At 39.0% G+C, this 122939-nt stretch overlaps 2 protein-coding genes and 1 long non-coding RNA gene across 3 annotated transcripts; all 3 read right to left on the bottom strand.

Annotated features, from left to right (window-relative positions):
• Positions 1-27578: 27578 nt before the first annotated feature.
• Positions 27579-29774, bottom strand: LOC149794280 (uncharacterized). Its single transcript, XR_016422987.1, has 3 exons — positions 29698-29774; positions 28539-28629; positions 27579-27702 (listed from the first exon to the last, which is right to left on the bottom strand). It is a non-coding gene; the product is annotated as an uncharacterized LOC149794280 (long non-coding RNA).
• Positions 29775-30503: 729 nt separating this feature from the next.
• On the bottom strand, positions 30504-102561 carry LOC149794279 (uncharacterized). Its single transcript, XM_089969098.1, has 11 exons — positions 102470-102561; positions 82884-82982; positions 74972-75109; positions 60734-60871; positions 56064-56204; positions 55156-55197; positions 54301-54384; positions 32734-32811; positions 31983-32087; positions 31517-31576; positions 30504-30598 (listed from the first exon to the last, which is right to left on the bottom strand). The coding sequence occupies exons 2-11, from the start codon at positions 82948-82950 to the stop codon at positions 30504-30506; spliced, it is 948 nt and encodes a 315-aa protein (XP_089825224.1). The 5' UTR covers positions 82951-82982; positions 102470-102561.
• A 6911-nt stretch (positions 102562-109472) lies between these two features.
• Positions 109473-120490, bottom strand: LOC149794278 (small ribosomal subunit protein eS25-like). Its single transcript, XM_089968435.1, has 4 exons — positions 120434-120490; positions 116690-116779; positions 113367-113550; positions 109473-109601 (listed from the first exon to the last, which is right to left on the bottom strand). Exons 1-4 carry the CDS (start codon positions 120434-120436, stop codon positions 109522-109524), a joined length of 357 nt encoding a protein of 118 aa, XP_089824561.1. The 5' UTR covers positions 120437-120490; the 3' UTR covers positions 109473-109521.
• Positions 120491-122939: the final 2449 nt, after the last annotated feature.

Below are 122939 nucleotides of genomic sequence, written 5' to 3'. Positions count from 1 at the left end.
ATGCATGCAAGAGACCGGCATTCACATTCCTAATTTCTGCGTGGCTCATCGAGCGTGCGAGAAGTGCATTCAAGAACCTATCTTCAGTCATTGCCCTCACTGCAGCAAGATTCCTGGAGGGCGTGAAAAAATCTTTCGGGGACCAAACACGTTAGCCGATTTTGCCCAATGGGTCTTAGACCCCATCGACAAGACGTGGAGCCAAGAGGACATCGAACTTTACGGAGATTGTCATCGTCATGCCACAGTGATGGCTCACAATTTCTCCGGATACGATGGACAGTTTCTTTTGAGGTACTATACGGAACATGGCACCGAACGTCCTAAAGTGACTTTGAACGGAGCCAAAATCATTTTCATGCAAGTGGGACAAGTACAGTTTAAAGATTCGATGAGCTATTTGGCCATGCCTTTGAGTCGAATGCCTAAAACGTTTGGAATGACAGAAATGGCTAAAGGGTACTTTCCACACTTTTTCAATACGGAAGCCAATCAACACGCCGTTCTACCCCATTTACCTGAGGCTCACTATTACGACCCCGACAACATGCGTACCGAACAACGAGAAGCTTTCTACGCTTGGTACCAGGCTCACGCCTCTGACCCTTTCGACTTTCAGGAAGAAATGTTAAAGTATTGTCGTTCCGACGTGGACATTTTACGGCGTTGCTGTGGAAAATTTCGAGAACTGTTCATGGAACACGGAGGGGTCGATCCTTTGAAAGAAGCTTGCACCATTGCCAAAGCGTGTTCCTTAGTGTATCGACAACGATTCATGCCGGAAAAGACCGTGGCTGTCATCAGTCCTCAAACGACCCACTTTGTCAAACGTCAATACTCGGTCAAAGCCCTACGTTGGTTACATTACTTGTGCGACAAGGAAGACAAGTGGATTCAGCATGCCCGCAACGGAGGAGGCGAAAAGACCATCGGAACGTATTCGGTCGATGGTTGGGACTTAGAAAACCCCAAGATCGTGTACGAGTTTAACGGTTGCTTATTTCACGGATGTCCCGTCTGTTACCCTGACCGTGGCACTAAAAATCAGTTTTTGCAACGAACCATGGAAGACTTGTACCAGGACACTTGTCAGCGGCGCTTGAAGTTAGAACAGCAAGGATACCAAGTGGTGGAAATGTGGGAACACGAGTACGATCACCGTATGAAAACCGATCCGGAGTTTAAACGCCTCGTGGAAAGTTACCAGTTCATGGACCCGCTGAACCCGAGGGATAGTTTGTACGGAGGAAGGACCAATGCCACCTGTTTGCTGTACCAAGCCGACGAAGAGAAAGGAGAAGAAATCAAATACTTGGACGTGTGTTCGCTGTATCCCTACGTGTGCAAATATTGTCGCTTTCCTGTAGGGCACCCGCAATTGCTGACGGAACACATCGACCTGAAAAACATTCGACAATACGAAGGCTTGATCAAGTGCAAAGTTTTGCCTCCCACGAACCTCTACCATCCCGTCTTACCTCACCATTGTCAAGGCAAACTGATGTTTCCTTTGTGCCGTACTTGTGCCGAAACGTGCAACCAAGACCAACCTTGTCAGCACAGCCAGGAAGAACGGGCCTTGACGGGAACCTGGGTCAGCGTAGAATTGTTCAAAGCTCTGGACATGGGATACCAACTGTTAGAAGTGTACGAAATTTGTCACTTTCCCAAGACACAACAATACCGCAAGGGTGACCCTACTCAGAAAGGCATTTTCGCCGACTACGTGGATGCCTTTTTGAAACTGAAACAAGAAGCCAGCGGCTATCCTTCCTGGTGTCACACTCCCGAACACCAAATACAATTCAAAGAGAAATACTATGAACAAGAAGGCATCTCTTTAGACCACATCGAGAAAAACGAAGGCAGGCGATCGTTTGCCAAAGTGATGTTAAATTGCTTGTGGGGTAAAATGGCACAACGACCGTGTTTACCCAAGACGGAATATTTGACAGAACCTTCCCGCTACTTCCAGATGATTCACGACAAAACCAAATACATGAAACACGTGGACGTCGTTCGAGAGAATTTGATCTTGGTCAATTACGAAGAAGATCTGGACTTTGTACAAGACGACCCTTTTGGAAATGTCATCATTGCGGCTTACGTGACAGCCCATGCTCGCTTAAAATTGTACGAAGCTTTAGAACTGTTAGGGGAACGCGTCCTGTACTTTGACACGGACAGTTGCATTTACATCCATCACCCGATTCAACATCACCCTGACATCGAAGGAGACCGTTTAGGAGCCTGGACAGACGAGCATCCCGACGACAAGATTCTAAGTTTCGTCAGTGGCGGTCCCAAAAATTACGGCTACGAATACCGTGACAAACAAGGAGAAGTGCACACGACGTGCAAAGTGAAAGGACTGACTCTGAATTATCGTACCAGTCGTGTGGTCAACTTTGGGGTATTGAAAGAAGCCTTGCAATCGGGAGAGGATGGAAACTTTAAAGTGACCACCTATCAACCGAACAAGATTGTACGTTTACCCACTCACCACATCGTCAGTCGACCCTTGGAAAAAGTCTATCAAATTGTATACCAGAAGCGAGTTCGACTTCCCAATCATTTCACCTTACCGTACGGTCACGTCGGTATTGGTCTGTATATAAAAAAGGAACCCTAGGCAAGATCGATAGTTCATTGTGACTACCAAGACCGAGCGAACAAGATGAATACTTTGAAAGAGGCATCGTTCCAGTTTGGGGATTGTAAAAAAGTTGTATCTTCCTCTAGTGTGACTAATATTGGATGGATAAGACCCATGCATTGCGACGGAAAATGTCCGGAAGGAAACTGCGATTGTCCATGTGGTTACCATTGTAATTGCGTAACGGAGTTTGCAGACGAGTGCGATTGTGAGCCTTGCGATGGATACGATGCTGTACCTTGTGACCTGAGCGATGCCGTAAAGCATCATGGGAACTTTAGTGCCCCTACCCCTATCATGGAAAGTGATGCTGTGCGTGTCAAACCTGTGGGATGCGAAAGCGATGCTGCTCGTCCTCTTGGACATTTTACTGGGTTTCGTTTTAAAGGGGAATGTTCACCTTCACGTCTACCCCCCTACGGATGTCATCCAGCCCTGAGCAAACTCCTACCCATGTCACTCAACCCTCATCGAAACGAACCTGTGAAAGACGAATATTCGTTCCCTGTGCGTTTGTCGGAATACTGCGACTTTGAAAATCGTCTTCAATCGTTCAAAGGAAAATGGCCTAAGTATCTGGGAGGACCGACCCCCGAAGAATTAGCCAGAGCCGGATTTTTCTACTTGGGCGAAGGAGATAAAGTCAGGTGCTTCAGTTGCGATGTGACACTTCACCACTGGGAACCGCAAGATTCGGCCTACGTAGAACATGCTCGATGGTCACCGAATTGTCATTACTTACCCTTAGTGGGACCGAGACATTGAAGTAACTTCTTACCATAATAATCTGTTCATGGATACTTTACAAGAGAACATTTGTGCTTTGCCTGTGGAGTTGAGAGAACGCATTTATCGAGAACTGGTCAAAATACAAGTGAAACGTAAAGAACAATTGCATCCGTTACGTCACCGGTGTTTGAACCACTGGTACCTGAAAGCTATACAAGGATTGATTCAATTGAAAGTGTTCCATCGGACAGACATTGATCAACGATCCTCTAGTTTTAAAAAGGATTGGTTTGGTATGGACGATTCTACCTCCATCATTGTAAACGTACTGCATCGAATTCCAGAGGAAGAGTTAACGAATTACCAACATCTTGAACGCAATGTCAACTTAGTGAAAGAGGAAACTTCTGAACGAATTGTAATGTGTAGATTAGTGACTCAACGATTTAAATTCGACACTGAAGTGAAACCATGTTTGTGAAAAGAGTACATTTCTTGTGTCAGACCAAAGAGGATTTAGTATGACCTATTCATGGATACTTTGCTAGAGAACATTCGTGCTTTGCCTGTGGAGTTGAGAGAACGCATTTACCGAGAGCTGGTCAAAATACAAGTCAAACGTAAAGAACAATTGCATCCGTTACGTCACCAGATCTTTAACCACTGGTACCTGAATGGTATAAGAGAACTGATTCGTCAGAAATTGTTTCAGTGGTCAGACCTTGTTCAACACTTTGAGTTAGTGAATGATCGAAATGTTCATTATTTTGGTTACTTCGAGATTCACCTACAGCAATACATTGAGGAAGACAAGTTAAAGGATTATCAACATATTTTACGTGGAATCTACTTAGAGGAAGAGGAAACTTCTAAACGAACTCTGAAGTTTCGGTTACAGTATGCAAGATTTAGATTCCCTACTGGAGAACGAAGATCTCTGGCTAGAAAGTACGTGTATTGTTTCCGAAACAAAGAGACTATAAAAACAGGCTGCCATGCCACGACTTATGTCACATGTCATCCAACAGATTCCGTGGAAGGAACTCAATGACCATATTCAAACCGTGGATCATTACCATCGATTATTGCAAGAACTGTATCCATTCAATTTGGGACGACAAGTGGTGTGTGTCTTAGTGACTTGTTTTCTGGGATTTCGTTTACCAGCCGATTCTTTATGGACTCTTTACGATCAGTACTTACCACCTCCATGGCCTTAAATGGTCACGAAAAACTCCTTTTGCTCAAAGCCTTGCGGTTTCATCTGGATACTTCTCGACCTCAACAGGAAAAAAAGATTCGTCAACTTTTAGCTACCCAAGACGTGTATGACGATGTGTGTGTAGCTTGTGACTTACACCCTCATTGGACAGACGTTCGTGACTGGAAAAAGGGGGGTTTTGAGGCTTGGACCCAAGAAGTGGCCCAGTATGCACAAGAGTTGTTCAAGGAAAAAAGTTACTTTTCAACCTGTGTTAGTGACGGTGCCAGAAGAACCCGTCACCGAGAACAACCACTCGCTTCAGGACAGGACTGTCATGGACATTCCTGAAAGGTCATTCCGGGAGGACACTTGTGTGACAATACCTCATGTAGAGACTGTAAGAACATTACACACTGTCCCTAGGACATCTTGGTTACCCAAAACATGTTGTACAGACACTTGTTTATATTCCACTTTGATCGCTTTGCTGTGTTTTATATTCCTGTACATCACTATTTGGGTTGTATGTATTTTTGTCTTTCGTGTTCATATTTGAAACATTCAATAAACGTGTTCTGAAAAAGTATATAAACTCTTGTCTTGTTTGTTTTTCGTGTCACAAGTGACATTTCTCATACCATGGCTACCTCTGCTGTCTCTGCTCCCTCTTCCTCTACTGTCAAAGTCATCGACGAACACTTAGATCGTGCCAGTTGGGAGGCTTTGTATCTTCGCCATCCCTTTAACATGCTCATTGCTGGACCTAGCGGTTCGGGCAAAACCGAATTCGTCAAACGTTTGATCGAGCATAAACATCATTTGATCGATCGGCCCCCTCAACGGATCGTGTGGTGTTACAAAGAGTGGCAATCGGCGTACAGCCTTTTGCGAGAAAGTCAAGGCGATTCCATCGTGTTTGTGGAAGGCATTCCTAAAGAAGACGACAGCATCGTCTCTGACTCCCGTCTAACCCATTTGGTCATTTTCGACGACATGTTAGGAGAAGACGAAGAAGAAATTAAATTGTGGTTCACGCGTAAAGGGCATCACCGTAATGCCAGTGTCGTTTACATCACCCAAAATTTGTTTCAACAAAGTAAAGCCCATCGTACCATCAGTCTCAATGCGCATTACGTGGTCTTGTTTAAAAGCCCTCGAGATAAATCGCAAGTGCAAGTCTTAGCCAAACAGTTAGGAACGCCTTGGCTGACTCAGGCGTACGACGATGCCACTCAAACGCCACACGCCTATTTACTCGTCGATTTGAAACCTACCACTCCCGAGGATTTGCGATTTCGTACCCACTTGTTTCACCACTGGTGCCAAGACGGAGGGCCTGTCCTGTACACGTCTCCGTCCTCGACTTCATTTCACTCCCCATCAAAAAATCTATAAAAACCTCAGACCCTTTTTCGTCTGTCTCACACTCAGTGCGAACATGACGTCCCTTCAGTCGCATCTTCCCGTCAAATTGATTCGTGCCTTGTATGGCATCAGTCGAGAAAAAGATCCACAAACACGAGCTCGTGTCTTAGAAGCTAGTCTCAAAGAAGTCTTACGATGGTTCACGGTGACGGCACGTCAAATACTCCAAGGAATCATTCAGATTCCTCATCAAACCCAACGCTTTTTCGATCGAAACAAAGTCGCTTTGGTCCAACTGGCCGATCCCCGCATCGACACTCAAACCAAAAAACAAATCATTTTGAAACCTGGAGGGAGCGGTACTTTAGGAGGGGTCATCATTCGCTCACTCTTAAGATGGGATCCTAATGCCCCCAAAGTTATCCCCAAGACAAAAGTTCAACGAAGCCCCAAGAAGAAAAAGACCAGGTCCCCAAAGAGAAGTACTTCTCCAGTGGCGGGACCCTCCTCTTACCAGACACCACCCCGAAAAAAGAAAAGAAGCCCCCAGAAAAAGAAACAGAGAAAAAGTCCTCAGAAAAAGAAAAGTCCACAGAAGAAAACTAGTCGCAAGAGAGGCACTGCAGCCAGGACGCAGCCTTACACTCGCAAACCACGACCTGCCACAGCGTCTCCGACAGCCTCACGTTTGTCCACTTCTCCGTTGATGTCACCAGGAACTGAAGAGTACTTGGAGACGTTGATTACACCAAGAACTTCTCCGTTGATGACCCCCAAAAGAACTTCCCCAGTGGCAGGACCTTCCAATTTAGCGGCAGTGGCTGCTGCTCACAAAGTACCTTCTCCCAAAATCAAAGTCCATGAAAGATCGGGCATGTTACAAAGTTTACTGGATTTGTCCAAGCAAGAACTGGCTCGATTTAGTCCGTTACGTACCCCTGCACGACGTGTCATGCCTGTCCTCAAACTGATACGACGTCAAGACAATCAGTGGCGACGCGTTCCAGTATAAAAAAGGCCTGTGACCGAGTAGGATATCAGTGTTTTTTGGTGCTCCTGAAGACTCAAAGATGTCACCCTCCAGAAAACCCCAAGGAAAGAAAAGGAAAGGACTGCCACCACGTTTAGCCAAACATGGGGACATGTTATCTGTCCTGTCCAAAGCTTCTCCACCCCTACGAAAAAAACTCATTCAAACGGCCTCCAAAGAGGTCATCGATACCGTGTGCGAATGTTGTTTGAACGTTTTGAAAGGCACGATCCCTTTGTCCAAACACCAGAAACAATGCTTAAGCAAACATCGTCACGTTCTTCGCCAAATGGTTCGAAAGAAAATTCCCATTCGTCAAAAAAAGAAGATGTTAGTGCAACGTGGAGGCATTTTGCCCCTCTTGTTAGGCCCCATACTGAAAGGAGTCTTGGGAACCATGTTGGGAGGACTAGTGGGAGCAAGATAAAAAGGCCCTCGAAAGTCCCAAGATCTCAGAATTCACCCCTGACAACCCCATGGAAGGACGAAAACTAGCTTTAGTGCCTTACAAACGATGGATGGAATACCATCGGTGGCAAGAACAACGCACCCCGCATTTACCTCCCAATCCCAATTTGAGCGAGATGTCCCAGTTACAACACGAATTGCAGTCCTTGATGGATCGCCAAGATTTGTCCGAAACAGAAAAATCGCAAAAGTACGGTCAACTCCTGCAACGACTGCAACTCTTTCACCAGAAAGCTTTAGACGAAACAGCTCTACCCACTTTGAAAGATTTTAAGACCTTGATGAAAAGTCCAGCACCATCACCAGTACCAGTACCAGTACCGGTACCAGTGGTCAAGAAAGAAAAAGGAAAAGAAGAAGAAGAAGAAGGGTTTCAAACTCCACCAGAAAAAGTACGCAAGTTAACAACACCACCTACCTCCAGAATTGGATGGATTAAAAAGATGATGGCCACCCCTTCTTCATCACAAGAGAAAAAGAAAGTGAAGACAGAAGTGAAACAAGAACCGATATCCCCTGCTCAGACATCCTCCTCTTCGACACCTATTGCCGGTCGCACACGCAAAGCCTTGCAATCCAAGAAAATACCCCAAGAGAAAAAGAGTAGCCTCTTCCAAGAGTGGGTGCCTTATTAACACACAAACACAAAAAAAAAATGGAAAAAGTCTTAGCCAGCATTTACTACGATCCCTCGCATCCTGCAGGTTACGCAGGAGTTCAAAAATTGTATCGTTCTGCCAAAACTCGACTGAAAAGTCTCCGTTTACCTCAAGTGCAACGATGGTTACAAGAACAAGCTACCTACACTTTACACAAACCCATTCGACGTAAGTTTGCCAGAAGTCGCACCCGAGTGGAAGGCATCGATCATCAATGGCAAGCCGATTTAGCCGATGTCTCTCATTTGGCCAGCTACAATCGCGGCTACAAATATTTGTTTTGTGTCATCGACGTCTTTTCCAAATTTGCCTGGGTCGTGCCCTTGACTTCCAAATCCAGCAGCGAGTTAGTGCGAGCCCTGCAACGAGTGTTGAAACAAAGCGGTCGTCACCCTCTTCGATGGCAAACGGACAAAGGCACCGAATTTCTGAACCAAGCTTTCCAAAAAGAATTAAAGAAACGTGACATTCATTTTTTTACCACCGAGAATCCCGAAACCAACGCCAGCATCGTGGAACGTTTTCAACGCACTTTGAAAGAACGCATGTGGAAATATTTTACGCATCACCACACTCTGAAGTACATCGACATCTTACCGCACCTGGTGCAAGCGTACAGCCAATCTTACCATCGAAGCATCGGACGTGCCCCGCAAGACGTGACTCCCGACAACGAAGTGCTGGTGTTTGAGCGCCTGTTTGGTACGTCCCCGACGAGGGCTGTCCCCAAGAAAAGTGGAGAGTTGACCGTAGGAGATTGGGTGCGCATTGGCAAAACCAAACGCACTTTCGACAAAGGTTACTTACCTAACTGGACGACCGAATTGTTTCGCGTCACTGGACGAGTGCATGGCCGTCATCCTGCCGTCTATAAATTGGAAGACATGAACGGAGAAGTGCTCAAAGGAACGTTTTATTTGCCCGAGTTACAACGTGTGACCAAAAAAGAAGACGACGTGTACGACATCGAAAGCATTCTCGAACGCAGAACCCGTAAAGTGGGCAAACGACGTGTCAAAGAAGTCAAAGTACGTTGGAAAGGATATCCACCCAGTTTCGATTCTTGGATCGACGCTTCGCAAGTCATCGACTATAAAAAGAAGAAGTGACCATCATGCCCTTTCACACATCAGACGCAGCTACGTCGACCACTCCTTCTTCCCCTAGTTCTTCTGTGCAAGATTTACAAAAACAACCCTTGTGGGTGTGGTGTGGAGAACGTGTGCCTAAAACGCAAATCGTCTTTTTCTGCCAAATCTTCGTGGTGTATTGTGTCATCGGGGCAGCCATTGCCAATTTGAGTTTGCAACAAGGAGACAAACAATTGTGGACCATTTTATTGAGCAGTTGCATCGGTTACCTGCTTCCCAATCCCTCCCTGAAATTCTCCTCGAACGGGAACCCCGGGAACCTTGTGTCCAGTGCCAGTGTCAGTCACAACCACAACCAGAACCCCATTTTGGGTGGAGACACGCCTCTGACGTCCAGTAATATCCCCTCGGACAGCCACAGAACTCTAGAATTATGAGTCACGAAAACCAATTTTACTTGACCTTACCCAGTGACAGTTCCATGGAGGTGTTTCCCAATAACACGTTGTGCTGTTACACGGCCAAATTACCTCAAGCCATCCCCTTAGACCACGAAGCCCATTGGGAAGTGGCTTTAGTGGAAATGATTCACCCGACCCAAGTCCTCAATGTCCTTCCCAATCAAAATAAATTTGATGTGGAAGTTCATGACGAGCAAATGCAACAGTGGATGGATACCCATAGCAAATATGACAAGAAAACCCGTACACCAAATCTAAAGTGGACCACCTATCACTTGTTCATTCCCCCAGGCTATTATTTTAGTGGTCAACATTTGGTCAACACAATAGCCACCAGGTTTAATGGTGTGTTTCTGAAAGCTTTGGAAAGTGTCAAAAAAAGTGTCACCCTGGAGTACCACAAAACAGCTCGTCGCTTCCTGATAAAATTTCCTGAGGGGCCCAAAATCATGTCTTTCTTATTTTGTCCTGAATTGTTTGACATGTTGGGCGGTGACATGGAGCTAAGGAAGAAAGTAGAACAAGAAAAAGGTGAATTACCAGTCATTTCTGACAACGATTCTTTTGCCAAGTATTTTCGTACCCCGGTAGAACTGAACCAAGGACTGAATTTGATCTTCGTGTACTCCGATGTGGTGGAGTACAACGTGGTGGGACACACCTCTGTGCCGTTACTGCGTGTCATTCCTTTCAAAGTGGATTCTGCCGCAAACGCTGACGAGGAAGGTGGAAACACTTACCACGTCCACCGCGAATTTGTCCATCCTCACTATTTACCCGTCAGCAAGTCGTATTTGGACACGGTCAACATTACTATAAAAGGAGATTTAGGACAAAATATTCCATTCACCAAAGGAAAAGTCACGGTGAAACTCCATTTTCGAAAACGGTTCTCTCACGACTCGTAAGTCATGTATCCAATGTACTGAGGGGTTGCTCGACAGCGAGGACACGGTTTAGGAGATATGTTAAAATCCGCCTTTCGTTCGGTGGCTCCGGTGTTGAAACCGATGGTGACACGCGGATTGCACGCCTTGAAAGATGCGGCACTGACGCAAGGCAAAGAATTTCTCCAAAATGTCATCATCGACAAACAAAACCCTAAAGAAGCCTTCATGAGGGCTGGTAAAAATGTCTTGCTGCAAACGGGCAAAGACATTTTGGGCCGACGAGACACACCTATAAATGTTCTGCACGCTACCGAGTCAGGCATTCAGCAAGGACAAGGCAGAAAGAGACGACGCAGAAAACACCCTTTCACCAGACTTCAAGCGAGAAAGGCTAAGAAAAGAAGAACCGTTCGAGACTTAGACGTTTTCGATTATTGAGACACAGAGAAAAAAATGATGCACCGAGAGTCTTGCGCTTGTTCCAAGACGGAACTGGATCTGTTTGCCATGCCCCCCACCATGATGACGATGCAAGAATCTCAATGGGTGGAATTTCATCCCGTCTCCTCATTGACAGCCTCAGCTCCCATCGAGTTTGAAATCAAAGGACAGCCCGAAGATTACATCGATCTGAATAGCACTTACTTGTACTTGAAAGTCAAAGTTCTAGATAAGGATGATGGTGCAGTAGATGACACTGAGAATATAGCTCCCGTCAACAATTTCATGCATTCCTTGTTTAGTGGAGTGGACTTGTACTTGAATAACAAACTGGTCAGCAGCAGCATGGATACTTACCCTTACCGTGCCTACCTGGAAAATCTCTTGACGTACGGAATAGATGCCAAGGATACCCATCTCAATGCTTGTGTGCTGTGGGAACCTGACGAAGCGGGCAAGTTCGACCTTGTAGATGGAACCAATAGCGGCTTTGAGCAAAGAGAACTCAAAATCTTAGATAAGAAGAGTTTAGAACTGATGGATCGTTTGCATTTGGACATGTGGTTGCAAGAGAAATATTTGCTGAACGGAGTCAATGTCCGCTTGAGACTGAATCGTAGCAGTACCGCTTTCCATTTGTTGGCTGAGAATGCTAAGGTTCCTAAAAGCAAAATCGAAGAGGCCAAACTCTACGTACGACGCGTGGAAGTGTTACCTAAAGTAGGTAACGACATCAGTCAAACGTTGAGCAGAACGACCGCCAAGTATCCCATACGTCGCGTGGAAGTGAAAACCTTCACCATTCCCGTTGGACATCATTCCATGATCGAAGATCATCTGTTCCAAGGACAGTTACCCAAGCGTTTAATCCTTGGTATGGTCTCGAATTCAGCCTTCAACGGAACCTTCGAAGAAAATCCTTTCAACTTTCAACACTTCGACGTAAAGAAAATCGAAGTCAGTCGCGATGGCAAAACCTTGTGTACCCGACCTTTCGAACCTGACTTTGCCAACAAAAATTACTTGAGATCGTACTTGTCCCTGTACGAAGCCACCGGTCAGTTAGGAACCAATACCAGTCACGGCATTACGTACGACGATTATGCAGGAGGCTATGCTTTGTGGGCTTTCGATTTCACTCCAGACCAAGGCAGCGACGAACGACATTTCCACCCTATAAAATCCGGCCAGATTCGTGTGGAACTTCAGTTTGCAAAGCCACTGGACAAGACAGTGAACGTCATCCTGTATGCAGAATTCGACAATACCATAGAAATCAACAGTTTGAGAGAAGTCATTCTAGATTACTAGAAACCATGGAAGACTGTTATCCCTCTTTACCTAGTGGAGAAACTTTGGACATGGAATGTGAGGAGACCCTGGAAGAAGAAGTAATCATGATGAAGTCGAGATGGCCAGAACAAGAAGCCCATTTAGTCTCCTGTTTTGCCAAACACTTGGTCGACAAAATAACGGAATTGATCAAGAAAAATTGTTATGGATGTCAAAACGATCATCCTAGTCAAATTCAACACGATAAATGCCTAATGTTAAGTCAAGAAGAAAAATTGGACGAGTATCTGGACGAAGCTTGGAGTCTCATCTCGGACAAAGACGTGTTGCACCAGTGGTATAAAGACTTGCGTGAACATTCTTGTCCACCATTAACCACTCAAGAGATCCATCGTATCGAAGCTCTCCTGAATCAGAGTGAGGAAACAGAACGAATAACCGTTTATTCGTCAGACATTTTCAAGCAAAAAGTCAGGATCGAATTGACGACTTATTATTACCTGTGAAGAAGAAGAAAAAAAACACACAAAACAATGGATACCTGGGAACTTTATTACCTTTTGAACCACAGTTCGTATACGGCTTCTTGGAATCCTGTCGTCTGTGCTAAAGATGAACTCCCTCATCGCAAACCTAAAGACCATCAAGCTTACGTGATCAACACGGACGACAGTCATCTCCCAGGAACCCACTGGGTAGCCGTCTACTTTCCTCAAGAAGGATGTGTGGAATATTTCGATTCGTACGGATTGCCCCCTTTGGAAGACGATATCATCGACTTTATGAGAAGAAATGCTCAAACCACCCGATTCAATAACGTGAAATTACAAGGCACAGATTCCTTGGTGTGTGGACAGTACTGTGTGTATTTTCTGCATCATCGCAGCCTGGGCTATTCCTTAGAACATTTAGTTAGTGACTCATTTCGATCCTCGTTCTTCTGCTAGAAACGATGTGAAAGTAGATCGATGGTTTTGTGACCATTATGCTTATCTTTTGTCTCAAGCTAGGAAACGTAGTGTCCATCAATGGCCTAATGATTTCCAACAGTGGAAATCACAATTTCATTCACAACGTTGTCAGCCCTGTTCTAAGTAGATTGTAAATTGAGAAAAAAATGTTTGTGATTAGAAAAAAATGTTTGATGTTATAGTGTTGGATTATTGTTAAAAAATGTTAGAAATGTTGTTGTTTAGTGTTAAGTGATTTTTGAATAAAAAAATGTTGTGTTTAGAAAAAAATGCCTTTGTCTTTTGTTTAGCTAGAAGAATGTTGGATTGATGCTCTTTCATTTCTTACTATCCCTCTCATGACACTCACTAAACGTTGCGGCTCGAAAACCGTGTGGGGGATGTTTTCCTTCACGTCCGCGCTTTGACTTTAAGAACCGGGTTGTTCCCAGTCTAACCATCCATTGTTGACTCATCCTCCTACGAAGATGTGCTCCAAACTAGCTAAACTCAACGAAGCCTACGTGAATTTGCATAGGGTCAGACACAGTCTGATACCGAAGCCAGAAGAAATAGAGAATGTGAGAATGTTAAAAATCACTGAAGACCTGATAGAAGAGCTCTTCAGAGAAGAAATGAACAGGGAAAAAGAAGAATGGACAGAGAAGTACAGACTTCAGAGACAGCAGCAACAGCAGCAACAGCAGCAACAACCTGAAGCTGACAGAGGCTTTGTCGATTGCCGTATCGACACGAAAGAGTTCTTCTTCTCTTTTCGAAGAAGCAGACCTATCGCCAGAAAGTCTATCCTCAGAGGACATCGCATTCTTAGAAACTAAAAAGAATGCCATAGCAAAACAAAAAAAACAGCCCTTTTCAGGGCTATCCAATACTCTAGAAAAGAAATAACCATCAATTTGCCAATGTTTGTAGGTAGAGTAGTGTGAAAATAAACACTAACTCTTGCTTTTAAAAATGTGAGGGTATGTGTTGGTGTGTTTGTGTTTGTAAGAGCTAAAGTAAGTTGGTGTGGATACTAGATTAAAATGATGTTTGTTTTTTGGTGTTTGAGGTGTATATTTGGAGTTAGATTGAATTGCTTTGAGTATGTGGATAGTCTATTGAAGTGATTTATAAAAAATTTTAAAATAGTGATGGGTAGCATAAAAATTGAGTGAGTGTTTCTTTTAGGTCCGCGCGTTGTTGTTTTTTGGTCATGATCTAGGTAAGATGAATTTTATGTTATTAGGGGATGTTTTCCTTCACGTCCGCGCTTTCAGTATAAATTGAAACTCGTTCGGCAGTCCAGCTACCCTTGTTGATTGATCAACACCAAAAAAAATGAACACGAGACTTGAGAAACTGTTGGAGCTTCATGTGCATCTGGAATATGCCAGGCGCATATTAAATGAACTGGCCGCGGAAGCCATTGTCGAGGAGGGAAGGATAAGAGAGGAGGAAAGAAGAAACAAAGAAGAGGAGGAGAGAAGATATAAAGAAGAAGAAGAAAGAAGATATAAAGAGGAAAGAAGAAACAAAGAAGAGGAGGAGGAAAAGGAGAGAAGAAAAAATTTCAAAATCCCAGAGAGCGAAAATTGGGATTCTGAAGCGACATATCCTGCCTCTGCTCTCTCCCCCCAAAAGGTAAAAAGTAACTGGGGGATAAGATGCGTATGTGGCGCCAGGCCTGGAAGGTGCCACCATTAACCAGGTGCCCATGAAGTTCCAAACAAAACAGCCCTTTTCAGGGCTACCCAATACTCTAGAAAAGAAATAACGATTTATTTGCCAATGTGTGTAGGTAGAGTAGTGTGAATATAAACACTAACTCTTTATTAATAGTGGAAGTGTATGTGTTTGTGTGTTTGTGTTTGTAAATGATGAAGTAAGTTTGTGTGAATAGTAGATTATGGGTTTCTTTATTGTTTCTTAGAGTATGTGGAGAGTATAGTTTGGGCTTGATTATATGAAATGAGAAAAGTGGGGATGTTTTCCTTCACGTCCGCGCGTTGTTGGGTCATGATCTAGGTAAGATCAATTTTATGTTTTTTAGGGGGATGTTTTCCATCACGTCCGCACTTTCAGTATAAAACTAACAGTGTTGGCCATTGGAGCTCATTCTACGGTTGAACAGGAATGGAGGTATGAAGTGACAAAAGACTTCGTGTCAAGACAAGTAAACAGCCTGCACTTAGCCGTAAACATCGTGAAAGAAATAATAGAGGATGAGGAGAAGAGAATCAGAGGTTTAATTAACCCACCGTATGTCAAAGTGGGTAAGTTAAAAGAAGCAATAGATCATGTGACAAGTGCAAGGTGCTTTTTAGAAGAAGTTGTAGAATGGACAGATTGGTGTTTCGCAAAGTGGGGGTTAGAAAAACTTAAGAAAGCTGAAGAACTAATGAGGAATGTGCTGACCAAAGAGGTCAAGAAGATCAAAGAAAAGTGGTCCAATGAAAGAAAAGACGAAGAAAATAGAAGAAAAAAGGATGAATTCGAAAAACTGAACACAAACTGGATGAAAATCCAAGAGAAGTTCCGGGCCATGGGCCACCCGGACTGGTTGCCGGAAACAGAAAAGAAAAAGAAGAAAGGAATGATGGACAAATTAAGAAGATGTTGGAAAAAGTTAAGAAGATAAAAGAAGAAGAAGAAAAACCCAAAGGCCCTTTTCAGGGCCAGCCATATTTCTCGAAAAGAGATAGCCTTTCCATTGCCTACCCTTTTTTAAAAAAAATCCCATGTTAAATTCCCCTTGTCCGTAGAGTGACCCACGATTTATTGCCATGTTAATTCCCCTTGTCCGTAATCTGACCCACGATTTTTCGCCATGTTAAATTTCCATTGTCCGTAAACTGACCCAGGGGTGTTTTTAATGCTAATTCCCATTGTCCGTAAAGTGCCCCCATTCACTACTATACTATCAGTAAATGTAAATTAACTTAATTTTAACAACGCAAAGCTTTAATTAGACCAGCTAAACAATATATTATATGCATTCAGGAAATTCACAATATTAAACAAAAGATAATAAGATCAATTAAATGCAATCTTTATAACACAAACAGATTACACTAATCCCAAATCTGGAGTGGGACTATAATAAACAATAAAAATCTACACACAGATTGGAAAATTGTACCGGTTCCATCTGAACTAAAAGGAAGAGTAATACATATACATACAAACACAATCCATGTAATAAATGCATACGTACCACCAGGAAGAAACAGAAAAATTCCTTTCCTGTACAGGTTATCAAGCTACTTACAACCCTTGAACCTACATAATCTGATTGTAAATAGGTGATTTTAACTCACGCACTCAAGACTTTGATAGAAAAAATGGCTTAAGTAATCAGGAAAAAAAGGAGTCACTAACCCTAAAAGGATTCATAGAGAATAATAATTTAGCTGACACTTTTAGGAAACTACACAAAACTAAGTTAGAATACACACTTATAAGAGAAAATACGGTCTCAAGGAATAGATCACTCATATATTAGCAGCCAACTTCAAAATAATATTATTAAGAACACAATTTTAGAAGCACATATATCTCATCACAAAGCTATAGCATTAGAAATAAAACTACAAAACTCAACCCTGTGGGGTAAAAGACACTGGAGACTTGATAATTCTATATTGAATCTTCCAGTCAAAAAATATCAAGAGGAAATTGTAAATCTTCTAGCCGATAATAATAAACTTATCGAAGAGGAATGCCAAAAGATTATAAATAACCCTAATATGGATGAATAAACATTACACAAAGCAAATGTGATGTGATGTAATTTGGATTTTTAAGGAAGCTTTAACAAGTTTTCAGTCATATGTCTGCGGCACTTTATGGGGCATCATGCCGCAGACATGTAGCACGATGCCCCATCCAGTCACATTATCCTGACACTAGGCCGACCAGTCCTAACACTAACATCTTAATGCTGAACGCCAAGCGAAGCAGCTGTTAGTATCATTTTTGTAAGTCTCTGGAATGACTAGGCCGGGGATCGAACCCACGACCTCCCGCATTCGAGAAGGACGCTCTAACTACTAGTCCACCGGAGCGGTTCACAAAGCAAATAAAAACATTAAGCGAAATAAATGGTCTACACGTAAAAGGACAACACATTAAAGCAGGGCTTTTTCAAGACATTTACAACATGGGAAAAAGATTTATAAAAGGGAAGAAACTAGAAGAGGATTAGAGAGAAGCATAACTAAACTTAAGATCCATGATTGAGAAATAGAAGGGGAAAACATATTAGAACACATATAAAAAAACGTTTACGAAAAATTATATATTTCTCAAAATATCTTTGAAGAAACCATTAAGAACTACACCAACAAACTACCTTTCCCAACAATAGACGAAACAAATAAAGCCCAATGTGACGAAATTATATCAGATTTAGAAACAATAAAAGCTATAGAACAACTAACTAAAACTAAATCGCGGGTCTAGATGGCCTGACGCAAAGTTTTATCAAACATTTAAAGGACCTGTAACTCCCATTTTAGAATCACCTTATAATGAAACATTCACAAAAACAGAGATGAGAGACAGCATAAATATGGGTCTCATAACTTTGATACACAAAGCAAAGGAGAAGTAACTGATTTAAAACAAACTGGAGTCCAATTTCTCTATTAAATTTGGATTAGAACATCTTATGCAAACTCATAGCAAACAGAATAATCGCTACTCTAGGTGAAATTATAATTATAAACCAAGCATGTGGTGAAGAAGGAAAACATCAATCATTTAATATATGGAATCCAATGATCTCCAAGGTGCCCTAATTCTCTTTGATAAAGAGAAAGCATTTGACAGAATTTAAATAAATTTCACACTAAACATTCTCAATAAATTTGGTTTTGGACAGTATTTCCAACAATGGGTAAAAAAGAAACTTTTATATAAAATAACATACAATCAATGGCCCAAACAAATGGAGCGAAGACTCAACCATTCACAGTCAACAGATCTGTCAAGGAAGAGTGCGCTTTATCAGTGCTTCTGTATGTACTGAGAATAGAAACTTTACATATCACAATTCAAAATTATAAAAACATTCACGGAATAAAGGTACCAAACACTGAAAAAGAATGTAAAAGCTTCCAACACTGCTAAAATTTAATTACCACAAATCAATCACACTATCACCTAATTAAGCAATATAACCTGTGTGGCCTTGCATCAGGATTCCCCCCCCCCCCACCAAAAAAAAAAACAAAAAAAAAAAAAAAAAAAACATGCAAAAACGGAAATTATATTAATTAGTTACTGGAGAGGGAATCATCCAGGACCCCCTCCAGAAAATGTTTTAAAAACAGGTTAAAGTCCTAGATATTTACCTAGGAGAAAAAGTTAAAGTTTAAATTTAACACAAATCCAAAAGCAAATACAAAAATACACAACTACGCGGAGTAATAGACACCTAAATTAAATAGAAACAGCCAAAACTGCTAAAACATATCTCTTTAACTCCATTTGGCATGAATTTGATGTAACGGCTTTCGAACTTTATTATATGTATAAAAATTTAGTCCCATTCTTAAAGTTCATTTGGAATGGGAACATTTGTAAATTATCAAAATTCACATTACAAAAAGATCAACAGCAGGGTGGGACAAACATACCTAACCTAAAAATTAAACAAACAGCTAACTATATCGACAGGTTTAAAAATCTTCCACAAAAAATAGTATATTGCTGGAAAGGAATTTATCTTTACTGGTTTGGTTTCCTGATGTCTAATATACATCAATCCATAAAAGTAATAAACTTACAAAAACTATTAAGCCCTCCATTTATGTATATAGACAAATTAATGCATTAAAAGAAACAAGATATGACAAAAACATTGGACCGCAAAAAAAGATGAAATATATGAAATAATAAGAAATTAACAATTACCCCCAAATAATAAAGAAACTCAGAAACCTTACTTAATTTGGAAAGATAATTGGAAAAACTGGAAAAAGATTAAAGAAACAAAAAAGGCAAAATTAAAGAATATATACCCGTGTGCACAAAACAATTTGAGAACAAAAGGCATATAATCCTATATTGTGAAGAATTTAAACTCCAGAGAAATGAAATCACGCAAAAATTTACCAATATATTAGGGCATTTTCTTGAATCCAATTTGTTATATACAGACAAAATTAATGATAAAATAATATATAAGGAAGTAACCGATTTCATATTGCAAATTATTGAATCTAGGTGCAAAAATATTTGGATTACTGAACTATAGGATAAACAATCTTAAAACAAACCGTAAATCTAGAAAAGCCATCGACAGATACGCTAGCTAAAGAGCCCCAGATACCACGTTTCCCATCACGTCCGCGTGAAGAAAGATTTAAATCCTTCACATGGGAAAAACCCGTTAGTTCGTTAGTTCGTTAGTTGAATTAATGTGGTTTTCGTACTGTTGTACATGTACCACGGGTTTATAGCTGCACAGCAGCCTGATAATTTATCCTGGGGGAAGGAATTAGAGCCTCATCACCCAGGCATTTATGTGCACAAATTGCACTGTTAGTTAGCCTCCGCCGTGAGTTCAAGTTGGACCCTAACGGTCTGAATGGAGGGCTTACATTAGTGGGACTGGACCCACACACTCGTGCTTTTAAGGAAATTCTAGTTTACCAATAAGCGGGGTGTCAACCAATGCAGTATGTAACGCCAGTCGCGGTTGGTCGGCAACTATGACGTTACATCGGGACACCTATTTGTTAGCGGATGAAAATCGTTTCACGTTTCCGCGCTTGTGTTCAAGTGTCTGGTATTGGCAGTGGAGAAAATCGGTCCGGCAAGAAGGCTATTCGCAAGATAGTCACCTAAAACCAGCCCTTACTTTATCAAATTTTGGTCCAGTTATTTATGGACCCTAACAGCACAGTACAATGCCGCTAAAGTAAGCAGGTGGGCATGCTTAGGTAGCAGTAAAGCATAATAGAAAAGACTTGGAAAGGAAATGGACTCTTGACTTTAGGATATTGACAGAACCAGAACATATGGAAATGCATGTCTACACAACGAAACAAACTTGGACCTCTGATTATGTTAATGGAAAATTTGTGAGTATTTATCTTAAAGAATTACTTACAAGATTGCCAACATCACATTATCTCGAAATTATTCCTAAAAATTACTCTGAGATCATCAGGACAAAAGCATGCATCACAAAGTATAATGTGCAGTGTATACTGGCTCATGACGGAAGCAATGCTGCCAGTGCTTTAACTAATTGACTTTGAACTGAACTTGTGCGCTAAGCAATAAATACTATACTACTACAGATGCTATAATTTGGTAGAATCTTGAATTAATATACAGAACTATATAGTACTAATACTATACCTTGAATTTCTCGAATTAATACCAACAAATATTTACTATTATCAGTGACGCTATAACTTGAACTGGAACCTATTGAGTTTTAATACTTATATAAATAGCTCTTGATTAATAATGTTATAATCTGAACCTTAATTAGTACCATCAAAATTGTCTCTTTGAATTAAGAGCTGCCCGTGCATTATGCATTTTCAGGAACTCTTTAGCTGTTTACTACTATCTACATACACTAAACTACTTCCATAAATTTAATATTTATAAATAAATAAAAACTCGAAAGAAATTTGATCTATATAAAGCCAGTCCGAACATAATATAAGGGGAAACGTATAATACAATATATAAACATCCACACAGCATTTATTGGACACAACTGATCCATTGGCCTGGATCACTTCTGTAAATAACTCCTAAACCAGCCAGGGTAAAGGAGTAGCGATACACTAGTTAGGGCGGTGTATAAACCTGATATCAAAAAGGATTCAAATAAATTTTAAATTAAATAAAACAAACGTACACACTAAAGAGGAAAAACAAAACAGACATAAAATCCTTTAACTTTCGGAACTAGGGAGTCCGTCAAATGATGTAATTCTGAGACGGACCACACCAACACAGCAAGGGAGGAAAACGGTCCGGCAAGAAGGCTATCCGCAAGTACGTCACTGAACACCAGCCCGTACTTAATCAAATTTTATATCAGTTATTTATGGACCATAACATAACCAACGTGTGAGCCACCTGTGCAATTCAGTCAGATCCAAACAAGTCTTTTAATTTTCATATCTCCTAACACTTCCAACATTACTAGTACATAGTATACATAATAATTGCCCTAACAATTTCAATTTGCTAAATGTCTAAGCGACTTGTAAAAAGTTGAGTCACTATTAGGTGAAAAAGTTTTATTTTGAAGCAGGTGATCGAAAGGATCAAGTCAGTATAATGGTTTTGTCGAATTGGGAGACCAAGCCAAAATAGTTCCCTTAAATAAGAGGCAATTTTGGTAGCCCTTAGAAGGGCTGTTATTTTTTCAGCAGGGTTAAATGTTTGCCGGCTTGTTTCCTCATCGCTTAACTTTTCAGCCGTCCGGTGTTCCTTATACCGCCGAATCGGGGTTGCCTCTATCTCGTGATGTTGAGCAAGAAACTCCGCAATATCTAGCAGGGTTGACATCGGGTGTTGCGTGTAAGCCTTTTTGTAGTGGCGGTAGACAGTGCACCTACATTTGTGCCAATATTGTGGTCGGGGTTTGTTCTGTTGTTTCCAGATCGTGGTCTGGACTCGCCTGGGCAGTCGTAGTCTTGAGTCTGACCCCTGTTGTAGATGTATGAATAATTGATACATCTGGCTCAGTTGACTGCTGGAGGTTGTTGTTTCCTTTGTTCGAATTAGATGTCCGGGGTAACTGGGTCGGCATAATATGCTTCAAATGTGTCCTCGTATTTCCATCTTTTCGACTCTTGGGCCCATTCTTACCTTGTATGTTGTTTTCCCATATCAAGAACAATGTGGTTCGATTAGTTTGTGCTCTTAGGCTCCAACCACATGCAATTATAAGGTCAAGGCCCTAAGTGCATTCAATGTTTGTGCTGCGATTAAATCAGTCGCTACCTCCATTTAATACTACGTGCTTCTTACTGCTCTATTCGCTGCAGACTATTTAAATTGTGATCTGCCTTAGATAGAATCCATGGTTTCCATGACGCCCGCGTGCTGAACAATTTCAATCCTCCTAACAGGAAGAGCCACTTCACGTGTGAGCTATCCAAAAGAACCCATGGGCAGGAAAATAAGAATTGAAAACACTTAGTCACTCTGATCCCAACAAAAATCAGCAGAAACTATACATTTTTACCTGGAAAACAGGAACAGGGTTCTTTGAGTAGCTCAGCTATATACCAGTGTGCACTCTAATGAGAAGTTGCTGAAATCATACACCTATTCAAAAATGTACATGTTTAATTTCAATTAAAAACTCACGTTACATAATCTCCTTTACTCGCGTATAAAAAACATCAACAACTCTTCAACTCTCATCCACGACGAATACCAATACACTCCGACGACCGCTTGAAATAATCCTAGTGTAGTTACTTAAATTATCACGCATACACAAAACAACACAAAAACTTCTTCTGATGAACGACAGTTTTGATGATTTACTGTCAAAATTGCCAAAGGTCTTTAAAACATTGGTTCTTCTACCATCCAACCAAAATTTTATATTGACAATATTTCCCAACAAGTCCACATGGAGGAAAATTTTAATCCGATTTTTGCACTAAGATGCATATAAACCAACTCTTATTCATAAAAATTAAAACCTTGTATTTTAATTCCAATATCGACCATTACAACTTAGATTTTGGCTTGAAACACGATTTTGCTTAAAATATAGACTATAATCATGATGGGTTACCTTCTAAATTGCCCAAAATTAACTATATTTTATCTACAATAGAAATCCAATTCGATTTTGCACTAAGGTGCACACAAACTAATCTTAATAGAACAACAATATAAGAATGTTTTCCATCACGTCCGCGTAAGGAAAGTTTTGGGATGGGGCTATTACTGGCTGACAGACAAATGCTATGATTTTAACCTTCTGCGACAGCTACTATTGGAAGTATTGTACATTTTTCAGTTTTTACTTTGACTTGTCGCTGCAAGTGACGTCTCACATTGAAAGCATGTAGTAAACTCTTCTAATTCTTATTCTCACTCACATGTACAATACACAGTTAATCTATTGAGGGAAATCTGCCGCAATATTCAAGGTTAGTCATTAGCATGGATATTTACCCTGAATCAAACAGTTGTATTCTTCCTTACAACTGCACTGATCAGGAAAGGTTTTCTGTGTAGGCTTGAATATATATGGCATGTAAAAATGTTTTTCATGAGCTAAATACAAATAAGTAATGTTTAATCTATGTTACTCCGGCATAAAATGTAGGTTACAATGATTGATCTACTTTTACTTATACGTGTGTGGTACTTACCAAGATGCAATAATTTCGTGGTTGCAACATAAACCGCGCTCAGTAAATGAATTTTAAACAAAATTTCAACAAAGTCACTTAAGCATGAAATGTAGATCACGGACACCTTCTTTACAATAATGTGTGCTACTTATCAAACTATATAGGTTTCAGGCTACAAGGAATTACAGCATGCATTTAACATGCCAAGATAAATTCTGAAGTGTGACAAAAGCAGCATTACCAGTACAGCCCTACAACAAAACAATCGTACTTATTTTGCTAAATATTCCCTGTGCTAGTGATTTGCGAAAAAATGAGTGCCTTTTAGAAGATCAAATCAAAATAAATTTTACATTAAGATTTTAGATGAATCGGATTTTGTAACATGTTGGATTTTGTAATTTTGTAACAACCCTGTCTGCCATACGAAATGGTTATAATGTCTACAATTATCGACGATATTCGTCCCTTCTACTCAGCCTGATAAATCATTGATAGTCTCTTTATTTCAAACTAAATTTCTAATACAATAATAATGATATAAATGTTTAGGGGCTAACAATTCTTAATAATTTTACGTTTATAACAGCGTTTATAGTTTCGTTTTTAATTGAACGAGGTTTTACATTATTACCAAAAAGGAATCAGGTAACTTTCTGTTTCATTTTCCATATCGAAAACAGAGGGATTGATGTTATTGAGGCAGTTTATTGGATTTGTATTTCATACGCATGCTCGCAATAAATATGATGAGAGCATGTTTTAATGGCATCGCTTTGTAGTTGTTATATTAATTTTAAGAGCCATACGGTCTCATCAATAAACTGCTGTATTATTCAACTTGTTAGCTTAGGATAAAATTGGATGTCTCCAGACTAGAACACATATTGATAAATTATGTCGTTTTGTGAAATAATAAAATTGTTTCGGATGTGATTTCCACGGCAACCATGTGATATCCTTCTGACACAAAATGGATGGGAAACTTTAAAATCAAAGTGCGAGAAGCATCTATTCAGAACATTTTCAGCCGGTGTCAAAAGTGCCTTTTCTAAGAAAAACATGGCTTTCACTGAAGCTGGATTTAAATTCCTATTTCTTCGAGATTATACAATATGCGCACACACATACACGCACCACTTCAGCTGGCACAATTTACAAATTATGATTATATTTATAGCATTGTTACTACTCATCACTAATACCTTCGTCAACAATAATTGTTTTCAATATTACTTTTTGTCATAATTAACTGTTTTCATAACTTACAAAAGAGATCAACATCATGGACATAGCTTCGGTCCAAAAAGGTATTTCAATTGATATATAACTGACGTCCGCAAGAAATAAGTGAAATCACAAATTGTGACATAATTGATTGTAACCAGCTTTATTTGTGGCAGAATTTTTATTCACGTATAGCCGAGAACAAGGATGCCCTACCTAGACGGTAACTACGATGTTATCACCAAGTCTGCTTCGACGAAATATATCCCTTAGATCAGCTTCGACTATTGCCGCGTGCTAAAACCGTCCTTTAACACACACCCCAACTCATGTGGAAGCCGCAAAGAGTGTCGGTTGACGCCGAGTTGGATTAGATTCACACGGACAATTCAAATATAGTCGATTAGAGGGCTCAGACACAATGAGTGCGTGGTCTGAAATTTAAGCTGGAACAGGCGTCATTTCTCTAGGATTTCAGTGCGCCTATGATTTGTAAGAGTACAAACGCGGAAGTCTGACTCAGATCACAGTCCTAGGAAAGGAAACTGTTACTGAGGGATTTCTAAAGGAGGGCCACTCCGAGATTCGTGATGACGTATCTCGTAAAGGTGAATTCGGATTAAATTTAATAGCTTCGAAACAAGATGACATCTTCCCCGAATTTTGGACTTGGTTGAGTTTGGACTTGGTTGATTTTTAGTACCTTCAGTTACTGTAAACGTTTAACTGAGTTATGACGTGTACTTGTATTTATTATAGTCTGATAATACAAACCAGTTTGTTTGTACCCCCCTACCGATTAGGAAACCTTTAATGTGATAAAAAGTGCAAGGAACTTAAGTCAATTCATTCACTGATTTATAGTTTCTAACCTGACTCTGAGTAGAGTGGCCCTAACACCGTCAGCTTATGCGCGTTTCATGCTTAACGGAAGTTTTCAGTGCAATAGACGGATATGCTCGGATCCATTTCCAGTTTCTGGACAAGTCCATTTTCAGCTAAGATGTGTATCACGACTCCAGATGTACATACATAAGTCGTCTGCTTCTGATACTTACAATGTTGAATCAAGCACAAAAAAAATGACAACTACGCTTTTCATGTGGATCTAACAAGCAGTTTAAATTCTTGTTCAGAGGGATATAATTCCAAACCCTCAAACGTTATGTAATTTACGCTAGTATTCAGCATTTGCCGAACAGGATGAACTACGTCATTATGTTGTCTGATGGAAATCAACTAGCCAATAGTGTACGCAATAAGGCGCCGTGATAGTATGGAAAGTCCGTTAAGCATGAAATGGTGCAGGGGATGCCAGCATTAGTGCCATTCTGGTCACAGTCAGGTTAGAAATTATAAATCAATGATTCAATTGACTTAGTTCTGTGCACTTTTTATCACATTAAACTTACTCGTTTTTGAAACCGGGGGGGGGGGTTTACAAACAAACGGGGATGTAGAGTCAGACTATAGAATGTTTTGTGCTAGGATGTGAATTTACATTTATTGGAATATAATAGGCCTAAAGTAATGGTTATACAAATTTAATTACTATGACGCATGCAGCATGATTGATTGCTTCATTAAATATGGTGGAGATTACCATATAGGAATTTATCAATATTTAGATGGTTTATGTGTGTTACCATATTAGTGGAAGTAATATTATTCGAATCTAGTAGAGCAAGGCATGTATGAGTTATGTAAGCGTGGAAGTTTGTTTATTCTTAGGACCTCGTAAGGTTGTTCGCCCATTTAATCTAACGTAAGATATGTGAGAGAGTGACGAATTTCCTGGAAGATAGGGTAGGGAGGCAAGGAATTATGTTCCTTTTTGTATTCAGAATCTACCAGGGTGCACACACAGGGCGGCACAATAGTAGAAGGAAAGAAGGAAGAAAGGGTCAAGAGTGAAAAGGAGGAGGAAGGAATGGAGCAAGTAAGAAATAAAAGGAAGGAGGAAGAGAGGGAAACAAAACAAAGGAAGGAGGAGGATAAATACTGAAGCAGATTAGTAGATGTAATGACTCTCTCACATGTAGATAAGGCAATTCCGAATGATGAATTAACTTGTTAAATGGAAATTGGACTAACTGGGTCAATTACTGTATCTCTTGTATTGAACAGAAACTGAAGCCTTTATGTTAAATCTATCTATTAATTTGATTCTTTATATTTGTATTAAAATTTAATATATCCAATCTTGAGTTGTTATATTTTTTAGGGTGTCAGCCTCGCTGATTGGGTGCTCAACATTTGTTAATGCACATCTGCTCAGTATTATTTATAATACCGTAACTGGATCGTGACACTCATCTAATATTAAAATCAGACTGATCATTTAGCATAAATAATGGAACCGTTTCTCGATGTAATCGGTCAATATTTTCAGTCAAATCTTGTTGTTGCTGTTCTTGGTGGTGATGGTGGTCTGGAACTATCTTGCTCCGTAAAACATGGACAAAAATGTTTACGTTATATTTAAGCACGACTCCGTGTCTGCCAGATTCATGGCTATCGTTTATAGACCAACGCTTCAGGCAACTTGATCATGGGCGTTTACATATTTTAAAAGAAGATATGGTTTAGTCGTAACGATCCCGCATGTCCAGTACAAAAGAATATATATTGTATATTTTTCATTCTATATTTTACTCCAAAGAATACTCGCATATGACGAAATACAATTTTTAAAATAAGTTCATTTAACTGTTCAACACTTGAGTATACAAATAAATCAAGGAATACCAAAATCGGAGAAAAGGTGTTTATGAGGAAAATGATCGTATCATCAAAATTTACTAGATTTAACAATGTTTTGTAACATCGTGATTCCCAATAAAGAAGTTTGCGTTGCATCCTCCACAGTAGCTGGACCTGTAAAAAGAAACACGATCATGTCAAACAGTCAAAAAACAAGAGCATGTCAAACAGTTTGTCAAAAAAAACACGACCATGTCAAACAGTTTGTCAAAACAACACGATCATGCCAAACAGTTTGCTTCATTTTACGAAATACAGCTAGTATTGTAATATATCAGAATTTCGATCATTCGAACTTCATGGAGACAAAAGAATGTTTCTGATAATTGCAAATTCGGATGGTTCAGCCTGTATTTGTCTATACAGCAATGTTTGAGGGATGTGGTTTTGATCTGGATAAAGGGGGTAAGTGTAATCGAGGCTGTAAATGTAATGAGGAAATACAAAGTACGGCATATCAAGTATGACCATGGAAATGTCAAGCCTTGCCAGTATAATTTGCATATATTAAGAATAGTTTTATGTTCCTAAAGAGCATAATGCTTTCACGCTACAAAAATCACCGTATACCGACGAATGTCAACTTTATCTACTTTTTATTGAGGCGACTGTACAACAAATTCTAATTTATAAAAGTATTGTTAGAAACGACTTTGATGTTTTGGCATGAGGTGAGCCGTGAGTTTGTAAAAGCCGGGCAACCAGGAGAAAAACATTTTCTATTGCACGCGACGGTCAAGAAAATTCCAAATGTTTCATGCTGAAAATTGTACAGAATACAAATTTTTGATTCGTAACTCTGATCTTTTTTAATAAAAATTTTTATTTTTGAGAATATCACTAATACAGGAAAATGACATTTGTGTCGTTTCCTGGGCCACGTGGCTTTACTACGTTAAGCAAAAGCTACAAAAAAATCAGTGAAAGTAGAGGCAGTATTATAGACTTACACACAGCGTGCATTCGGGTATCTGGAACATTGTGTGACTTGACAAGGATCGACGATGCAATTTACGGGAGAGCTACCACCTGGACAAATTCCTGTTGAATAAAAACAGCATATCATCAGTTCCATTATACAAACATCATACATGGTTTGCCAAGTGAAGTTATGTGCTGTAATCGAAGGAACAAGACAATGCTGGCGTGTATGATTTCTGTTCCGAACAACCTTAGAACTTAGAAAATGTGTGCGAGGAACAATCTTACGTAATAAACTATGAAATGTAACGATTATTTCACTTACAAACTTTTCCTTGACCTTCATGGTACGAAAGCAATTAGAATCCATATCTTGTATGTATTTAAATAATTTATGGTGGGGATCATGATAAGGAATTTAACGTAAATGAATATGGTTCACCAGTGTTTTCATTACGAAAATATATTTAAGAAGTCCCTTCTGGGCAAGGCAGGATTTAAGTGTCGGGAGCACAATTGATACATGCCCCTTACCCAACTAGTCTTGGGGTCTCCTAGTCGCCGTGGATAAAACTACATGTGTTTAAATAAACCATATTCATGTTTCATATCGTTATGCTAATTATGCACATATACAGAGCAATTGAGGACTGCTCTCAGGATGCATTTTGCAGATCTCAAAGGCTCCCCCCACCATCTTAAGTGACCTGGGCCCCCAAATCCTTAAGGTGGCCCTGTTTCGGAGACTATTTTACGTAGGTTTATATAAGCCTTTGTTCCTGACCAGCTTTGCTACAATTTGTAAAATATTTTGATCATTTTCTCACATGGAGGCTTTTATTAATATACACAAGTGTATAGCGCACAGCCGTAGATAAGAACCAAATATTTATCAATTTCACTGACTCTTAGACCTCTATACTTATGCGCGTGTTGCTTTCTCGTGTATGTTGATCAAGAAAAAAGTAGTTCTCATTTAATGATGCATATAATCCAACTAAGGTTAAGTGATGCGTCATTCGATTTGTGATTTTAATTTGCAACATCACGCGCATTTCCCTAATTAATAACATATGGATGAATACTGCTTCAAAAAAAAAAACAGTCGGTGAATAAAATTTACAAATTTATTTTTATTTAAATGAAAATACAGACTGTGACAATTTCCTCTCCAAAGGCTGAACTTACCACCGCCTTGGCATCTCTCGGTGACATTTTGATCCCCAATGAAGAACTCGACATTGCACCCGCCACAGTAACTAGCTCTGGAAAGGTACGTTTCAATCATTATTTTGTAAAAGCCATCGTGAACATCTAATTCAAAGCAGGAGATATTCGTGCAAATTTAAGAATTGAATGTCTGTGATTAAAAAGACTTAACGAAATGAAACACATCGGAATAATGTTATCAAATAGTGTACACTGAGGGAGGGGGAAAACAAATATAAAATGAATAATAAAATCCCGACTTTAAACCCCTTCTGCAGTCAGTACTCGTCTAATCTGTTTCAAAACTAAAATAAGACGAAGTAATGATGCATGTATGTTGACAAAGAGCAGCTAAATAATACCAGTGGATCGTTGAGCAGGCAGAGTGTTTGACGGAGGTTGCTTAGTAGGTTGGTAGGGACAAATCTGTCGGCGGGTAGAAATAGGGATTACAAAGGACATCAATCGAATAGAAAAAGGTCACTACATTATGCAATCACTACAGATTTGAAAATTTAAACTCTTTGAACACAGCTGTGAATTTACAAGGCCTAATCAGGTCAAGTGTTGGAAGGGGAGGGAATTCCAAAATTTCAAAAGGGCCCCGATTTTCTTCGAATGGGACCAACGCAAAAATCTATTTGTCTAATTACTCGTAGTGTGCAAATAACGTGCGCAAGAATAAAATCATGGTCAAATTTCAAGTGACTGTACGTTTGAGTTAATGTACATTTTTTTTTGGGGGGGGGGGCCGCCGGAAACACTGAAAAACAGAATTAATCTACTTACACACAGAGGGATTCTGGAAACAGTGGACACTTATTGACTTCACACGGGTCCACAATACATTTTACAGGCTCGATTCCATCCGGGCATTGATCTTCAATCATAATAAGAAAGAAAACCAGTGTTATTTGACGAACGGTTTTTAAACCATACTTTTTGAAGAAGTTTGGCTATCTACATTTTTTATATCCTAGTTTATCTCAGAAAGCAAATGACAATGTTCGTTCATAAATGTATTCAACATTACAATATGGATCCTTTACACGGTTTTGTACATATACTGTGTTACTGTTATGATGACTATAAGAAAATCTGAATTTTCTCCAAAACTGAAAATCTGCAAATAACATATAGTGACAGTATTCTCTGAGAAGACCTTTTTCAGCTGAATAAATAAAATTCAGATTGACTTCCATAATTGCACGCCTACAGTTGCAACACACTTCTATTTGATCATAGGATTGTGATAATACAATAATTTACCCATAATTCCACAATTAAAAATAAAGCACGTATACTGAATCGTTGTAATCCTCTAAGAACGTGATTCGATATTTACGCTAAAAAATACTGAACCCCTACTACTACAGAATGTAAACGACAATCAAAACAAAATCATATATTCCAAAAAGTACGTGTATAAAGCATAGTAAAGGCCAGATGCGATGATGATTACTGTTAAAGATAGTCAAATTAATTAAGCAGGTTCAGGAAAAAGTAATCAAAAGATTTTACTCTTTTAACGGTCATCATATTGGACTGAAAATCAGCATAATTTGGACAAACTTAAAAGTCTTTAAATATAAATGTTTTATTTTCTCCCAAAAAATGTTTCGAAGTTCTTTGAAGTGGTATTAACGTTATTTTTCTTCCATTTTCAATAAAGGTGACCATATTCCTAATGGCAACATCGACACATTTTAGATATTTACGTACATTTTATGTCAGGGTGTTCTCGAATATAGGTATATTTGTGGTGGGTGGGTGGTGTTTTCTCTTCACATATACTTACATGTCTTTTTATTATTTATACAAAATGAACCGCCGCACGAGGTTGGACAGCATATTTGACCTACACAAAGCGAAGAAGAAATTTAAAGGAAATAAAGTCCTGCAATTTTTCTGGTGATTAGCATATTCAAAATGGAGCTAAATGAAAGATATTTCGATGACATTTTTTGTTCAACATTAAATTTTGTTCAACTTACTTTATTTATAACAGTATCAAAGAAACTGCAATACCAGAAAAATTATTTAGATTAAATTCACATTAAAGAGAGTGAATTTCGAAACTGATGGAAATTTTACTTCATTCAGAAAATGTAACAAAGCTCAAATAAATTGACGATTTATGCTATTTCCCCTCCTTGCAGAATATTCTCTTTATGTCAACAAAAAATTCATCGATTTATGAATTTGCCACATTAATATAAGCTACATATGGTGGGAAGTAGTCAAGTCTGTAACTTAGATAGTACCTTCTTTGCATTTCTCAAGGTTCCACTTCCTCCGGAAACTTGATGTATGACCGCATAGTTTCTTACACACGGGAAACACGTGCAAAATGTTTGACGTAGGACAACCTGCAGAGTTAACAATAAACGATTACGTAAGCATTTGAGTAATATGTTTGAAAGAGGCATCCGTGTAAAATAGTTCGTCGTTTGTGAGTGTGTGTGTGTGTGTATATATATATATATATATATATATATATATATATATATATATATATATATATATATATATATATGTGAGACAATTGATCTTAAGCAAAATTTAGCTCGTTTATTCCTTCGCTAAACTTTAAGTTCCTTTCTATTAAGTCTCTTTTTGTGAAATAATCATCTGCAGCATAGTAAAATTGATGCTAGAACTACGATGAAATCTTATTTTAGTGGTTCAACTTTTCATGCGATGTTTATTTTCAACAGGGTTTCTTAATGTAAGAGGTTTGCTCTTCGGAAATGTAAGAATGTCACAAGGAATTTGAAAGCTTGATAAATAAATATTGAAAAAACCCACCATTTCTTCCAAAACGGAAATCTAAAAAAATGTTTTCCTTCTATTGCGCACTTGACAATTTCGTCATTAATTCATTTGATTTTTGATTTTGAGAAGATTGAAAGTGATGGTAGTTTTGTTAGAAAGTTGGAACTGCTAAATTAATTCCTCCAATGTGGCATATATAGACCAAATGATGAACTGTTAAATTTAAAAATACATTTTTACCTGGCCTCTTGGGGATAGCCGGCACTCTTGGTTTTGCACACACCGTGCCTCCGCAAGATGTAGGGCAACAAGCTTCACCTGAGAAATGAATCACAATAATGTTTTTTTTAATGATTTCTCCACGTTAAAGTACTTTCGCCGTTTTATCATCTTCGCTAGCCAAAGTTCCGATATGATATGATCTACACCTTGGCGGACCAAACAGATAAAATGGTTCTTTGCCCTGGCGACATCTTTTGGATTTCACAAGAGTAGTGAATGGGGGCACCCTAGCCTCAATGGGAATTAGCAATACAGGACCCCTTGGGCAAACCAAGCCTGAATGGAAATTTAACATGGGAAAAAATCATGGGCAAACCTAGCCTCAAGGGGAATTGAACATGGGAAAAAATCATGGGTCACTCTAGCCTCAAGGGGAATTGAACATGGGGAAAACAGTCATGGGCAACTCTAGCCTCAAGGGGAATTGAACATGGAAAAAAAATCTTGGGTCTGTTGAGCGACAAGGGAAAATGGAACAGGGTCGGGACCCTATTTTAATATGGTCCCGACCTGATGGGTCTATGAAAAGGGAACATACGAAAATTGAAACAGGGAGGGGTCTCTATTTTTTTTAAACAAAAAAAAAATAAAAAAAGGGGTAGGCAATTGAAAGTCTATCTCTTTTCGAGAAATGTGGGTGGCCCTGAAAAGGGCCTTTGGATTTATGTTAATATGCCCTTAACATAAAGGGCATCTGCGGCATCGTCTTGTCCTCAAGCTGCGTCTTACTGCAGGGCCATAAATCAGAGTCCTCTTGAGGCATCCTTGTCTTTCCACATACACTCTTGGTATCCACAGACTGGTGTTTGACTTGTGGACAACTGTCCACTTGGATCAGACATACATTAGTATGTCCGTCCTGAACATCATCGAAGAAACAAGGGTTGATGATTCGACTGTGGTCCACATCTTGAGGCGCCGAGAACAGGTGAATCAATGCAGTGAACTGCGCTTATTTATAGGTAGAGGAAGGATTGAAACGGATTGAGTTCATTATCCAATCCAAACACGCGTTACAAAACTCAGTCAGCCATCGTCCAATCGGAAGAGAGCAGTCTGTGACGTCACGTGGTCTCTATAGATTCGCTAGCGCCTGTGTGCAGTCAATCTATGCGACAGTTATTCAACATGACGGAAACTCAGAAAACGATCAATTGGGGTGCACCAGCAATGGAGACCACCCAAGGGAACCCGGACTTACTTTCAGAAGAGGTAAATTGGGATTTTGTGGATTTTCTTACCTCGCAAGAATTTGTTCCGGAACCTTCGTCTCCTTCATTACCGCAAGTGGAGAATTTTAGACAGAGACAGAAAGAAGAATTGGAGAAATTTATACAACAGCAAAAGGAAGCGGAACAAGCTTTTCTCCTACAGCAACAACAGCAAGAAGAAGAGGTAAGAAAAAAACAACAAGAAGAAGCAGCAGCAGCAAAGAAACAAGGGTGTGAAAATCAAACGGTCACGGTATTGTTAGACATTTTAGCGGAGTTAAGAAGTCTGAAACAAATGTATCAGACTTCTTTATTACAACCGAAGAGAATACGACCTTCCCGAGCTAAACACTCCAACCCTGTGACTAAGCCTACCGTGCCACCCTTAGTGATTTCAACCAAATCATCATCATCATCATCATCATCATCATCATCATCAACAACAGTACGCAGTCCAGAAGTAGGCCTTGGCCGTGGCAAAGGCTTAAGACAGTTAAAGTTGATAGCTTAAATTTACCCGTACACCAAAAAAACAAGGCCCTTTTCAGGGCCACCCACCTCTCTTGAAAAGAGACAGACTTTCAATTGCCAATAACTGAAAAAAAAACCAACCCATTTTACCCCTATAGTACGTGTGTATGAATGTGTGAGTGTACGTTCTTATTTTAAAATCAAAACCCAAAGACACTTACCTTTTTATACCTAATTTATTCTTTTATAAATATTTACAATCCAATTCACAATTCACAACAGAGCACTTTAAAAAGTTCATAGACTTCTTCTGTCTCATTGTTTAGTCTCTCTGTTTTTTGAATTTCTTCACCGTCACAGTCTTTTTCTCCTCTTCCTCCTCACTTTCTCCCCTTCTTCTTTTCTTCTCCTGTTTCTTTTTCTTCACCTGTCTGCTTTCTTCCTCCTCTTCTTCTTCCTCTGAAGAATCCCTCTCTTCTTCTGACTCCTCTTGTTTCTTTTTTGGGCAATCTGGAGACCAATGTCCTTTTTCTTTACAATAATAACAGGTATCTTGACTTTTGTCTTTTCTAACCCCTTTTTTTCTTTTTTGACGGTCTGGACACTCTGAAGACCAATGCCCTTTCTTCTGACAGATATAGCAAGTATCTTGACTTTTATCTCGAAAGGAAGGAGAGTAGTCCGTCGGCTGGTCTGAAGAGAATTTTCTAATGACCCCTCGCAAAGCTCTGATGAAACGTTCGATTTGTGTAGTCTCTTCCATCGTTGTGCTCGGTTTGAGAGTGAAATGAATAGTGAAAGGACAAGACAAACACCCTTTTATATACGCTGGTCTGCCATGACTATAAATTAGTCCATAGTGTTTAAACTTGAGTCATTTGACGTTTTGCTATCAAGATGAAACGATCCAATTCATTTGAGAAGAAAGAAGAAGAAAGTAAGAGGCAGAAACGTGATCTATCGCCTCGTACCAGGGCTGAAGTCTTGGCACAAATTCATGCCAGTGATTTTGAAGAGGACATGAGTGAACCAGAATTTGAAACCTCTAAACCAAGTTCACCACCCTTAGTCAACCCTGAAAAATACTATTCCATTCGAGAGACGGAAAAGCGCTCCTCTAGAAAATTTAGAACCACGGCTTACAAATACACGGTGAAGTTTAAAGATTTCAAGGCTGAAGTGCCGTTAGAGAAAGCAGAAGTGTTCATCACTGGGGTGTGGGATTCTTTGCTCACTGCACTCAAGCGACAATGTCAACCCAAAGAAGACGATCGCTTGAGACTTTCCATACAACACGACGGTTTGAAATCCCCTGTTTGGATCGAGTTTAGCACCCCTGCAGAATTGACCGCTTCCAAAGTCATGGACAAGATTCAACACGTACAACAATCTAATGATCAGTTTGACATCACCGATGGTAAAGCCACACTTGACATGACCCACGTCTCTCCTCCTCAAGGGACTGGATGCAAAAAGATGTTATTGGTGGACGAGCTTCGCAGCACCAAAACAAGTCTCGTCCGAATTAACAACCCTGAAGACCAGATGTGTTTAGCCAGGGCCATCGTGGTGGGACGAACCTATGTCAACAAGAACGACACGGTAGAATGGAAAAGAGCCTGGAAAACTATTCGACAATCGGACCGAACCAAACAACGAAACGAAGCAGAACTCCTGTTACAACAAGCTGGCTTGCCCAAAGACACACCCTGTGGCATTCCTGAAATGCAAAAATTCCAAGATGCCCTAGCTGCACGATACACCTTGAAAGTGCATCCTCAAGAAATGCGTGGGCCTCTGTTGTTTCGAGGGAAAGACTTTAAGGACGGAAAATACATTCAAATCTATCATCACGATGACCATTTCGATACCATTACCACTATCACTGGATTCCTAGGATACCGTTATTACTGTGAGAAATGTGACTATGGCTATAACAATAGAGAGCAACACAAGCATTGTGGATCGAAATGCTCAGGATGTTTGGCCTCTCCACCCTGTCTGAGCGAAGGACAAGAACCAGTGCATTGTTTCACTTGTCTGCGCACGTTTGTCAGCCCTGCCTGTTACCAACAACATTTGAAGGCGCAAGGTTCACAGAAGAAATGCGCTTGTCAACTGCTAAGATTGTGCCCTACGTGTGGACAAGGCATACGTACCAATAGTGCCAAGGGACACGTATGTTCAGGAAAGAAAAAATGTCACATTTGTCATCACATCTGGACTTGGAACACCAATGCTACGTGCAAAAATACCAATCCCAACCAGAGAAAGAGGATGAACACAAGAAGAAAGACAATTTCATCTTTTTCGATTTCGAATGCATGCAAGAGACCGGTATTCACATTCCTAATTTCTGCGTGGCTCATCGAGCGTGCGAAAAGTGCATTCAAGAACCTATCGTGAGTCATTGCCCTTACTGCAGTAAGATTCCTGGAGGGCGTGAAAAAATCTTTCGGGGACCGAACACGCTAGCCGATTTCGCCCGATGGGTCTTAGACCCCATCGACAAGACGTGGAGCCAAGAGGACATCGAACGTTACGGAGATTGTCATCGTCATGCCACGGTGATGGCTCACAATTTCTCCGGATACGATGGACAGTTTCTTCTAAGATACTATACGGAGCATGGCACCGAACGTCCTAAAGTTACTTTGGACGGAGCCAAAATCATTTTCATGCAAGTGGGACAAGTACAGTTTAAAGATTCGATGAGCTATTTGGCCATGCCTTTGAGTCGAATACCTAAAACGTTTCTAATGACAGAAATGGCTAAAGGGTACTTTCCACACTTTTTCAATACGGAAGCCAATCAACACGCCGTTCTACCCCATTTGCCTGAGGCTCACTATTACGACTCCGACAACGTGCGTACCGAACAACGAGAAGCTTTCTACGCTTGGTACCAGGCTCACGCCTCAGACCCTTTCGACTTTCAGGCAGAAATGCTAAAGTATTCTCGTTCCGACGTGGACATTTTACGGCGATGCTGTGGAAAATTTCGAGAACTGTTCATGGAACACGGAGGGGTCGATCCTTTGAAAGAAGCTTGCACCATTGCCAAAGCGTGTTCCTTACTGTACCGCCAACGATTCATGCCTGAAAACACCGTAGCAGTCATCAGTCCTTAAACGACCAACTATGTCAAACGTCAATACTCGGTCAAAGCCCTACGCTGGTTACATTACTTGTGCGACAAGGAAGACAAGTAGATTCAGCATGCCCACAACGGAGGAGGCGAAAAGACCATCGGAACGCATTCGGTCGATGGTTGGGACTTAGAAAACCCCAAGATCGTGTACGAGTTTAACGGTTGCTTATTTCACGGATGTCCCGTCAGTTACCCTGATCGCGGCACTAAAATCAGTTTTTACAACGAACCATGGAAGACTTGTACCAGGCCACTTGTCAGCGACGCCTAAAGTTAGAACAGGAAGGATACCAAGTGGTGGAAATGTGGGAACACGAGTACGATCACCGTATGAAAACCGATCCCCAATTTAAACGCCTCATGGAAAGTTACCAGTTCATGGCCCCGCTGAACGCGAGGGATAGTTTGTACGGAGGAAGGACCAATCCCATCTTTTGCTGTACCAAGCCGACGAAGAGAAAGGAGAAGAAATCAAATACTTGGACGTGTGTTCGCTGTATCCCTACGTGTGCAAATATCGTCGCTTTCCTGCAGGGCATCCGCACTTGTTCACGGAACACATCGACCTGAAAAAACATTCGACAATACGAAGGTCTGATCAAGTGCAAAGTCTTGCCTCCCACGGACTTGTACCATCCCGTGCTACGTCACCATTGCCAAGGCAAACTGATGTTTCCTTTGTGCCGTACTTGTGCCGAAACGTGCAACCAAGATCAACCTTGTCATCACACCCAGGAAGAACGGGCCTTGACGGGGACGTGGGTCAGCGTAGAATTGTTCAAAGCTCTGGACATGGGATATCAACTGTTAGAAGTGTACGAAATTTGCCACTTTCAAAAGACAGAACAATACCACAAGGGTGACCCTACTCAGAAAGGCATTTTCGCAGACTACGTGGATGCCTTTTTGAAACTGAAACAAGAAGCCAGCGGCTATCCTTCCTGGTGTCACACTCCCGAAGACTAAATAAAATTCAAAGAGAAATACCGGGAACAAGAAGGCATCACTTTAGACCACATCGAGAAAAACGAAGGCAGGCGATCGTTTGCCAAAGTGATGTTAAATTGCTTGTGGGGTAAAATGGCACAACGACCGTGTTTACCCAAGACGGAGTATTTGACCGAACTTTCCCGCTACTTCCAGATGATTCATGACAAAACCAAATTCATGAAACACGTGGACGTCGTTCGCGAGGATTTGATTTTGGTCAATTACGAAGAAGATCTGGACTTTGTACAAGACGACCCCTTTGGAAATGTCATCATTGCGGCTTACGTGACAGCTCATGCTCGCTTAAAATTGTACGAAGCTTTAGAACTGTTAGGGGAACGTGTCCTGTACTTTGACACGGACAGTTGCATTTACATCTATCACCCTAGTCAACATCACCCTGACATCGAATGAGACCGTTTAGGAGCCTGGACGGACGAGCACCCGGACGACAAGATTCTAAGTTTCGCCAGTGGTGGTCCTAAAAATTACGGTTACGAATACCGGGACAAAAAAGGAGAAGTGCACACGCAGTGCAAAGTGAAAGGATTGACTCTGAATGATCATACCAGTCGAGTGGTGAACTTTGGGGTCTTGAAAGAGGCCTTGCAGTCTAGAGAAGATGAACACTTTAAAGTGACCACCTATCAACCCAACAGGATTGTACGTTTACCCACTCACCACATCGTCAGTCGACCCTTGGAAAAAGTCTATCAAATCGTGTACCAGAAGCGAGTGCGACTTCCCAATCGTTTCACCTTACCGTATGGACACGTCGGTATTGGTCTGTATATAAAAAGGAACCCTAGGCAAGATCGATAGTTCATTGTGACTACCAAGACCGAGCGAACAAGATGAATACTTTCAGAGAAACGCAAAACAAGGTCAGAAAAGGCACAATTCAAGTTTGGGGCTTCGGAAGTGGAATGCGATTGTGAGCCTTGCGATGGGAACGATGCTGTACGTTGTGACCTTAGCGATGCCGTAAAGCATCATGGGAACTTTGTTCTCAGTACCCCTATCATGGAACGTGATGCTGTGCGTACCAAACCTGAGGGATGCGAAAGCTATGCCGCTCGTTCTCTTGGACACTTTACTGGGTTTCATTTTAAAGGTGGATGTTCACCTTCACGTCTAGCCCCTACGTATGTCATTCAACCCTGAGCAAACTCCTGTCCATGTCACCCAACCCTCATCGAAACGAACCTGTGAAAGACGAATATTCGTTTCCTGTGCGTTTGTCGGAATACTGTGACTTTGAAAATCGTCTTCAATCGTTCAAAGGAAAATGGCCTAAGTATCTGGGAGGACCAACCCCCGAAGAATTAGCCAGAGCCGGATTTTTCTACTTGGGCGAAGGGGATAAAGTCAAGTGCTTCAGTTGCGGTGCGTCACTTCACCACTGGGAACCGCAAGATTCGGCCTACGTAGAACATGCTCGATGGTCACCGAACTGTCATTACTTACCCTTAGTGGGACCGAGAGATTGAAGTAACTTACCATGTCGTTGACGAAGAAGAAACCAGATTGGGTAGGAGTCAAATGTTGGACATCACCGAGACCAGTATTTAAACTTCATTTTAAAAATGATATTGAATCATTACCTAAAGAACTGCAAGAGAAGATTTACAAGGAAGTTTGGCAGGGACTTGCCAGAGTGAAATCTTAATGGGTAACTGTAGAATTTTTCTGTCGAGAAATTCATAAGAGGAAAGTGAAAAAAGTCAACCAGTGTGTTAGATTTCTTTGGGTCAAGTGTGCATTCGTCCTATTATATTACTCTAGACCGTTTACATCAAAAGAGTTCAGTGACATTCCTGGACGTTACCCTGAATGGCAGTGGTCAGAAATTACTCATTTTGTGGATTACTTTTGCTCTAGGAGAAGATTGTGAATTGTACGGACTGACCTATTCATGGATGCCTTACAAGAGAACATTCGTGCTTTGCCTGTGGAGTTGAGAGAACGCATTTACCGAGAGCTGGTCAAAATACAAATCAAACGTAAAGAACAGTTGCATCCGTTACGTCACCAGATGTTTAACCACTGGTACCTGAATGGTATAAGAGAACTGATTCGTCAGAAATTGTTTCAGTGGTCAGACATTGTTCAAAAATTTGAGGTCGCCAATGATCGACATGTTGATAATTTTGGTTACTTCGAGATTCACCTAGTGCAACGCATTGAGGAAGACAAGTTAAAGGATTACCAACATATTTTACGTGGAATCTACTTAGCGGAAGAGGAAACTTCTAAACAAACTCTGACGTTTAGGTTACAGTATGCAACATTTAGATTCCCCACTGGAGAACAAAGATCTCTGGGTAAAAAGTCCGTGTATTGTTTCCGAAACAAAGAGAGTATAAAAACAGGCTGCCATGCCACGACTTTTATCACATGTAATTGAACAGATTCCGTGGAAGGAACTCAATGACCATATTCAAACCGTGGATCATTACCATCAAGTATTACAAGAACTGTATCCATTCAATTTGGGTAGACAAGTGGTGTGTGTCTTAGTGACTTGTTTTCTGGGATTTCGTTTACCAGCCGATTCCTTGTGGACTCTTTACGATCAGTACTTCCCACCCCCAATGGCCTTAAATGGTCACGAAAGACTCCTTTTGCTCAAAGCCTTGAGTTTTCATCTAGATACTTCTCGACCTCAACGGGAAAAAAAGATTCGTCAACCTTTACCTACCGAAGACTTGTACGACGATGTGTGTGTAGCTTGTGACTTACACCCCCATTGGACAGATGTCCGTGACTGGGAAAAAGGGGGATTTGAGGCATGGACCCAAGAAGTGGCTCAGTATGCATGAGAGTTGTTCAAGGAAAAAAGTTACTTTTCAACCTGTGTTAGTGACAGTGCCAGAAGAAGAACCCGTCACCCAGGACAGGACTGTCGTGGACATGCCTGAAAGACCCTTTCGGGAGGACACTTGTGTGACCTTACCCCCTATAGAACTGGTCAGAACATTACCCAAAACATGTTGTACAGACACTTGTTTCTATTCCACGTTGATGGTTTTGATGTGCCTTTTATCGTTGTACTTAAGCCTTTGGCTTTTATGTATTTTTGTCTTTCGTATTCATGTTTCAAACATTCAATAAACGTGTCCTGAAAAAAGTATATAAACTCTTGTCTTGTTTGTTTTCGTGTCACAAGTGACATTCCTGACACTATGGCTACGTCTGCTGTCTCTTCTCCCTCTTCCTCTACTGTCAAAGTCATCGACGAACACTTAGATCGTGCCAGTTGGGAGGCTTTGTATCTTCGCCATCCCTTTAACATGCTCACTGGTGGACCAGGAGGTTCAGGCAAAACCGAATTCGTCAAACGTTTGATCGAACATAAACATCATTTGATCGATCGTCTACGTCAACGCATCGTGTGGTGTTACAAAGAGTGGCAATCGGCGTACAGCCTCTTGCGAGAAAGTCAAGGCGATTCCATCGTGTTTGTGGAAGGCATTCCTAAAGAAGACGATGGCACCGTCTCTGACTCCGGTCAAACCCATTTGGTCATTTTTGACGACATGTTAGGAGAAGACGAAGAAGAAATTAAACTGTGGTTCACGCGCAAAGGGCATCACCGTAATGCCAGTGTCGTTTACATCACCCAAAATTTGTTTCAACAAAGTAAAGCCCATCGCACCATCAGTCTCAATGCGCATTACGTGGTTTTGTTTAAAAGCCCTCGAGATAAATCGGAAGTGCAAGTCTTAGCCAAACAGTTAGGAACGCCTTGGCTGACTCAGGCGTACGAAGATGCCACTCAAACTCCACACGCCTATTTACTCGTCGATTTGAAACCTACGACCCCCGATGATTTGCGATTTCGTACCCACTTGTTTTCCCACTGGGGCCAAGACGGAGGGCCTGTCCTGTACACGTCTCCGTCCTCGAGTTAACTTCACTCCACAAAAGAATCTATAAAAACCTAGACACTTTTCGTCTGTCTCACACAGTTTGAACATGACGTCCCTTCAGTCGCATCTTCCCGTCAAATTGATTCGTGCTTTGTCTGGCATCAGTCGAGAAAAAAAATCCACAAATACGAGCTCGTGTCTTAGAAGCTAGTCTCAAAGAAGTCTTACGATGGTTCACGGTGACAGCACGTCAATTACTACAAGGGATCATTCAGATTCCTCATCAAACCAAACGTTTTTTTGATCGAAACAAAGTCGCTTTGACCCAACTGGCCGATCCCCGCATCGACACTCAAACCAAAAAACAAATCATTTTGAAACCTGGAGGGAGCGGTACTCTAGGAGGGGTCATCATTCGCTCTCTCTTAAGATGGGATCCTAATGCCCCCAAAGTTTTCCCCAAGAAAAAAGTCAAACGAAGCTCCAAGAAGAAGAAAAAGACCAGGTCCCCAAGGAGACCTGTGTCTCCAAGAACTTCTCCAGTGGCGGGACCCTCCTCTTACCAGACACCACCCCGGAAAAAGAAACGAAGCCCCCAGAAAAAGAAACAGACAAAAAGTCCCCAGAAAAAGAAAAGTCCACAGAAGAAAACTAGTCGCAAGAGAGGCACTTCGGCCAGGACGCAACCTTACACTCGCAAACCACGACCTGCCACGGCGGTGACTGCGTCTCCGGCAGCCTCAAGTTCCACTTCTCCGTTGATGACACCAAGAACTGAAGAGTACTTGGAGACGTTGATCACACCAAGAACTTCTCCGTTGATGACCCCAAGAACTTCCCCAGTGGCAGGACCCTCTAATTTAGTGGCAGTGGCCGCTGCTCACAAAGTACCTTCTCCCAAAATCAAAGTCCAAGAAAGATCGGGCATGTTACAAAGTTTACTGGATTTGTCCAAGCAAGAACTGACTCGATTTAGTCTGTTACGTACCTCTGCACGACGTGTCATGCCTGTCCTGAAGTTGATACGACGTAAAGACAATCAGTGGCGACGCGTTCCAGTATAAAAAAGGTGTGTGACCAAGTAGGTTATCAGTGTTTTTGGTGCTCCTGAAGACTCAAAGATGTCACCCTCGAGAAAACATCCCTCTTCTAAATAACCCCAAGGAAAGAAAAGGAAAGGACTGCCTCCTCATTTAGTCAAACATGGGGACATGTTATCGGTCCTGTCCAAAGCTTCTCCACCCCTACGAAAAAAACTCATTCAATCAGCTTCCAAAAAGGTCATCGATACCGTGTGCGAATGTTGTTTGAACGTCTTGAAAGGCACGATCCCTTTGTCCAAACACCAGAAACAATGCTTAGGCAAACATCGTCACGTTCTTCGTCAAATGGTTCAAAAGAAAATCCCCCTTCGTGAAAAGAAGAAGATGTTGGTTCATCGTGGAGGCATTTTACCCCTCTTGTGAGGTCCATTGTTGAAGGAGTCTTGGGAACCATGTTGGGAGGACTGGTGGGAGCAGGATAAAAAGGCCCTCTGAAGTCCCAAGATCTCAGAATCGACCCTTGACAACCCCATGGAAGGATGAAAACTAGCTTTAGTGAATTACAAACGATGGATGGAATACCATCGTTGGCAAGAACAACACACCCCGCATTTACCTCCCAATCCCCATTTGAGCGAAATGTCCCAGTTACAACACGAATTGCAGTCCTTGATGGATCGCCAAGATTTGTCCGAAACAGAAAAATCGCAAAATTACGGTCAACTCTTGCAACGACTGCAACTCTTTCACCAGAAAGCCTCAGACGAAACAGCTCTTCCCACTCTGAAAGATTTTAAGACCTTGATGAAAAGTCCGGCACCATCACCAGTACCACCACCACCACTACCAGTGACGAAGACAGAAAAAGGAGAAGAAGAAGAAGGGTTTCAAACTCCACCAGAAAAAGTACGCAAGTTAACAGCACCAACTGCCTCCAAAATTGGATGGACTAAAAAGATGATGACTACCCATTCTTCATCAGAAGAGAAAAAAAAGGTGAAGACAGAAGTGAAACAAGAAAAAATATCCCCTGTTCAGACATCCTCCTCCTCCTCGACACCCATTGCCGGTCGCACACGCAAAGCATTACAATCCAAGAACGTACCCCAAGAGAAAAAGAGTAGCATCTTCCAAGAGTGGGTGCCTTATTAACACACAAACCAACCAATGGAAAAAGTCTTAGCCAGCATTTACTACGATCCCTTTCATCCTGCAGGTTACGCAGGAGTTCAAAAATTGTATCGTTCTGCCAAAACTCGACTGAAAAGTCTCCGTTTACCTCAAATGCAACGATGGTTACAAGAACAAGCTACCTACACTTTGCATAAACCCATTCGACGCAAGTTTTCCAAAAGTCGCACCCGAGTGGAAGTCATCGATCATCAACGGCAAACCGATTTAGCCGATGTCTCTCATTTGGCCAGCTACAATCGTGGCTACAAATATTTGTTTTGTGTCATCGACGTCTTTTCCAAATTTGCCTGGGTCGTGCCCTTGACTTCCAAATCGAGCAGCGAGTTAGTGCGAGCCCTGCAACGGGTGTTGAAACAAAGCGGTCGTCACCCTCCTCGATGGCAAAGGCACCGAATTTCTGAACCAAGCTTTCCATAAAGAATTAAAGAAACGTGACATTCATTTTTTTACCACCGAGACTCCTCAAACCAAAGACAGCATCGTGGAACGTTTTCAACGCACTTTGAAAGAACGCATGTGGAAATATTTTACGCATCACCACACTCTGAAGTACATCGACATCTTACCACACCTGGTGCAAGCGTACAACCAATCTTACCATCGAAGCATTGGACGTGCCCCGCAAGAAGTGACTCCCGACAACGAAGTGCTGGTGTTTGAGCGCCTGTTTGGTGCGTCCCCGACGAGGGCTGTCCCCAAGAAAAGTGGAGTGTTGGACGTAGGAGATTGGCAAAACCAAACGCACTTTCGACAAAGGTTACTTACCTAACTGGACGACCGAATTGATTCGTGTCACTGGAGGAGTGCATGGTCGTCATCCTGCTGTCTATAAATTGGAAGACATGAACGGAGAAGTGCTCAAAGGAACGTTTTATTTGCCCGAGTTACAACGTGTCACCAAAAAAGAAGACGACGTATACGACATCGAAAACATTCTCGAACGCAGAACCCGTAAAGTGGGCAAACGACGTGTCAAAGAAGTCAAATTACGTTGGAAAGGATATCCACCCAGTTTTGATTCTTGGATCGACGCTTCGCAAGTCATCGACTTTAAAAAGAAGTGACCATCATGCCCTTTCACACAGATGCAGATACGTCGACCACTCCTTCACCCAGTTCTTCTCTGCAAGATTTACAGAAACAACCCTTGTGGATGCGTTGTGGAGAACGTGTGCCTAAACGCAAATCGTCTTTTTCTGCCAAATCTTCGTGGTGTATGGTGTCATCGAGGCAGCCATTGCCAATTTGAGTTTGCAACAAGGAGACAAACAATTGTGGACCATTTTATTGAGCAGTTGCATCGGTTACCTGCTTCCTAATCCCTCCCTGAAATTCACCTCGAACGGGAACAACGGGAACCTTGTGTCCAGTGCCAGTGTCAGTCACCACTCCAACAACAATTACAACCCCATTTTGGGCGGAGACACTCCTCTGACGTCCAGTAACCCCTCGGACAGCCACAGAACTCTGGAATTATGAACAATAACAACCAGTTTTACTTAACCTTACCCAGTGACAGTTCCATAGAGGTGTTTCCCAACAACACGTTGTGCTGTTACACGGCCAAATTACCTCAGACCATCCAATTAGATCACGAAGCCCATTGGGAAGTGGCTTTAGTAGAAATCATTCACCCGACCCAAGTCCTCAATGTCCTTCCCAATCAAAATTTTTTTTATGTGGAAGTTCATGACGAACCATTGCAACAGTACTTGGATACCTATGGCAAATATGACAAGAAAACCCCTGGCACAAAACATCAAAAGTACACCACCTATCACTTGTTCATTCCCCCAGGCTATTATTTTAGTGGTCAACATTTGGTGAGCACCATAGCCTCCAGGTTTAATGTCGTGTTTATCAAAGCTTTGGAAAGTGTCAAAAAAAGTGTCACCATGGAATACCACAAAGCAGCTCGTCGCTTCATGATGAAATTTGACGGGAGTAAAATCCTGTCCATTTCATTTTGTCCTGAATTGTTTGACATGTTGGGCGGAGACATGGACATGAGAATGGCCATGATCAAGAAAAATGAATTACCAATCATTTACGACAACGAGTCTTTTACCAAGTTATTTCGTGCCCCGGTAGAACTGAACCAAGGACTGAATTTGACGTTTGTGTACTCCGATGTGGTGGAGTATAACGTGGTGGGACACACCTCTGTGCCGTTACTGCGTGTCATTCCTTTCAAAGTGGATTCTGCCACGACCGCTGACGAGGAAGGTGGAAACACTTACCACGTTCACCGCGAATTTGTACATCCTCACTATTTACCTGTCAGTAAGTCGTATTTGGACACTGTCAACATTGCTATAAAAGGAGACCTGGGACAAAATATTCCATTCACCAAAGGAAAAGTCACGGTGAAACTCCATTTTCGAAAACGGTTCTCTCACGACTCGTAAGTCATGTATCCAGTGTACCGAGGGGTTGCTCGACAGCGAGGACACGGTTTAGGAGATATGTTAAAATCGGCGTTTCGTTCGGTGGCTCCGCTGTTGAAACCGATGGTGACACGCAGATTGCACGCCTTGAAAGATGCGGCACTGACACAAGGCAAAGAATTTCTCCAAAATGTCATCATCGACAAACAAAATCCCAAAGAAGCCTTCATGAGGGCAGGCAAAAATGTCTTGTTGCAAACGGGCAAAGACCTTTTGGGCCGACGAGAAACACCTGTAAATGCCCTGCACGCTACCGAGTCAGGCATTCAGCAAGGACAAGGCAGAAAGAGACGACGAAGAAAACACCCTTTCACCAGACTTCACACGTCTAAAGCTAGAAAGGCAAAGAAAAGAAGAACCGTTCGAGACTTAGACGTTTTCGATTATTGAAAAAACAGAAAATAATGATGCACCGAGAGTCTTGCGCCTGTTCCAAGTCGGAACTGGATCTGTTTGCCATGCCCCCCACCATGATGACCATGCAAGAATCCCAGTGGGTGGAATTTCATCCCGTCTCCTCTTTGACTGATTCCGCTCCCATCGAGTGTGAAATCAAGGGACAGCCCGAAGATTACATCGATCTGAATAGCAGTTACCTGTACTTGAAAGTGAAAGTGATCAAAACGGACAACACCAATCCAGGAGGCGATGCTAGAGTAGCTCCTGTCAACAATTTCATGCATTCCTTGTTCAGCGAAGTGGCCTTGTACTTGAATAACAAACTGGTCAGCAGCAGCATGGATACTTACCCATATCGTGCCTACCTGGAAAATCTCTTGACGTACGGAAAAGAAGCCGAGAATACCCATCTGGATGCTTGCGTGGTATGGAACCCTGACACGGCAGGTGTAGCCACATTTAACGACACAGTCCTAACAGAAGATGACAGTCCTCACAATGTGGGGTTTAACGACCGTCGTAAGAAAATTCTGCAAGGGCGAAGTTTAGAACTGATGGATCGTTTGCATTTGGACATGTGGTTACAAGAAAAGTATTTGCTCAACGGGGTGAATATCCGTCTGAGACTGAATCGTAGCAGTGCCGCTTTCCATTTGATGGCCCATGCCAATGAATACAAAACTATCATTCAAGAAGCCCGACTTTACGTGCATCGTGTGGAAGTGTTTCCTAAAGTGGGAAACGACGTCAGTCAGACGTTGAGTAGAACGACCGCCAAGTATCCGATACGACGCGTAGAAGTGAAAACGTTCACCATTCCCGCTGCAGAGCGATCTATGATCAAAGATCATCTGTTCCAAGGACAGTTACCCAAGCGTTTGATTGTTGGTATCGTCAGGAATTCAGCCTTCAACGGAACCCACGATCAAAATCCTTTGAGTTTCAACATTACAATGTGTCCAAGATCGAAGTCAGTCGCGACGGCAAGACCTTGTGTACCCGACCCTTTGAGCCTAACTTTGGTGTCGCGAAGAATTATTTGAGATCGTACTTATCCCTGTCCGAAGCCACCGGACAGTTAGGAACCAACACCAGTCACGGTATTTCGTACGACGATTATGCAGGAGGCTATGGTTTGTGGGGTTTTGATTTCACTCCAGACCAAGGCAGCGACGAGGGACATTTCCACCCTATAAAATCGGGTCAGATTGGTGTGGAACTTCAGTGAACGTCCTCCTGTATGCAGAATTTGACAATACCATAGAAATCAACAGTTTGAGAGAAGTCATTCTAGATTATTAGAAGCCATGGAAGACTGTTATCCCTCTTTACCTAGTGGAGAAACTTTGGAGATGGAATGTGAGGAGATCGGGGAAGAAGAATCTCAAGACAAAGACGAAGAAGTTATCATGATGAAGTCGAGATGGCCAGAATAAGAAGCCCATTTAGTCTCCTGGTTTGCTACATTCCTGACAGATGTAATGAAAGAATTGATCAAGGAAGAGTGTTATGGATGTCACAATGATCATCCCAGTCAAATTCAACACGACAAATGTCTGATGTTAAGTCAAGAAGAAAAACTGGAAGAATATCTGGACAAAGCTTGGGATCACATCGAAATAGAATTCGTGTTGAACGAGTGGTATAAAGGCCTGGATAAACATTCTTCTCCTCCATTAACGTCTCTGGACTGCCGTCGCATCGAATCTCTCTTGGACCAAAGTAAGAAGTCGGAGCTAAACACCTTTTACTTGTCAGACATTTTCAAGCAAAAAGCCAGGATCGAATTGATCACTTATCGTTACCTGTGAAGAAAAAAACACACAAATCAATGGATACCTGGGAACTTTATTACCTTTTGAACCACAGCTCGTACACGTCTTCTTGGAATCCTGTCGTCTGTGCTAAAGATGAACTCCCTCATCGTAAACCTCAAGACCATCTAGCTTATGCGATCAACACGGACGACAGTCATCTCCCAGGAACCAAATGGGTAGCCGTCTAAATTCCTCAAGAAGGATGTGTGGAATATTTCGATTCGTATGGATTGCCTCCTTTTGGAAGACGATATCATTGACTTTATGAGAAGAAATGCTCAGACCACCCGATTCAATAATGTGAAATTACAAGGCACAGATTCCTTGGTGTGTGGACAATATTATGTGTATTTTCTGCATCATCGCAGCCTGGGTTATTCCTTAGAACATTTAGTGACTCATTTTGATCCTGGTTCTTCTTCTAGAAACGATGTAAAAGTAGATCGATGGTTTTGTGACCATTATGCTTATCTTTTGTCTCAAGCTAGGAAACGTAGTGTCCATCAATGGCCTAATGACTTCCAACAGTGGAAATCACAATTTCATTCACAACGTTATCAGTCTTGTCCAAAATAATGTGTTAGTTGGAAAAAAATGTTTGTCATTTGAAAAAAAAATGTTTGATGTTATATTGTTGGATTATTGTTAAAAATGTTAGAGTTGTTTGTTAGTGTTAAGTGATTTTGAATAAAAAAATGTTGTTTTGAAAAAAAAATGCCTTTGTCTTTTTGTTTGGCTATAAGAATTTTGATTCATGCTCTTTGACTTCTTACTATCCCTCTCATGACACTCATTGAACGTTCCGACTCTAAAACCGTGTAGGGATGTTTTCCTTCACGAACGCGCTTTGACTTTAAAAACTGGGGTAGTTTCCAGTCTAACCATCCATTGCCGACTCATCCTCCTACGAAGATGTGCTCCAAACTAGCTAAGCTAAACGAAGCCTACGTGAATTTGCATAGGGTCAGACACAGTCTGATACCGAAGCCAGAAGAGATAGAGAATGTGAGAATGTTAAAAGTCACTGAAGACCTGATAGAAGAGCTCTTCAGAGAAGAAGTGAACAGGGAGAAAGAAGAATGGACAGAGAAGTACAGACTTCAGAAACGGCAGAGAGAGCAGCAACAGCAGCAACAACATCAGCAGCAGCAACCTGAACCTGACAGAGGCTTTGTCGATTGTCGTATCGACACCAAAGAGTTCTTCTTCTCTTTCCGAAGAAGCAGACCTATCGTCAGAAAGTCTATCGTCAGAGGACATCGCATTCTTAGAAACTAAAAGATCGCCCTAGCTTCAACTTCGCACACAAAAAACAGCCCTTTTCAGGGCTACCCGATACTCTAGAAAAGAAATAACAATCGATTTGCCAATGTGTGTATGTAGAGTAGTGTGAATATAAACAGACTCTTTGTGGTGTGAGTGTATGTGTTTGTGTGGATAGTAGATAATGATCATGTTTTTTTTTTTGCTGTTTGACGTGCGTGGAGAGTAGATTTTGGGTTTGATTGCTTTGCGTATGTGAATAGTATATAATTTTTTAAAATGAAAATTTTTTAATTAGTAATGGGTAGTATAAAAAAGTGAGTGAGTGTTTCTTTTAGGTCCGCGCGTTGTTTGGTCATGATCTAGGTAATATAACTTTTGTTTTAGGGGATGTTTTCCTTCACGTCCGCGCTTTAAGTATAAATTGAAAATCGCTTGGCAGTCTAGCTACCCTGTTCATTCGTTAACAAGACAATGAATACCAGAATAAGCAAACTTCTTGAACTCCAGATACATCTGGAATATGTCAGGCGCCTGTTAAATGAACTGGCAGCGGAGGCCATAGTAGAATAGGGAAGAATAAAGAAGGAAAAGGAGAGAAGACAGAGGGAAGAGGAGGAAAAGAAAATAGGAGAGAGGATGTTGTATAAAATTCCAGAGACAGAGGATTGGGGTACTGAAGCCAATCATCCCGCCTCTGCACTCCCAAGAAAAAAAGTAAAAGGAGACTGGGGAAGAAGATGTGTGTGTGGTGCCAGGCCTGGAAGGTGCCATCATTAACCAGGTGTCACTGGAGTTCAAAAACAAACAGCCCTTTTCAGGGCTACCCAATCTCTAGAAAAGAAATAGTAATCCATTGGCCAATGTGTGTATGTAGAGTAGTGTGAATATAAACACTGACTCTTTTGTGGTGTAAGTGTATGTGTTTGTGTTTGTAAGAGCTCATGTACGTTTGTGTGGATAGTAGATTATTGGGCTTTGTAAGTGATCACGTATGTTTGTGTGGATATTAAATTTGGGGTTTCATTTTAATGCTTTGCGTGTGTGGATAGTAGATTTGGTGTTTGTTTATTGCTGCTTCACGTATGTGGATAGTAGATCATATGAAATGAGAAAAGTAGGGGATGTTTTCCTTCACGTCCGCACGTTTTAAGTGATGATCTAGGTAATATAATTTTTGGGCTTAGGGGGATGTTTTCCATCACGTCCGCGCTTTCACTATAAGAACCCACAGTATTCGTCGTTCAAACCATTCTACGAAGAATAAAAAAGAAGATGGCTTCAAACCAACTTGATAAAATGAAAACATTGCAAGACGTCCTGGACAATTTGGGTATGATGGAGCGAATGTTAGTTAACCTAAACGAGGATCACTATTCTTATAGTCCCCATCGAGTGAAGATGGAGATTAACAACTTACGAAAAGTAAAGGACATCATCAGTGATCTGTTGAAAGAAATAAAGGAGGAGAAGGAGGATGAAGAGGAAAGGATAAGGATGAGAGTATGGAATGAAAAAATTGAAAAAGAAGAAGAAAATGAGAAGAGGAAGAAAGAAGAGGAGGAGAAGCAGAAAGAAGAGAAAAAGAAGAAAAAGGAGGAAGAGAAGAAAGAAAAGAAGAGAAAAAGTGTAGGACAGAAAAAAATAAGCTGGTGGAGAAATAGAAGAAATTAGAAGAAGAAGAAGAAGAAAACCAAAGGCCCTTTTCAGGGCCACTCCAATCTCTCGAAAAGAGATAGACTTTCAATTGCCTACCCATTTTTTATTTTTTTATTTTTAAAAAAAAACAACAAAAAAATAGAGACCCATCAGGTCGGGACCATATTCAAATAGGGTCCATTTTCCGTTGTCGCTCAGCAGACCCAAGATATTTTTTTTCCATGTTCAATTCCCCTTGAGGCTAGAGTGACCCAAGACTTTTTCCCCATGTTCAATTCCCTTGAGGCTAGAGTGCCCCAAGACTTTTTCCCATGTTCAATTCCCCTTGAGGCTAGGTTTGCCCATGATTTTTTCCCATGTTAAATTTCCATTCAGGCTTGGTTTGCCCAAAGGGTCCTGTAATGCTAATTCCCATTGAGGCTAGGGTGCCCCCATTCACTACTCACGAGTTGCCACCCTTAGCATGTAATGCCACCTAACCAATAGCGTGGTACAATGTACATCTGCCGAAAATGTTGGGGGCTCACATAAAAAGGATACAGGAGGGAAGCCATTACAGGTGTAGTGGAGCGATAGGTATTTGTGCAAACACGGACCGGCACTGGAAAATTGGTTTTCTATCAGTCCATTCAAGTTGTGTGCTCCCTTTGTCTCGGCCGTCTAGCAAATTCAACCAACTTAATTTTGATTGGATGCCGGGCTTGCTGCAGCGTCCAATGAAATTCGCAGACCCGAAACCCAGAAATAGCTGCTCGACTCGCCAAAGTGTAAATAGGGTTATCACATCGGAATCTTGGCTAGCGAATATGCCGTACTATAGGCCAATTCCTTGCAATTGGGTTAAAAAGATATCATAAGAATGAAATTAAATAATTTTAATGCTTTAAAAATTTAACAATGCAAATATATTCTTAAGCGCAATTTAATAATTCTCTGAATAAAATGTTTTAATTCAATCCATAGTCTTTAAAAGTTAATCTTGTAATATGTAGTATTACTGAGGGAGTTATAAAAAATATTGATTCCGTCGATCGCAGTCCCTTCACGTACAGGCAGATTTTGCAACATTTATTTCTATACTTTTTCAAGGACAATGTTGGTGACGACTACAACATCAATAATCTGCACCTGCTCTCTTGAGTTCGCAATTTGGCAACATATTACTACACTTTATTAGGCCTATTCCAGTATTTGGTGCTACTAATACGAGAACAGCCGTGATATGTTTTATTACTAAAAATGACTTTTGCAGCTTAAAGTTATAGATTTTGTGCCCGAATTTGTCATGCATGAAATACATTGATTATCTGCCTCGATTAGGCTTTATAACATTGATGTCGAGATAATTCCTGTATGGCTTCGGATTTAGATATTAAGTTTATCAGCGCATAACTAAGTCTTTAGCATTCTTCCTCCTGCACACATGTTGATTATTTTCTCGGAGCGATTTTGGATTGGTTATGACAGCCATCCGTCTAAGACTGTCTAGTCATATTAATTGCAATCTATGCTCAACTGTTTCGGTTTAATAGGTTTCAGAATCCTGATGAAAAAGGGCATGGGTGCTTAATATCTGTAGAGAATATACCATAACAACTTCTTGTGTATAAAGCTTTTTTTCTAATATTAGACATTACCTGGTCATTACCGATGGAGACCGAAGAACCAATGTTCAGAAGTATTGAATGCTTAGAATGGTAAGCTGTTAGGTAGAGCAAGGGTCATATCTTGACAAATCAGCGATTTAATAAAAAAATTTTTTTTAACAACAGTTGTATGAGAAATTTCCTTGGGAGATGAAATCTAAAAAATATTCATTGATCAAATATATGATTGATTCTGCTGATTAGAGATACAGTTTCACTTTGGGATCTACAATGTTTACCAAATGTAAACGTTTTCTTATTCACCAAGAAGAAAAATACAATTTATTTCCAGGTAAACACATCATATACGCAAACACATCGAAACAAGATGTTAAAACCACCTCCATAAATAGTGTACATACCTGTTGCACACTTTAAAGTCTTTGACTTTCCTATAAGCTTGCATTCGATAGCGCAACTGCCGACTTTCTTCATAGATGGACAACCTGAAAATAGTATAATGACTTCATGATACCTCGACGTTATATAATTAAAATTTCAGTTTATCATAATACATAAATGACAATTTAAAGACTACGCAATTGCGTCCCCTCCATGCAGATCTCCCAGTTGCGTTTCTGAAGACGTATTATGTGTATGCGGACAATCTCATGTTAAAGGTTTCTGAATCTACGATGGAGTCTATTTCGCCTATTTAGAAAGCACATGCACACTGGCTGATTTTATTCCGTTTTAAATAACATGCCTCTAAAACTGATAGGCTAAAGCATTAGATTGTCAACTGGAAGATTGTAATAAAAAAGAGTATTGGATCAAGCTGGAATTTACAAACCTTCGACATCTTTAGGAAAGGAATTTGGAATAAAATAGGTTTCATCAATGATGCCTACTCAACCATAAATGTTAGTAGAACATCCATTACCTCTAAAATGCAGCCCTTTCTGACAACGATATTTGGCAATGTAAGTAATACATATTTGCCTGTTTGCCTGGATGACTGTGGTGTCCTCTTTGAAAGAAGGACTGACGTTAAATATAATCATTCGTCATTTAATACTGGACAAAATTGTACGCTTTTCCACGGATTTAACTGCGGGGCGGGGGCAGGACTTGGGAGGGAGTGCCCGTAATATAACCCGGCAAGTATTGTGAAATAAATAGTTAACTGAAATTAAGCAGTTATGTATCGATTATCAAGCAGAGCAAAAATTGTAAACCATCTACACTGACCTGTACATGTTGACGTAGGTGCTTACCTCTCCTGCGAATCAGCGTCTCAAGCTGATTCGGTGATAATCCTGGAATAAAATACGACAAGATTTAATCTAAGCACGTAAATACCTGATACACAGTGGAATAGCCTTCTCTAGTTTCTAGCGGAAAATAATAATGAGATCCAAAACTGTAAAAATCATTTAATAGGCTCCTGAAGATTTGATGCTTTTACTTCCTCTTTAGTCCCTGTGATGGGTTTTGATAGGGTGAAGATCGCAATAGTTTCCAAGTTGTGATCAATGCGCATTGTTCCCCGAGTGAAGAAATAAAACATGGACTCGTGTTGGTGACATGTTTTTCCTGAGAAAATTTTCTTCATAGACATGAATACACCCTTTCATGCCGTTTAACTGTTGATACAGTCTCAATATTCCGCTATTGTATTCCTGCCCATAACAGCGAAATCATAATTCCCAAACTATTATCATCGTTAGTGCTGTCACCAATGAAAGTTTAAATTTTTTAGTTTTAACGGTGTAGGAAGAGCTCGAAGACATTACACATGGACGGACTCGAAAACATTACACATGGACGGACTCCAAGGCACTGCGCATGGACGAACTCGAAGACATTTCATATATATAACTTTTCATTTTGTTCAATACTACCATTCTGTTATTATCCGGACAAGATACTGTAATAAATTTGGAGTATGCGCATTTCGTTGTATTGATGTTGTATAGAAGTCTTCGGAAATTCGGGGTAAACTTATGAATTCTAACGGGAATCACTCCGTGGTTTAACGCCGCTCGGTCAAGCAAATACTCCTGGCTTGTAACAATATATTTTCAAAACTTTTACTGATAAGACATGGTTTAAGAAACAAATTGAATCCGATTTCATGTTAATGAATGTTATTGGCTCTTTAATGATATAGTAAATTACTTACCTACATCAACTGGATCCTGACAAATGTGTCCGCATCCATTAGAACAACACTTTTGACTCACCGGACAGTCCTTGTCCAAAGAGCATAGTTCCACACAAATTCCAAATCCCGTTGGTTTTGGGCATGACCCAGGTTTTGCCACTGGAACCAACAGCAAAGTGAAAAATAAATCCCAAAATCACAGCATACAGATAACAATGTGGCGTAAATCGAGGCTTCTGAACAAGTCAAGAATAGAACTGGTCCATGACTCATATATGTCGCTAGATGGCGTAAGTATGATATATAATTTCTAGCCTGGTCAGATGTTTCAGTTATATTTGCTCTATTGCAAAAGTTCTGAAACAGAGAACCAAACGTCAGTAGTACACATACGCCATCTAAAGGAGCAATGTGTGGGCGAGTTTCACTCATTCGCAAAATCATCAATATAGTTTGGCAACTGTCTTTTTAAGAAGAATATTTGCAATAATTAGATAAACATAACCAGAACATAAATGAAAATATACAGTGATGCTGTTGTGTTTTATTCACCGTTTCTCATATTAAATTTTTACCAGAAATATATATTTTTCGGCACATGATTCTTCCTACTATTCCATAACATTTAGTCCGTATACATTGAAGATTTTATATGATAACAATCCAAACGTGGCGAGAACTACTATTAATAGTACTACTACAACTACTAGTATAATTATTACCACTACTAATATTGCCATCTACCTCACCACTATTACTACTACTGTGACTACTACAACTACTTCTAGTACTACTATCAGATAATATGACTTTTACTATTACTATCATCCCATTACTATCATGACGATTCCGCTAATGTTGCGATCATAACTACAACTAGTAATATTACTACTTCCGGTACAACTGCTACTAGCATTCAGGTCACCACCATGGTCATTGCTATTAATGTCACTAGTACAGCTAAGAATGGTACTACTACTATGGGTACAGCTACTATGACTATCCCAATCACAACATTGACCGTTACCATGAATGTTACTAATACTACTGCGATTATCTTCATCCACAAATTGACGTTACCACGATTGTTACTACTTCAACTACCACAGTGACTATCCCCATTACCACATCGGTCGTTACCACGAATGTTACTAATACTACTACGATTATCTCCATGACCCCATTAACCGTTACCACGAATGTTACTACTTCAACTACTACTATGACTATCGCCATCACCACATTGACCGTTACCACGAATGTTACTACTTCAACTACTACTATAACTATCCCCATTACCACAGTGACCGTCACCACGAATGTTACTACTACTACTACTACTACGACTACTACTACTATGACTATCACCATTACCAGTGACCGTTACCACGAATGTTACTACTACTACTATTACTATGACTATTCCCATTACCACATTGAACGTTACCACGAATATTACTACTTCAACTACTGCTATGACTATCTTCTTTTCCACATTAACCGTTACCACGAATTTTGCTACTACTACTACTATTATTATGACTATCCCCATCACCACATCAGCCGTTACCACGAATATTACTACTACTACTACTATTATTACTATGATTATCGCCATCACCACATTGACCGTTACCACGAATGTTACTACTTCAACTACTGCTATGATTATCCCCATTAGCACATTGACCGTTGCCACGTTGTTGTTGTTGTTGTTGTGGGGTTAAACGCCATTTGTCAGCACATGATAGGCTATACATGGCGGCCAGTATTAATGGTGGAGGAAGAACCAGGGAAAACCCCGGAAAGAACCACCGACCCACGAGAAGCTACTGGCAAGCTTTCTCACATACCCACACTGGCTGAATCCGAGACTCGAACCGGCGCAGTCAGAGGTGAGATGGCAGTGATCCGTAACGGAGAACGCTTTAGACCACTCGGCTACTCGGGGCCACGACCGTTGCCACGAATATCACTACTACTACTGCTACTAATAATACTACTGTTAATATGACTATCCCCATTACCACATTGTTACCACGAATGTTCCTACTATTACTATTGCTACTATTACCATGACTATCTCCATCATCCCATTGACCGTTACCACGAATATTACTACTACTACTACTTCAGCTACAACTATGACTATCCTTATTACCATATTGACCGTTACCACGAATGTTACTACTACTATTATTAATATGACTATTCCCATCGCCACACTGACCGTTACCCACGAATGTTGCTACTACTACTACTACTATTACTATGACTATCCCCATCGCCACATTGACCGTTACCACGAATGGTACTTAAGCTACTAATATGACTATCCCCATTACCACATTGACAGTTACCACGAATATTCCTTCTACTACTACTACTACTATTACTATGACTATCCCCATCGCCACATTGACCGTTACCACGAATGGAACTACTTCAACTACTTATATGACTATCTCCATCATCCCATTGACAGTTACCACGAATATTACTGCTACTACTACTTCAGCTACAATTATGACTATCCTTATTACCACATTGACCGTTACCACGAATGTTACTACAACTACTATTAATATGACTATCCCCATCGCCACACTGACCGTTACCCACGAATGTTGCTACTACTATTACTATGACTATCACCATCGCCACATTGACCGTTACCACGAATGGTACCTAAGCTACCAATATGACTATCCCCATTACCACATTGACAGTCACCACGAATATTCTTTCTACTACTACTACTATTACTATGACTATCCCCCTCACCCCATTGACCGTTACCACGAATGTTACTACTTCGACTACTAATATGACTATCCCCATTACCACATTGACCGTTACCACGAATGTTACTACTACTACTATTACTATGACTATCCCCATCGCCACATTGACCGTTACCACGAATGGAACTACTTCAACTACTTATATGACTATCCGCATCACCACATTGACCGTTACCACGAATGTTACTACTACTACTTCTGCTATTACTATGACTATCCCCATTACCACATTGACCGTTACCACGAATGTTCCTACTACTAATAATAATACTACTACTATCACTATGACTATCTCCATTACCACATTGACTGTTACCACGAATGTTCCTACTATTACTATTGCTACTATTACTATGACTATCTCCATCATCCCATTGACCGTTACCACGAATATTACTACTACTACTACTACTTCAGCTACAACTATGACTATCCTTATTACCACATTGACCGTTACCACGAATGTTACTACTACTATTATTAATATGACTATCCCCATCGCCACACTGACCGTTACCCACGAATGTTGCTACTACTACTACTACTACTATTACTATGACTATCCCCATCGCCACATTGACCGTTACCACGAATGGTACTTAAGCTACTAATATGACTATCCTCATTACCACATTGACAGTTACCACGAATATTCCTTCTACTACTACTACTACTACTATTACTATGACTATCCCCATCGCCATATTGACCGTTACCACGAATGGAACTACTTCAACTACTTATATGACTATCCGCATCACCACATTGACCGTTACCACGAATGTTACTACTACTACTTCTACTATTACTATGACTATCCCCATTACCACATTGACCGTTACCGCGAATGTTCCTACTACTACTACTACTACTATTACTATGACTATCTCCATCACCCTATTGACGGTTACCACGAATGTTACTACTACTACAACTATTACTATGATTATCCCATCACCACATGGACCGTTGCCACCTATGTTACTACTTCAACTACTACTATGACTATCCTCATTACCACATTAACCGTTAACACGAGTGTTACCACTACTACTATTAATATGACTGTCCCCATCACCACATTGACCGTTACCACCTATGTTACTACTTCAACTACTATGACTATTCCAATTACCACATTGACCGTTAACACGAATATTACTACAACTACTACTATAATTATCCCCATCACCACACCACACTGACCGTTACCACGAATGTAACGACTACTACTACTACCACCAATATTACTACTACAACTACTTATATGACTATCGCCATCATAATATTGACTGTTATCACGAATGTTACTACTACAACTACTACTATGACTATCCCCATCACCACATTGACCGTTACCACCAATATTACTGCTGCTACTACTACAACGACTTTCTGCATTACCACATTGACCATTACTACGAATGTTACTACTACCACTGCTGCTACTACTACTACTATTACTAGAACTATTACTACTACCATCCAGATCACCACCATGGCCATCACCACTAATGTTACTACTAATACCACAGCAACAACATTACTACTACTACTGCCATACCCATCACCGCCATGACCGTTACCAATAAAGTTTCTACTACAGCTGGTACTAATACTATTACTACAATATCTAGAGTAATATTAATACTAGTAGTCCTACTAAATTTCCTACTACCACTACTACTACTACTACTACTACTAACACTACTATAACCGTAAAAACCACGACACGCCTATAATTTTACTACTACTTTTACTACGACTGACACACTTGTGATCTCGTATTAGAAACCCGATTTTATGTGCACTGCATTTAGACAAGTGGAATTTGCTTGTGTATGCTAAGGAAGCATGAAGTTGTATCCACCAGGCAACACTTACCTAAGCCTATGGGATTCTGACAAGTGTGTCCGCATCCATTAAAGCAACATTTCTGACTCCCCTGACAGTCATGGTCAGAAGAGCATAGTTCCACACAAATTCCAAATCCTGTCGGTTTAGGGCAAGAACCGGGTTTCACTGGGGAAAAAAATCAAACTTTAAGTTTACGCCTTCACCATGCTTTAGTAATACATAAAGTTGCAGGAACATAAAGTAATACTTACGAGTAGAAACGAAGAGTACCAATAAAAGTACACTGAGGAAAATATAACATCAGTGCAACCACTATCAGGATGACCAATTTTGTTTGGTACAAAATCCTTACCTTTATTTGGAGTCAAATCGAATCCGAATGCAAAGGAAATCACAAAGAAAACTGACAGAAGTAGCACAAAAATCGAGGAATCTGTCACTTTCATAGTAAATTCCCTGTAGTTCGTTCCAGCTTGCAATATTTTCAAATAATTGAGATATCATGAGAAGGCAATTAAGCAGTAGTTACACGATGTAAACAAAATCAGTTTAATAATGTAAGTTTTAATAATGAAATGTCTGTACGTTGGAATTATCCGTCATTATCCAGCACAGGGGCATCATGCCGCAGACATGATGTCCAGGCCGACCAGTCCTAACACTAACCTCTTAATCCTGAGCGCCAAGCGAGGCAGCTGTAAGTACCAATTTTGTAAGTCTTTGGTATGACTCGGCCGGGATCGAACCCACAACCTCCCGCTTCCGAGACGGACGCTCTAACCACTAGGCCACCGGAGCGGTGAGAACAGGTGAAAGGAATGAACTGAACAGGGTTATTTATAGTGCAAGAGCGGATTGAAACGCATTGGTTTTTTTCACCAGTCCTAAGACGCGTTACAAAATTCAGTCCCAGCACGGAGTCTGTCTTCCAATCCGAAGAGAGCTAGCTACCTCTGACGTCACATTCCCTATATAGGTGCGCTAGGGTCTGTGCACCGTGAATCCATGCGACAGAGTTCTTAAATATGACGGAAATTAAGAAGACGCTGAATTGGGGTGCACCGTCCTTGGAGACGGGAAGCGATGGAACAGCAGCGGCTACCAATGTCAACAAAGTCCTACTTCCATAAGAGGTCGATTTTAATTGGGATTTAGTGGATTTTCTATCTTCTTCACAAGAATTTGTTCCGGTACAAGTACCTTCGTCACTTTCTCCTTCTTTACCGCACGTCGAGAATGTTAAACAGAGACAGAAAGAAGAATTGGAGAAATTTTTACAACAGCAGCAAGAAGCAGAACAAGCTTTCCTCCTTCAACAATAACAACGAGGAAAAGAAGCGAGAAGAAAACGACAGGAAGAAGAAGAAGAAGCAGCAGAGAAGAAACAAGGTGTAGGAGAGACGGAAGACAGAGTTAAGGAGTCTGAAACAAATGACTTCTTTAATACGACCCAAGAGAAAAAGACCTTCCCAAGCCAAACAACCCAGCCTTGTTACTATGCCTGCAATACCAACACTAGTGATTTCTACCAAATCAATCATTGACAGGAGCAAGTCCAGAAGTAGGCCTTGGCCGTGGCAAAGGCTTAAGGCCGTTAAAGCTGATTACATCCACTTCCTGGGTTTGTTTGTTTTAAGCAAACAAATACCCCACGGTCATTTTCAGGGCCATCCACTTCTCTCAAAAAGAGATATCATTCATTTTGACAACATCAGTTAAAACTCAAAATCCCGTTTTTTACCCATGAAGTACGTGTGTGAATGTTTGCGCCCATGTTGTACGTGTGTGAATATTTGTGTGAGTGCGTGAGAGAGTGTGTGTGTGTGTGTGTGTGATTTGGATTTTTTAAGGAGCTTTAACAATTTTTCAATCATATCGCTACGATGTCTGCAGTGTGACAGTTTATAGTGATGTCTAGCACTGGGGCATCATGTCGCAGACATGTAGCATGATGTCCCACCCAGTCACATTATCCTGACACCAGGCCGGCCAGTCCTAACACTAACCTCTTAATGCTGAGCGCCAAGCGAGGCAGCTGTTGGTACCATTTTCATAAGTCTATTATATGACTCGGCCCTGGATCGAACCCACGGCCTCCCGCATCCGAGGAGGACGCTCTAACCACTAGGCCACCGAAGCGGTGGAATCTTTACTGGTTTTCATGGTGGATGTCAGCCTCCACGCGAGATCATGCGTCTACCACCCTACGGATGTCATCCAAAACTGAGCAAACTTCTGCGGATTTCACCGTACCCTCATTGAAACGTGTGAAAGACGAATATTCGTTCCCTGTGCGTTTGCCTGAATACTGCGACTTTGAAAGTCGATTCCAAACCTTCCAAGGAAAATAGCCTAAATATCTGGGAGGACCTACCCCGATGAATTAACCAGAGCCGGATTTTTCTAATTCTGCGAAGGGGATAAAAGCAAGTGCTTCAGTTTTGTTTTTTCACTTCACCAGCGGAAGCAGAAAGATTCGGCTTACCTGGAACATGTTCAATGTTCTCCGGATTGTCCCTACCTACCTATTGTCGGCTCTAGTCATTGAAATGGCATACTATGTCGTTTAAGAAACCAGCTTGGCTAGGAGTCAAACGTTGGACAACACCAAGAAAGGTATTTAAACCCGGTTTAAAAAAATATTCTTTGATTATCTAACGAATTGCATAAGAAGATCTACAAGGACGTTTGGCAGGGACTTGCCAGAGCAAACTCTCAATTGGTGACTGTAGAACTTCCGTGTCGAGGATGACACACGAGAAAAGTGAAAAAAAGTCAAACGCGTCAGATTTCTTTAGATCAAGTCTGCGTTCTTCGGATTATTCCGTCTGAGACCCTTTTACATCAAAAGATTTTACTGACATTCTTGACCGTTACACTGAAGATTTTGAATAAAATACTGAGTGACATGATTGTGGATACTTTATGAAAAGTACACTTATTACCTCCAACAAAAGAAGATTTAATATGACATGATCATGGATAATTTACAAAGAACATTCGTGGTTTGCCTGTGGAGTTGAGAGAATGCATTTACCAAGAGCTGGTCAAAATACAAGTGAATCGCAAAGAATAATTGCATCCGTTACGTCACTAGTGTTTAAACCAATGGTACCTAAAGGTATAAGAAACCTGATTTAGATGAAAGTATTCCAGTGGTCAGCCGTTCATCAACTACCCATTGGCACGAAGTATTGGTTTCTTACTGCTAATTCCATTTTCTACAAGGTAGGCTTACTGTAAGAGTTAGAGGGTTATCGAAATCTTTCACACAACCTAAATTTAGTTCAAGAGAAAACTTCTGAACAAAAAAGTGTGACGTGCATGTTAGTGAATAAACCATTTAGATTCGCCACTGCATCATCTCTGATCATACGATCATCTCTGTGCAGAAAGTACACTTATTACCTCCGACAAAAGATAGAATAAAAAAAATTGCAACAATGCCACGACCTCTATCACTAGTGATACAACGGATTCCATGGAAGGAAATCAATGACACTATTCAGACAGTGGATGATTACAAACACTCATTACGAGAACTGTTTCCATTGAATTGGCGTCGACGTGTGGTGTGTTTTTAAGTGACTTGCTTTCTGGGAAATCGTTTATCGGCCGATTTCTTGTAGACTCTTTACGAACAGTATTTCCCACCAAATAAAGCATCAAAGTGTCCCTTTTAGATGTCCGCGAGAAACTCATTTTGTTCAAAGCCTTGCGTTTTTATCTGGATACTTCTCGACCTCTAGGGGGAAAAGCTATTAGATAATGAAGATATGTATGATGATATATGTATAGCTTGTGACTTACACTCTCACTAGAGATATGTTCGTGACTGGAAAAATTGGATTTTCGAGGCATGGACCAAAGAAGTGGCAATTTATGTCCAAGAATTGTGATCCTCAGTTCAAACGTCCAAGGAAAAAAAGTAACTTTTAAACCTGTGTTAGTGACAGTGCTCGAAGACGAACCCATCACCGAGGACAACCACTCCCTTCAGGACAGGACTGTCACAGACTTCCCGAAAGAACGTGTCTCCGGTAGCCTCAGGTTCTTCAACTTCTCCGTTGTTGGTGATGACTGACAATCCCAGTTTAAAACCCGTTCTTCCTCAGTCGATGAAACAATGGAAACCCACGTCTCCAAAAACTTCTCCTCCAGCGATGACATTCTCCTCCTCTTAATCTGCAGTGTCAGCTGCTCACAAAGTACCTGCCCGCAAAATCAAAATCTAAGAGAGATCGGGCATGTTGCTGGATTTGTCTAAACACAGACAAAATGCTTAGCCAAACATCGTCACGTTCTTCCCCAAATGGTTCAAAAGAAAATACCCATTCATCAACAGAAGATGTTGGTAAAACGGGGAGGAATATCGCCCCTGTCGTTAGGACCCTTGCTGAAAGGAGCATTTGGAACAATGCTGGGAGAGCTCATGGGAGCAAAATAAAAAGGGACCAAAAGATAAAAGGGACCTCTGGAGATCTCAGATCTGACCATTGAAATCGAATGGAACGACGAAAAATGGCTTTAGTACCTTACAAAAGATGGATGTAACACAATCGTTGGCAAGAACAAGGTACCCCACATTTGCCTCCCAATCCTAATTCGACCCAGATATCTATATTACAACATACATTGCAATCGTTGATTAATCGCAACGATTTGTCCGAAACAGAAAAATCGCAAAAGTACGGTCAACTCTTGGAACTACTGCAACTCTTCCACCAGAAAGCTTTAGACGAGACAGATCTACCCACACTGAAAGATTTTAAGACCTTGATGAAAAGTCCATCGCCATCACCACCACCATCAACACCCCCTGCGGTCAAGACAGACGCAGCTCCACGAATGCCTGAGGAAGAAGAGGTATGAGAAGTCTTTCAGACACCGTCAGCAGCTCCCATTCCTAGTATGATCGCAGCGCCATTGTTGATCCCTTCCCATTCCCCCACTCCCCAACGAGAAGAGCTTAAGGCATGGGTTAAAACGATGATGTCCACTCCTCCTTCGACAGAAGTGAAAAAAGAAGGGAAACCAGAAGTGAAAAAAGAAAAGAAGAGAAGACCAAAGCCATTCCATTACCACCTCCACCGCCACCACTACAATCGACTTCTACTCGCATGGCACATCGGATACGTATACCCGTTTCCAAACCACCATCTCGCCTCGTCCAAAGTAGCATCAGCGAAGAGTGGGTGACTTATTAGTGTTATAGCTCTAATGCAACTGTTGCTCTGTTTGCTGCATTGTTGTTGCTGTTGTTGTTGTTGTTGTTCTAGGGTTTAACGCCATTTTTCAGCACAAGATAGGCTATACATGGAGTTATGTATTAATGGTGGAGGAAGAGCCCTGGAAAACCCAAGGAAGAACCACCGACCCACGAGAAGCTACTGGCAGGTTTTCCCACATACCCACGCTGGCCGAGCCTTGGACTCGAACCCACGCAGACAGAGGTGAGACGGCAGTGATCCGGAACGGAGAGCGCTTTAGACCACTCGGCCACTCGGGGCCCCTGGTTACAGAGGAGTTCAGAAATTGTATCGTGCTACAAAAACCCGTCTGAAAAGTCTCCGTTTACCTCAAGTGCAACGATGGTTACAAGAACAAGTCACGTACACTTTGATCAAACCCATTCGACGAAAATGTTCCTGAAGTCTCACCTCAGTGGAAGGCATCAATCATCAATGGCAAGCCGATTTAACCTATGTCTCTCATTGGCCACCTACAATCGTGGCTACAAATATTTCTTTTGTATCATCGACGTCTTTTCCAAATGTGCATGGGTCGTGCCATTGACTTCTAAATCGAGCAGTGAATTAGTGCAAGCCCTCAAACTGGTGTTGAAACAAAGCGGTCGGTTGTCACCCTCTTCGATAGCAAACCGACACAGGCACCGAATTTATGAACCAAGCTTTCCAGAAAGAATTAAAGAAACGTGACATTCATTTTTTTCACCACTGAGAATCCAGAAGCCAAAGCCAGCATCGTGGAACGTTTTCAACGCACCTTGAAAGAACGCATGTGGAAATATTTTACGCATCAACACACTCTCAAGTATATCGACGCCTTACCTCACTTTGTCCAAGCGTACAACCAATCTTACCATCGAAGCCTCGGACGTGCCCCCCCCCCCCCAAGAAGTGATACCCGACAACGAAGTGCTCTTTTTCGAGGGTCTGTTCGGCACGTCACCGACAGTGGCTGTCCTCAAGAAAAGTAGAGTGTTGGCAGCAGGTAATTGGCAAAACAAAACGCACTTTCGACAAAGGTTACAACTTGACCACCGAATCGTTTCGTGTCACTGACGAGTGCGTAACAGTAATCCTGCCGTCTATAAAAGTAGAAGACATGAACGGGGAATTGTTCAAAGGTACGTTTTACTTGCCCAAGTTACAACGCGTAACCAAAAAAAGAAGACGAACTGTACCACATCAAAAGCATTCTCGCACGAAGAACCCATAATGTAGGAAAACGAACTGTCGAATAACATTATTTTAGCGGTCAACATCTGATGGACGCGATTGCTGACAAATTCAGTGCAGCATCTGACAAAGTCCTGGCCAAAGTAAACAAACCTGTCACTATCGAGTACCATAAAGTGGCTCGTCACCTACGTATGAAATTTGAAAGTGATGAAAAAGTTATAGGTATTAGATTTTGCCCTGAATTGAATGATAATTTGGGAGGGGAAGTCAAGATGATCACGGATGTCAAGAACATAAGAGAAATGTCAATCATTGATGACAACTTAAATTTGTGAAACATTTTCGTTCCAGGGCAGAACTGAACCAATGACTCAGTTTGATTTTTGTGTACGCCGATGTGGTGGAGTACAACGTGGTGAGACACACCTCTGTACCGTTACTGCGTGTCATTCCTTTCAAAGTGGATTCTGCCACGGTCACTGACGATGAAGGTGGAAACACATTACGTTCACTATTTACCCGTCAGTAAGTCGTATATTAACACTGTCAACATTGCAATGAAAGGAGATCTGGGACAAAATATTCCATTCACCAAAATGAAAGTCACGGTGAAACTCATTCTCGAAAAAAAAACACTTCTCTAACGACTCGTAAGTCATGTGTCCAGTATACTGAGGTGTCTCTCAACAGCGAAGACATGGTTTAGCAGATATGCTGAAATGAGCCTTTCGATAAGTGGCCCCAGTTTTTAAACCGATGGTGATACAAGGATTGCACGCTTTGAAATGTCATCATCGACACACAAAACGCCAAAGAAGCACTCTTGAGAGCAGGCAGAAATGTCTCGCTGCAAACGGGCAAAGGAATTTTGGGCCGACAAGAAATACCTATAAATGCCCTTGACGCTACCGAGTCAGGCATTCCTGCTTCCCTGACACCACAGCAAGGACAAGGCAGAAAGAAACGACGAAGAAAACACCTCCTCAGAACCCTTTTCACTCAGAAAGCTAGAAAGACTAAGAAAAGAAGAACCGTTCGAGACTTAGACGTTTTTGATTATTAAATCATAGAGACAAAAATGATGCATAGAGATTCTTGTTCCTGTTCCTAGTCGGACCTAGATTTGTTTGTCATGCCACCCACTATGATGACGATGCAAGAATCACAATGGGTCGAATTTCACCCCGTTTCATCTTTGACGGATTCAGATCCCATCGAGTTTGAAATCAAAGGACAGCCCGAAGATTACATTTATCTGTACTTGAAAGTCAAAGTTCTAGATAAGGATGGATGTGCTACAGACGACGAAGAGAAAATAGCTCCCGTCAACAATTTCATGGATTCCTTGTTCAGAGCAGTGGATTTGTACTTGAATAACAAACTGGTCAGTAGCAGCATGGATACTTACCCTTACTGTGACTACCTGGAAAGTCGCTTGATGTACGGAATAGACGCCAAGAACACTAAAATAAATGGCTGAGTTCTATGGGAACCAGGCGAGGCGGGCCAGTTTGAACAATTAGCGAAATATAATGATGGATTTGTAGAGCGACGAAACAAAATCATAAATAAGAAGAGTTTAGAACTGATGGTTCGTTTACATTTGGACATGTGGTTGCAAGGGAAGTATTTACTTAACGTCGTGGATGTCCGCTTGAGACTGAATCTCAGCAGTACCGCTTTCATTTTGTTGGCTGAAGCTCTACGTACGACGCGTGGACGTTTCATCTAAAGTGGTAAACGTATCAGTCACACTTTGAGCAGAACGACCGCCGAGTATCCGATACGACGCGTGGAAGTGAAAACTATTACCATTCCGGATGGACATCATTTCACGATCGAAGATCATCTGTTCCAAGGACAGTTACTCAAACGTTTAATCCGTGGTATCGCCGAGAATTCAGCCTTCATCGAAGCCTTCAATAAAAATCCTTTCAACTTTAAGCACTTCGACGTGAAGAAATCGAAGTCAGTCGCGATGGCAAAGCGTTGTGTACCAAACCTTTCAAATCTAAATTTGGTAAAGAGATGAATTACTTGAGGTCGTACTTGCCCATGTACGAAGCCACCAGACAGTTAGGAACCAGCACCAGTAACGGTATTACGTGCAAAGATTATGTAGGAGGCTACGCTTTGTGGGCTTTTAATTTCACTCCAGGCCAAGGCAGCGACGAGGGACATTTCCACCCTATAAAATCAGGTCAGATTCGTTTTGAAATTCAATTTGCATACGAACTGAACGAGACAGTGTACGTCATCTTGTGTGCCGAATTTGATAATATCATATAAATCAACATTTTGAGAGAAGCCATTCTAGACTACTAGAAGCTATGGAAGACTGTAATCCCTCTTTGAATGGTGGAGAATCTATGGAACGAGAATGGATACCGTGGAACATAGTGATGAAGTCCAGATGGCCAGAACAAGAACAATATCTCGTCTCCTGTTTTGCCAAACACCTGGCAGTAAAAATTACAGAATTGATTAAGAAAGATTGCTATGGATATCAAAACGATCATGCCAGTCAAATTCAACACGATAAATGTCTGATGCGGAATCAAGAAGAAATATTGGACGAATATCTGGACAAAACTTGGGAGTCTCATCTCGGAAGAAGCCGTGTTGCATCAGTGGCATAAAGACCTGCGTGGTCATTCCTCTCCTCCACTGATGACTCTAGAGATCCATCACTTTGAAGCTCTCTTGGCTCAGAGTGCAGAGGCGAAGCTAAGAAACGGTTACTTATCCGACATTTTCAAGCGAAACGTCAGGACTGAATTGATAACTTATACTTACCTGTGAAGAAAAACAACAAGAAAATACAACAAAACAACACAAAAATGGATACCTGTGAACATTATTACCTTTTGAACTACAGTTCGAACACTGCTTCTAAGAATCCTGTCGTGTGTGATAAAGATGAACTTCCTCATCGCAAACCTCACGATCATTAAGCTTATGTCATCAACACGGACGATAGTCATCTCCCAGGAACCCAATGGGTAGCCGTCAACTTTCCTAAAGAAGGCTGTGTGGAGTATTTTGATTAGTATGGATTGCCACCTTTGGAAGATGACTTCATCGACTTTATGAGAAGAAATGCCCAGACGACACAATTCAATAATGTGAAATTACAAGGCACAGATTCCATGGTGTGTGGACAGTATTGATGGTAGTTCTTCATCAACGCAGTCTTGGATGTTCTTTAGAACCTTTAGTAACCTTTTTTTGATCGTCACTCTTCCAGAAACGATGACAAAGTAGATCGATGACTTTGTGACCATTGTGGTTTTATCTCTTGTCTTTAGCTAGGAAACAGGGTAAATCAATGGCCCAATGACTTTCATCACTGGAAGTCTAGCTTCACTTCACAACGTTGTCAACCTTGTCAAGAGTAGTTTATTATTTGAAAAAATATGTGTTTAATTGTCTGAATTTTTTAATTGTTGTTGTTAGTTATTTTAATAAACATGCTGTGTTTTGTAAAAATTTGTTTGTCGTTTGTTTGCAATTTTTATGATGATACATGCTCTTTAACTTATCTCTGTCCCTCACCCCAAAACAAACTATCACAGCGTTCCGACTCTAAACAGTGTAGGGATGTTCTATATCGCGTCTGCGCTTGAACCATATAAAGTAGGGTTACAAATATCCATGGCCTGCGTGCCTAGTCCCTTGCCTCCTGCTTCTCTTGGACATTCGTATATGGACGGAGATGTGGAACAAATTCCACCCGTCTAAAGCTTGTTGTCCCTATGTGACGTCATAGTGGCGACCAATCGCTACTGGCGTCACATACTGCCTTGGTTGACACCAGGTCATTTCTAAACATGAGTGCATGTTGGGTTCATGCCCACTCATGACGGACCTTCAGTCAGGTCGTTAGAGACTTATTAGTCCCAAGACCTGACTGACTAATTAATCAGTGTTCTGAGAACACATAAATGCCTATAGGATGAGGCACTAATTCCTTCCACCAGGATTAATTCATCAGCCAGTTTTGCTGGCATAAACTCGTCGTACATGCCCTAACGGGCGAAAACGACGTTAATTCAATTAGTCAGTCAGTCAGTCTGACCATCCATTCTTGACTCATTCATTTTTTCGCTCTATAGTCCCACCAATATTAAATTTCCCCATGTTAAATTCCCCCATGTTAAATTTCCCTTGACGCCAAACTTTCCCACGACCTTTTTGACTGGGATTTCCATTGACGCTTAAGTATCCCACTATATTACTTGCGAAGTTGTTTTTACTTATTGGCTCATTAGGTCCTTGGTGTTTCGGTCGAATGATTAAAAGTTGTTCCCTTCTAGAAAGGATGTCATGTGATTCTTTGACATTGTAAAAATTACGTTTGTGTTTAGTAGGAGTACCTAAGATTCTTTCATGTTGTGTAACCTCTAGCGAGTAAGCAACATACTGGTTGGTTAGCTCTAATTCAATGTAATACTTTTAGATTCAATATTAAAGTTGACAATAACAGTAGGTAAACCTGTTTTTTTATGTTCTGCAAAGAACATGCTGCTGTTGTTTGCAACTTGTATTCAAAACAACTTGATGTACCATAGTTAAATCCATAACCGAAGACAAATATATGGGTATAATTTCAGGCTTGGCAATGTCAAACAACTCTTTCGTATATTGGAATTAAATAGCTGTTCCAAATGTTGTTGTTCCTGTCCTCTTTAAAATAAAACTAAATTTTTTCAGATTAAAACTAAAACTGCAACCATCTGGACAACATTTATTATGTAAAATAGGAAATCTGTATATAAAGCCATTAACTAGCTTGCTTTTCTTTCAAACTCATTTTTCTTATTACCCATTTTCTTTATTGAAACGTCGATTCAAACGCCTAGTACAATAGACCATATGCCGAATTCTGTGTTCAAATCAAATATGAGAACTCTTTCTTATTTCACTTGTAACTACATCAGCTATATTGCTTGATGTTGGACTCTTTTACTATATAACTTCAGTTTTAAATGCGCATGTGTCTGTTTTAATATCCTTTATCGTTTCCTCACTTCTTCAATATCACTCGTGTAATACCTATCAGATTACGATCCACGTATTCTTTTGTATATTATAGACTGTTTACCGTGTAACCTGAAACGTTCACTAAATGTACACATGTTCCCTCAAATGTAAAATAGATAAATCCTAAGTTACTTTCATTGCTTCTACCGTGTTTTCAAAGTAAGTTATGTTTATTGTGCCATCCATCATTTTGGATATTTCTGTAAAATCGTTTCTCTTTTGAACTCTGACACAGCATCGTCTTAGCTGGTAACTTGTTTTTCCTATTATAAATTCGTTATTAGCTTTTAATATTCTCATCATTTTTTAAATTTCGATTTAATATTTTTAAAGATTTCGCATCGATTTTCATTCTGCGAATGTTTTATCTGTGATAATCAATGTCCTCCACAGAGCTTTGTACGTTCTCCAAATCGCTCTCTTGAGCTTCAATCTCTGGCTTTATTCCCTTTCCAATTAGCTGCAAATGTTGTTAAATATCTCGCATCTCATCCGCTCTTTCTCTCACTGTTAGCAAGGCTTATACAGCTTTTAAATATGCTGTACCTCTGGTACACATTGTTTCTGGTAAAATTTCTTCTGTCATATTTTTTTCACGTCCGACAATATTATAATTACCAGAGGTGGAATAACGTACTACGTGCATACAGTGAAAAGTTTTACTTTTCCATCTACATTGTTTATGTTGATATTCAACCGTCTAATTGTGTACCCATTTGTAATTGCTTATACTGACCATTAACATTGCTTGAAGTAAAATATCCGCGAAAGACAAATGCTTAGATTTGCAGGTTTCAAAAACCCAAAAATATTATCCATTTCAGTAATACATGTATAGATATATGGCAGCTGAACTAAAACAATTTATCATTGTAGTTTGTGATGCACATCTGTGACTTTTATCGGGTGTGATTTAATCTTTGAATGGTGCTTATACATTCAGCATCAACACTTTCCACGTTGTCACTATTTGAACCATTCTCTTTTTGACTTCATTCGTGTATATTTCTAGGTTTTAAAACCGTCAGGTATTACAACAGTTTCTATTAAATTATTATGGTGACAGCCAACAACAAATCTGTTCCTTGCAATGAAATGGGTAGTTTACTTCTTATGTCAATTGGAGCATGAGATAAAACAATCTCAGAAAGCCAACCGGACTATATCTGCACTGCATTGTGAATTGTAATATAACCTAGAGCATGAGATAAAACAATCTCAGAAAGCCTATCAGACTATCTGCACCGCATTGTGAATTGTAATATAGCTTGGAGCACGAGATAAAACAATCTCAGAAAGCCTACCAGACTCTATCTGCACCGCATTGTGAATTGTAATATAGCTTGGAGCATGAGATAAAACAACCTCAGAAAGTCTACCATACTATATCTGCACTGCATTGTGAATTGTAATATAACCTAGAGCATGAGATAAAACAATCTCAGAAAGCCTACCAGACTCTATCTGCACCGCATTGTGAATTGTAATATAGCTTGGAGCATGAGATAAAACAATCTCAGAAAGTCTACCATACTATATCTGCACTGCATTGTGAATTGTAATATAACCTAGAGCATGAGATAAAACAATCTCAGAAAGCCTACCAGACTCTATCTGCACCGCATTGTGAATTGTAATATAGCTTGGAGCATGAGATAAAACAATCTCAGAAAGTCTACCATACTATATCTGCACTGCATTGTGAATTGTAATATAACCTAGAGGATGAGATAAAACAATCTCAGAAAGCCTACCAGACTCTATCTGCACCGCATTGTGAATTGTAATATAGCTTGGAGCATGAGATAAAACAATCTCAGAAAGCCTACCAGACTATATCTGCACTGCATTGTGAATTGTAATATAGCTTGGAGCATGAGATAAAACAACCTCAGAAAGTCTACCAGACTATATCTGCACTGCATTGTGAATTGTAATATAGCTTGGAGCATGAGATAAAACAACCTCAGAAAGTCTACCAGACTCTATCTGCACCGCATTGTGAATTGTAATATAACTTTACTGCTTCTCCAAAATAAAAGCCTCCTGTAAGCAGGACTTTTTCTCCCAGCGGTTTGTGAGTCTATTTTTACTTAAATGTATTTCCCTCTTCACATGAAGGTAATTCTTTTTCAATTTCCCCATTTTCAGCTTTTCGTACTTCTTTAATTGCTTTGTATGTGTTGCACGCGTTGCTGGCTACAACAAATATTTTCACAAGTTGATGATCAAAATACGTTCCTCATGGATGATTTTACTGTCACTTAGTACTTTGTTGACCTCATGAATACTGTTCAACTTACAGATGTTGCATCATGTCTAAAATATTACATGTAACGAACCTTTAAAGGAACACGTATGGAAAAATGGTGCTCGAACTCTATATACACATTTAATTCTTCCACTGTTACCCTCATAAGGAAAATAAAATGTTTCCTTTACAAACGATATATGGATGAACCTTGAATATGAAAAACAAGACAAAATGAGAAAGCTGCCTCACCTTGCATACAACGGATGTCTCGCTTGCACTCCTCTACTTTACACTTCTCGAGTGCTTTCTCAAACTCAGTTGCATGTAGTGCATAGGGATTTCAGGGGAGATTTCGAAAGCACAAAGGTTAGGCCCGTATTCAAGTATAATACATAATTTATAACATCTGGAGATTTTATTTCATGCCTATAAATCAGGTATTTATTTCTTGCATACATACACAAAACATACATACATAAATGCATACATACATATAGGCAGACAGGCAGGCAGGCAAACATACATATAGACAGGCGTACAAACCTTCAGGACAACACACAGAAAACCTGTCCAATGGATCTATCATACAAGAATAACCCTTGGGACAGTCTTGGTGGGTTGGTCCACGGCCACAGAAAACAGATGATAAAGGTGATCCGAAAGCGCATGGGTTCTGAGTCTCTGAAATGACAAAATTACTTTTAACGTGCGAACTAACCGCGCTTGCATTTTCACTTATATTCCTTGCCCTTATTGTCTACATCTCATCATAACGATGATGTAGCTTTGCTGATATAACTGCTATCATTGCTTGATATTTGCTTGATAGGTGCTTTCATCCTTACAAATGTTTGCGTTCCAGTTTAATCAATATGGCTCCAAAACAGATTAAGACCTCAAATGTTTTACTTATGTATTTTTGCTACATGCTCAGTATTTAGAATAAACATCATTGGTATGCGTTCAACTGAAAACAAGTGCAGGAATCAAACTTTCAATCTGATCATAAAATATTCGTCAGAATTTCCCTTACTTCAACATGCTTCCCCGCTGCAACGCTACGCTGCGCATTGCAGCTCTTGACTCACATATTGCTTCCAACATAAATTACATCCCACAAATTACTTCCTACATAAATTACTTCCTACACTAATTACTTCCCACAAATTACTTCCTACACAAATTACATCCTGCAGTGTGACAGTTTATAGTTATGTCTCACACTGGGGCATGTCCCACCCAGTCACATTATCCTGACACCAGGCCGACCAGTCCTAACACTAATAAGTCTTTGGTATGACTCAGCTGGTGTTCGAATCCGCGACCTCCCGCATCCGTGGAAAGAAATAAACCAAGTTAATGTATCGCACTGTGCATGATTGGTGACATTTGCAGCTGCTTGTAAAAAAGTCGCTATTTTGTAGACCCAACTTCACGCTGTCTCTCTTTCGAATGACCTATATCAGCATTCTTGATACACTACATAAATGTATTAACGTTTTTCATAACACAACATTCAGCATAGTGTTATAATTTAAAATGCCCCGAGTGGCCGAGTGGTCTAAAGCGCTCACTGTTCCGGATCACTGCCATCTCACCTCTGTCTACGTGGGTTCGAGTCCAAGGCTCGGCTAGCGTGAACGTGGGAAAGCCTGCCAGTAGCTTCTCGTTGGTCGGTGGTTCTTCCCTGGGCTTTCCAGGGTTCTTCCTCCACCAGTTATACTGGCCGCCATGTATAGCCTATGTTGTACTAAATATGGCGCTAAGCCCTAGAACAACAAAAGTTATATTTTAACTTAACTGAACACTGAAAAAAATAGTGAGGTAACAAGGAGGATGAAAGATAAGCAGAGCAAAGAAAATAAAAAGCCAACAAACAAAGATTTGAATGATATTATCTTCGATCTTACTCTTACTGGCAAATACTTTTAAGGCACCCAAACTGTAAACTGTGAGAGAACTACTGAGGGTTTAGTCATATCAGCAAATTATAATCAAATCCATACATATAAAGGTCCATAGGTATGCACAAAATCTAGGCAATTAATTGAAAACATTGCAAAGGCATACTTATTTCTCTCAAAGATTGCATGAGAAATGCTAGCTACATACACTTTATATTATTGACTTTTGGTGTGTAAATTAAACCAAAACGTTACACTCAATCACGTATGATCAAACGGCATAGCTTAAAAAAACAAACATAAAAGGAACGACATTAAATTTGTTGCAGTTAGAACACAAAACTGCATCAAGACAATCTTGAATTGAGCCATGCAGATAACCACAACTGTTTCTATCAATTTTTATTTTTTAAGCAACATCAATAATCCTACTGGAAAAAGATGTGTATAGACTTCATTTACACTGAAATGAATTTACGTTGATATAAATCAGATTTATTAAAACTAGTCGCGTACTTACTGCAACCCTTGCGCAAAATGGAGTATCAGCAAATATACACTAGTGTAAAGAAATCAGTCACATGGGACAGAAAACAACCACGATGTTTGGCCTCACCATTGCATATATTTGCATTTAGAATAACACTGCGAAAGTCTGTGTGATTGTTTCACTACGCTCGCTGCAAGTCAATGAAAATAGAAAAATTATATGCTTGCATAACTTTGTGGAAATAGAATGCGTGGAGAAACCCTTACATAGCTCATTAGCATCGTGTTATAAGTATATTTTACATACCAATAACGACCCGATTAATTTTACATAATACGGACAGACGAAACGACGGTTAGGACAAACGGACAATATGTAAGGAGCAGATGGTAGAAACGGAAACATTGACTGTTTTTAAAATTAAAAAAAATAAGTGATATGGCAAGAGTACGACCCTTCGGGACAGTATACAGAGTAACTATCTAGTGCATGTACGTTACAAACATAACCTGTTAAACAGTGTTTATGATTTTAGTCCTCTGCAAGGCAAAGGCGATTCAGCTGGCATTGGTTTTGCTTGCTTTAAGACGTCAAAAATGCATATTCACCGAAACTTAACACTGGCTTTAAAACTCACTCCAAGTTAGGCAGTACTAACATCTGATGGAGGATTCAGAGTAAATTATGAACTGTAGCAGAGGTTTCTTACGAACCTTCATTTACATATAACATACTGATCTGTCAATATATATTAAAACTAACGAACCAATAAACACAATGGAATAGGTGTGCCATTTTAAGGAAAAATAGCCATCCACGGCTCATAATCCAACCCTCTTTGAAAACAATTCTGGTTCCGCCTATGACATGTAAGGAATAAATGTGTTGCTTAAATTAACGAAGTTTCCTTCTCAGCTTCTTCCTTTCTATTAAATAATGTATCACAGGAAGATTGATTTAAACTTTCAACGACGCAATCCTAAGAACACAGATGATATATGGTTTGTGACTATTGCATATCACCCATTATATAAGGAATTCCTCATACATTTACTCTAGATTGAATGGAAACGCTTCATTCAGATGAGACGTAGCGTTTTTAAAAATAGATTCTGAAAAAATTAATTTAACTGCTATTAACGGAAAATTATATTCGCTGTATTGAGCTGCAAAAACAAATTACACGTCTGCTACTGTCGCTATGATTTTGCTTCTGGTTTTTGGTTTGTTTTTCCAGTGCTTATTTATGGCACGACTGGTGACGCATATGTAACTGTGACTTCGATCAACAATAACGTTTCTTGCATACATTCAATGAGAGCAACCGTTACATAGGTGAATAACACATTAACAGACGTATTGGGTCCGGCAACTTGTCCAGATACCGTCTTGATCTGAATACCTATTAAATGTTTTTGAAAATGAAAAAAATAATCAAAACAAATAAAGAATAAAAGAAATTTGCTTTAAAGACCACAAACAGATGATTTTCAACAAATGTATCATACGTATTCGACATTTCGTGTTCTTGTAGGGACTTGAATGTTCACTTTCTGAAACATTTTTCACTTCAGGATATTGTTTCGCTTACGAACAGCGTGTGAGTATACTTTTTTGTCCTGGGAATGTCACGCATGATTACATCCGGTTTGAAGGCGCCATTTAGAAAAAATAAACACTAAGCACGTAAGTATGTATATTCAAAAGACATAATTACATTTTGAGACATCACGTTATATCCAGAAATCAGATATTTTCCCTCTTGGTTTTGTTTTAGATATGTAAACATACAGGAGAACAAACCTTCAGGACAGCATAAGGCGAACCTGTCCAGTGGATCTATCTTACAAGAATAACCCTTGGGACAGTCTTGGTGGGTTGGTCCGCGGCCACAGAAAACAGATGCCAAAGGTGATCCTAAACCACATGGGTTCTGTGTGTCTGAAACGATTATATATATATATATATATATATATATATATATATATATATATATATATATATATATATATATATATATATATATATATATATATATATATATATATATATATATATATATATATATATATATACATACATATATATACATACATATATATATATATATATATATATATATATATATATATATATATATACATACATACATACATACATACATACATACATACATACATACATACATATATATATATATATATATATATACATACATACACACACATACATACTATACATAAATACATATACATATACATATATACACATATACACATATACATATATATATATATATATATATATATATATATATATATATATATATATATATATATGTATACATACCTACAAACATGTACATATATATACATACAAACATGTACATATATATACATACAAACATGTACATATATATGCATACAAACATGTACATATATATACATACAAACATGTACATATATATACATACAAACATGTACATATATATACATACAAACATGTACATATATATACATACAAACATGTACATATAAACATATACAAACATGTACATATAAACATATACAAACATGTACATATAAACATGTACGTATATATACATATAAACATATGCATGTAAACATATACATATAAACATACATACATATAAACATATACATATAAACATATACACACATATAAACATATACATATAAACATATACATACATATAAACATATACATATATATACATATAAACATACATATATATACATATAAACATATACATATATATACATATAAACATATACATATATATAAACATATACATACATATAAACATATACATATATAAACATATACATATATATACATATAAACATATATATATACATATAAACATATATATATATATATATATATATATATATATATATATATATATATATATATATATATATATATATATATATATTATAAAGTTTTGTTTATCGCTTATCTTTGAGTATGTCTTGATCAGACCATTATGAAATGTGTGCCATGTTCATTTCAAATCTTGACATTCCAACTAAATTAAAATGGGTCAAAAGTAGATCCCAGACTCTTAAGTTTCACTGTCACAGCGTAATTATATGTTGAATATCATCATCTGAACCGACAAAAATGATGTGAGAATTGCATTTTCAATTCGATCCCCCAAACATTTCGAAATTCTTTTCCTTGAAACGAAGTTCCCCATTACAACACTTCGCTTTGCAGTTCTTGCATCACACATTACTTCCTACTCTCTACGTATTAATTTACTTTGCAAAGTATAAACCGTCTGAGTGCTAAATACTGATGAATATCAAAGGTATAACTATTTGAAAATTGCAAATTAAAAATGGACGATGAGAGGCCTATATTGCAGTTACTATGGTTACATTTGGCAAAGACCATAAAGAGTGATATTGAAGAAATTAAGCAATTTTAAGTATCACGTTACGCATGCGTGACGCAGTTTTTGGTTGCGACAAAACAGACGGCTACATCTGTTCGTTTAAACTTGATGATGATCTACGTCATCGTTCTGATATGCGACATTCAAATAATATTCTCCTTTTCATAATAAAATAGTTCACATGTGTTACATTTATTTTAACTGAACTGATAAGTTCTTCATAAAAAAAAGATATTTAAAAAAAAACGAACGGAAAGAAAAGAAAAAGCAAAGAAACAATGAACTGAATATAATCTTAAAGCCTACACTTAGTCAAATCAATTTGGCGAGGCGGTCAAACTGTAAACTGTAACAGAACTACAAATGGATTCAGTTATATCAGCAAAATATATTCAAATCCATAGAACAGACAGTACATAAGCAAAAATAATATATGCAATTCAGCGAAAACGTCGCAAAGGAATAATTAATTCTCTCATAATTATTGCATGAGTAATGGTATTGTAATAAATTTGGAGCATGCGCATTTGGTTATAGCACTTCTTTTTAAAGAAGTCTTCGATTTTTGTGATTACTTGTCTGATTATTGGAATCGGTGCAATGGAAATATTCCTTAGACCGAAATAATTAGCCAATTACTTGGAGCAAACGTCACGGAGTGAAGTGTTAGTGAGTTTCCATGATGCATTTTTATTACAGAAGTATGGTTGGGTACAACAACAAAACATATAATTATATCAAGACAACGATGACAACGGCAACGACAAGTGTGCCTGTTGAGTCGAATTTTAAACCAAAATTGATAGTTCCTTTGGAAATAAATGTATATAGATTTTACTTACAACAAAAAGTATTTGCATGGCCATAAATCAATTTTATAAATGTTCGCGGACTACTGTGGCCATTTGTCTGGAATGGAATATCAGGGAATAAACGCTTTTTAACGAAATGCGTGAAATGGTAGATGAAACAACCATGATATTTTATCTCAAAATTGTACATGTTTTACATTAAGAATATCTTAGCGTGATTGCTGAACAATGCAAGTAAATGAAAATATAAAATCATATACGAGCATAATTTTGCGGAAATAGAAGACGTGGAAAAAACTTCAGACAGCACCAATAACGATATTTACGTATCCATGGTAAGTTAGAGGATGTGGATGGACGAACCGACGGTTAGGACGTACGGACAAATCATAAGATGTAGATGGTACAATTGGAAACAGTGTTTCAACCTTGTTCTAAAAGAATTGAACCAGTTCTGTGCCAATCGTACAAACCTTCAGGGTAGCATGAGCGAACGTGTCCAGTGGATCTACATTACAGACATAACCTTTAAGAGAATAATGATGCGTTGGTCCTATGCCACAAAAGACCGAAGGCAAAGGTGATCCGATATTCCTCTGGCTTTGTGTGCCTTAAATTGGAGCCATAACTCGTACGCAGCAAAAGTTGTAATTTTCCCGCAACATTCAGGCACTAAATAAGGCGCGATGAATATCTATTATAATTCTCTCATCTGAATAACATATACCTCCTAGTTTGCTTCCCCACACAAAGCTCGTGTAAGCATGTGATCAATATTGGAAAGGAAACAATTTTATTTTGAGCTGAGAAACTAGTCCAAAAATTGTAAAAATACTGACTGATTACTTATTCAATAAGAGCCAAAAATCTCTACTTTAGTTTTTCGAGTTTGTTTGCCTGATATCCGATTACAACTTGTTTTCTAATTTAATACGAGGTAAATAAATATTGCCAGTCAATATGATCGTCTCCATCCAAGACATGTTGTCCCATCGAAAATATGTTCTACCCACCCAAGACATGTGACCTCCAGATATCCTATGCAAGGGACAATTGATATTCGTATCTTTTTTCCTACTCTTAAAACATTCCGATATTTTTGGTTACACAGTCTGAACTCAACGCTTTAGTGCATCATCTCGGACGTGTCATTTCATGACTCAGATAAGAAAGATTAATAACATTTGAAAACAAAATAAGATTTTGAAAGAATACGAACCCTTGTTTTAGTTTTATATACTTTTGAAAGAATCTGCATCATGCTCTCTACAAATTTTAATCCGTATATAAGAAAGTGGAAAGATGTAGAAATTAATAGAAAATATTGTTATTAATATCTGTAGTAGTAGTTGTATTTGCAGCAAAAGAGACATAAAATGTTTTATATGACCCTACATTATTACCAGTATGGATAAGCAAGGTAATCAGATAATGTCATTTTAATGTTCTATAAACACGTGTTGATATGTTTAACAAATAAAACTTCTAACTGATTTTTCAAACAGTGGATGCAATGAACATCAAACATGAAAAGAGAATATATTCGAGAAGTACTCTAAAGGAACAAAGAAAACGCAACTTGAAAAATTAATAAGTATATTTTCTAAAAGTTTCTTTTATTACCTACAAAAATGTTTTAAAATTCCAACTGCTGCAAATACTGGTTCTGAGGGGTAGTTAGAGAAGAGCAGATATTTATTCATAAGATCAAACATAGCATATGTCTGTGTGTAGATAGATAGATGGATGGATGGATGGACGGACGGACGGACAGACAGACAGACAGACAGACAGACAGATAGATGATAGATAGACATTGACTTACCTCCAATAACACCAACGAACAAACTTATAAGAACAACGATTCTTTTCCTTGGTGACATCGGTTCCATTATTTGCAAACTCGGTCTGTGTTCTTCTTATGCTGAAACATACAGAAGTAATGAATAATAACAGCTAAATAACATATGCTGGCACGTAACTCTCTGTTTAATACTTTAAATGACCTCCAATTTATCGCTGTCGATTGTAACACATGTTCTATGTTTTGATGAATCATGCATCCTGCTTTAATGTCCTGAATAACAACAACATTATAAAAGCTATGACACCAATGATGTGTTGTGCCAGTTTAACCAAGCCATCAAGAGTTAGAAAATAATGAATCAGTATCAACATCTTGACAGGGCGGAAGGAATATTCTGATCCTCTCGGTTTCAAATGTGCATTTGGCATAGCCTCAAGAATAAAAAGTTAATTAAACTTTGTGAATCCCCTAAAGCCATCACAGAAGTGCGTAACTTGTTATCTTCATCTTCAGGGACAATTCCATCGCATTCACATGCATATTACTGAATAACATTAACCAAGGATTTATATTACTCTGGCATCACTAAGGCAATTAAATTCCTTATATATCGCCTTATTGTGCTATATTATTGATGAAATCCAGTGCATTCTTTATACGTTGAGGTACACCAAGGCTATCCTAGGTTAGGCACTAGATTACTCATTCTCTACAAAATCTGAAAATATCTACATCTAAACGAAGTGACTGGAATTTAGTAAAAGTGACATTTCTGGGACCAGCTGAACTGGATCTGTTCGGTTTGTCATCGTAAGCGAAAACCACAGGGCTGAAATCAAGAAACATTTTATTTTCTAGTTAGGCTTTAATTCTGCTTTCTATTAGGATATCCATTGCAGTTATAATATAAATGATAATCATGTGAAGATACAAGAGTGAAATGACATGTTACTCATACTTTTAACAGTTTTTCATTTGAATACGGGAGTACTTCAGAATGTCATGTCTTTCATAGTTCATAAAATAACTGTACACGAAATAGAAGATGCAAGAACCTGTATAAATCCAACACCCCTTTATTTTTTCTCAATCAGCTATGCCATGTACTGATTAGCAACCATGCATCATTAGAAACATTACATTAACATTGAAAATACTGGCTTAGAACAAGAACAAAAAAAAAACATTCGCTGAATTACTATAAAGGGTTGTGCATACTGGAAATATTTGTAACATTCGATATTGTACAGTCATTTTACATTCATTTCTGACAATACCATGGCGAAACCCCAATCATCACCTATATTATAAAATAATAAAGGAAAGACTCACAAATAACCTTGTATGAACAATCTACCGCCAGACAAATTGTTCCATATTAGTCAACAGGCACATATAAATTATATACTCAGTGCATTATTATTTCCTCCTACTCTCCACGCAAATATGGTAAAATATGTTGGCAAGTTTCCATGAATCAGGTGTAAATACTCTTCCTCAGAACCAAAAAATTATCTTGTTTCACACACGAATATTTATTTAACGTATACAACTATCCAGCGGCAAGACACGTTCTATAATTTTAAAAGCATAATTGTGCTTCTATCAGACGTAAATTTACACTGAAAATATGGTTGATATGGGATGGAGGGTGTTGGCAAAAGGATGGAGGAAATTTTGATTTCCGCAAGAGAACAGATGATTTATCGGTTTCAGAGGGAGATCTGACGCTTAATAGCAAAGAAAACATGACGGGATAAAATGCAAAACAATTTTATATTGGAACCTATGCACGATTTTACTATCAATCCAACAGCTGAAAATCTGACTGAATACCGTATATAAGATGCTAGAGCTTGTTGTACCATTTGGCAGGGGACAAATGGGGGTAGGGTGGGAAATGTTTCTTATAGTAATGGTTCCTACAGTACATTTTTTTTTACAGCTAGACCGTTACAATTATACCCTGGAAAGAATTAAAATGTAGGAGTTTCTGTGATTTCATCCGCTGGGCCATTGCAAGGGATTCCGTCCTGCAGACCCCTCGCCTATTTGTTTATGACCTCCCCCTCCAACGATATTTCTGGATGAAATATGGAGATCATATGAGTCTAGGTTGAACCCTTTCTGCTCTATTAAATCATTATGGAATATGGTACAAAAAACTAATTGTTAAAAGATAAAGCAGTTTTACGAACATCAAAAATTAGATAACCCATTGGTCATACCGACTGGTCGGGCTGGTGTCAGGATAATTGGACTGAGTGGGACATCATGCGACATGTCTGCGGCATGACGCCCCAGTGCTAGACATCACTATAAACTACCACACTGCACAGATCGTAGCGATATGACTGGACAAATTTAAAGCTACGTTAAAACTTTACGTCACACACACACACACACACACACACACGACCAGAAACATTTTGTTTGAGTTTTTATTTTTTATTTTAAATAACTCACAGAAGAATTATTCTAAAATCTCTGGCTGTGTCAAGAAACATGAAATAAAAGAAAGCTCTCAATTCAGACCTGCTAATGATGAAGATTACAGTAAATATTTCATTCTCAGCTAATAAGTCCAGTCCATCACATCTAGAAAAGCAGAATTTAGTTGGATCGACAGGAAAACAAAATCCATCCATTCCAGGCCAAATGGAAAAGTTGTTTCAAGGTAATTCACATTCTTGCTCTAAATTTAAATTTTAGACCACAAGATTTATTTTTAAAACAAACGTGCGATACCTTACCAAGTTCAAAGGTCGCTGGGCGGTACTATGTGCGCATGAGTACGGTTACTGTGCGTTGTTGAACCTACAGTTGCGTATTAACTTTTTTAATCCAGAATAAAGTTAGCTACTTTGTATTTGTAGTGTGTCAATTTAAGTATTTAGCCTTAGGTAGAAAAGCAAAATCAGTACATAATAAAAAGTTTACAACATTTGTGTGGGAAAATATTAACTCTTTTATTTTAATTTTTTGGGTGCAATATTGCACTCTTGACGTCGTGCAGTACATTTTCATAGTTTCCCATACAAATGCAGTAAATATTCAAGTTTTGTTTATCATTTCAACAATAGTGATCTAGAGGAATGTTAAATAATGTCACCAGCTCAGCTTTACAGTGTTTTGATATGCAAGATTCGCAAAGATTATGTCTACAGCCAGGCAGAGGTATATACCGTTTTATCAAAATGTAGGAGATGGAGAGAACCAAACCTTTTGTTTTGCACCCTGCATGGAGAAGCTGATAGTTGATTGTGTGCGTGATTTATATTGCTTTAACCCATCCTTCCTGTTCAGATTAGAACGTATGTACTACTACCCGTACCGACATCAACTCTGCACAAGATGTGGGTGTGTGTACCCACTGAAACACGTTCAATGTAACCTAATTTCCGGGATTGGCTGATAATTATTTTTAGCCATGTCAGGTTCTCGTTTTACCTCTTTCTCATTTGCAGCAAACAAAAATAAACAATGGCTGTATAACTGGAGTTTTATTCATGAGGTACCACTCTGTGTAGGTTTGTTTTAGGTTCGTTTGAACCACAGCTTAACACAGCAAATACCAACGTAAATGACTCTGCACGCGATAGTGTTTGTTAATAATAATAATAATAATAATAATAATAACAATAACAATAATAATAATGAGGACTTTCTATAGCGCCTAATCTTTAGAAGCTCTAAGCGCTTTACAACATTAGACAACACCTATAAGATAAAAAAATATATAATGATATGATTACAAAAACAAACACCATGAAATTAGAAAATATTAAAAAAACATGCTGAGAATATTTAAGGTAGGAAACATTATTAGGTCTTTAAGTTTGTTCTTGCAGTCGAAATAAGTGAGTTTTGAGAGCCCTCTTGAATGTGATCATTGTGTCTTTGTGTCTAAGTTCAGTGGGCAATTCATTCCACGTTGCTGGGCCCTGGTATGCAAAAAAACGCTGTCCATATGACTTTGTTTTCATATTTGGAATAATGAGTATACGATCGTCGGAAGAGGAGCGTAAGTATCTTGCTGGTGTGTACACATGGGTGAGGTCGGACAGGTATGTTGGACTAAAGTACGACAGTGAAACGTAGCTCAGAGAATAAATTTTGTGTTTGATTCTGGATCGAATGGATAGCCAGTGTAGGGTACAGAGCAGCAGGGAGGTGTATAACTGACCTAATCGCACACCCCAACTTACAGAAGCTAGTGATTTAGTTTTCACTGGCAGCTGAATTTCTCCTCACGACACAATTATGTATCAGGTTAAAAGACTACACAGACAACATTTAATGAAAAAATTGGTTAAACACAAAGGTTAGAAAAATCCCTCGAACATGAAACATGGGACACAGTCATTTAATTTTAATTAAAACATGTAAGCGTCTAAATACCAGTGTATGTGATTATATGAGTGATAGAGTCTGAGCAAGCAACCAAACGCAAAAACTTAACCTAGAGAAAGCTTAACGCAAAAGATACGAAAAATACCTCAAGCGTCAAATATAGGTCACAGTGGCCGACTTTTTAACTGATTGCTTTAGTACTCCTCAGGACGTATTACATATCATGACTACATAAGCAACAGTTCCTGAAAAATTAGCAAAACGAATAGACTGTGATATATTGGTCATTGTGATCCATTTACACATGACGCATATAAATACCATGTTATGTGAGTCTGCAAGCAGTAATGTCTGAGAAAATGGACTCAACACAAACTCTAAACTGATTGTTGACGCCAGACATCAGGAACGCAAGAGCCATAATTGTTTTGCAATCAGACCAATAAAAGTGTGTTGTTTGTCAAAGCGGGTTTCTTTTACCTACTTTCTAGGTTTCATATAACCTGCAACCCGGGTTTTTATTCAAATATGAATAAAGGTACGAAATTGCAGAAACATCTATGAACCTTCATAACCAAGCAACATCACTGGAAGAAATAACTACTCTTGCATTTGATTCTTTGGCAAATGTCAAACAGGTGCGCGATCTCAGGCCGAGTTGAGCCTCTTGTTTAGGAAAGTAATACTATCCAAACAACCCCCTTTATATCTTACATCCCTTGACATATACATTTACTGACATGTATAGCGTCTTTCTCCTATAATTTTTTAATTTATTTTTAAATAGTGTATCGTGTGAACAGTATATTACTTTAATAAAAGCCTATACAAGTAATGCAAAATTGTCTGGCAGTTTATATGTGAATCTTACAAACACATATAACCACCATTCTATTTTCACATTGTATTTCTCTTTTTGATTATATTTTATGTGCTTAATAAAACGAATAACCAATAATAGTCTTGGCACTGATGTTAGCCAGGTAAGCGATCTCAGGTCGACTTGGGTCTCTTGTTTAGGAAAATAATGAATAACCAAATAGTCTTGGAACTGATACACTATATGGAGAATGGCTTGCTCGAATGGTAGCTTTTTATATTTCATTATTAAATACGATTAATTTTTGACCAAGGCTTCTGGAAGGCATTGACCTGAAGATGTTTTGATCTAGGATCACTTCAGCATTTACCTAGGAGAACGCCACATTATCTCAGAAGAACGAAATTGGCTTTTCAGCATGCTACCAAACTATCCTATAATCCAGCATATGATGTAGTTTTTATATAAAAAATATTGTACGCTAACAATCCATACTTTAATCCGCCATTGTGACATACGATTTCGTCTTCGCTTACAAAAAGCAAACATTAATATCGGAAATACTGGGAAAAAAATCCGTGGTCCAAAATCATCACTTTGGTTATCAAGACCACCCCACCGCCATATTATGATATTTTTGACAAACGTCCTCAACAAATTCCCTCTTAATTCAGAGGAAATTCAATAAAATCAGAGATGCCTATTGTGGCCATACGTCCATGTATACAGACGATTCGAAAGGAGTCGAAATTGGCGCTTCCATTGCAGCACCTCATGGCACCATTTCAAGCCGTTTACTGGATAAAGCCTCAAGTTTTACTTCAAAAACTGCAATCGTACTAAACGTTTAGAAAAACATTGAAATATATGAGCAATAACAACAACAAAAAAACCTTGTCAACACTGAAAGTTTTACAAAATCTGAAATCTAACAACCCCAGTAATGCCACAAATATTACAGAAATATGATATGTTCATGCAGTCATGGAAAATAAATTCTATACCTTTGGCCGCCAAGTCATATCGGTAAATAAAAAAAATGGTAATGAAAAGGCAGATAACGCAGCCAAAGTTGCCCATTAGTAACCCGTTTCCGAATGAAAGATTCCATATACTGACGTCAAATATTGTACAGATCAGCATGTTCGTCGTACTTGGCAAAATAAATGTGAAATAAAGGCTCCACTAACTTCATAACATCAAATCAGCATTGGGTAAGTGAAGTCCCTCATACAGAATAAATCAGAGATGCCTTGTCACTGTCTATCTCGTATCGGACAGACATACCTTACACAAACGTACATACTGAATGGTGAACGTCGACCAGAGTGCATATTATGACAGTGTTTCAATGGCTACAATAAATTTATTGTCGATTGTGCTGATTTCCACCCTGTGAGACAGGGGTATGCCGTGGACTGTTTTAAAAAGCTATCTTAAGATGCACCGCTCAAGAAAGTCTTGAACTTTTATGAGGAAATGCGGTTTATAAAACAAATTTGGACCATACGCTTAAAGATGTTACATGCTGACCATTATCTTTTTATTTGATATACATTTTACATAATTTTAACATCTTTACGTTTTGTATTTTATCTTGTCGCATTCATGTTTACATTTGTTAGAAGTGAGTATCTTCCTATATTTTGTGCAATTCATTTTTACATTTGTCAAACTTTACTTTAAGCTACTATTGAACCGAGATTCGTAAAACGATGCTAGAAACAAATATCGTAAGCATCACTTGAAGCAGTTTTCTTTGACCATTCAAATGATATCTAGTTCGCTTCACTTTGCTCTGACATTCTAACCAGTGATCGCCTGTGTGTCGAACTCACAATCAATGTAAAACGTATTGCCTTGACCCCGAGATCAAATAGCTCCGTGCGTATGTCGTATACATTTTTTATTGTCTTAGCTTTACAATGAATTTTTCCATATAAGAAAATAATCCATCACAGCGTTTATGAAGAAAGCAATTAAAAAAATTACTTGAATCAAATCCTTTATGCAATTTTTCTCCGACTGTTACCTTGAACTCGCAAGTCAAAAGGACCAGTGTACGTATTACAGAATGCGTTGTCTTCGCTTCGTAACAAGTCAATCCAAGAATGAATGAAATTCATCAAATAGCTTATGAAATATAAACGAATACAGAAATCGTTATCCAAAACATTAACGCACTTTCGCTGACTGTGACCTTGACCCCAGGTCAAAGGGACACGCACGCGTGTCACAGAAGGAATTGTGTTAGAATCATAATGAATCATCTCAAGTATGTGGAAATTTTATCAAGTGGTTTAGGAAATATAAGACAATTAAACAACATTAACCAAAACCTATATAACGCAAATTGTGTGACTAAAACTTTAACTCCAAAAGCACGAGAGGAAACGAGTTCTTCTAGAATGAATTCTCTAAGCGCAATGATTCATGCCAAGTACGAACAGAATATATTAAGGGGTTTATCAAATATTAGCAAAAAAGCAAAAAAGTTTGTTTGAAAACGTTGCTACAAATTTTCTACGACTGTGACCCAAGTTAAAAGCGGGAGCGAGCGTGTCGTAGAATGAATTGCTTTACCTTCACAATGATTCATCCCATGTCTGAAGATGTCCATAGTGGGTTGAATACATATAAACAAATGAGAAACATTAACCAACACGTAACAAGCTGCTGACGCCGGTAAAGTGATTGCTGTTTTTAACTTTCCACCAACATGGGTTCCACAGTCAAGTGCTTATATACCAAAATAACTGTATGCAGAGTCTGTACACTCTGCATACTGAGATGGGATTGAATTAAAGAAGTATATTTTAGATACTGTTTACAAGAATATACAGACCCGAGAAACTTTCTCGCGAGCGCCATGAATCTACATGTATACGAGACTGTCTTGTTATGACCTTATCAGCCACTGTTTGTGTCTCTCACTTACAAGGACCGGTGCGGTGCATAACCGCCCTTTCCGAAAAGCGAACTACAATTTTAAAAAGAAAAAAATTAAAGTGCTTCGAATTATTTAAATAGAATCCAGTCAATAATATCTCAAGAAAATTACTGTGATTAGCAGGCAGTATAATGAAGTTTTCAGCAAACGAAGTTTATCCATCGTATTGTTATCTGTGCTAAAGCGGGGAACGGAGGGAGGAGGACATTATTTATTGACAATTCTTACTAATTGTTTCGCTAATACCTTCTGTTCTCCAAAACCGCATTAGTTGGTATGATTCTCGTTTATAATTCATGATGATAAATAATCTCCTTGGGCTGTTTAAATTCATTTATTTATTTATTTATTTTAAATTCATTTATTTCACAAACTGACGATGCAGCTGCACATCGCAACGCTTCTCACAGCTGATATTCTTACATAAAATATCAGTGCCGGGAGTATGTTTTGACCCCACGGTCATCTAAATATTAATACATCGACTTTGCACGTTGATGTAGGAGCACATTAATTGGATCCTACTAATTATTTCGACTGCATTGTCCAAGTAATACAGTAGACAATTATTGTTATAAATTCTGACTAAGGATGCTCTTCGATCGCCGCAAGCTACGGACAACAATCCGCTACACTCCGTTATCACAGGTTGCCTGTGCTGATATTTTCATCGTTTTTGTGAGTACACATACACAAAAATACGTAATTAACAATACAATGTAACAATCTTCTACACGTCAGTGAAAGTGCTTGCTTTATCACTTGCAGAACACCACGGCTATTTCTGCGAGACACAACGCCTAGGATGTATGTCTGCTAAGTTCTTAACAGAAAAAAAAAATCATACATTTTGTTCGCCTGAATATCTTTTCCAATAAACAAATCACATTCTATTCGAACCACCACGGCTATTTCTGCGAGACACAAGTATGTCGGTCAATTTTTGTTTCACGAATAGCAAAGGTGGTGTAAATGTGAGCTATCAGCATACATTCGATGCATTGTCAGTAGGATTGGTCTTCAAAGTGCGAATGCATTATTATTGATGGATAAGTAACTCTGTTTGAAAGAAAATCATTGACTGGCTAACTCAAACGGCGATAAAAGCGATGTTAGATCACAATGGCAAGACAATATTACTTGCGCTCAACCACGTTTGTGCATATTAGCAGAGACGACCACGGGTGATTAAACGAGCGAAGCGGATTGGTCGTCGATGGCTTGCGAAGATGTGCTCTTCCCTACTATCGAGTAAATAGTTGTCATTACTGGGTGATGTTACAATTAGGTTATGGGAAGATTTAATTGGGTAGTGACACAAACTATATGGCTGCTAGTTTCGTGTTAATAGTGAAGAACATGGTTGGTCACAATTCATAATAATTAGCAAATGGGTCAATCGGACAATACAGATGAAATCCGTGCTACCTTGCATTTATTATCACATAATAAAATCAAAACAAACACAATTTTAATAATAACTTCAATGTGTTTGTAGGTTCCGGTGTACTATATTGTGCAATCATCGATATATCATGAATCCTACTGCGTGTTAGGGGACGTCCATTAATTATGTCAACAATTTTTAGGCAATTTTTTACCCCCCCTCCCCCTTGTCAACAACTGTCAAACTTTCAGTGACCCCCCCCCCGATATAATTTAACCCCCCCCCCCCGCCCAAACTAACAATATTTTATACGGCTGGCTTTTATGCTAAAAATAGAATTATGGAAATTCTATAAATAAATTTTAATATATTTTTTTACTTGTTTAACAGATTTCAAATTGATAATAACACTTTGAATTCATTAAAAATTCAAGAGTTTATATTCTAGCTTCTATCATCTTCCCATGGGGAAGCCAAAGGTTCCTCAATTGTTATAATGGGCATAGTGGCTGATTCATTAATTTCTTGTGGAACCGATACACCCGACAAGTCAACATCATCTTCATCTAGCCATTCTGCGCTTAACATCTCTCCATGAGCAATAATTGCCATCAGCTCTCTCTGTCTTTTGGCAGCCACTCGTATTGGCCGAATTCTTTGCGGTTGAGGAGCATGTGGTAATTGCCTAGGCCCAAGATCGCGTTGTCGGTGCTGTTGAACATGCTTCTTCAACATGACTTGTGAAGCAAGATAGAGGTGACAGATTTTGCAGATCCGTTCAAGCAACGACAACTGAATGGAAGGACAATATAGATCATATGGAAGAATTCTGAATGCCTTTGCCGATCGAGGTAGCATGTTATCAACTTTCAAAGACTGACTGAAGAAAAGAGATGGAAATCTGTGCAAGTCGCTCTCAGATACATCTGGTGCTTTAAGGCCTTCACAAGTTTGGCAGACTGGAATTGGTGGTGGAATGAATCTATCGGCGATAATCTCAAAGTACGAGCTTCGAATCGGTTGGCAACAATTTACATCATGGCATTTTACAATTTGTAAAAAGTATTGACTTGTTCTTACATGGTTTTTGCACCAATCTTGATCCTTAGTTAGAAAATTTCTGCCTCAAGCTCAGACACTTCAGGCACAATATACTCTGCCACTGTTGGAAAATTATCTATAGTTACTTGCGTCCATACTTCTGACAATGTTTCGCCAGCATATTTGAAATTTGATTTTTCCAATTCTTCATCAGTTGTTCGACCTTGTGAGTCAAGGTGGCTTCCAAAATGCTCATGTGGTAAAATTAGGCCTGACAGTTCTCGACTCAAAGGAACCATTCGCCTTTCTGCTCGATTGAATGCACTCCTACCAGGCGTATTCATTGCAACGAACAACGCATCGAGGTTCTGCTTCACAAAATGATGAATTGCCACATCATTAACTTTTTGATACCTCGGATTTTCATCCGGCCCACCATCCACAGCAAGAGCTCAACCGGTTTAGGATTAAACTGGTGGGCTGTTGACAGGCGAGCGTGTGCCATACCAACGCACCGACTAATTTCCTACACTTTGATTTATTAAATTTATTGTAAAAAATAACATTGTTGACGTCAATTTATCTTGAACTCCCCCCTCCCCCATGTCAACAATTGTCAAACTTCTTCAAACCCCCTCCCCCCATTTTGTTGACATAATTAATGGAAGACCCCTAACCCTATAGAATCATTAACCTTGTGTTCCATCACTGCAAGCAAAGAATTTCCAAATTTTTTCTCCTAAGTATGTGGAAAAATATAACCATTCAGCACCAAAGACACTGCAGACACAAGAAAGCAGAAATTGCTGTATAAAATTAAAGCGCAAGTTTTCTCCCAGTAGCAAATTTATATCGTTCTGGCATTGGCCTTATCCAAACCAAGGGAGATAAACTCCCTATGACGCTATTGCAATTGGTACAGTGTCTGCCAAAAAGTCTACGAAGAAACCCCGGATGGCATTCGCGCTGTTAAGGATTATATCTGAACTAGTTCGGTTCACATGGAACAATAAGGCGGTGGAAGGAGACAAAGTCACAATCGATACATAATCGGCTTTTGCTGTCGTAAAATGGGGTTCAAACCGTCAGAGGCAATCACAAAACCCATCAAACTGATGTATAATCCTAATAACTTCAGATGTAGTTCATGGAAAAGGTCAGGCAGCTTTCGATTGAATTTGCGGCATCACTATCAACATCATTTGGAATACTTCGGTACTTTTCTCGGGTAATCAGCTGCTAGTGTGTCTATATTTAGACCAAACATTTCGTCGCAACTTCCGGAGTAAACCTACACATAATTCTTCAAATGTATGTTGATAGCACTCACGGTACTAATTCAACTCCAATAGTAATCATATGGAAAAACTATCATATTCAAAATTCAATAACTTAAAATTTCTGGGTGCTGATGATGAGACCTATAATTCTCCATGCACATCTAACTTGGTGCAAGCTTCTATGTGGAGAACACAATATGAGACGCGGCATTTTGTTTATTTATATGTGCATGAAACACATATTATTGATTCTGCACCAAATGAATCAGGTGCTACTTTCATTATTGAGTACTCCTGAGTCAAGCCTGTAAAAATACTAAAATTGCATCAGTAGAAATTTGTCTATATTTGTTTTTAATTACATATAGGATAAGCTCTCAAAAGATATTTTTACTAAAATTTTAATTTTCATTATTAACCAATTATGGACCACCAAACCCGTAAATACTATATTATTTGTTCATCCATTTCTAGACTGGTTCACAGTTCTTCCGTATAATTAGTACGGTGTGTCCTGATAGCTGTCATTCCGAAATTTCACCTATTTTTGCTTTGCAAATTCTCCGTCAATACTTCGTTCAATACAATCGTAAAAATAGACAAGGTAGTATAATTTGATTACGGTTTCTTTTTTCTCTTTTCTTGCAAATAAATTTCCGGCGAACAAAATCTTTCTTCGGATTCGGTTTTGTTTTGTGGGGTATAACACTATTTTTCAGCACATGGTACGCTAGACATGACGGCTGATATATTTGGTGTAGGAAGAACCCGGGAAGACTCTAAGAATAACCACACGTATCGAGCCAAGACTCAAACTCACATATGAGTGATCTGTAAAGGCGAGTGCCCTAAGACCACTGAGCCACCCAGGGGCATCCAAACAAATGTATGAATTTTCTGCAAATTACTCCACAGACACACAACCAAGGCATATTTATGCTTCGCAGAAGTAACAGAAATGGTTCCAATGACTCAATATTTTCAATATTTCTCAGTTTTTACCATTTTTACCTACATTCAATGTACGCACACCTGTCTAATACTCTTTGTACTCTAGATTTTTAATTACATGCATTAATTAATATGTAAATCTAGTTATGCTATTGTCAGCAGACAAGTTATGTTTCCCCTACAACCCTTATAAATGTACTAGGGAGAAAGCACACAAATGTCTTCAATGCATAGTGGGTCGCGTGTTCAAATCATAGGGGCCCCTTGATGTTACAAATGAACAAACGACATCAGCTTTAACTAAGAATGTTTAAAACGCCAATTAAACCAGGGTGATCGACCATTTACATAACTCACTTTTCTGTACCTAGTAACCAGTAGCCACTGTACACATTATCATAATGAAAATAAAATCAGACTAAAGTGTTATTCCCAGCTACAGATATATATATATATATATATATATATATATATATATATATATATATATATATATATATATATATATATATATATATATATATATATATATATATATATTAATCTTTGCAAAATGTAAATTTAAACTTGTATCAACACTATTTGGCTATTATTATATTTACAGACATTCCACTTACCTACCTGGGGGCACCGAGTGGCTCATCGTTACGGATCACTGACATCTCATCTCTGCGTGGGTTCGAGTTTCGGGCTTGGCCAATGTGGGTACATGAGAAAGCTTGCCGGTAGCTTCTCGTGGGTCGGTGGTTCTTTCCGGGGTTTTCCCGGGTTCTTCTTCCACCATTTATACTGGCCGTCATGTATAGCCTATATTGTGCTGAAAAATGGCGTTAAACTGCAGTGTTTCCCTTTACGCACATTTGTGCATCAGGGACGCACGCTGGAGAAAATTGATGCACACATTTTGTTACCGTGCGTTTTTTTTATGCAAAGGATTTTCATAATATGATCATGATTTATTTAATACCCAATGCACTGGACGATGGATGGCATCGTATATACTTCGCGTATAGGCATTGACTGGTTCCCCTTTGTTTGCTCCCTGCCTTGCGCTCCTCTATTCGTATAGCAAAGTGCAACGCAGGGAACATATAAAACAATGAACCAGACTAGCATAGGCAATCTTATGACGGCGTAGCTTCCCCTAATCTCGCGAGCTTCTCGCGATTTCCATCGAGCTCAGCAAGCTGTTCTAGATATTTAACATCAAGGCTCGTTCCAGATTAAAACGTCATGCACTAAAAAGCATTAGCGAAGAAAGTGAAAGAAGCAGAACACAAAAGAGTAACTGTGGATCTAACTTTAATGAAAAATGGAGAAAATTATTCCCTTGACTGGAATATTCATTATGATTACCGGTGTGACTTCTGATTGCATGATTGCAAAGACTGCAAAAGTGAATAATCGTTTCGTGACAGGATTTTAAAATTTTTAAAAATAGGTCCTCGTTCGCCATAAGATATCTGGAGAACACATTATAACCTAAGACATTATTTCACAACAAAGAAATCAGTAAACTTGCAAAGACAAATGCGTTATTTGGATTACAAAGTCAACGGGTCATTGCAGATTTTGTTGATTTTTAACTTTTACTGCAATAAAAGAAAGATCTTAAAGTTCAAGTGTAACTTATTAGAAAGAAGATGAATCAGTATCCTCCTTGATATTTGGATAAATGTGTTCTAGGACGAAGTACAATGAAACCTATGATAGTACACATTTGATGAAAGGCAGTAAATTAACTCCCATTTGGTTAAAAAGATTTATTTGGTTTTTTTTTTGTATTGGCTTATATGTGTTGGGCTATAATATTCTTGAGGAGACTGTTAAAAGTACGACTTTAAAAGAAAAATGAACTAATAAATTTATTCTTTGAATGGACAATGCATTTGTTTGTTAACTGTGCATGTTGGTGTGTTTGTATGTTTAGAGAAAGAGAGAGTATGTTGTGCAAGTTGTAATATCCTATTTCAAGCTGAAAAAGTACGAGTCGTATGAAAATATGTCAGTACATTTTTTACCCCCACATTTTTTATTTGACCCCCAGTTTTGACACCTAGGGGCTTTTTGTACCCTCAGTTGTACACCCCTGGGGGATACACTGTTAAACCCAATAACAACAACAGCAGCTTACCTACCTACCTAATTACCCACCCACCTAGCTACAAAGATGCCAACCTATAAGTGACAGTGCATAAAACAATGAAAAAGAACATTCTTTTCTATGATGTAAAAGTAGAGGTACTAAAATGAGCTATTAAAACCAGACATTGATGCTGATTTGGTATTATTGTTTAAATTCGCTCTTTTTGTAAATCTGATAGGGAAGATACGATCATTGTCCACCGCTACAAATAAGATTTTACTGGGTGAAAGGTACAGGCTGTGAATAAGTCAGCAGTACAAACATGACTCGTGCGTATACAATTTCCTTAAATATGCACAACAGGTGAGGTTGCCAATGAAAATAATGCAGCACGAACTTCACTCATCTAATTCTTCAACTCATGTGCGTATGCAAGTATGCAATACGCTGAGAGAAAAAAAGCGTATGCAATACACTGAATAAACCGTATGCGTGTGTGATTTGGATTTGAAAACATAGCCTTAACAATTTTTCAGTCATATCGCTACGATGTCTGCAGTGTGGCAGTTTATAGTGATGCCTAGCACTGGGGCATCATGTCGCAGACATCTAGCATGATGTCCCACCCAGTCACATTATCCTGACACCAAGCTGACCAGTCCTAACAATAACCTCTGAGCGCCCAGTGAGGCATTTGTTAGTACCATTTATATAAGTCTTTTGTATGACTCGGACAGGGATCGAACCCGCGACCACCCGAATCCGAGGCGGACGCTATAACCACTAGGCCACTTGAGCGGTCTAAACAGAATGCAATACATTGAATAAACCGTTTGCAATACACTGAATAAACCGTTTGCAATACACTGAATAAATCGATTGCAATACACTGAATAAACCGTTTGCAATACACCGAATAAACCGTTTGCAATACACTGAATAAACCGAATGCAATACACTGAATAAACCGAATGCAATACACTGAATAAACCGTTTGCAATACAATGAATAAACCGTTTGCAATACACTGAATAAACCGAATGCAATACATTGAATAAACCGTTTGCAAGACACTGAATAAACTGAATGCAATACACTGAATAAACCGAATGCAATACACTGAATAAACCGCTTGCAATACACTGAATAAACCGAATGCAATACACTGAATAAACCGATTTAGTATTATTGTCAACTGCACTATTCAGAAAGTTTTCTCCGTAGGCTATGATGTACGTAAGTCTAGCATGGATGAATCTATATGATCATTAACACATACTTAATCCATGTTCCTAAAGCATAAAATATATGCTGCAGTGACCTTGTTTAGTTTTAAGGGTGTATCAGTAACAGATGCATCTATTTATCAAGTTTCATGACCGGAACATCAAGAACGCCTAATAAATGAATTGCTAGCAAATATTTAAATAAAGTCATTGAAGCATGAACGAGAGGTCTGTAAGAGCTCTTTTGCAAACATGAAGTAGAATTTGTCAAGATGTATCCACTCAGCAAGTTTCATGATTCAAGGTAGGATATTATGCATATAACATACCTCACTCGGTCATGAGGTAAAATATGTTTTTTCAAAACGAACTTACCCTAAGTCAGTAAAATGTGAAATAATGGTCAAAGTGAACTTTTTGGTACAAGTGCAGTACTAAGGGAGATGTATACAGTCATCCAGTTTAATGATTAAGGAATGAACAGGACATACTTCAAGTTGAACGTAAGTCAGTGAAGCTGAAACAAAGTTAAAAAATTGAAATACGGGTCACAGTGAGATGTAAGATAATGATATAGTAATCTTCAAGATGAACATATATGTATAATGCTAGTCATGAGCTAAGCGCAAACAATGACGTGGTCCAATAAAATGTAAAAAGCTGGTCACAGTTGCCTTTTCTTGAAGTGAAAGTGTGGAAAATTATAGAGATATATACAGAGTTAGATGATTCTATCACGAAAACATCTTGAAAAATAAACTTGAACCACAATATTCAACCAAAGTCAGTGAAGCATGAATATAGGACAAAATAACTTACTTTTCTCTGATTCTAGCAATCAACAAAATTTAACCCCTTGCAAAGTTTCATGATTCCAGTTTAACAGTATTTATACATGTACAAAATAAAACCCCGACTTACACGAAACAGTTTAGCCAAGAATTACCACCAATGTTTGTGTGAGTACAAAGTTAGTCCTCATCAGCCCCACCCACCTCCTCTAAGGATGTCAGGTATGAAACCCACTACAAAGTGCAGCCTACGACCTACGTAGACTGAATCCTTGAAATTCGGTGAGGGTGCCAAATATGAATACCCTATACACTTACTTGTACCGATGTCAATGTAAACCCTGACTTCCGGGGATGGGGAGTGGTCGTACAATAATACAGTATAGTTCTAAGTTAAACATTTCTATCTTTAAAAAAGGTATTATATGTATGATTCTAAAAAGATAAATATTAAATAGGTTTATCCGGGTTACAAGATCAAGGTCAAAGGGGAGTTTTTCATGTAGACATTTAGAAATCACATTTTCATTTGCGTTTAAAATGGAAATGTGGGATATTTTTGTACCCTTTATGAACATCACTTTCCTTAATTTGAGGACGATAGTTCTTTCTTGATCGAAACTGGATCCAATGTTTACAGAAATAAGGTATGGTTGCAAAGAATTACACTACGCACAGAATAGGCCGACGCGGTGGGTATACATTCATGTGTCCTTTCTACAGTGGATTCTAGTATGTGTCGGATAAGGAGGTACAATACCTCAGATAGGCCACGTATAGGGAAGGAATTGACACTTGTAAAATTAGTTGTATGGACAAGGTTCTTTTGCATACCAGGGCCAAGCAACGTTGACTGAATTGCCTACTGAACTTAGACACAAAGACACAGTGATCCCATTCAAGACTGCTTTTAAAACTCACTTATTTCGACTGAAAGAACAAACTTAAAAGCCTAATGTTTCCTTCCTTAAATAATTTCAGCATGTTTTTTATGTTTTCTAATTTAATGGTGTTTGTTTTATGTAGTCATATCATTATATGTTTTTTTATCTTATAGGTGTTGTCCAATGTTGTAAAGCTCTTAGAGCTTCTAAAGATTAGGCGCTATACAAAGTCCTCATTATTATTATTATTATTATTATTATTATTATTATATACATATTAGTGGCGATTTAGTATCATTTTGATGCGTTTGTGATCAATAGTTATTTGTGTCAATTTTGTGTATGACCTCTGAATACAGGGTAAACTAGTCTTTGTACAGTGTATCCATTTGCAAAACCATGGGGTACGTTTTAAATCACTATACACGGAGACAAGCTTCCTGCGACATAATGAGGAAATATTAGACCAAAGTCTTAGATGTTGTACATTTTGCCTTGAACCCATTTTTAGAATAACAAGTGGTTTAAGATTTAAATTCAATAGTCGTAAATTAATGAAGTATAGAAAACTGAATGTGTGATCTGGATTTTTTAACATAGCTTTAACAATTTTTCAGTCATATCGCTACGATGTCTGCAGTGTGGCAAAGTGCTGACTAGCACTGGGGCATCATGCCGCAGACATGTAGCGTGATGTCCCACCCAGTCACATTATTCTGACACCAGACCGACCAGTCCTAACACTAACCTCTTAATGCTGAGCGTCTAGCAAGGCAGCTGTTAGTACCATTTTTGTAAGTTTTGGTATGACTCAGCCGGGGTTCTAACACACGACCTCCCGCTTCCGAGGCGGACGCTCTAACCACTAGGCCACCGGAAAACTGAAATACCAGCTAGCTAGCTAGCTAGCTAGATAGATAGATAGATAGATAGATAGATAGATAGATAGATAGATAGATAAACATATTTCAGACTGCTCATTTTGGAGATCAACATAATGTTTGGGACTACATATTGCGTCGTTATTGATACTAAAATACATGGAGAATTGTTGTTGTCTTCATCAGAAGATGCTGCTTATAGCCAATACAGGCATTCCAACCTTTCTCTGGAAATTACTCTCAAGGTTGTTTAGAATCGATTTTAGTTTACAAGTATGTGCAGAAAAACACAACATGTTCAATTTCTCCAAGTCGTAAACAAAATCCACCGATCCTTGTCACTAAATTGATTACTCATCAGTGTAACTTCACTTTCACTGCATACAGACTCCATTGCCGTACACTGCATCAAAGCATGTTGACAAAAGGGAATGGAATTGTTTTTATTGTGCATTATTCATCCACACACTCACTGCTAAATGGTACTTAAATGAAAGAAATGGAAAATCGCTATTGCCATACTTTTTTGTCGTTTCTTTACTCTCTGAACACCATCTCCCACCAACGTGTACCGAATCATGCATAATACAAATAGCACAGTAAAAGCTAATATCGTCACACTTGAGGTCGCAACGGACCTATTCTACATCCCTGAGCCAGCATAAGGGTGAGGGGGGGGGGGGAGGTCGGAGACTCGAATGGCGCTGCATTAAATGATGCACATCAAGCTGATGAAAGTGCGCGGACATCACGGAGAAAATCGATATGAAGCCCGATAATCACATCATACAACAAATAAACTGCTATCCTGTGCATGGTGCCTCAATAACTCCCTGCACGTGGCGAAGACAAAATAACGAGCGCATGGTCATGAATATTATAATTTGTTATTAAATAGCAATACAATTTTGGTTTCATTTAAACTGGAATATAATTTAAAAATAACCATCTTACCTTCGAATTTAACTCTGTATTGTAATTCTGTACAGCGAACTAGGATAATGTGAATGGCTCAAGTAAAATAAATACGTAACTTTCTGATCCTGTGTCACGTGATCTACCTCCGGGTCACTGAGTAACGTTCATGTTGCTGTGGGTTTTTCAGCACAAGATAGGCTATACATGGCGGCCAGTATAACTAGTGGAAGAACCAGGGAAAACCCCAGTAAGAACAACCGACCCATGGAATGCTTCTGGCAAGTTTGCTCTTTTTTCTTCTTCACATACCCACCTAAGCTGAGCCCGAGACTCTAATCCACGCGGATGTTGGTGAGATGGCAGTGATCGCTAAAGGCTAGTGCTTGAGACCACTCGGACCCCAAGGATTCACGTAACGAGAAAGAACTGAATCTCTAAACGGTACGATACCATTGACATATTGCCATGGTCTCCGTAGGAACTTTTCCAGTGGAGGAAAGAAGCCAAATTCAACGGGATATATTTATATACTGCATAATGGTAATTAAATAGTACATGGGGAAGGAACCCTTGTATAAATGTAGTGAATATACTTGTTATGGGAAACATTTCTATTTAACAGAAAGAAAAAACAATTAAGTTCATTTTTTAAAATCAAATTGACCATGAGCTGTAAGGGGGCGTTCACCAGTTATTATGTACGTTTGAGAGAGTGACTTATGTAAGGTAAAGTTGTTTGCATTTGAAACATGCACAGTGGAGAATGTTGGCATAACTCTATGCTACTTTAATATAATGTGTCTGAAATTGCTTGGATATTGTACTTTTAGAAATTGTACATGATCTAAGCACACTGCTAACTAAAATGACTGCTCCGTTGTGCTAAAAAAAAATCAGCCTGAATTAGTCATAAGTACATGAAAATTAATTTTGCCAGACTAGACAACACCAGCTTCTGAAAGTGCAATGAATGAATTACCAAATATATAAAATGTAAAAAAAAAATTATCGGCTCTTTTTTATACAATTTACCTCTGAAGTTCAAGAAATGAAAATGACCAAGTGGAGCTAGCACTTTTTTGAAAGGTACACATCTTGTGTAAGGCCGAGATGTATACTCTATAACCCATATTACACTCATCAATCATATACCAAAATAATTAAAGGTTCTTTGAATTATACCTAAGATATACAAAGTATTTGTTAAATAGCCAGTATAACCAGTGAGGAAAGCCGATGAAATTCTTTTTCTTTAAAATTCTAACCCCTATGCAAAATACGAAACTGTAGAGCGCCACCTAAAATAATAAGAAGACGACGATAGTTCTAAAAAAATAATTACATTCAAATGAGACATTGTACGTATGAAAAGATTCTCACTACACGCGCTCGGTATACGTTAGTTTCCTCTGACCCTTTTCACCCCATTTTTGATATTTGGATATTTATGTTGGGGTGTAGGGTCAGAGTCCATTCCCTATCGAAAACTTGGAATTCGCTGACACCATCTGCTGTCGGCATGGGGTAGCCACTTACTAACCGGCCCAACAAACTTGAACGACCTTTACATATTCATCTTGCCGGGGTGCTGACACCAAACTTCTTACACACCTCACAATCAAATTCTAAAAGGTGCGATGTCGTGACTTTGGTAGACATCTCGGTGTTGTGCCAGTGGTCTTATCCTTTAGGTAATAAAAATCGATGCTTCCTGAAAACTGCCTAGAGAGTGACATAGCAAAAATAAAAAGTTTTATGTTAGTATTATTTCTTTAAATATGCATGATTATGACCTGGTTATTTGGTGACACAAATCGACCTTAGATACTAAATACGCAAGCCCATTGTCCTAACTTTGAAATTCCATGAAGACTTTTATGTCTCTCTTGGTATTGAGATACCTTTGTAATCCGCACATTGCTCGAATCTAAAGAAGCAAAACTGAGCCAATAAATGGAAAGGTACGTTGCGTGGATTGAACAGCGTAAATACTATTTTAATGGACTATGTCAGCTTTCACGTATTACTTATTGTTTCCAGCAATCCAGTTGAGAGACCTTTTACGTTATTTGAAACAAAAACTATTGTTTCGGCACAGTGAGCGGGGTAGTGGGTTCATAGTTAAAAGGAAAGAAAATAGCTCGCATTGAGACAATCTCTCTCACCCCAACCCTAGTACTTTTCTGTATCTTCTATTTAATATTCCGGGCCCTGAATCTTCCATGCAGATCAATATATCGGAACCTGTTATCTTCCATGCAAGGGGGCCCCGAGTGGCCGAGTGGTCTAAAGCGCTCACCGTCACGGATCACTGCCATCTCACCTCTGTCTGCGTGAGTTCGAGTCTCGGATTCGGCTAATGTGGTTATGTGAGAAAGCTTGCCAGTAGCTTCTCGTGGGTCGGTGGTTCTTTCCGGGGTTTCCCGTGTTCTTCCTCCACCATTTATACTGGCCGCCATATATAGCCTATCTTGTGCTGAAAAATGGCGTTAAACCCTACAACAACAACAATCTTCCATGCAGATTAATATCCCGGGCCCTGTATCTTCCATGCAGATTAATAATCCCATTATCCGGGCCCTGCATCTTCCACGCAGATTAATATCCCGAACTTGTAAACTAACTAGAACAAGCCAACTCAAGAACGGATATGTTCCAATTTTTCGACAGAAAACAAATAGGATGTCTGGGGACAGAATCAGATGTGTTCAAGTAACGGTGCAGGTCCAATGAGAAAAGCTCAACCACCGCCGTGTAATTCAAACAACACAATTTAAAACCTCGACATAGAAAATATAACTTTCAACCACTACTGTTTTATTCAACAGATACATTCTAAAATCACGACCTACAAAATGGAACTTTAAGGACAAGCGTTTCTGATACAACATGTGAAATTGGAATTCTCGACATATGATATTAAAATTTCAACGGCAACGTGCTGATTGGACCAGCTTTTGTCCGCTACGGCACCTCATAGTGCGTGGCACATATTTTATTGTACATATTGTAATCAGGTCAAATCGAACTCCACAACAAAAATAACCTGTGCAGAACAAGAGAAAATAACAACGAAGAATATTTAAGGTTACATACATCAAATGCTTGTCTATATAATGCCACGATGCACCAAATTTGATTTAAATCTAGTAGTAGTAGTAGCAGGTCAGTACTATAGCAAAAACAGCTAGTACTACTACCACTAACAATGCTGAATGGCCTCACGATGAACTAGGCCAGCATAACTAGCCAAGGATCAAAGCATTTGCGTGAAATGTGTGACATTGACCTCAAGGTCAAAATATTGTTTAAACATGTCATAGAATGAATTCTCTTTGCTTCGAAACAAATTAACTAAATTAACAATACAAATCCATCAAGGGCTTTTGGAAATGTAAGCAAATGGAGAAAAAAAATGTATAAAGAATTATTGGAAATTTTCTTTGCAACCTTGATCCCAAAATCAAAGGGCAGAGTGCGAATTTCAGAAAATGCATAAAGTTTTCTTTAGGTAATATTTGCATATGTAACAATTTCAACCAAAATCGTATTAAATAGCTGTGGGTGTGACCTTGACCCCAGCATCAAAAGAACAAGTATGTTACAGAATGAATTGTCTTAGCTTCATAACGATTCATTCTGTGTATAAAGTCCATCAATGGCATTTAAGGGCAAAACTATGACATTTTTTAACCAAACCATTAACTTATATTTATGACTATGGATCGATTTCGCGTATTGCAGACGGAATTGTCTTAGCTTCATAATGAGGCTTCCAAAGTATAAAAAAAAAATAGTAGCACATTAAATATTGTGCTCATATAACTGAATGCATTCAGCTTGAAATAAATAACCGTTCACATAGATCACGAGTCAAACTGCCAACTTTCCTTTTAATCGTAGACTTTGGTCCGTAAGGTTTCAAAAATTACGTGATGACTAGGAGCGTACAGTGAGTGACACGCACACACACGTCACTTGTCTCTCCGTGGCAATGCTGGCAGGCAGCAGCTATGTACACGATTAACCTAGCTCTCGATACACTTCCAGTACGGGAGAATCTATCCGTTCACGAATATTTCAGTTTAGGGTTTAGGGATCAATATTGCTGGGTTTTGCTTCAAACTTGCCACAACTTTTAAACCAATCTATTAGATCCCCCAATATATATATATATATATATATATATATATATATATATATATATATATATATATATATATATATATATATATATATATATACATACATATATATATATATATTACACACATACACTCACATAATGGGCATACCAACATTGACCCCTGTGGGCTGTCACTACACTATTCTCCACGGGCACTGCCACTCCCACCCAGGGACACATTTCAACTTTTTTTCGGGGGGGGGGGGTACTTGATGGGGAGGAGGGCAAAGCTTGGCGGGCTTATTAATTTTCGTATATATGCTACAGCAATTTTACAGCACATGCAAATTCGGGGGGGTGTGTGTGTAAATTCCCCTCCCCCGCTCCCCAAATGACGTAAAAGTTCATGCATAAATACACTTGCTTAGCATGAAATATAGCAAACAATAAATGCATTGTGTGAAGGCAAAAGAATAGCAAGACAATGCTAGACACCACCTCGGTTTAGATTTGATTCAAGTAGTCTCTGTTCACTTGCATTAACTGTACCAAATGCAAACACTTAGATGCCAGTGCGCAAAATTTAATGGGAACCACATTTGAAGCTAAAGTAGGGGCAGGGGGTATTGCATGGTTCTCCTTGGAAGCCAGTTGCTGGCAGCTACTGGTGGTATGGCTTTGAATTTTAGACATTTGGCATAATGCCAGGACATATCCGCCCCCAACTAAGATTGGCCAAGTTCCTTTTTAGTTATTTTCAGCATTTATGAAGGTTTTTATAGTTTGCAATGGCTGTAACCAGGTGTATGTGTGCGTTTGTGTGCGATCTGGATTTATTAACGTAGCTTTAACAATTTTTCAGTCATATCGCTACAATGTCTGCAGTGTGGCAGTTATAGTGACGTTTAGCACTGGGGGCATCATGCTGCAAACATGTAGCATCATGTCCCACTCAAGCACATTAATCTGACCAGTCCTAACACCAACCTCTTAATGCTGAACACCTAGCAAGGCAGCTGTTAGTACCAGTTTTACAAGTCTTTGGTATGACTCGACCGGGCTTCTAACCCGTCCCCTCCTGCATCTGATGCAAAACACTCTAACCACTAGGCCACCGGAGAGGTCTCCTAAAAACAGGCAAGCATTCATGCCAAGATTTTAAGTAAACTTTAAAGAAAATGTTCCATAGATCAATACATTTTTAAGGTAAAAATATATTTAATGGACAAAATACTAGCTCACTTGTTATGATGACCATGCCCCATATTCGCAAACCTAGTCAACCCAAGTGGATAATCAAACTCCATTTCTTGCATTCAATAATGATAACACTTGTCAATATACTTAAAACTTGCCTAGTTCTAGCATCTAGCTGCAGTTATTTTATTAAAAAGAAAATTGAATCCAAAGAAACAATATTGGGTTCGAGTTTGCAATCATTGCTCTGTGAAAATGGGGCCAGGCCTGGAGATCATAAATCTCGGAGCTTTCGTCCGAGAGCAAGTTTCTAGCATCAGTAACTCGTAATCTTTCAAAAGTACGATTTAAGACGTGTCAAAACACAATCTCAAGCTAAAAAGTGTTTGGATTTCCAGGCCAGATCAGTTAAATTTACGAAATGATGAAGGCCTTTTATAATCAAAGAGAAAGTAGAGTTCTGCTGAAAGTTTACATTGTCATGAGATCAGATTTGTTCAATGTCCAATGCAGAGGGCATGGGATGGCACCATGTTTGCTTCAAGTGTAGACGTTGTTCTGATTTGTGTAGGCTTCATTATGATGGAGTAGATTCATTAAATTTCATGAGCTCATGTACCATTTCCTTGAGCTCAGCACAAATGAACTTCAATGCTTTTTAAAAAAGGTCTCCAGATGAAAACAATGCACACCCAGAATCACCAGCCAACAATGCAAAGTAACTGTGAAGCACTAATTGAAAAGAAAATAGAAGAAAGAATTCACTTGGCTAGAATACGGTCCATATGAAAATGCACACCCAGAATCACCAGCCAACATTGCAAAGTAAATGTGGCGCACTGACAAGAAAAATGGACGAAAGAATTCCCTTGGCTAGAATGCGGAACATCTGTTAGGAAGAACTGCTGGACTTGTGTTCGCTCAAGTGCATGGACTGGAAATATGAATAGTCCTTTCGTGATAGGGTCTACAAATTCTTTAAAATCTGCCCGTTTGCCACAAGGTATCTTGAGAACGTACTACTGCCCAAAGGCATTCTTTCACAATGAAATAAATAAGTTTGCAGAGAAAAATGTGTTATTGCATTACAAATGAGGGTTATGGAAGTTTTTGTAATGAATTATATGTAATTTGTCGGTTTCCATTTTCACTACAATAAAGATTAAAAAGTGCAAGTGCAACAGACTAAATAGAAAATCAACCATTAACTATGACTTTTGGATAAATATGCGCCAAATCGTAAAATAAAACTGATGAAGTGCAAATTTTATGTCAGAAGCAGTCATCTGGCCATCATTTGGTTAAAAAGCTTAGATTTTTGTAATGGCCAATGTTATATGAAATGTGCTATGAAGAGATGAAAGATACTGTTAAAAGTGCAACTAAAAACAAAAATGAAAATGAATTAATAAACTATGACCGGAAATTGCATTAGATTATTGTGCATGTTTGTTGATTTTTAAATTTCACAGAGAGAGAGAGAGAGATAGAGAGAGAAAGGTAAGGAGGGAGCATTTAATGCGAGCTCTCATTTCCTATTTCAAGCTGAAACAATTAGGGACAAGATGAAAATTTCTGTACATTCTTGACCCCCACAATTTACAACAGTCACCAAGGTTTTTTTTACTATCCATCTAACAGCCCCAGGGAAGGACACCAAGATTTCTTTCACTCTCAATCTTACACCATTGGGGTATAAACTGACAAAGAGAGTCATTTTTGTTTAGTATTTTATTTTCCTCAGATGAAGTAAGAAGAACAGCATTCAATCATCCTCAGCCTCACCCTTTGTTGCTCTTGTGTAGATGAGCTGGGAATGGTGCTTTGATACCAACTTGATCAAACCTGAAACAGAGAAGACAACTCAAAATTAGTCCAATGCATTTGCATGATACTTGCAATTTTCTTTGTAATTTAAGCAGGACTCTTGAAGCTTTTGCTACAGTCTACCTTTTCTTTTCAATTATTTGCAACTTAACTCCTTTTTTCAGTGTTTGTCAGTTCCTTGGTTAACTCTGGTAAGAAATTTACTAAGCCATGACACACATTCCCAATTTCAAATACATTTCCTACCTATTAGAGAGAAATCGTAAGACATCAAACTAAACCAAAGGAAACTAAATGCTATATTTTACACAAGACATTGGAGGTTGGGCATGGAGCTAATTTATGCTTGCGTTATAAGCACATTGGTTATACCTGTCAATACAGAGCATTTCCATTAATGAAGTTGTTTGTACTTTTTTCATTTTTAAGAATACAAGAGGGCCTATTGCATTTATGATGGTTATACTGAAACTGAATTAAAAGACAGAACCTGAACTAATGAATTTCACTGAAGAAACTTGTTTCATTGGGCTTTCTCAAATGAAGTTATTGCCTTCTTTCGTATAAATTACCCTTTTTAAATTTACCCAACCTCCAAAAGGACATTAACAGTACTCCAAAAGGTTTCAATGATCATGTGCATGCAAAAACACTATTACATCAATGCTTTTTGTTGCTGTTCACTCACAAAACAAGATTTTATTTTCTCGAAAACTAGCGAGTTATTTTAAGAAACTTACTGTCACATTTTTAAGCTTTTTCTACAAGTAAAATATTGATCCCAAGATTTCATTACAAGTAATGTGAAACGTCTTGTCATCCTTAAGGTAATCTCCAAGTGCCAATTAAAGAATTTCAAGTTCACTAAAACCATCTGGAACCTGCTTCTCCATATCAAACCATGTATTTATTTTGCTTTGCTGGTTTGTAATCTTTGACCACATTTGTGAATACATAGACTAATGTAAGGTGGTTTAAATTATACTCTTTACATAATAATATGCATAAGTATTTGACTGATCGATTAAAATGAATTGACCAGACGTCATACACAGGTAGGTATTGCATGCATATTAACCAGTCATTAACACCAACTCCTTTGAGTTGATACAAAAGATGTAATTAACATGACAACACAAAGCAGGTCTGCTTTTAATGGGAGTGTAAGTGTGTGTGATTTGGATTTTTAACATAGCTTTAACATTATTTTAGTCGTATCGTTACAATGTCTGCAGTGTGGCAATAGTGATGTCTAGCACTGGGGCTCATGCTGCAGACATGTAGCATGATGTCCCACCCAGTCATATTATCCTGACACCTGGCTGACCAGTCCTAACACTAAGCTCTTAATGCTGAGCACCTCACAACGCAGCTGTTAGTACCATTTTATAAGTCTTTGGTATGACTTGGTTGGGGTTCTAACCCACGACCTCCTCCACCTGAGGCAGATGCTCTAACCATTCGGCCACCGATGCAGTTGGAAGTGTAAGAATGTAACAAATATTTCTCTTAGTCTGATTTCAAAACACAACCCTTGATAGGTTTTCACACCGAAAAACTGACATAGCTGTGACATTGATACATTTGAATACAAGAGGCAGTTTGTATTTTTGATAATTATTCTAAAACTGCATTAACACAGAACTAAAACACAAAGTTCACTTGATGTTGTTGTTGTAGGGTTTAATGCCATTTTTCAGCACATGATAGGCTATACATGGTGGTCAGTATTATTGGTGGAGGAAGAACACCGGATAACCCTGGAAAGAACCACCAAGAAGCAACTGGCAAGCTTTCTCACATACCCCCATTTGGCTGAATCCAAGACTCGAACCCATGCAGACAGAGGTGAGATGGCAGTGATCCGTAACAGAGCGCTTTAGACCACTCGGCCACCCCAAAGTTCACTTGACAAAACTTGATTGATTGGGGTGTATTCATCAAGTGTTTTCACAAGGACCAGTAGGCATTGGTAACATTCTCATTGACTGAATTATTGTTATTTACAGTGTATTCATAATGGTGTTGTAAAGAAAAATTAAACAATATATTAAATATGAAAAGTTGACAATTTGATGTTTTCAAATTTCCGGGTACTAACCACCATTTTGACAATAAAACGAGCGATACTGCATTGTTTTATTTACCAGTTTTGATTAAGATTTTCTTCAAGTGCAACAAATAGGGTGCAAATTTTTCTTTTATTTTCTAGTTTAAAAAAATTGGGATCTACACATGACCACACACAACCAGGATTGCGAGTTATCCCACCAAGATTTAGAGAAAAAGTGGTTTTTTATTATGTCATAAAAATCTCTCATTGGACAGATACTCAAATAATAGAAGTCACTAAATGTTGCAATATTGCACTATATCACTGTCACTAAGGAATACTGCCATGAAATACTAAACAACAAAATAGCCATTTCACTATCAAATCGGAGGGCATTCTAGACTTGTGGGCATATAGCAATTTATAGGTGTGAAACCAAACACCTATGCTGTGTATCGATAGAGTTCACAATACCAGCCTATTATATGATACATTACTGATACACATATTAACTAGATGATCTTTCATCTTTAGAAGGGCACTGTTATATTATAAACTGGTTGTATTTTCAGTACACAGATCCGACATTCTGTCAACAGATTAAAAACATACAGAATATTATACTCACAATGTATGACAAAAAACTTCCCTATTGATATAAAGCAGGCATAACCTGGTGAAAGGGCATTCAAGTTTGCTATTCTGGCTAGTAAGCAACTACCTTATGTGTGCATGATGGGTCAGAGAAAACTTGGACAACTTTATGCTGAACAAGCTGTTGCAATACAATTACTATGGAACTGATAACAGAGGAGTTACCAATTTTCACTTTCAAGAATACGAAGGCAAACGACTAATACAATATCTGATAAAGTTTTGTAGATCATAATAAGGTCTATGACAAATAAATGTCACATGACATAAGCCTCGAACTGTACTTGTTATATTGTGTCTTACTTGCTACCGACATCACCAGATGGATCTGAACTCTGAAACGGGATTTTCTTTATTTTTCTCATGAACTGAATGGATACATGTTGACAGCCACACTCAAAGTAGGTAATAAAAAGTTAAAGATAAGTGTATAAATCATTCTTTTCTTTGTCACTGTGGCCTTGAAATTTGAATCTAAAACCAACAGATGTCTCTCACCTAAAATGCAAACCATTAATGAGGTTTGGTCCAGGTATCTGGTGTACTAGTTAATTTAGTTACTACAACCTTGAACTGTAACCGTTTGAGCCTGAAATTAATTGCATTTGAACTTGTTGCCAATGCAAGGTAAATTTTGGTAATGGTCAATAGTGAAGGACAGACAAACCACATCATAAAAAAATGGTCCACCTTAAAACAGGTGGATAAATATACTGATTTGGCTTGATCTGTAGTTCTGAATTATGGGCAAGTAGATTGTCTTTTTTCATAAAAATTTCCAGCCAAACATTTAGTGACATTTGTTGAGGAATTTTTTTTATTTAAATTTGTTTCCAGCTTTAGGTTAACAAAAACATTTTGCATCACACTAGGTTTTGGTGTGTTATGGCACTGTAACAGAAATGATTTATTGCTGAGGAAGCTGCAATTTGAATAAAGTGCCTTGCCAATGGCACACTATTGGTTGATGACCCAGCCTGATCCAATTGTATGATTCAAAAACTGCACCTTTTCTGACCAGCTCATTAGAAATTATGCCTCCATGGCTCTTCATCACACTAAAACTATAACATTACCTTTTGCATGAAGTTCTCTCAAGGCTTGCTTAGCCAGGGAACCTCGGACTTTCAATCTTTCTGACACGACTGATGGCGTGATCAGCTTATAGCTGGGAACTTCTTTGTACAGTTTGTCATATGTAGCTTTGTCAAAAAGCACCAAGTTGTTAAGCTTGTCACGGACTTTTCCCTTGGACCACTTCTGCAATAAAATAGCAAAGACTATGTAAAATTTGAAAATTCAACAATAAAATATTAAAATTGGAAGAATCAAAAGTCTCGTTCATAAATCGGGAAATTAAAAAAATGTTACTGCCATCTGGCATTCTGGAAACATGTTGGGAAAAAATCCTATACCGACAATCAGCTGGAGCTAGTGAAGAAACAAATGCTGCATGGGATATAAAGGAATTGTAGGAATCAATGCAGTCCGTCAGTTCCCTCATTTTTTCATTTCAACTGCAGAAATATTAAACCATGTCAGATATTTCTGAGACTTCAATGGACCAAATTTGATAACAGAAGTATTTTCTTGTATGCTTTGTTGTTGAAGTTGTTAAAGGGTTTAACGCCATTTTTCAGCACAAGATAGGCTATACATGGCAGCCAGTATAACTGGAGGAGGAAGAACCCTGGAAAACCCAGGGAAGAACCACCGACCCACGAGAAGCTACTGGCAGGCTTTCCCACGTATCCACGCTAGCCGAGCCTTAGACTCGAACACGTGCAGACAGAGGTCAGATGGCAGTGATCCGGAACGGTGAGCGCTTTAGACCACTCGGCCACTCGGGGCCCCTTCTTGTATGCATGAGTTGACATGTTCAAAAGTATAAAAGATCATTCTCATGGTCTTAATCCTTCAACTTTATATCATGGCTGGCATATCACTAAGTTTGTAATGTATACTTCTTACATTCAACAAGACTGACTAGATCCATATTTCTAAACTGGCAACATTCAAAGTATTTTGCATGTATACCCACAAGCCAAATCGGACAAAAATGCATATATCTTTGTATTATCATGCTCACAAGTCATGGCAGATACCCCAACCCTGCTGTTAGACTTCACCACTGAAATCAGCATCAGAATGCTATCAACTTGTCAAGTGAAAAACAATTAATTACAAACTCAGAATTCACAAGATCAATTAAGTACACCATAAAAAAGGTGAGCAGTTACCCATGACTTTATGTCAAGTAGGTCTGATTCTTAAATTTTGTTACAACTGGAAAATATGACAGCCATCAGACCTGCACCATTTTCTAATCAGAACTTGAGAACCTGACACTGATGCCAGCATTCCTCTAAGACAGTGTGATAACAATGTATTTTAGATATCCACTATGGTTGCCACATTGGAGGTAAGGTCACCACCATTTTATGTCGGGACTGGCTACATGATCTTTGTACTGCTGTGAAAACCCCATGTCAATAAAATCAACCATTCTGGTGAAGTAGCCACGAGATAATTTCTAGCATGGCTGCTGTTTGGAATGAGCATAAGGATCATTTTAATACATGACCATTTAAGTGAATCCCATGCTGATAAGACCCACTCTTCAAGATGGTAATGATTTCCATGAAAACTGCTATAGCAGCAAAAACTCGGAGGTCACATCTGCACCATTTTATGATCTGAAGAAATATGCGAGTTGCATTCTAGTGAAGGAGTCCCTCAAAGGAACTGATGCTATGCTATTCAACAACAATTTCCAGGAATTTGAGAGGAGTCCAGTCCTTTCTTTTAACTGTCAAATCTTGAAGCTATCTCTGATGCTCTTCAGGAATAAAAAGATTTTCAAATTATCTGCTGTGGTACACATGTGGGATGTCAGTTTGGCACCATTTTCATTTAGAACAAAATAGAAGTCTTTCTGTGAAAACCGCACGCTTTAATGATCATTTCATTAAGAAGGAGTAGTGTCAAGAATTTTAAGACAGTCATTGTGACAGCCATACTGGATGCACAAATGGCACTTTTTCAGAACTTGTAGCAATAAGATTTTCAAGCTGGCTTTTGTGGAGACCATATTAGGTGTCAGATCAGCAACATTGTCATTTAAGCCCAACTGGACATTAGAAGAAGTGTTTTGGTGAATACCCCATGTCACTATGACTTTCTGTTACGGTAAAATTTTAACAATATTTATAAGATTGCTGTGATGGGAGCCATACTGGATTGAGAGCAACACCATTTCATTAAGAACCAGCTAGACATGAAGTTATTTCGTGAAAACTCCATGTTGATTTGACAATCTAGGAAGCAGAGTCGCACTAATCAGATTTGTCAACATAGTCACCATGTCAACCATAATCAACATTAGAGTGGTACTTGTTCTTCAAAACAGTATTAAAATACAAAAAGCTCTAACCATACTTTACAAAAATAACGACCACTCCAGTGGCCTCGTGGTTAGAGGTCACGGGTTCAAAACCCTGCAGTCATCCCAAAGACTTAATAAAAATGGTACAGGCATCTGCCTCACTAGGCGCTCAGCATTAAGACGTTAGTGTTAGGACTGGTCGGTTTAGTATCAGAATGTGACTGGGTGGGACATCATGCTACAGGTCAGTGGCATGATGCCCCAGTGCTAGACATCACAATGAACTGCCACTGCAGACATCATAGCAATATGACTGAAAAAATTGTTTTAAAAATCTAAATGAAACACACACAAATAACACACAGTTTCTGTCTTATACAAGATAACTTGCTGCACAATTTCTTTAAAAGCATTATACAGTAAACTAAAAAAATAAACTTTCCAGAACTAGAGACCAATACTTTACATAATTAATTCAGTTCATCCCACTGTTTGCAAGTGTAATATTGGATAATTCATCAAACTCCTCAAAATTCTTTGTTCTGAGCTTTCATGGATTCATCTGGTTTCTGGGGTTGAAAAAGCTTGGGATTTCACACTTTCATTTCCATAAGGTCTTTAGTAAAATCCCAACTCCCATGTCTTTTTAAGCTCATTTCTATTCCTTTTTCTGCCTATATATTTTATATTTAAAAACCATGCAAGATTTATTATTATTAGCAAAATTACTATTTCTGGGTTCAATGGAGGAAAATGGCATGGTAGGAGGCATAGATTCTTGTCAGAGTAAAGACAAATTTAAAGCGAAACTTCAAGACAAGGTGACCATTTTACTCAGACAACCCCATAGCAGACAGAGGACCCTGATCTGATGGGTCTTACTATAAACATTTGATTCCTTTGGTAATTCTCCGTGGAACTTCAAAACCTGAATGGAATCTCTCGAAACCATTTTCAACTCAATACAAACACCTGTGCAATACTTTTAGTCATAGTCAAGATTTTCAAGGTTACCTTTTTCTTGGCCTTTCCACCACCACCACCTTCTTTTTTCTTTGCTGGCTGTGCCTTCTTGGAGTCCTTGGGATTTTGCTTCTTTGCTGGCTGTAACAGATATAAAAGACAATACAACTTTCTCTTTGCTACAAGAGTTTTATTTTCATCAATTTCTATTTTGTTTACTTCTTTCCAGTTTCAAGGCACAAATTTCTAGTGTACAGCATAAGACTCCAACTGCATTGGTCACACTATATTATTCTTTTTTCTCTATGCAACCAAATCCTGTAAAAGCAAGTGGCATCAATTTCAGTTGACTGAACTGCATCTGTGTTGGTCTTTTATGGCAGAGCAACACAAGTTTTCCTGCAAACTGCTTCAACTGTTTTTACTTTTTGAGAAGCTAAATCAACCTGCACTAGCAACATCCGGACACTTAAGACCATCACGGTCAATATAAGCCAATTATGCAAATATTCTTGAAAATTAGACTCTAGTTACCTTGGCGAAGTGGACAGAACAGAGGTACAATGCACCAAACATCTGGACAGTCAGTGGCATAGTTCGAGAACTTGGGATGTTACAATATTCACACCAACCCACTTGTTTGCAATACCCCTACTGATTTTAAAGGCAAAATTTGTCATTTCATTCATCAATTTTTAATTTTCAGTCAATCACCAAAGGTCCAAAACACTGAAGCTTATTGACATTTCAAATCAACAGATATTTCTTTAGTAACAGTTGCCATATTCGCATGGGCCAGTCTACATTTTCAAGCAACAATGTGGTGTAGTTCACAATCTTTGATAATCTCAATAATTCTGCATGCTTTGGAGTTCACCTCTTCGAAGATGTGCATACAAATACTGCTCACCAACCTGTTCTGGTTTTTAAGACTATTTCACTAAAAAACGGTTTACTCCTAGTATTTGTAATGTGATGCTTTAAGATTTAAAACAAAAGGGAACAAATAAAAAAGGAGAAAGTCTTGTATACACATTTAAAGAGATTGAACTCCAAACTTTACGAAATTGAGATTATCGATGGTACGGAATCGTATCAGATCTGTTGCCTTAAAACATCTACTGGCCAATGCAAAATATGGCTGTCATGTTGGTGAAGAAGTTTTCATTTGATCTGAATTGTCAATTTTACAGTGTTTGTGCCACACCCACCAAATACAATCAGGTTAAAATCATAAATTGATGGATTAATGGATTTTTTATTTTTGGGGGTAAAAATCTGTGGAAGGTACAAACAGCAAGGTGTGTGAATACTACAACTTGGACAGTAGTTTTGTTTCTCCGTTAACAACCATATGATCACTTATATTCAGGGTCTTTTAGCAGCAACAATATTGCTTTCCGAATGTACTCTGGGTAAAAGAAGCAAGTTTCTCACCCCTTTTCATAGAGCCTGACATACTGTACGTGTACAACTGGGCTGATAAAAAGATTAGTCCTACACTGTAAGACATGGCACATGTTGGTTTTGTTTAAGTGCTATATCTTACTATCCAAATAACAGCCTTGTAATGTTTTCTGATCCAGTTGACATCGGAACGAGTAGTCAAAGTTTCAAGAACATCTCATACGTTTGGCAACATATATCGGGACACTATTCCACTAATTTATGTGTAATTAATATACTTAATGTGCAGTCTTTATCATGGCGGAATGAAAATAATGACACTAGCAAATGGACGCATTTTTATGTTCTGTTGACAAACATTTCTACAATGATTTTTGATACTTCCGGTATTAAATAAGAGGACTACTCATTTTATTGGATCATATGCAAGGAATATGTTCAAATTGTTGATATTAGGCTAAAAGATTCACACCCCGCTTGCTCCATTGACATGTATATGCTCGTGTTAGTACCCTGTCCACGAGGTAGGAGTATGGGTTCTAATATTAGTAAGCCCATTTTCAGAATAGGGGTGTGCACACATCTACAGTTGTTGTTGTTGTAGGGTTTTAACACCATTTTTCAGCACACGATAGGCTATACATGGCGGCCAGTATTAATGGTGCAAGAAGAACAAGGGAAAACCCCAGAAAGAACCACCGACCCACGAGAAGCTTTCTCACATACCCACATTGACCAAATCTGCACATCTACAGATGTACATATACAAGTCGTCTGCTTCCGATATTTACAATGTCAAATCAAGCAAAGGAAAAGAATGACAACAAATTTGCCTTTCCCGTGGATTTAACAAGCGGTTTAATTTCTATGTTCATGTGTGCAAAGGGATACAATTATAAAATCTTAACATTATGAAATTTATGGAATTATTCGGCAGTTGCCGAACAGGATGAGCTACGTCATTATGTTGTCTGATGGAAATAAATTAGCCCATAGTGTACGCAATAAGACGCTGTTCTTATGGAAAGTCCGTTAAGCACGAAAGGTGCAGGGGATGCAATAGCTACGATGTCGTAGCCTCAACTTGATTTGTTGTGGTTGAGGCTACGAACTGATCCCATATCATGTAATGGAGCAAAAAATTTCGTCACTAAAGTCAGAAAAACAAACAGTGTAGAAATCAAATACATAAGTATAATCATATTGTGGAAGAAATTTGGCTTATTTTGAATTTATTACGCCCTTACGCGATAAAATAAATTGGCATGGTTACTCTAACCTTATCCTGTCTGCCATGACAGATAACGCGAGGCTCTCGCCGTGACCTCTTTTCTACGTAAGTCTTGCCAGACCATATTTTGGATTTTCTACGCTATACAATTATCAATTAAGTGTGAATAATCGCTTCTTGGTGGAATTTCAAAGTTGCCGGTAAACCGTATTTACTTTTAATGCGCAGAATTTCTGACCCAAACGGCGCCAAAATTTTACGACGATTTGTTTACATTTCCAAAAAAGGCGCCAATGTCCTTATATGGCACACAAACGAGACTATGAACGGAAGTAATCATTATCTGAAATAATATGGTGGACGATCTAAACGAAAATATCGGCTAAAAAATGTAAACGAGATTTTACAACTATTTTTACAATGATTTTCGATACTTCCGGTATTAAATAAGAGGACTACTCAATTTATTAGATTACATGCAAGGAACATGTTTAAAGTTTTATTATTAGGCTAGAGGAACGCCGGGTGTGAATCACACCCGGCTTGCTCCATTAACACGTATATGCTCATGTTAGTACCCTGTCCACGAGGTACGAGTAAGGGTACTAATATTAGTACTAGGGATGCAAGTATTTGTGCCATTCTGGTCACAGGTTAGAAATTATAAATCAGCGATTCAGTTGAATTAGTGCTCTGCACATTTTATCACATTAAACGTTTTGGTTATTGAAATCGGCAAGGGATACAAACAAACGGGGATGTATAGACAACACTCGATAGATGGCCACATGTTCGAATATTTACTTAACAGCCCAGCAAGGCAAACCTTTTCCAAAATTAAAATTTACCATCTTTTTTTTTTCATTGTAAAACTTTACATAAAAATAAACTTGCTCGACACTAAAAAAAAAAAAAAATCCGCCTACTGGCTAGTTGGGCAAGGAAACTAGGTCCCCCAACTATGGCTTGCCTCGTGTTACTACCACGTGCGATGCGTCTGGTTCGATACACCTCGTTTGAGTTAAGTAAATTGTCCTGAAGCATAAAATCTTACATATCTGTTTTATTTTGAACATAAAAATTGTTTTGCTAGAGTTTAAAGAGCAAAATTAAATGCATATAACCGAAAAATATTATCCCCTACCACGGATGCATACCATTATGAAAGATGGACGTTGAAAAGAAAGAATACCCACAATTCCAAAGTATACATTTTCTAACTTCACGCATAGGCCCATAAACGGTCGCGGAATAGCTTCACAGCCTGACTATATTACTGTGTTCATTCCAATGCATTCGACTTATAGAAACGGTTCATTAAAAGCTTGTGCAAATTTGCATCTTTGTACAATACAGCTATTTTTTCCAATTATAATAATGTTCCTTCCATCTTAAAAAGTATCCTTTGGTATAATTTTTCTTTTTCTTCCAGATCGATTGCGTATATAAAAAGTCACAACAGCAAAAGAAAATAATTAAAACTCTGACTGTTGTCATTGCTGCATTCTTGTTACTGCTCTTCTTTTTTTTTTTTTTTTTTTTTTTGATGATCATTCGGATAATGCTGGTGAGAATAATGATGACCTCCCAAAAACGATAATTTTGATATGTGGTTCATTTCTTGAGATAAAAAAAAATGAGAAAACACATATTCTACATAACTTAGTAGGCCAGTGATCCGGACAACCTGAATATTTTATGACACCATCTTCCAAATATGATAGGCTATAAACAAAATCTCTTCTGGATGGCCGAGGTAATCGAATATTCAAAACAGATATGTCATATGCGTGACTCCACTGAGATTTAAAGATAATTTATGTACTAGTGCAATATTGGTAAAATATAGATAAAAGTATTTACTCTTCATGTACAATAAAATATTAAAAAGATATGATTTCACTACATCCACCACAAGCAAGTACAGATATGACTTTCAGGGTGAAATCGCACTCGTCATTCTTTTTCTTCCTCTTCACGTGCCAGTCTTGTTGAAAATATCATCTTTCTTTTTTATTCAGAAATATGTAGTTCACAATTGCTAGATCCATTGTTAATGACACAACCTTTTATCTTTCAGATAAAAGACATCCTTTTAAAAATGCTTCCACGCATGATAATGTAATGATTGATGAAACTAAATCGCTTAATTGTATTGAAAATATAGTGCAGTTTTCTGCTTGCATACTTTAACAAAATGTTTTAGCAGAGAATATGTACAAAATATAATCAAACTAGGATATGTGCTCATTTTTTTGTATTTGCATGTCCATTGTTAGATATTAGTGAATATTTTTTATTATTGAAAGTCGGTGTTAGAAAGATACTTTTCAACCCGAGTAATTGGCAAATTTCTGGGAGCAGACGTCGTAATGATTAACAAGATTTTATGACGGCATTGGATGGTTTCATCAAACGGACCCTCGGGAATTTCTTAAATTGTGCAATTATCTACATATTTTTTAGTATACATGGTTAGTAACTTGAGATGGAAGATTTGGGTTATGTTTTGTGTTGAATGGCGTGAAGTACTAATGTTTGGCTTGGGAAAACTCATTAGTGTGTTGCGTGGTGGTTGCCCGGATCGAGTGGATGATAAAAATATGAAATTAATAGACGGAATAAATAGTGTGTGTGTGTGTGTGTGTGTGTGTGTGATTTACATTTTTAACGTAGCTTTAATAATTTTTCAGTCATATCGCTACGATGTTTGCAGTGTGGCAGTTTATAGCGATGTCTAGCACTGGGGTTTCATGCCGCAGATTAGTACTAATATTAGTACCCTTACTCGTACCTCGTGGAACACAACAAATCAAGTTGAGGCTACGACATCGTAGCTAGCCGCAGATATGTAGCATCATGTCCAACCTAGCCACATTATCCTGACACCAGGCCGACCAGTCCTAACACTAACCTCTTAATGCTGAGCGCCAAGAGAGTCAGCTGTTAGTACCATCTTTTATAAGTCTTTGTTATGATTCGGCCGGGGATCGAACCCACGACATCATGCATCCGAGGCGAGCGCTCTAAACACTTTGCCACCGGATTTTAGGGAATAAATAGAGATCCGAGCAGAGATATAGAATAGAAGAACACAGGCCAATGTATAAAATATAACAATTTAATCAGTTATATAAACAAAATAAAATTGTACAAGACTACTTGAACGGTTCACTTCTATTAGAAACCAATTACCGAACCGTTATAACAAATGCAAGTAAGACTTTCGTTTACACAAATATGACCATTTTCCTCATAGAATCGACTGAGACTGTTCGAACTCAATTGCCCAGCACGATTGCATAACCTGATAACGGTTGGTTTCACTCCAGATTCAACACCGATAGTATTTTCTTTTAGGTATTGGTCATTTTCTTTATAAAGAAAATGTTAAGTGTGATCTGAGGTCAGGCAGAAGTCTAAATAATCTTGTTACTGTAAAATTTATTAATTCGTGCTCTATAATCTTGACAGGATGTACTGCATTCTGTTGTGTCCAGTTTTCATTTGGGATGGAATTTATTTCTTGAAATTATTTAATGCAAGTGACTTTTCTCTGGAAATAGCAAGTGCTCTCCATAAATAGCATCACTGGAAACAAAAACTTGAATTTGTACTGAAATTTTCAAATAAGGATTTAGTCCTTGGATTGTATTATTGTGA

Source organism: Sinohyriopsis cumingii, chromosome 8, assembly GCF_028554795.1.
Source record: "Sinohyriopsis cumingii isolate HCF-2022 chromosome 8, ASM2855479v2, whole genome shotgun sequence".
NCBI lineage: Eukaryota > Metazoa > Mollusca > Bivalvia > Unionida > Unionidae > Sinohyriopsis > Sinohyriopsis cumingii.
This window is presented reverse-complemented; position numbering and strand designations above follow the sequence as displayed.

What these genes read in the sequence shown, in the direction of transcription:
- LOC149794279 (XM_089969098.1), bottom strand. Translation starts at nt 82,950, where the DNA reads ATGGAACCGATGTCACCAAGGAAAAGAATCGTTGTTCTTATAAGTTTG. An exon ending in GACTTTAAAGTGTGCAACAG is followed by an intron (nt 32,812 to 54,300) that starts GTATGTACACTA and finishes TTCATTTCTCAG; the next exon opens with GTGAAGCTTGTTGCCCTACA. An exon ending in GGCTATCCCCAAGAGGCCAG is followed by an intron (nt 32,088 to 32,733) that starts GTAAAAATGTAT and finishes TTAACTCTGCAG; the next exon opens with GTTGTCCTACGTCAAACATT.
- LOC149794278 (XM_089968435.1), bottom strand. An exon ending in GTGGAAAGGCCAAGAAAAAG is followed by an intron (nt 113,551 to 116,689) that starts GTAACCTTGAAA and finishes ATTTTATTGCAG; the next exon opens with AAGTGGTCCAAGGGAAAAGT. An exon ending in GAGAGAACTTCATGCAAAAG is followed by an intron (nt 109,602 to 113,366) that starts GTAATGTTATAG and finishes TCTCTGTTTCAG; the next exon opens with GTTTGATCAAGTTGGTATCA.